Genomic DNA, 144,179 nt, shown 5'->3' on the forward strand with positions numbered 1-144,179 from the left:
TAGGATGCATGAGGGAGCAATAAATATATACCCACCCCCAATGCTTCTACTGCTGTCACAGCCCCAGGTTTACTTAGATGAATCTGCCCAGTAGTATTATGCATTTTTGAAGCTCTGTTGTGACCTGTTTAAGGGCTGATTATCACAAGTCAGAGGTCATTTCACTGGGGTGATGGAGGCTGAAATGACCCCCAGGGTTAGGAATCACCTGTATAGATACTGTGGGCTGAATTTCATAACTTGCCCTGGTTGGTCACATCAGCCTCTATACTAGGGAACTTCATCATACAGAGATCACTTCCCGCTCAGAGCAGCCTAAGGTCAGGGGGCAGAGCTACCACATGTACTGGGCGGGGCTACAAAAGGCCAGGGGTGGAGCTATGAGCACTCCCAAGGGCTGAGGAAGATAGGATGCAGGCTATGCATCTCAGCTAAGTGCGGCTCAGCCGAGCAGTGCCGCACAGAAAGACGTCCTCCTGGCTCCTGCTCAGACTAGTAAGATAATGCAATATATTACTGTGTGTGAGCAGGAGACTGTGCGGGCCGCTCTATGGTGGCTGCCTGATGTTGTCAGTATAACAACAGACAGCTTTCACTGTTCACACATTAGATGTGCGCGACAGGCCAGCCTACAAGGCAAGCAGCCTACCGGGAATCCTCCCGGTGTCCCGGTAGGCCAGTCCAGCCCTGCTTCTAGTGATGGTATGTTAATAATCACCTTGATATTTTTCCATTGACATTATGTAATGTATTGTGAATTTTCTTGATGAACCATACCTCTAAGGTGTCCCCCTGTTTTTCAGCTGCTGCTTTGTTCTATTGTAATCGTTTTTTATATGTATATATTATATTTATACACAGTAGCCCTCATTTACTAAGAGGGGAATGTAGTTTTCTTTGTGGGGTTGGACTGGGAAGCTGCTGTGGCTACTGTGTGGAGAGAATTGATGTGATGTTATGGGGCTACAGTTTGTGTATATATCAGACAAGCTCCTGTACATCCAATGTAAAGACAAGCAGAAATGATCAGCTCATCACTATGGATATTATACAACTAGCTTTTGCCCACGGCTTCGCTCATGTTAAATTTGGGGTAACATAGATCTACTTTTTACAATCCTATAGTAATCCTATAGTAATGATGCCGCTCTGGTTAAAGTCTATGGGCATCCAAACAACCCGAATTCTTTCAACTTTGATTGCCTCGTTTAAAGAGTTAATGCCTTACATCTGCCAGAATGGCGATGTCCGGCATTAGCCATGGGTTCTGGCTGCTGATAGCAGCCAGGACCATGCAGGAATAATGCGAGCTCAGCTCCTGAGCTCGCTTCATAACCCTCCCGTGCGGCAGCAATGGGTATACCCAGCGTTCTGCGGCAAGGGGTTAATTCATACAAACTATGAACCCCCGTTTCACCCCTTCAGGGGTGGAATTTTAGAAAACGTTAAAACACGTGTTTCTTTATTTCCAATTGTTAGCCTAAAAAAAAAAAGAAAGTTTCATGCTTCTAGCTTCAAAAATGATGGACTTCCATGTAAACTTTCAACCCCTTTTTCACCCTCTTAAGGGTTGAATTTAGAAAAATCCTTTCTTATTCCTCGTCTACTTCTTAAAAACAATACCGGTGAAAAAAAATCAGCTTTCTAGGTCCAAGGGTTTAGGCCTGGCATTGAAGAGTCAGGCCTTCTCTTTATATATATATATATAATGAGAAATCAAGTGAAGAAAGCTTGAAGCTTTTCTTTAATTGTCGTCACATCATCAGTACAGGTACAACTTGCAGTGAATCGACATCAGGGCTGAGTGCAGGAGAGAGGGGGGAGAGTGGACGCTGCGGGGAGGTTCCTAGATGACCAGCTAGTTTCGCATCAAATGATGCTTCTTCCGGTCTAGGGATCTGGCAGGTGTAAGATGATCAAATAGGTAGGTCCCGCCGTGGGGCGGGGTGAAGAAACATATATTACAAAAACGGACAGTGTGAATACCACATACACTACATATACCGTTCACCTTAGTAATTATAATTAAACACCTGTTAAAACCAACTAACATGTCAGCTATCGCAGGTAAGGGGATAGATCGCTCCGTTCGTTAAGTCCTATGGCACTTAAAGCATTAAGATAACAGATCCATCTAATCTCTTTCTTTAATAAAATCTGGTCGCGATCTATCCCCTGACCTGCTGCAACTCTTTCGATGCCCGCAAATTTTAAGTGAGACACATCATTATTATGGACATCCTTCATATGGGTTATAAATCTTTGCAAACCCTTTCCTGTTTTCAGGCTATGTAGGTGTTCCTTTATTCTTTTATTCAGGCATCTTTTCGTCTTTCCCACGTAGTACATGCCGCAAGTGCACACGAGTATGTATACTACGTGTGTACTGTGGCATGTAATAAGTTGCTTCACTTGGATGTTTTTCCCTCCTAGTGTGAATTCCGCCTTCTGCAGATTATATTGGCAAACAGTGCAACTCCGGCAGGGGTGATTACTTTTGGGAGCCGCACTGTTTAACCATGTTTCTCTTCGTCTCTCATTGCGGTTTTTTCTTTTATTAATATAGCCTCCAATGGTAGTATTTTTTTTTAAAGTTATAATGGGATTATTTTTTGCCACTGGGGATATGTCAGGATCAGATTTTAAAATGTACCAATGGTTTCTAATCACCCTATTTATGATATTATTGGCTGGAGAATTATGGAAGCAAAACACAAAGCGCTTATCTTTGGGTCTTGAGGAAAATGACTGCTGAATCTTGATTTCTTGGCATGTTTTTTCTTGTACTCTTCTGAAAGCTTGTTCGATCACCTCTACTGGATATTCTCTTGCTATAAGTCGGTTTTTTAGTTCCTCAGCCTGGGTCAGATACAACTCATCCTCCATATTAATCCTCCTCAGGTGGAGGAACTGGCTGTATGGGATGCTATGTTGGACATGTTTAGGATGGGAACTCCTATAGTGGAGGAGGGAATTTTGAGTGATTTTTTTCCTGTATCCTGTTGACTTGATCTCATTATCCTTTATCCATAAGTGTACGTCGAGGAAATCCAACTCCTTTCCCTCAAACTGATGGGTAAAGTACATATTGAGATCATTAGTTGTGTTTAGGTATTGTACGAATTGGGCGAATTGGTCGGCCGATCCGTCCCAGATAACGAAAACGTCATCGTCGTATCGGAGGTACATTTTAATGTGCCTAATGAACGGATTGTTGGAGGAATAAACAAATTTACTCTCCAACATTGCCAAATAAATATTGGCATATGTGCAAGAGACCGGGGTACCCATCGCGGTACCCCGGTCCTGCACATACCAAACCCCTGCATGCTGGAAAGTGTTCTGTTTCAATATTAATTCCAAACCTTCTGCTACAAAAATTTAGAAAATCTATGGACTTATCTGAGCTTTTTAGGAAGGCCCTGAGAGCCCCTATACCCGCATCATGTGGGATGCGGGTATAGAGGCTCTCGACGTCTATCGACGCCAGTTGATAGGTGCTCTCCCAAGGAAAGTCACATATAGCCCCTAGCAACTCATCAGTGTTTTTAAGGAAAGCTGGAATGGAGGGCAGGAGGGGAGATAAGAGCCATTACAAATAGGAAGAAGGGGGTTCGGTCGCAGACCCCATCCCCGAGACAATGGGGGGTCCCAGGGGCTGGGTTCGCGACTTGTGTACCTTGGGAACTATATACCACTTGGAGGCTCGGGTGAGCTGGGGGTGAGCCGGTCAGCTGTTTTTTCACTAATCTTTCCCTCTCTGACATATTTATTAAGAAAAGCCCTAAGCTTTCCCATGACTCTACCTGTGGGATTATCTGCGAGACTAGTATAAACATTAGTGTCTCCTAACTGTCGCTTAACTTCATTGTCATACTGCTCTTTCCCCCAAACCACAATCGAGCCTGCTTTATCGGCTTTCGAGACAACCAGGGCTGGTTGATCTGCAAGCCAATCAAGAGCTTTTTTCTCTTCTTTTGTGAGATTGAATTTTTTTGGGGTGTAGATAAGGGCTTTCATGTCTTTGAGGACCGCACATTGAAACATATCAACTGCTCCTTCCGGGATGGGTTGTGGATTAAAAGATGAGGGGTTCCCTCCCGAAAAATAAACCGGCTTGGCTTCCCACTATCACCTTTAGCTCCGACACCCCATTGTAATTCAGAAAGCATAGCGAGGCAATCCCACTCATGCTGTGTGAATTCAGGTACTGCTGGAAAAAAAAATTATCCAAACAACATGGGATTTCTCCCTCCTTATCAACAGCTGTACGTGTTTTAATATTGGCAAAGTGCTTGTAAATATTGATTTTTCGAAGTGCTTTATAAAGTTCGACCTCAAAATGATGGTAACGAAAGTCCTCAGTCAAACTATATATATATATATATATATATATATATATATAATATATATATATATATATATATATATATATATATATATATATATATATATATTATTATTTTTTCTTTTTTCTTTTAAATAAATAGTCTGGGGTTATAATATCCATACTGGTGAGTGGACAATTTATGCTATTCTTTTACACTGGATGTATGGAGGCTAATGTCTGTTTCATGGGCCCATTTTTGCCCCACCTAGTTTGGAACTTCACCTGAATGTTCTGAAGACCAGACTACAGTGACAGTGACCCAGGAGGGAGATGATGGTGGATCCCATAAGCGTAATATAAACAGAGCGACTTGCATGGTTGTGTTGTGCTCCACTGACCCTGTTGCTAAATAATACTGCACATGAAATGCTTTCTTTCTTTTTATGCAGAATTGCATACTGGGTAAGGGGCTGGTCGGGGGAATACTAATGTGTGCATGGGATGGGCAGTATAAATTTTAAGGGGTACTCCGGTGGAAAACTTTTTTTTTTAAATTAACTGGTACCAGAAAGTTTAACAGATTTGTAAATTACTTCTATTAAAAAATCTTAATCTTTTCAGTACTTTTTAGCAGCTGTTTGCTATAGAGGAAAATCTTTATTTTTTTAATTTATTTTTTGTGTTGTCCACAGTGCTCTTTGCTGATACCTGATGTCCGTATCAGTAACTGTCCAGATCCGGAGAAAATCCCCATAGCAAACCTATGCTGCTCTGGACAGTTCCTGACACAGACAGAGGTGTCAGCAGAGAGCACTGTGGACAACACAAAAAAGAAATTGAAAAAGTAAAGAATTTCCTCTGTAGCATACAGCTGCTAAAAAGTACCAAAAGGATTAAGATTATTTAATTGAAGTAATTTACAAATCTGTTTAACTTTCTGGCACCAGTTCATTTTAAAAATAAGTTTTCCACCCGAGTACACCTTTAAGGTTATGAAATTAATCGCTTACTAAAAAATGGGGGAATGTTGCAAAAATGAGGGGCCACAGATGTCTCAGCAGCAGACTCTGAAGTTATCAGGAGAAGCTGTTCTAAAGGTCTAAGCCAGATAGATGGTGAAGAAAAATAATAGAAAACAACCTTAATGAGAGAAGACAGTTCCTGTCAGTCACTGGATGACACTGTCGCTGTCCATTCTCCTGACATGTCTGTCATACTAAATTATTTTACTGCCAATGAGGTAACAATTCTGGAGTGTCTTAAAGGAGTTATCCAGGAAAAAACTTTTTTATATATATATCAACTGGCTCCAGAAAGTTAAACAGATTTGTAAATTACTTCTATTAAAAAATCTTAATCCTTTCAGTACTTATGAGCTTCTGAAGTTAAGGTTGTTCTTTTCTGTCTAAGTGCTCTCTAATGACACGTGTCTCGGGAACAGCCCAGTTTAGAAGCAAATCTCCATAGCAAAGTTCTTTTCTTTTTTAATTTCTTCTCTGTTTGACAACTCTATCATTTCAGGAACTGTCTAGAGCAGGAGCAAATCCCCTTAGCAATCCTCTACTGCTTTGGACAGTTCCTGACATGGACAGAGGTGTCAGCAGGGAGCACTGTGGTCAGACAGAAAAGAACTTCACGTGGAGCATACAGCAGCTGATAAGTACTGAAAGGATTAAGATTTTTTAATAGAAGTAATTTGCAAATCTGTTTAATTTTCTGGCACCAGTTGATTTAAAAAAAATGTTTTCCACTGGTGTACCCCTTTAAAGAGGAACTTATAAAATGTTACATAAGAAGGAAAATTTAAGGGTTTTCACATTATAAGTTCACTACAATTCAGGTGATTGTTTGAATGAAATTGCTAATACAGTACATGTTATTTTACTGGTGACCATGGTAGAATAATTCAATATTTAAATTTCTAATAATGCATTTTTTTCTAAGCAAAAAAAAAACATTGAAAAGCATATGTCATCTTTAATAATAAAATAGTTTAAATCTTTTTAAACACACTTTTATTTTTTATTTTTCCAGTAAACAGTATAAGGGATGAAGATTGGGACCTAATAGTTGAAAGACAACAACCTCCTCCGTATAATGGTCATCTAAGTGAAGGGTCTTGGTTTATGCTTTATGGATTCATTATTGGTTGCTTTGCTGCACCACTCCTTGCCAGTCTGATATTTCTGGTTATTTTTGTCATCAATTTACTATACAATAGTGACTCTACATTGCATATTAAAATGTAGATGTTTTAATGTCAATTGTTCAATCCAACATATGTGATGTATTCTATACTCAAGATTCCACTCTGACACAACATTTTTTGCTTAATCACATTATTCGTTTGACCACTTTATGTAACACTCCCCTACAAATCCTCTGACAATGATATTAAAATAACTTTAAAGACACATTCATATCCCACCCTTTGTTCATCTCTTCATCTTATGGCGATATGCACATACAGTGGTATCCTTAATACTTAAAGGGGTACTCCACTGCTAGACATCTTATCCCCTATCCAAAGGATAGGGAATAAGATGTCTGATCGTGGGGGTCTCGTTGCTAGGGCCCCCCGCGATCTCATGTAGCATCCGGCATTCTAAACAAATGTTGAGTTCCTGCGGCAGTGGTTGTGATGTTATGACCACGCCCCTCATGGTGTCATGCCACACCCCTCCATTTATGTATATAGGAGGGGGAGTGTTGGCATACATGTCCCCTCCCATAGACATGAATGGATGGGCGTGGCGTCAAGGGGAGGGGGGCGTGGCCTCAACATCACGATCACAGCTGGAGCACCGGAGTACCCCTAAGAAAAGAGAAAAAATATGAAAGGGGGATCTAACTCATTTTAACTCATTTTAACAGGTTAACTTGGAAAGCAGATATTGGAGAAGGTGCTAGTATGGAAAAGGAAGATAAGAGAGAAAGAAGGAAGGAGAAAAAAAGGAGAAGGGGCATGGGAACGGTCTCAGGAGGCTGCGTGCTAGCCAAAACAATCTTGCCATGGGAATCAGGCTAAAGAGGTCAATCCAGTACCTCTAAGAAGTATGGCATACTCTATAAAGTATTTTGGTGGAATTGTCAGGTGGAATTTATCTGGCAAATATTGTAGAGATGGGGTGAGATCCTCTATATCATTTCAGGGAAATTTATCAGTTGGTTTTACCCTATATTTGTTAAATTGGTATTAAAAAGTTGCATATTTTTGCAAAATAGGTGAAAAGTTACGACATTTTGCACAAAAGTCACCAACTTTTTGCCCAAACCCTCCAATTTTTGTGTACTCTTACACCAGCTTAACCACACTTAGAAACTTGTCTACATCCAAGCTACTTTGCTATTTATGAAGGACTACATAAAGTGCTATTTATGCTCATCTATGATAAATTTGGGGAAGTACAATTGATGTACACCCAGGCAAACAGTGGTAATAAGAACTTGACACAGACAATGATAAATTCCCCCCATTGAGTATAGAAATCCTCAATGAAACTGGAGTCTTTTAATTATATTTAGAGGGTACAGTGTGTGGTAGTACTATATTCAGAGGGTAAAAGTGTGATAGCATTATATTCAAAGAGTGCAGTGTGTGGTAGTATTATATTCAAAGGGTACTGTAACGTTACGCTGGCCGTGAGCGCATGGTCCCCTCACCTGCTGTAGCCTTAGTCTGTCACTCACCTGGTGCTTCTCCTGCCTCCGCCTCTGCTTCTCTGCTCCGGCGCGCATGTCCCTGTCCCCTAGAGTGCGCAAGCTTTAAGATTTAAAGGGCCAGTACGCTCATTAGTGTAATCCACCTGTGGCTCATTTATAAATTCCTCCACCCTACTCAGTTTCCTGCCGGATCTTTGTTGCCTTGAACCTGAGAGAAAGCATTCCTGTTATTGCCTTGCCGTGTATCTGATCTCTTGCTTTGTGACTCGACCTTGCTCCTCTGCCGCCTGCCTACTGACCTCCTGCTACGTCTAGACTACGCTACTGTGCTGCCTGCCCTGACCTTCTGCTATCCAGACTACAAGCTGCCTTATCCCCCTGTGCCTTGCATCTCCTCAGCCGCCTGTGTGGTCAAGCCGTGCCAGGGGTAGCGACCTGGGTGTCGCCTGCAGCAGCAAGTCCATCCCGCTTTGCGGCGGGCTCTGGTGAAAACCAGCGGCACCTTAGACTCCACTCCCTGGTTCGATCCGAGTCATATGCCACACAGGTCCAGCGGATCCACATCCACCGGAGTTCCTGTCTTCAGAAACGTGAGTGTTACAGGTTCAGTGTGTCGTAGTACTATATTCAAAGAGTGCAGTGTGTGGTAGTATTATATTTAGAGGGTACGGTGTGTGATAGTATTATATTCAAAGAGTGCAATTTGTGGTAGTATGATAGTCAGAGGGTACAGTGTATGGCAGTATTATATTCAGAGGGTACAGTGTGTGGTAGTAATATATTCGGAGTGCAGTGTGTGGTAGTATTATATTCAGAGGGTACAGTGTATTATATTCAGAGGGTACAGTGTGTTGCAGTATTATATTCAGAGGGTATGTGGTAGCATTATATTCAGAGAGTGCAGTGTGTGGTAGTATTATATTCAGAGGGTACAGTGTATGGCAGTATTATATTCAGAGGGTACAGTGTGTGGTATATTCAAAGAGTGCAGTGTGTGGTAGTATTATATTCAGAGGGTACAGTGCGTGGCAGTATTATATTCAGAGGGTGCAGTGTGTAGCAGTATTATATTCAGAGAGTACAGTGTGTGGCAGTATTATATTCAAAGAGAGAAGTGTGGGATAGTATTCTATTCAGAGGGTACAGTGTGTGGTAGTATTATATTCAGATGGTACAGTGTGTGGCAGTATTATATTCAAATGGTACAGTGTGTGGTAGTGTTATATTTAGAGAGTGCAGTGTGTGGTAGTATTATATTCAGAGGGTGCAGTGTGTGGTAGTATTATATTCAGAGGGTACAGTGTGTGGCAGAATTATATTCAGAGGGTACAGTGTGTGGCAGAATTATATTCAGAGGGTACAGTGTGTGGCAGTATTATATTCAGGGGTACAGTGTCTGGTAGTATTATATTCAGAGGGTACAGTGTGTGGCAGTATTATATTTAAAGAGTGCAGTGTGTAGCAGGGCCATAATGATTATGGTTTTTATATTAACCCCTTAAGGACTGAGCCCTTTTTCGCCTTAAGGACTTAGCCTTTTTTTGCAATTATGCTTTTACTGTTTATTCTGATTCCGAGATTATTTTTTTCATGACATATTCTACTTTATGTTAGTAGTAAATTTCCGTCGATACTTGCATCATTTCTTGGTAAAAAAAGAATTCCCACATTTGATAAAAGATTAGAAAATTTTGAATTTTTTTACTTTGAAATTCTCTGCTTATAAGGAAAATGGACATCCCAAATAGATTATATATTGATTCACATATACAATATGTTTACTTTATCTTGGCATCATAAAGTCGACATTTTTTTCTACATCAGAGGGCTTCAAAGATCAGCAGCAATTTTCCAATTTTTCACAACATTTTCTAAATCTGAATTTTTCAGGGACCAGTTCAGTTTTGAAGTGGATTTGAGGGGGCCTTCATATTAGAAAAACCTCATTAAGGACTCCATTATAAAAACTGCACCCCTCAAAGTATTCAAAATGACATTCAGTAAGTTTTTTAACCCTTTAGGTGTTTCACAGGAATAGCAGCAATGTGAAGGAGAAAATTCAAAATCTTAATTTTTTACACTTGCATGTTCTTGTAGACCCAGTTTTTGAATTTTTACAAGGGGTAAAAGGAGAGAAATTCCCCTAAAATTTGTAACCCAATTTCTCTCGAGTAAGGAAATTCCTCATGTGGATGTTAAGTGCTCTGTGGGTGCACTAGAGGGCTCAGAAAAGGAGAGAAAATTTGATTTTGAAGAGTGAGTTTTTCTAAAAAAAAATTTTGGGTGCATGTCACATTTAGGAAGCCCCTATGGTGCCAGAACAGCAAAAAAAAAACAAAAAAACATGGCATACTATTTTGGAAACTGCACACTTCAAGGAACGTAACAAGGGGTACAGTGAGCCTTAACCTCTTAAGGACGCAGGGCGTATGGATACGCCCTGCATCCCGAGTCCTTAAGGACGCAGGGCGTATCCATACGCTCGTGGGAATTCCGGTCCCCACCGCTAGCCGGTTGGGGACCGGAGCCGGATGCCTGCTGAAATCGTTCAGCAGGCATCCCGGCATATCGCCCAGGGGGGTCATTATGCCCCCCCATGTCGGCGATCGCCGCAGATCGCTGGACAATTCAGTCCAGCGATCTGCGGCGATTCCGGGTCAATCGGGTCTCCAGTGACCCGGTGACCCGGAATCACTGGCTGTTCGGGGCCGTCTCTGACGGCCCCGAACAGCCAGAGCCTGTAGGGGTGAGGTGGCACTGGTGCCACCTCACGATCGCTCTGATTCGTCGGCCGGATTACCGGCCGACCAATCAGGGCGCCTGCTGCGGGCGTCACTCCCGCACCCGCTCCGCCCCTCTTCCGGAGGGCGTGAGCGGGTGCATGAAGACGACCCCGGGTGCTGGGGACCCCGATCCCCGGCGTCCATGTTGGGATCGGGGCCCCAGGAGCGACGGCGGCGGCGAGGGACAGCCTGCGATGGAGCAGCAGCAGGAGGTGAGTTACAGCCTCCTGCTGTTGCTTAGCAACAGCTCCCAGCATGCAAAAAGGGCATGCTGGGAGCTGTAGTTATGCAACAGCAGGAGGCAGACCACCACAACTCCCATCATTCCCTTATGGGCATGCTGGGACTTATGGTTTTGCAACAGCTGGAGGCACATTTTTTCTATGGGAAAGTGTACCTTCAGCTGTTGTATAACTACAACTCCCAGCTTGCACAAACAGCTAAAGTGCATGCTGGGAGTTGTAGTGGTGCATCTGCTGGTTGCATAACTACAACTCCCAGCATGCCCGTTGGCTGTCGGTGACTGCTGAGAGTTGTAGTTTTGCAACAGCTGAAGGCACACTGGTTGTGAAACTTAGAGTTTTTTTTTTACCTAACTCAGTGTTTCACGACCGGTGTGCCTCCAGCTGTTGCAAACTACAACTCCCAGCAGTCACCTTACACCATGCACCGTACATGCTTGGAGTTGTAGTTTTGCAACAGCTGGAGGCACACTGGTTTTGAAACACTGAGTAAGGTCACAAACTCCGTGATACATAACCAGTGTGCCTACAGCTGTTGCAAAACTAAAACTCTCAGCATGTACAGTCTGTTAGCGCATGCTGGGAGTTGTAGTTTTGCAACAGCTGGATGTCCCCCCCCCCCCCCAATGTGAATGTACAGGGTGCACTCACATGGGCGGAGGCTTACAGTAAGTATCGGGCTGCAAGTTTGAGCTGCAGCAAATTTTCTGCAACAGCTCAAACTGCCAGCGAGAAACTACTATGAACCCCCGCCCGTGCGACTGTACCCTAAAAACACTACACTACACTACCACAAAAAATAAAATAAAAAGTAAAAAACACTACATATACACATACCCCTACACAGCCCCCTCCCCTGCCCAATAAAAATGAAAAACGTCTGGTACGCCACGGTTTCCAAAACGGAGCCTCCAGCTGTTGCAAAACAACAACTCCCAGTATTGTCGGACAGCTGTTGACTGTCCAGGCATGCTGGGAGTTTTGCAACAGCTGGAGGCACCCTGTTTGGGAATCACTGGCGTAGAATACCCCTATGTCCACCCCTATGCAATCCCTAATTTAGGCCTCAAATGCGCATGCCGCTCTCACTTTGGAGCCCTGTCGTATTTCAAGGCAACAGTTAAGGGTCACATATGGGGTATCGCCATACTCGGGAGAAATTGGGCTTCAAATTTTGGGGGGTATTTTCTGCTTTTACCCTTTTTAAAAATGTAAAGTTTTTGGGAAAAGAAGCATTTTAGGTAAAAAAATTTTTCTTTTTTTTACATATGCAATAGTCGTGAAATGCCTGTGGGGTATTAAGGTTCACTTAACCCCTTGTTACATTCCCCGAGGGCTCTAGTTTCCAAAATGGTATGCCATGTGGTTTTTTTTTGCGGTCCTGGCACCATAGGGGCTTCCTAAATGCGGCATGCCCCCAGAGCAAAATTTCCTTCAAAAAAGCCAAATGTGACTCCTTCTCTTCTGAGACCTGTAGTGCGCCAGCAGAGCACTTTTCACCCCCATATGGGGTGTTTTCTGAATCGGGAGAAATTGGGCTTCAAATTTTGGGGGGTATTTTCTGCTATTACCCTTTTTAAAAATGTAAAACTTTAGGGAAACCAAGCATTTTAGGTAAAAAACATAATTTTTTTTTTACATATGCAAAAGTCGTGAATCACCTGGGGGGTATTAAGGTTCACATTACCCCTTGTTACGTTCCCCGAGGGGTCTAGTTTCCAAAATGTTATGCCATGTGGGGTTTTTTGCTGTTCTGGCACCATAGGGGCTTCCTAAAGGTGACATGCCCCCCAAAAACCATTTGACGCTCCTTCCCTTCTGAGCCCTCTACTGCGCCCGCCGAACACTTTACATAGACATATGAGGTATGTGCTTACTCGAGAGAAATTGGGTTTCAAATACAAGTAAAAATGTTCTCCTTTTTACCCCTTGCAAAAATTCAAAAATTGGGTCTACAAGAACATGCGAGTGTAAGAAATGAAGATTGTGAATTTTCTCCTTCACTTTGCTGCTATTCCTGTGAAACCCGTAAAGGGTTAAAACGCTTACTGAATGTCATTTTGAATACTTTTGGGGGGGAAGTTTTTATAATGGGGTCATTTATGGGGTATTTCTAATATGAAGACCCTTCAAATCCACTTCAAACCTAAACTGGTCCCTGAAAAAAAAGCGAGTTTCAAAATTTTGTGAAAAATTTAAAAATTGCTGCGGAACTTTGAAGCCCTCTGGTGTCTTCCAAAAGTAAAAACACGTCAATTTTATGATGCAAATATAAAGTAGACATATTGTATATGTGAATTAAAAAAAATTATTTGGAATATCCATTTTCCTTACAAGCAGAGAGCTTCAAAGTTAGAAAAATGCTAAATTTTCAAATTTTTCATCAAATTTGGGGATTTTTCACCAAGAAAGGATGCAAGTTACCAAAAAATTTTACCACTACGTTAAAGTAGAATATGTCACGAAAAAACAATCTCGGAATCAGAATGATAACTAAAAGCATTCCAGAGTTATTAATGTTTAAAGTGACAGTGGTCAGATTTGCAAAAAATGGCCGAGTCCTTAAGGTGAAAAAGGGCTCAGTCCTTAAGGGGTTAACACCCCACAGGTGTTTAACGACTGTTCGTTAAAGTTGGATGTGTAATTGAAAAAAAAAAATTTTTTTCACTAAAATGCTGTTTTCTTCCCTAAATGTTACATTTTTACAAGGGGTAATAAGAGAAAATGCCCCCCCAAATTTGTTACCCCATCTCTTCTGAGAATGGAAATACCCCATGTTAGGACGTTAAGTGCACTGCAGGTGCACTACAATGCTCAGAAGAGAAGGAGTCACATTTGGCTTTTGGAAAGCAAATTTTGCTGAAATGGTTTTTGAAGGGCATGTCACATTTAGGAAGCCCCCATGGTGCAAGAATAGCAAACAAAAAAAACACATGGCATACTATTTTGGAAACTAAACCCCTCAAGGAACGTAACAAGGGGTACAGTGAGCCTTAACACCCCACAGATGTTTGACACTTTTCGTTAAATTTGGATGTGTAAATTTAAAAAAAATGTTCACTAAAATGCAGTTTTCTCCCCAAATTTTACATTTTTACAAGGGGTAATAGGAGAAAATGACCCCCCCCCCCCAACCAAATTGTAACCCCATCTCTTCTGAGTATGAAAATACCCCATGTGTGGACGTCAAGTACACTGCGCGCCAACAACAGTGCTCAGAAGGAGAAGGAGTCACATTTGGCTTTTGGAAAGCAAATTTTGCTGAAATTGGTTTTCGGGGGCATGTTGCATTTAGGAAGCCCCTATGGTGCCAGAAAAGCAAAAAAAAGCCCCACATGGCACACTATTTGGGAAACAACACCCCTCAACAAAAGTAACAAGGGGTACAGTGAGCCTTTACACACCGCAGGTGCTTGACAAATTTCTGGTAAATTTGGACGTGAAAATGAAAAATTCGATTTTTTTCATTAAAATGCTGGTGTTACCCTAAATTTTTCATTTTCACAAGGGGTAATAGGAGAAAATGCCCCCAAAATGTTTAAACCCATTTCTTCTGAGTATGAAAATGCCCCATATGTGGATGTAAAGTGCTCTGCGGATGAACTACAATGCTCAGAAGAGAAGGAGCGCCATTGGGCTTTTGGAGAGAGAATTTGATTGACATGGAAGTCGAGGGCCATATGCGTTTACAAAGCCCCCATGGTGCCAGAACATTGGACCCCCCACATGTGACCCCCATTTTGGAAACTACACCCCTCACAGAATTTACACCCCACTGGCGTTTGACAAATCTTTGGAACAGTGGGCTGTGCAAATGAAAAGTTACATTTTTCATTTTCACGGACCACTGTGCAAAAAATCTGTCAGACACCTGTGGGGTGTGAATGCTCAATGTACCCCTTATTACATTTTGTGAGGGGTGTAGTTTGCAAAATGGAATCACATGTGTGGGGTATCCACTGTTCTGGAAGCATGGGGGCTTTGTAAACACACATGGCCTTCAATTCTAGACACATTCTCTCTCCAAAAGCCCAATGGTGTTCTGAGCATTGTAGTGCACCCGCAGAGCATTTTACATCCACATATGTGGTATTTCCATACTCAGAAGAAATGGAGTTACAAATTAGGGGGGGCTTTTTTCCTATTTCCCTTGTAAAAATTAAAAATTTGGGATAACACCAGCATTTTAGTGAAAAAAATAAAACATTTTCATTTTCACGTCCAATTTTAATGAAAATTCGTCAAACACCTGTGGGGTGTTAAGACTCACTGTGTAGCTGTGTAGGGGAGTGTGTATATGTAGTGTTTTACCCTTTATTTTGTGTAGGTGTAGTGTGGTGTTTTAGGGTACCTTCACTGCGAGTTTCCCGCTGGGAGTTTGAGCTGCAGTGGAAAATTTGCTGCATCTCAAACTTGCAGCAGGAAAATCACTGTAAACCCCGGCCCGTGTGATTGTACCCTGTACATTTACATGGGGGGGGGGGCAAACCTCCAGCTGTTGCAAAACTACAACTCCCAGCATGTCGGGCATTCATCCCACTCCCAGGGTGGGATGAATGCTCGACATCCACAGGTGGGGGTTGTGATTACAGCCCAACACCGTGAAGGATGTTTGGCATTTGCCAGAGAACACCAAGATTGGCAAATTCGCCACTGGCACCCTGTGCTCTTCACAGATGAAAGCAGGTTCACACTGAGCACATGTGACAGATGGGAAAGAGTCTGAAGATGCCGTGGAGAACGTTCTGCTGCCTGCAACATCCTCCAGCATGACCGGTTTGGCGGTGGGTCAATAATGATGTGGGGTGGCATTTCTTTGGAGGACCGCACAGCCCTCCATGTGCTTGCCAGATGTAGCCTGACTGCTATTAAGTACCGAGATGAGATCCTCAGACCCCTTGTGAGACCATATGCTGGCGCGGTTGGCCCTGGGTTCCTCATGTGGCTGGAGTGTGTCAGCAGTTCCTGCAAGAGGAAGGCGTTGATGCTATGGACTGGCCCGCCCGTTTCCCACACCTGAATTCGATTGAGCACATCTGGGACATCATATCTCGCTCCATCCACCAACACTGCAACACAGACTGTCCAGGCTGATCAGACTCATCAGGAGCATGCCCAGGCATTGTAGGGAGGTCATACGGGCACGTGGAGGCCACACACACTACTGAGCCTCATTTTGACTTGTTTTAAGGACATTACATCAAAGTTGAATCAGCCTGTAGTGTGGTTTTCCACTTTGATTTTGAGTGTGACTCCATAGCCAGACCTCCATGGGTTGATAAATTTGATTTCCATTGATAATTGTTGTGTGATTTTGTTGCCAGCACATTCAACTATGTAAAGACAAAAGTATTTCATACGATTCATTCATTCAGATCTAGGATGCGTTATGTTAGGGTTCCCATTATTTTTTTTGAGCAGCATATATTACTATGGCCTCCTCATTCTCATAACTCTCATATACTGCTTCCTATGCCCCCCCCCTTCTCCCATATATTGCTTCCTATGGCCTCCTCACTCTCATATACTGTTTCCTATGCCCCCATATACTGCTATCTGTGGCCTCCTCATTGATATACTGCTCCCTATACTTACCTATATAGCGCTCCCTATGGCCCCTTTTTCTAAGATATACTTCTCCCTATTGGCCCTCATATACACTGGTCTCCTCACCTTTCTTTTACAGCCCCTCCCCATGTTTTCTCTTATTAACTCCTTCTCCTCATCTGTGCAAACTGTTCAGCAAGGACCTGCGATTACATTATCACTCAGACAGTCCTTGCAAATACATAGGGGGAGAGTTATCAAAACATGTCCAGAGGAAAAGTTACTGAGTTGCCCATGGCAACCAATCAGATCGCTTCTTTCATTTTTGAAAAGTCCTCTGAAAAATTAAAGCAGCGATCTGATTGGTTGCTATGGGCAACTCAGCAACTTTTCCTCTGGACACGTTTTGATGAATCTCCCCCAGTGTGTTTGGCCTGTCTCTGGGCTCTGTACCGCTCAAATAGCTATATGATCACTTGCTCAGTACTGCAATCTGCCACAGTTTGCACAACATTGCATTGTTTTTGCCACGATATGGCACAATTTTTTACAGCAAAATGCATTAATGTGCCTGAGGCATTGTAGCGGAAATTGCACAAATTGTGGCAAAATGCATAATGTGATGAGAAGAGGCCCACCCCTGCCATTCTTGTGTGCAGCACAAGTTGCATATGATTATTTTTCATTTTTGAAATGTTGTTTCATGGAATTCAAGTGTTCAGACACATCAGGTTTTCTTTTTTCTTTCTTTCTTTATAGATTTTTTTTTTTTTTACACTGAACAGAACTATTGCATTTTAGATATTCAATACAGATTCTCCACACTGCAGAGCCATGTATACATTGTGTAATGGGAAGAGAAGTATGTTAAAGTCCTGACAATGTGCTCATTCATACTCAATTCATTCTCAATTCATTCATCATTGTGATATAGAGACAATAGCATATTTGGATTTGCAATTACGGCCTGTAGGCAATATAGGAAGACTATCACAACACATTGTTGCATTCTTCAAACTACCATACTAACATATCATCGTGAATCTCCCAGGTGTGACATCATCTGAAGCCCTGCAGGGGAGAACTTCCTCCCTCTATGATGCTTTGATGCTCAGGCAACAGCAAGGTGGGGATTGTAGGGGAGTGATATAGCACAGCTTGGAGAGGGTTGGGGGAATGATAAAGCACAGCATAGTGAGGGTTGGGGGAGTGATAAAGCACAGCATGGTGAGGGTTGGGGGAGTGATAAAGCACAGCATGGTGAGGGTTGGGGAAGGGATAAAGCACAGCATGGTGAGGGTTGGGGGAGTGATAAAGTACAGCATAGTGAGGGTTGGTGGGAGTGATAAAGCACAGTTTGGTGGGAGTTGGGGAAGAAGGCACAGCATGGTGGGGGTTTCGGGGAGGAGTGATAAGGCACAGCATGTGGGGGTTTGGGAGAATGATAAGGCACAGCATGGTGGGAACTGGGGGTTATGAGGCACAGCAGTTTTTTGGGGGTGATGAGGTACAGCAGGGTTGGGGGGTGTTTAGGCACAGCAGGGTTGGGTTTGGGGGTGATGAGACACAGTATGCGAAGGTTGGGGGGTGATGAGGTACAGTATGATGGGGGTTGGGAGTGTTAATGAGGCACAGTATGTGGTGGTTGGGGGGGGTGATGAGGCACAGTTTACAATATATGGGGACACTAGTTTAAAATATATTTATTTATGGGGCACAATTTGTTTTGCATATCAGAGGTATAGTGTAAATTATAAGGACTATCTGTGGTGGTACTTTTTTTTGGCCACAGTATGTTGGGGTATTTTATTTATAGGGCACAATGTGTTGCCCTGTGAGTAACTTATACATTTTTGTCCCATATGTCCATTAGAGATGAAGTGATTTCGTTTAATATATATCTTCATCAGTGTTATATGGCTAAAACAAATATGTAGCAGGGGGTTAGGGTGGTATTGTGGGGGAGGGGGGGTTACACCATTTCCTACCGCACTGGGTGACACCAACCCTAGCAATGCCACTGGTGCCACTGCACACACATCCCTCAGCTTTGTGCACTGAACTCTACAGTCTCTGAGCTCTGCCCAGCAGCTGCAAAAGGGAGCTGAAATATCCAGCACAATATTTAGCACAATATTTTGCACTATGCACTGAAGGAATCATGATTCTACAATCTTTGGCTGTCCATGTGTTTTTTTAACCGCTTGAGGCACCCTGTTAAATCACTCCAGAATAAACACTCCACTCTTAGTAAATCAGGGCCATAGTGTATAGAATATCTTGTGTATTGCGTTATGTTGGCTGTGTGAACAATGATGAAGTAAAATGGGAAGTAAAAATCACGAGGATGTAGCAACATTTTGCCAAATGTCCTTCAGGGGAAACACAACTTCTCTGGGCTATAGTAACTAACAAAGTAGAGAGATGGGGAGGGGTGAGGATGGGGAGACTGGTCAGCCAAAGTGAGAAACAGAGAGACATATTGAATTTTACCTTTGTTCATTATCCATTTGGTTTAAACTATAGAAATTACCTTCTGTATATTTATTAATTGATCAATGCCAGTGCCTGTTATATGGTTTGAAACATAAATGGGGTCATTTACTAATATTCCCCCATTTATCCCTAATATTATATAATGTGTTTTATATATATCTGATATATGTCTGAAAAACTTTGGCACGTGTTTGGAAATGTTTTTAACCTTCCTAATGAAAGTGTAAAATTACAGCCTGAAAATTCACCAAAAATAGGGTGAACAATTTTATAAATCACTTACATAAAAATTTGAAAAACAATAAACACACACAAAAAATTTAATAAAATAAAAGTAACAATGGTCAGAGAAATATACAAACTTCGGTACATGGTTGGCATGTGCTGTTAATAAATATAGTTAACTGCATTTTCACTGACTTTTTCCAGCTAGATTTACATGGAAATCAAACAGTTAATGAGGGCCAAAGAGTTAATAAACACATCATGGGGGAGGGGTGTGTTATTCAAGAATGAGCACATTACCCCAGTATTAGATCATGAGCCAGGGGACGTGTCTCGAAATCGGTGGATCTTATGCTTGGGTCTCCAGGATCATGTTGCACATAATGCCAGTGCCTCACTCGCCACACCCTAGCTACGAACCTTGTCTGTAATAGCATTGCTTCCAGAGGAGGATGGCGCCACAGTCTGGCATCTATTGAATCATGTCACATTTTTGTTCACATTACTATTTGTAACTCAGAGATTGTGCTTAAAGGGGTACTCCAGTGAAAACCCTTTTTCTTTTAAATCATCTGGTGGCAGAAAGTTATCTGTAAATTACTTCTATTAAAATTTTTAATCCTTCCTGTACTTATTAGCTGCTGAATACTACAGAGGAAATTATTTTCTTTTTGGAATGCTCTCTGATGACATCACGAGCACAGTTCTCTCTGCTGGCATTAGAATAATAATAATAACACTTTATTTATTGTTGTCCTTAGTGGGATTTGAACCCAAGTCCCAGCACTGCAAGGCAGCAGTGCTAACCACTGAGCCACCATGCTGCCCTTAGCATACATCTGCTATGCATCTGCTATGCATGGTTGCTAAAATGGACAGAGATGTCAGTAGAGAGCACTGTGCTTGTGATGTCATCAGTGTTCCTAAAAGAAAGGAATTTCCTCTGTAGCATTCAGCAGCTAATAAGTACTGGAAGGATTAAGATTTTTTAATAGAAGTAATATACAAATATGTTTAACTTTCTGCCACCAGTTGATTTAAAAGAAAAAAGGTTTTCACCGGAGTACCCCTTTAAGCATAATACAGTAGTTAGGATGAGCCCTTAGAGTAAATCACATATGAATATTTCTTCTATAATGCTTCATTTAATATATGTAATTTACATTATACACGTTGATTCATTTGCCCATATTCGGACAGCTAAATAAGTCTAATGTCTTCATTGCTTCTAATTTCCCAATACTGTTGACTGTTACTGGAATGTCTCATTCCATTATGGGATTTGTGTGTTGATTAAATAAAGAGCTTCCCCCACAGACAAGGCTATTTGGTTAAGCAATCTGTATGGTAATTATTAAACTAGTGTTCTGGTCTGAAATAAGAGGATGCACCAGTACAACCTGTCACTTCTCTCCTTTATAAAGCAGCCAACCGTTTATACTAAACAATATTGTCAGGCTTCTCAATACTCATCTTCCTGGACAGGTAAGATTTCTATATTTGCTAAACCTTTTTGTTACAATTCTCAGGAAAGGTAACATGTAGCATTTTGGTTAGTATTTGGTTCTTATTTTGGTAAGTATTTTTTATCCAAAATCAAGTGATAGGCCAACACAAAGGAAAACTAACTATAACAATCTGCACCTTTTTTTGTGTTTTGGACCCACTCCTTGAATTGACCCAAAATCCTAACCACACATGAGCCCCAAAATGAGTAACAAATACTGACCAAAATGCTATCTATGAACTCAGTCTTGGGAATATATGTTAAAGCGGTTGTCCACTTCCAAAACATTTTTGTAAAATATATTGCAATTAGAGATGAGTGAACAGAGCCCGACATACCAACTGACACAGTAATACAGGGAAGTGGCAGAAGGTCACTGTCTGAGGTCAGCCCACTGATCATTGCTTTGCACAGCTTGCTTTGTATTGGATAGAGGCTTTCTGGGATCAGTAGTTCATCTGCTCTCTCTCTCTCTCTGCTTTCTCTCCAAGATTGTAGCCGCAATGCAGTGCATAGATTTTATCAGACTCTTAACCCCTTAAGGACCCTTGACATACACGTACGTCATAACACCCTGGTACTTAAGGACCCATGACGTACGCGTACGTCATGGAGAATTCTGTCCCCTGCCGCGCGCCGGGCAAGGATCGGACCGGGATGCTCCTGAAATCATTCAGCAAGCATCCTGTGCAAATGCCCAGGGGGGGTCATCAGACCAGTGACAATATTTCCAAGTATTGTACCATTTTGTACCTGTTAATGTGTCAAGGGGCCTACATACTGTGAAAGTCCAAACAACAGTATTCGCCAGCTGGTGTTTTACAAAAATACAGATCCACTTACCCATCCGGAGGCAGCGGGCGACGGAGATCGGTGGGCGACGATGTCGTGCGGCTGGATCCTACGGAAGCCAGTGAGTTGCCTAGCAACATCTGGAGGGTACAGTTTGAGACCACTATACAGTGGGCTCTAACTTTAGCCCTCCAGATGTTGCAAAACTACAGCTCCCAGCATGCCCGAACAGCTGTTTGGGCATGCTGGAATATGGAGTTTTGCAACAGCTGGAGGGCTACAGTTTGAGACCACTATACAGTGGTCTCTAAACTGTATCCCTCCAGATCTTGCAAAACTACAACTCCTAGTATGCCCAAACAGCTGTTTGCTGTCTGGGCATGCTGGTATATGTAGTTTTGCAACATCTGGAGGGCCACAGTTTGGAGATCACTTTTCAGTGTTCTCTAAAACGGTAGCCCTCCAGATGTTGCAAAACTGCAAATCCCTGCATGCCCAAACCGCTGTCTCAGCATGCTGGGAGTTGTAGTTGCGTACCTCCAGCTGTTGCATAACTACATCTCCCAGCATGCCCTTCGGTGATCAGTACATGCTGGGAGTTGTAGTTTTGCAACAGCTGGAGGCACACTGGTTGGAAAATACTGAGTTAGGTAACAAAACCTAACTGAAGGTTTTCCAACCAGTGTGCCTCCAGATGTTGCAAAAGTACAACTCCCAGCATGCACGGTCTGTCAGTACATGCTGAGAGTTGCAGTTTTGAAACAGCTGGAGGTTTGCCCCCCCATGTGAACGTACAGGGTATATCCACACGGGCAGGTTTACAGTAAGTTTCCTGCTTCAAGTTTGGGCTGCGGCAAACTCACCGTAAAACGCCAGTGCAAATGTACCCGAAAAGCACTACACTACAAGGGTAAAACACTACATATACACCCCCTTACACTGCCCCCCCCCCCCCCCCCCCCCCCCAATAAAAATGAAAAACACATTGTATGGCAGTGTTTCCAAAACGGAGCCTCCAGCTGTTGCAAAACAACAACTCCCAGCATTTCCGGACAGCCACTGACTGTCCAGCCATGCTGGGAATTTAGCAACAGCTGGAGGCACCCTGTTTGGGAATCACTGGCGTAGAATACCCCTATGTCCACCCCTATGCAATCCCAAGGTTAGTCCTCAAATGTGCATGGCGCTCTCTTACTTCGGAGCCCTGTCGTATTTCAAGGAAACAGTTTAGGGCCACATATGGGGTATTTCCGTACTCGGGAGAAATTGCACTGCAAATTTTGGGGGGCTTTTTCTCCTTTTACCCCCTTATGAAAAGGAAAAGTTGGGGGCTACACCAGCTTGTTAGTGTAACAAAATTAAAATGTTTACACTAACATGCTGGTGTTGCCCCATACTTTTTATTTTCACAAGCGTTAAAAGGAAAAAAAAGTTTTCCTGAGTACGCACACCATATGTGGGTGTAAAATGCTCTTCGGGTGCACAACAAGGCTCAGGAGTGAGCGTGCACCATGTACATTTGAGGCCTAAATTGGTGATTTGCACAGGGCTGGCTGAATTACAGCGGTTCTGACATAAACGCAAAAAAGGAAATACCCACATGTGACCCCATTTTGGAAACTACACACCTCACGGAACCTAACAAGGGGTATAGTGAGCCTTAACACCCCACAGGTGTTTGATGAAAATTCTTCAAAGTTGGATGGAAAAATAAAAAAAATAAAAAAATTTCACTAAAATGCCTGTGTTACCCTAAATTTTTCATTTTCACAAGGGAAAATAGGGAAAAAGCTCCCCAAAATTTGTAACCCCATTTCTTCTGAGTAAGAACATACCCCATGTGTGAACTACAATGCTCAGTAGAGAAGGAGCGCCATTGGGCTTTTGAAGAGAAAATTTGTCCGGAATTGAAGGCCACGTGTGTATACAAAGCCCCCATAGTGCCAGAACAATGGACCTCCCCAACATATGACCCCATTTTGGAAACTACACCCCTCACAGAATGTAATAAGGGGTGCAGTGAGCATTTACGCTCCACAGGTCTCTGACAGCTTTTTGGAACAGTGGTCCGTGAAAATGAAAAATGTAATTTACATTTGCACAGCCCACTGTTCCAAAGTTCTGTCAAATGCCAGTGGGGTGTAAATACTCACTGCACCCCTTATTCAATTCTGTGAGGGGTGTAGTTTCCAAAATAGGGTCACATGTGGAGAGGTCCACTGTTCTGGCAGCACGGGGGACATTGTAAACGCACATGGTCCCTGACTTCCATTCCAAACATTTTTTTTCCCCAAAAGCTCAATGGCGCTCCTTCTCTTCTGAGAATTGTAGAACAGCAGAGCACTTGACGTCCACACATGGGGAATTTCCATACTCAGAAGAGATGGGGTTACAAATTTTGACGGGCATTTTGTCCTATTATCCCTTATAAAAATTTTACATTTGAGGGAAAACTAGTATTTGAGTGAAAAAATAAATCATTTACACATCGGACTTTAACGAAAAGTTGTCAAACACCTGTGAGGTGTTAAGGCTCACTGGACCCCTTGTTATGTGCCTTGAGGGGTGTAGTTTCCAAAATAGTATGCCATGTGTTTTTTGAGTGTGACTGTTTGAGGTTGTGGACAGGTGTCTTTTATACTGAGAACAAGTTCAAACAGGTGCCATTAATACAGGTAATGAGTGGAGGACAGAGAAGACTCTTAAAGAAGAAGTTACAGGTCTGTGAGAGTCAGAAATCTTGCTTGTTTGTGGGTGACCAAATACTTATTTTCCACCATAATTTGCAAATAAATTCTTTAAAAATCAGACAATGTGATTTTATGGATTTTTTTTTCTCTCACTATGTCTCTCATAGTTGAGGTATACAGTACCTATGATGAAAATTACAGGCCTCTCTCATCTTTTTAAGTGGGAGAACTTGCATAATTGGTGGCTGACTAAATTAGTTTTTTCTCCACTGTATGATGGGCAAAATGTCTGTCCTAGATGGACTGTTCCATCCTCTCTGTCTTTGTTTGCCCCCTCTAGTGCTAAGCAGAAGGGTACCATTAGCCACAAGGAGGAATGTGTAAGGACAGTCATTAAAGTGTGTTGCAGAAGTGGTGGAGATTGAAACTGTGGCCAAGCATAGCACTAGTGGTAAGGTGTCATGGTGGATATGCTGAAGAGGAGCAATGAGTTCATGATCAGACATCAGAAGTTCATACTGAGAGGAGTGATGGGGACAATAAGGAGGAGTTTGATGATAATGATGTCAGAGATGAAGAGCGGTGCCGAGTTATAACCAGAACATCTGTGAAACTCATCAGAGGTAGGACTGCGGGCACTATAAGCTCAGGAGCAAGTGGCAGAATTGCTGTTGCATCTGCATCAAGGAAAAAAAGCCTTTCAGAGGAGGGGCACAGTCAGGTGGTGGTGGTGGACCTATCTCTTTACAGTATTCTGCCATGTGGACATTCTTTTCCATCTTATCAGATGCAGAAAACCAGGCATTAGGGTCCGAGTTTAGGAATTACGGCTTAATGTAAGCACGTGAAGTGGCATCACAAGACCTGGCTTCAAGTATCACTTGTCCAACACGTCCTGCTGTCCACTGGCTACAACTAGTACTAGTCCACCAACCCTGCTGTCCACTGGCTACTACAGATACCTCCAGTCCACCACCACCTGCTGTCGGCTGGCTACTATATCTACCACCAGTCCACCACTGCCTGCTGTCCGCTGGTTATAATTACCACCAATCCACAGGTCTTGCTCCGGCTACTACCAGCCAGGCCTACACATACACAACCCATGACCCCAAAAGGAATAATTTTTTTATCTTTTTATGCAAAAGCTATGGGACACCAATCCTATTGCCCTACCAAAAAGGAGAATTTTTTTTTTAAAACACTTGGAATAAGATATTGCATCTTCTTTACTTGCCAGCCACAAAACCAGTTGCAACTCCCAAAAAGGGAGAATTCTTTATGACTTTTCCAACTTTTCAATGTTTACAAAAGCTATTTCTTCTTCACTATTTTGAGACACCAATCCTGTTGCAACTCTGCAAACAAAAAGTAATACATATTCAGGGCCTTACTTCAGCGACATTGCAAGTCCTAGCTACAACTACTGACAGTGACAGACGTATTGTGTGCATGAAGAAAAGAGTACTGGATAGCCACACTCTTAGACTCTCTGTATAAATTACCTTTCAAAATAAAAAGCTAAATTAGAATTTTATACAGATTAACTACACAGCCAGCTTATTTTGGGGTCCACTTTATGCTACCTGTTAAGTCAACGCTTGATAATTTTTCATTTCCTCTTCACTATTTTGAGACACACACCAATCCTGTTGCAACCTCCAAAAAGGGATCATTTTTGGAAAGCTTGGAAAAAGCCATCACGTCTTCCAATACCTGCGTGTGCATGTTAACATGGGCAGGCATCTGCCAAAAAAGAAAAAGGTATACTTTATGCAGCATTTTTTTGTGTTGAAAAGAAGCATTCAAAATCTGCTAGTGCAGTGGGTTTTTAAGCAAGTTATCATGGATTACAGCATGTTGCAGATATTAACTGAGCCTTAAATGGGCTAACTTTTTAAATGTTGTCACTGATGGAAATCAAAGACCTTTTGTAATATGGTTGCTTAAAAAAAATGTGAATATTATATAAAGAAAATGGCTCCTGAATTTCCCACCATTAGGGGTCCCCATACCAGCTGGGATACTAACCAGTCCTGGAGCAGCATCAGGCTTGTCCATGAGTCATGGACAAGAGATGACTAATGGACAAGGTTGTATGAGCAGACACACCAATCACCTCCCACCACCACAAGGGAGGGACACACCCCCTTCCCCTGAGAGGATTTCTAATACTGTGAGCTAATTAAAAGAGGGATTTTTATAATAAACATAGGCGAGTAGGCATAAAAATTAGATGTACGTGGTCAGGATTAGGTACTGAGTAACATATTATTTTTTTTTGTAGTCATCAGGATTTCCAGGAATCCCCCTTTGATAAAACCTTCCCATTTAGAAAAAGGAACCGGGGGGGGTTGGGGAACTAGAGAGAAAGACGCTAAGTGCTGGCGCACCCCACCCCCGGTTCCCTTTTCTAAACAGGAATGTTTTCTCAAAGGTAGTATCCTGGAAATCCCAATGATTGCATACTAGTCACAACTCATTTGTGGTGTCTGTGGAGAATATGCTAAGGCTGATCCCTGGGAATCTGCTGACACACTAGAAAAGCTGTGTCGATGCGCTACATGGTGTTGTGCTCATAATACTCTGTCTCTGAGAAGTACTCTGTCTAATGAGAAGCTGTGCTCCCTGATCCTTCATCCTTCTGATGCGATTGGAAGGGGATCCCATCCATCAGGTAGTATACTATGGAGTGGTATTTGACCATAACATTACTCAGCCTTAGGTGCAATGGAGGAGGTTGAGTGACATTTTACTATCACATGCACCTTCATAGGAAGCCATTTTATGGATGGGAGCTCTGTCTGTTCACATAAAAAAACTGGATGAAATGTAGCAATGTTTAATATCTATCCATGTCATGAGCAATTTCTCAATTATGCATTGATTTTTTTTTGATGTAGGACATTTGGTCATTTTTCGATTTTCCAGAACAAAATATACTTCTGATAAATTCCCTTTAAAAATGCACTCATAATACTTGGAGGAACTAGAGAACAGCAACTTATTTATGAAGATTTTCATCCACAACTGTTTGCTTGTCAGATTCATCAATAAGGTACAAACACTATTGATGAATCTGGCACAACTTGCACTGGATTGGCTCACCATTCATGTGGTTAAGAAATGTAATAGAGAATGAGAATAGGCTTGATATAAAAAACACATCTACCTTCCAATGTCTGTCACCAAAACCTATGAGCTTATTGGGCTATAGCCGAAGTAGTGAAATGGGAATCGTACATGAATTTTGCAAAATATGTAAATAGAGAATGTTCTAATTAGAGATGAGCGAATCGAAGCTGACGAACCCGAATTTGTTACAAATTTCGAATATCGCCACATATCTATTGCGTGAAATGCTTCATTAAACTCCATTAACTGCGGTCCAGGCTCCAGGGTATCTAAAATGGCGGATCCACATGTCAGTGCATGAGTCAAGGAATGCTGGAAAGGCAGGAAGGCAAGGCAGGAAGGGAAGTAGGTGGGATGACCTGGAATCACATGCAGGATGCAGCCTATCAGCAGCCAGTCACCCCTGTGATGTCACAGCCCTATATATTCGGCAGCCATTTTGTGGCTCGTCATATCATTCATTACACTGCATAGAGATAGGACTGACATTGCTGTGTGTGTAGTACACCGAAAAGCATCCTAGTCACATCAGCGTTCTGGTGGACAGAGAGCAGTCTTTTTTTCACTGAAAATAATTTTTACTGCAGCCATTAACCTCCCAGTCACTTTCTACAGCAATGTATTACAGAGAGGGGTAGATAGCTGTGTGTTGCCTCATAAATTTCAATAAGCTGCCTCAACTTCATAAACCTTAGCAGAGACTTCATAAACCTTAGCAGAGGAGGCAGGAATAATTTTTCAGTGCAATTCTGTGTCTTTGTTCCACAACAAATCTGTATACTAGTCTGTAGACGTTATAATACCCAGTAGTCCATTTCTAATAGTCTTTAACAGAGTGAAATTTTGTGTTTAGTACACAGCTTTTTTGTGCTGCAGCACTGTTGTGTACTGCTTGTGTTGTGCAAAAATCAGTTTTTTTTAAGCATACTGTACCACAATTTTCTGCCCTCATAAGCGCATGCCACATACGTACATCTAAGTAGTGTACTATTTTGTACCTGTTAATCTGTCAAGGACCTAGATACTGTGAAAGTCCAGGCAAGAGTAATCACTGACTGGTGTTTTACTAAAATACGTTTTTTTAAGCATACTGTACTGCATTTTTCTGCCCTCATAAGTGCATACCACATACGTACATCTAAGTAGTGTACTATTTTGTACCTGTTAATCTGTCAAGGGCCAACATACTGTGAAAGTCCAGGCAAAAGTAATCACCGGCTGGTGTTTTACTAAAATATGTTTTTTTAAGTGTACTGTACCGCATTTTTCTGCCCTCATAAGTGCATAGCACATACGTACATCTAAGTAGTGTACTGTTTTGTAACTGTTAATCTGTCAAGGGCCTAGATACTGTGAAAGTCCAGGCAAGAGTAATCACTGGCTGGTGTTTTACTAAAATACGTTTTTTAAGCGTACTGTACTGCATTTTTCTGCCCTCATAAGTGCATATCACATACGTACATCTAAGTAGTGTACTATTTTGTACCTGTTAATCTGTCAAGGGCCAACATACTGTTAAAGTCCAGGCAAAAATAATCACCAACTGGTGTTTTACAAAAATACGGAGTTTTTACGCATACTACAGCGCATTTTTCTGCCATAATAAGTGCATACCACATACCTATATCTCTAAGAAGTGTACTATTTGTTACCTGCTAATCTGTCTTGGGCCAACATACTGTGAAAGTCCAGGGAAAAGTAATCACCGGCTGGTGTTTACAAAAATACGTATTTTTAAGCATACTGTAGCGCATTTTTCTGCCCTCATAAGTGCATACCACATACCTACATCTCTAAGTAGTGTACTATTTTTTACCTGCTAATCTGTCATCGGCCTACATGCTGTGAACGTCCAGGCAAAAGTAATCACTGGCTGACGTTTTACTAAAATGCGCTTTTTTAAGTGTACTGTACCGCATTTTTCTGCCCTCATAAGTGCATACCTGATACCACATACCTACATCTAATTAGTGTACTATTTTGTACCAGTTAATCGTTCAAGGGCCTACATACTGTGAAAGGACAGCTAATAGTACACACCTGCTGCTGTTCTAGACAATACTGTTTTAAGCGTAGTGAACAGTATTGTACTCCCCTGATATATGCAATAAGTATGTCAGGCAGAGTAGTGCCAGGACGTGCACAGTGGAGTGGCAGAGGCCTAAATTCATCAGGTGCAGGCAGAGGTCGCAGCAGAGTAGGGGCGTGTGGCAGCCGGAGTTGCAGCGAGAGGTCTGAGCTCCCTTTGTCAGCTAGCAGTCCTGTCTCGACCAGCAACCCAGCAGCCGTGATTGATTGATTCACTCGGTCATCCACTTCATCCCAAGTGACATCTGACACCCCCAGTCAACAGTCGGTGGGTTCTTCAGACTCAACCCTCACTTGGCATGGCCCTCATGCTGCTGCTGCCACCTCCAGGCTCTGCCATTGTGCTGCTCTATTGTCTCCTCGTGCTAATGCTACCACTTCCAGGCTCTGTCATTGTGCCGCCATATGGTCTCCTCATGCTGATGCTGCCACCTCCAGGCTCTCTCATTGTGCTGCTCTCTGGTCTCCTCATGCTATTGCTACCTCCTCCACGCTCTTTCATTGTGCCACCATATGGTCTCCTCATGCTGATGCTGCCACCTCCAAGCTCCCTAATTGTGCTGATCTATGGTCTCCTTATGCTGATGCTGCCACCTCCAGGCTCTCTATTTGTGCTGCTCTATGGTCTCCTCATGCTGATGCTACCGCCTCCACGCTCTGTCATTGTGCCACCATATGGTCTCCTCATGCTGATGCTACCACCTCCAGGCACTGTCATTGTGTTGCCATATGGTCTCCTCAAGTTGATGCTGCCACCTCCATGCTCTTTAATTGTGCTGCTCTATGGTCTCTTCATGCTGATGCTGCCACCTCCAGGCTCTCTCATTGTTCTGCCATGGATACTGCAAAACATAATTAAGGTGCTGGTCCCCAGTTTCAGAAATTCCTCTTCATTAGGGTAACTTTTAGGACTCCTGATGCTGCTGCTGCCACCTTCAGGCTGTCTCATTAAGCCACTATATGGTATCCTCATGCTTCAGCCACCTCCAGGCTGTGCCATTCAGCCACTATATGGTCTCCTCATGCTTCAGCCACCTCCAGGCTGTGCCATTCAGACTCTGTGGTCTCCTCATGCTTCAGCCACCTCCAGGCTGTGCCATTTAGCCACTATATGGTCTCCTCATGCTGCCACAAACTCCAGGCTGTGCCATTAAGCAACTATATGGTGTCTTTATGCTGCCACAAACTCCAGGCTGTACCATTCATCCACTATATGGTCTCCTCATGCTTCAGCCAAATCATGGATGTGCTATTCAGACACTTTATGGTCTCCCCATGCTGCAACAAACTCCAGGCAGTCATTCAGCCACTATATGGTCTCCTCATACTGATGCCACCTCCAGGCTGTCTCATTCAGCCACTATATGGTCTCTTCTCATGCTTCAGCCAACTCCAGGCTGTGCCATTGTACTGTCATGTGACATGTGACATCTTGTTAGATTTGGTCCTTTGTTCACACATGCCGGGGCCCGGGACACTAAAACTTGGGAGTTAAAATTTCAATTTAAAAATCTTAAATTTCAATGGTCTCCTCATGCTTCTGCCGACTGCAGACTGTGCCATTCAGACACTATATGGTCTCCTCATGCTTCAGCCAACTCCAGGCTGTGTCATTCAGCCAATATATGGTTTACTGATGCTGCTGGGCATGGGTCTAAACATTTTTTTAGCATCCAGCATCTAGCTAACCTAAACATCTAGCTAACCTAAATCTTCAATTTAAATTTCAAAATTAATCTTTTAATCTTAGGGGTTGTGAATCCCTAGTGTCTACTCATGCTGCTTCAACAACAATAGGTTACGATGGTGTATGGGCAATACTGATATATATATATATATATATATATATATATATTAGCTTTTGCCCGCAGCTTCGCGCTGCTTATATACTGCCAACAGTCGTCATATCCCGTCCTCCTATCCCGTCCTCCCATCTCGACCTCCTATCTCGACCTCCCATCCCGTCCTCCTATCCCGATCTCCTATCCTGACCTCCTATCCTGTCCTCATATCCCATCCTCCTATCTTGACCTCCTATCTTTACCTCCTATCCCAACCTCTCATCCCAACCTCTTATCCCAACCTCCTATCCCAACCTCCTATCCCGTCCTCCTATCCCGTCCTCATATCCTGTCCTCCTATCTCCACCCCCCAACCCGATCTCCTATCCCGACTTCCTATCCCGTCCTCCTATCCCTTCCTCCTATCCCGACCTCCTATCCTGACCTCCTATCCCGTCCTCCTATCCTGTCCTCCTATCTTGATCTCCTATCTCGTCCTCCTATCTCGACCTCCTTTCCCGACAATCCCGTCCTCCTATCTCGACCTCCTATCCCAACCATCCCGTCCTCCTATCTTGACCGCCTATCCCGACCTCCTATCCCGACCTCCTATCCCGTCCTCATATCCCGTCCTCCTATCTCAACCTCCTAACCTGACCTCCTATCTCGACCTCCTATCTCGACCTCCTATCCCGACCTCCTATCCCGACCTCCTATCCCGACCTCCTATCCCGACCTCCTATCCCATCCTCCTATCCCGTCCTCCTATCTCAACCTCCTATCTCGACCTCCTATCCCGACCTCCTATCCCGTCCTCCTATCTCTACCTCCTATCCCAACCTCCTATCCTGTCCTCCTATCTCGACCTCATATCCCATCCTCCTAACTCGACCTCCTATCTTGACCTTCTATACCAACCTCCTATCACGACCTCCGATCCCGATCATCTCGTCCTCCTATCTCAACCTCCTATTTTGACCTGCGATCTCGACCTCCAATCCCGACCTCATTTCTCGACCTCCCATCCCGTCCTCATATCCCGACCTGTAATATGTGTACCAGGTATTGAAATATCTCCAGCCGTACGGAAGTTATGTGGGAACATACATTTCCCACTGATTTGTATGGGACTTTAAACAAAAACCCCGACCCTCACAAATGGGGGTAGTAAAGGGTTAAATTAACTATCCTATATTTTAAGTGGACATATAAGTAACATGTGACCAAGTATTATCGAAATATATCCAGCCATTTGGAAGTTATGCAGTAACATATATTTCCCATAGACTTGTATGGGACTTTAAAAAAAAATAAAAAAATTTCACCCCCTTAAGGGTGGAATTTTGAAAAATCCTTTCTTATTCCTCGTCTACCTCTTAAAAACAACACCTGTGCAAAAATTCAGGTTTCTAGGTCCAAGGGTTTAGGCTGGGCGTTGATGAGTCAGTGAGTCAGGTCTTCTCCTTTTATATATAGGATAAAGCAAGTCCATCACAGGTAAGTGGTGCTATCGTTCACCACCAATGCAAACTGTATTGAACTGACCTGGATAGCATGCGGCGAGCATGTACAACTGCATAAGAAAATTTAGATGAATTACTCACGACCACCATGTTCGGGTCTTCTTGGAACTTTGCTTTTTATTAATGTTATTTATACTAGTATTTATTTATATAATAGTATTATTTATACTAACAACCTGTTAGTTTTTGATATTATGCTGAGAAGCAATCAGATCATTATACAAGATTGTAGATGTGCACCATGTCTGTTTTCTACCCGAATTCACACTGTGTTTTCTATCCCCTCCTTTTTTTTTTGTTTGAACATGTGCTGCACTCTTCCCCACCCACTCAGCCCAACCCTATATAAGTAGTAGTTAGCTACACAAGGGCCATTTCTTTCCTAGCAGCCTCCCAGTCTGACTGGGAGAGCATGGTAAGTGAGCTATTACACCTTGTTCACACTGGTGTGGTGCTGTGCGGCGTCCGTTGCTGCCGTGGCACCGTGTCTGCGGGGAGGTGCGGCCCATAGACTGGTTTGAGTGGCATTGGGGCCTCTTTGCCAGTGGGTTGTTCCCCCCCCCCGTGGGCACTGGTGTCGCGGCGGTGGTGGTCGCCGCCCAGTGCTACGCCATTTTATGCTAGGGACGTTAGGGACCCACTCTAAATAGGTGGCCTTGACGTGGCGAGTGGGCTTGTACTTTTTGATCAAAAATGTATACTAACAACCTGTTAGTTTTTGATATTATGCTGAGAAGCAATCAGATCATTATTCAAGATTGTAGATGTGCACCATGTCTGTTTTCTACCAGAATTCACTTTTTATTAATGAGTTATATTCAGAATCATCACAATTTCTTATGAAGATGCATAGGGGTACGATGGTTTACATCCCAAGTGGGCAAGATGACAAATACCTCAGCTCCAGCCTGCCGCACTACGTTGTGGGGAACACCCCTTAATCATGCGCACAGGTGAGGAGTCTAAACTGGGCTAAATACACTGGTATGTTACAAAAGTTTAACTCTTTCAGCGCTTGTTGCATTTAGATACAACTCTTATATTTGATGGCAGGCATTTTTTTTATTTTTATATATATATATATATATATAACCTCAGTTACTCATAAGAATACCTTATAACTGCACATTTAATTAATTCCTTTCAGTTCGATTGATCCAATATGCCTCACGCCTCAATAGTGCTTTTTTATTTTCTTCTTTATTTGTTCTCCTTTCAACTTCTTCTATTATCTGCCATTAGTGATTAGCGGCATTGCCCATATTCGAATTCACAATATTTTGCGAATATATAGACCAATATTCGTCCTTTATTCGCGAATTTCGCGTATTCGTATTTGCATATGTGAATATTCGCATATTTGTGTATTCGAGGAAGAAAACAGTGTGGGGGTGGGCAACTTTATTATTGGTTGCTAGGGATGTTGTTGATAACCTCTGACAAGTGTATTTGCATCATTCTAATTGGCCCACAAGTGAAAAGAAGGAATATGCAAATATTCACATATGCGAATATCCGCATATACAAAAATTCACATATGCACATATGCAGAAAAAAGCGAATATTCGCAATTTCGAATATATTGCGAATATATTCGCAATATTCACGAATTTGCGATATTCACGATATAAATTGGAAATGCGAATATTCGCGTCCAACACTATCTGCCATCTGAGATCTGTTGTAGTGTGTCCAAATTGTTTAAAGTGTCGTCCTACACTAGTTTCTCCATGTTGTGTTTCTTTCATTCCTTCTTGTTCCAAGTGTGAATACCGTCTTATCAAAGATCTATGTTCACCAATCCTCACTTTGATTTGTCTTGAAGTCTGGCCGACATAGGCTTTGCCGCATGGACATTTTAATAGGTATATCACATTGGAACTTTATTTTAGTACCTTTTGTAGGATGATGATACTATGACATTGGGAACATAATAGACATGGATATGTCCCTTTCTTTTTTGTAGCCAAAAAGTCTTGTTTTTTCATTTTTTTAGGTTTTATATCACTTCTTATAAGCCTATCTCCAATAGTTTTACCCTTTTTAGGGTAAATCTTAATAGATAAATCTTTAAATCATTTTACATACTTTGGATCTCTGGATTGCGATCTGTAGGTTTGTTATATAAAGTTGTAACAATATTGGCTACATTTTTTATGAATTTCTACATCTAAAAAAATGTATAACATCTATACTGTATGTAAGGGTAAATTGGATAGTGTCATGACACTGATTACATTTTTCCACAAATTCTAATAGTGATTTTTCATCATCTACCCAAAGCATGAAGACATCATCCACGTCGTAAAGCCACGTGGACGATGTATTCAGGCTGCATGTACCAAACACATATATTTCTTCATAATTTGCCATAAAGGCATTAGCTAAGCTAGGGGCTACTGACGAGCCCATAGAAACTCCTCCTACTTGGAGAAAAAAAATCATCATTAAATCGAAATTTTTTTTTAGACAGAGCAAGACCAACGGATCCAAAGGACATCAAAGTTACGTTTCCGATTGTCTATACAGGTATTACGTGCCAGTAGTTCTAGACACATTGCATGCCCTCTTTTTGTGGAATGTTAGTATTCAAGCTTTGTACATCTAATGTACAAAGGAACAATACATTATCAAATTTACAACTTTCTAGTTTGTCGAGAAAATCGTTAGTGTCAAGCAAACATCTACTCAAACTAGAAAGTTGTAAATTTGATAATGTATCGTTCCTTTGTGCATTAGATGTACAAAGCTTGTATACTAACATTCCACAAAAAGAGGGCATGCAATGTGTCCAAGAACTACTGGCACGTAATACTCGTATAAACAATCGGAAACTGAACTTTTTCTTACTCTGTCTAAAAATTTTTTTCGATTTAATGGGGATTTTTTTCTCCAAATAGGAGGAGTTTCTATGGGCTCGTCAGTATCCCCTAGCTTAGCTAATGCCCTTATGGCAAATTATGAAGAAATATACGTGTTTGGTACATGCAGCCTGAAGACCTCGTCCACGTGGCTTCGCTACATGGATGATGTCTTCATGCTTTGGGAAGATGATGAAAAATCACTATTAGAATTTGTGGAAAAATTAAATCAGTACCATGACACTATCCAATTTACCCTTACATACAGTGTAGATGTTATACATTTTTTAGATGTAGAAATTCATACAAATGGAGCCAATATTGTTACAACTTTATATAACAAACCTACATATCGAAATAGTATGTTGCACCATACATCATATCATGCACCCACTACTTTCAAAGGGCTCCCTAAAAGTCATTTTATTAGAGCAAGAAGAATATCGAGTAGAAACATTTCTAGAAAAAGGATATTAAAAATAATGAAGTTGAGAAAATAGCAGAGGAAGCTGGAAAAACACCCAGGCAAAAATTTAGACAGAGATCAGAAAAAATAAGTAAAATGAATAGAATAATATACACTGGTAGATTTGATAAACGTTCTAAAATAATACAAAATATAATTTTAAAATATTGGAAAGTATTGAGAGCAGATCCAAAGTATGGAAAATTATTTAAAGATTCTAAGATATGTTTGGCTTTAAAAAGGGTAAAACTATTGGAGATAGGCTTATAAGAAGTGATATAAAACCTAAAAAATGAACATTTTGGCTACAAAAAAGAAAGGGACATATCCATGTCTATTATGTTCCCAATGTCATAGTATCATAAGAAGTGATTGTATACATCATCCTACAAAAGGTACTAAAATAAAAAACTAAAGTTTTTATTCCTGTCTGAGTTCCAATGTGATATACCTATTAAAATGTCCATGTGGCAAAGTCTATGTCGGACAGACTTCAAGACAAATCAAAGTGAGGATTGGTGAACATAAATCTTTGATAAGACGGTATTCACACTTGGAACTAGAGGGAATAAAAGAAACGCAACATGGAGAAACGAGTGTAACACAACACTTTAAATAATTTGGACACACTACAACAGATCTCAGATGGCAGATAATAGAAGAAGTTGAAAGGAGAACAAATAAAGAAGAAAATAAAAAAAAGCATTGTTGAGGCGTGAGGCATATTAGATAACGGAGTTAGGACCGAAAGGAATGAATGAAGTGTGCAGTTATAAGGTATTCTTATGAGTAGCTGAGGTTATATATAAAAAAAAATGCCTGGCATCATATAAGAGTTGTATTTAAATGAAACAAGCGCTGAAAGAGTTAAACTTTTGTAACATACCAGTGTATTTAGCCCAGCTTAGACTCCTCACCTGTGCGCATGATTAAGGGGTGTTCCCCGCAATGTAGTGCTGCAGGCTGGAGCTGAGGCATTTGTCATCTTGCCCACTTGGGATGTAAACCATCGTACCCCTATGCATCTTGATAAGAAATTGTGATGATTCTGAATATAACACATTAATAAAAAGCAAAGTTCCAAGAAGACCCGAACGTGGTGGTCGTGAGTAATTCATCTAAATTTTCTTATGCAGTTGTACATGCTCGCCGCATGCTATCCAGGTCAGTTGAATACACTACTCATGCTGCTGCCAGCTCCATGCTGTGTCATTCAGCAACTATATGGTCTCCTCATGCTGCCAATACCTCCACGCTGTGTCATTCAGCCACTATATGGTCTCCTCATGCTGCCAACACTTTCACGTTGTGTCATTCAGCCACTATATGGTCTCCTCATGCTGCCAACTCCTCCATGCTGTGTCATTCAGCAACTATATGGTCTCCTCATGCTACCAACACCTCCACGCTGTGTCATTCAGCCACTATATGGTCTCCTCATGCTGCCAACTCCTCCATGCTGTGTCATTGAGCCAATATTCAGCCACTATATGGTCTCCTCATGCTGCCAACACCTCCACGCTGTGTCATTCAGCCACTATATGGTCTCCTCATGCTGCCAACACCTCCACTCTGTGTCATTCAGCCACTATATGGTCTCCTCATGCTGCCAACACCTCCACGCTGTGTCATTCAGCCACTATATGGTCTCCTCATGCTGCCAACACCTCCACTCTGTGTCATTCAGCCACTATATGGTCTCCTCATGCTGCCAACACCTCCACGCTGTGTCATTCAGCCACTATATGGTCTCCTCATGCTGCCAACACCTCCACGCTGTGTCATTCAGCCACTATATGGTCTCCTCATGCTGCCAACACCTCCACGCTGTGTCATTCAGCCACTATATGGTCTCCTCATGCTGCCAACACCTCCATGCTGTGTCATTCAGCCACTATATGGTCTCCTCATGCTGCCAACACCTCCACACTGTGTCTTTAAGCCACTATATGGTCTCCTCATGCTGCCAAAACCTCCATGCTGTGTCGTTCAGCCACTATATGGTCTCCTCATGCTGCCAACACCTCCACACTGTGTCATTTAGCCACTACATGGTCTCCTCATTCTGATGCCACCACCAGGCTCTGTCATTGTGCCGCTCTGCGACAGTGATTCTAAAAGTGATGCCTGTAATCTGCATGTCATTCTGAATAACAGTATTATTTCACTACCCCAGCACACTCCATATGCGTGTTAGAACACAGCAAAGTGTTCTTCACCCCTATTGAGGCTCTCTGTAGTCCAGAAATAGCCATTTTTAACCCCTTCATGACCTGGGGTTTTTCCGTTTTTGCACTTTTCCTCCTTACCTTTAAAAAAGCATAACTCTTTCAATTTTGCACCTAAAAATCTATATGATGGCTTATTCTTTGCGCCACCAATTCTACTTTGTAATGACATCAGTCATTTAACCCAAAAATCTATGGCGAAATGGAAAAAAGAATCATTGTACAACAAAATTTAAGAAAAAACTGCATTTTGTAACTTTTGGGGGCTTCCGTTTCTACGCAGTACATTTTTCAGTAAAAATGACACCTTCTCTTTATGTAGGTCCATGCGATTAAAATTAATCCCTACTTATATAGGTTTGATTTTGTCATACTTCTGGAAAAAATCATAACTACATGCAGGAAATTGTCATCTTCTGACCCCTATAACTTTCTTAATTTTCCGCGTACGGGGTGGTATGAGGGCTCATTTTTTGCGCCGTGATGACTTCTTGATCACTTTTTATTCATGTTTTCACAATATAAAAAGTTACCCAAAATACGTTCTTTTGGACTTTGGAATTTTTTGGCGCGTACGCCATTGACTGTGCGGTTTAATTAATTATATATTTTTATAAATCGGACATTTCTGCACGCGGCGATACCACATATGGTTATTTTTATTTACACAGTTTTTTTTATGGGGAAAAAAGGGGTGATTCTTACTTTTATTAGGGAAGGGGCTAAATGATCTTTATTAACCTTATATTATAACCTTAACCCATAGGGGGCTATAACATTGCACACACTGATCTTCTACATTGAGCATAGTTATCCCTTAGGATAACCTTGATCAATGATTCTGCCGCTTGTCTGCTCATGCCTGGATCACTGAGCAGTCATTCGGTGATCTGACACCAGGAGGCAGGTAAGGGGACCCTCCTCGTGTCCTACAGATGTTCGGGATGCCGTGATTTCACCGCGGCAGTCCCGAATAGCCCCCTGAGCTAACTGGCACTTAGTAACTTTCACTTTAGACACGGCGATCAACTTTGGTCAGTGCTGCGCGCTATTAGCCATGGGTCCCGGTCGTTACTAGGTGCCGGGCCCGACCTGCTATGTGCCGTGTCCCCACGTTATAGAATGGGAGCCGACCCATCACTACATGTATGTCAAGAGTCGGGAAGGGGTTAATATAGATTAGCAGAAAATAAATTCGGATCGAACAAAATTTTTTCAAAAAATTCGAATTGGCCAAATCAAATTTTTCTAAAGTTCGCTCATCTCCAGTTCTAATATTCACTTTTAATATTAGCATTTAAAGCTTAAATAAAAAGTGCAAACAGATGCTTACATGTTCAAAAAGAATTCTAATACAAGAAAATGTAAAAATATTTCTTAATTTCTTACAGATTTGGATTGAGTTGCAAAATCAGATTATCATAAATCTGTTATTATGATGGATCATGGGATATCTACTAACTCACTGCTGATGCTGGCTTCAATCTTCCACTTTATTACATCAGCTTACTGTAAGTCTTTAATATTATGTGTACGAATTAATATTTGTACCCACGCCACATATGCACGAGTTCTGTCTTTAGGGGAAAATCTGATCGCTGGACCACACTAGCTTCTTTTCAAAAAGATGTCACATGGGTCACATAAAGCATACTTTTTAAGTTGCACACACTGTGCAGTAGGACTTCACAAACCTAACCAAGCATACATTTGAGTATAACTGAGGTTACGTTTTATCCATAAAAAATATTGTTGTAAAACATCTAGGAGTCATCCAGGACTGTCAGAGAGGTGGAGCCTGGGGTTCGCTATTCTCTGGGCTGGAACAGCTCTATCCACTTATGTCATTCTTATTGATGGTGCATGTGGGGACAACTTCATAGGGCCATTGTGGGCAATCAAGAGGAAAGCTGCGTGAGGAGGTCAGAGAGAGGCATTGTGGCCCCCAGAGCATAGGGGAACGTGGACCCCACCTCTCTGCCTGTCCCGGACAGTTTACAAAAGAATTTATTTTTATGAATATTATGGACCCTAAATTATCAACAAAGGAATGCCTGTATTAAGCTGTTGAAGCCCTACTGCACTGTTGGAGCAGCTTCTCAAGTCTATTTTAGGTGACTAATGCTATTTTTTTTATGAATGAAAATGTGCACATAAAATACAATAGTTTGGCTCCAGAAAGTTAAACAGATTTGTAAAAAAATCTTAATCCTTTCAGTACTTAGAAACTGCTGAAGTTGAGTTGTTCTTTTCTGTCTCTGATGACACCTGTCTCGGGAACTATCCAGAGTAGAAGCAAATCCCCATAGCAAACCTCTCCTACTCTGTGCAGTTCCCGAGACAAGCAGAGATGTCAGCAGAGAGCAGTGTTGCCAGTCAGAAAAAAACAACTCAAATTCAGCAGCTGATAATTATTGTAAGGATTAAGATTTTTTTATAGAAATAATTTACAAATCTGTTTAATTTGCTGGATCCAGTTGAGAGATATATATATATATATGTCACGATGCCGGCTGGCAGGTAGTGGACCCTCTGTGCCAGAGAGGGATTGGCGTGGACCGTGCTAGTGGACCGGTTCTAAGCCACTACTGGTTTTCACCAGAGCCCGCCGCAAAGCGGGATGGTCTTGCTGCGGCGGTAGTGACCAGGTCGTATCCACTAGCAACGGCTCACCTCTCTGGCTGCTGAAGATAGGCGCGGTACAAGGGAGTAGGCAGAAGCAAGGTCGGACGTAGCAGAAGGTCGGGGCAGGCAGCAAGGATCGTAGTCAAGGGCAACGGCAGAAGGTCTGGAAACACTGGCAAGGGACACACAAGGAACGCTTTCACCGGCACTAAGGCAACAAGATCCGGCAAGGGAGTGCAAGGGAAGTGAGGTAATATAGGGAGTGCACAGGTGATAACTCTAATTGGAACCACTGCGCCAATCAGCGGCGCAGTGGCCCTTTAAATCGCAGAGACCCGGCGCGCGCGCGCCCTAGGGAGCGGGGCCGCGCGCGCCGGGACAGAACAGACGGGGAGCGAGTCAGGTAGGAGAGCCGGGGTGCGCATCGCGAGCGGGCGCTACCCGCATCGCGAATCGCATCCCGGCTAGCAGCAGGATCGCAGCGCCCCGGGTCAGAGGACGTGACCGGAGCGCTGCAGCGGAGGAGGTGAAGCGAGCGCTCCGGGGAGGAGCGGGAACCCGGAGCGCTCGGCGTAACAGTACCCCCCCCCTTGGGTCTCCCCCTCTTCTTGGAGCCTGAGAACCTGAGGAGCAGACTTTTGTCAAGGATGTTGTCCTCAGGTTCCCAGGATCTCTCTTCAGGACCACAACCCTCCCAGTCTACTAAAAAAAAATTTTTTCCTCTGACCTTTTTGGCAGCCAAAATCTCCTTGACCGAGAAGACGTCCGAGGAGCCGGAAACAGGAGTGGGAGGAACAGATTTGGGAGAAAAACGGTTGAGGATGAGTGGTTTGAGAAGAGAGACGTGAAAGGCATTAGGGATACGAAGAGAAGGAGGAAGAAGAAGTTTATAAGAGACAGGATTAATTTGACACAGAATTTTGAAAGGACCAAGATAGCGTGGTCCCAACTTGTAGCTAGGGACACGGAAGCGGACATATTTAGCGGAGAGCCATACCTTGTCTCCAGGGGAAAAAACGGGGGAAGCTCTTCTTTTCCTATCCGCGAACCTCTTCATGCGTGAAGAAGCCTGTAAGAGAGAATTTTGGGTCTCTCTCCATATAATGGAAAGGTCACGAGAAATTTCATCCACAGCGGGCAGACCAGAGGGCAAGGGGGTAGGGAGGGGGGGAAGAGGGTGACGGCCGTACACCACGAAAAATGGGGATTTGGAGGAAGATTCAGAGACCCTGAAGTTATACGAGAATTCGGCCCATGGAAGGAGATCTGCCCAGTCATCCTGGCGGGAGGAAACAAAATGTCGCAAATAATCACCCAGGATCTGGTTAATTCTTTCTACTTGTCCATTGGACTGGGGATGATATGCAGAGGAAAAATTTAATTTAATCTTGAGTTGTTTACAGAGAGCTCTCCAGAATTTAGACACGAATTGGACCCCTCTATCCGAGACAATCTGCGTAGGCAACCCGTGAAGACGAAAAATGTGTACAAAAAATTGTTTAGCCAACTGAGGCGCAGAAGGAAGACCAGGAAGAGGAATGAAATGTGCCATTTTGGAGAATCGATCAACGACCACCCAAATAACGGTGTTGCCACGGGAAGGGGGTAAATCGGTAATAAAATCCATACCAATCAGAGACCAAGGCTGTTCGGGGACAGGCAGAGGATGAAGAAAACCAGCGGGCTTCTGGCGAGGAGTCTTATCCCGGGCACAGATAGTGCAGGCTCGCACAAAGTCCCCAACATCCGTCTCCAGAGTCGGCCACCAATAGAAGCGGGAGATGAGTTGCACAGATTTCTTGATGCCCGCATGACCTGCGAGATGGGAGGAGTGACCCCATTTGAGGATTCCGAGGCGTTGGCGTGGAGAAACAAAGGTCTTTCCTGGAGGGGTCTGTCTGATGGAGGCAGGAGAAGTGGAGATCAGGCAGTCAGGTGGAATGATGTGTTGCGGAGGGAGATCAACTTCTGAGGCATCCGAGGAACGAGAGAGAGCATCGGCTCTAATGTTCTTATCGGCAGGACGAAAGTGAATCTCAAAATTAAATCGGGCAAAGAACAGAGACCACCGGGCCTGGCGAGGATTCAGCCGTTGGGCAGACTGGAGGTAGGAGAGGTTCTTGTGGTCGGTGTAGATAATAACAGGAAATCTTGATCCCTCCAGCAGATGCCTCCATTCCTCAAGTGCTAATTTAATGGCTAGAAGCTCTCGATCCCCGATGGAGTAGTTCCTCTCCGCTGGAGAGAAGGTCCTAGAGAAAAAACCACAAGTGACAGCATGCCCGGAAGGATTTTTTTGTAGAAGAACAGCTCCAGCTCCTACTGAGGAGGCATCAACCTCCAATAGGAAGGGTTTGGAAGGGTCAGGTCTGGAGAGCACGGGAGCCGAAGAAAAGGCAGACTTGAGTTGTTTAAAGGAGTCTTCTGCTTGAGGAGGCCAGGACTTGGGATCAGCATTTTTCTTGGTTAAAGCCACGATAGGAGCCACAATGGTAGAAAAATGTGGAATAAATTGCCTGTAATAATTGGCGAACCCCAAAAAGCGTTGGATAGCACGGAGTCCGGAGGGGCGTGGCCAATTTAAGACGGCAGAGAGTTTGTCTGGATCCATCTGTAGTCCCTGGCCAGAGACCAAATATCCTAGAAAAGGAAGAGATTGGCATTCAAACAGACATTTCTCAATTTTGGCATAGAGTTGGTTGTCACGAAGTCTCTGAAGAACCATACGGACATGCCGGCGGTGTTCCTCTAGATTGGCAGAAAAAATTAGGATATCGTCCAGATATACCACAACACAGGAGTATAATAAATCACGAAAAATTTCATTGACAAAGTCTTGGAAGACGGCAGGGGCATTGCACAGTCCAAAGGGCATGACCAGATACTCAAAGTGTCCATCTCTGGTGTTAAATGCCGTTTTCCACTCGTCCCCCTCTCTGATGCGGATGAGGTTATAGGCGCCTCTTAAGTCCAATTTAGTGAAGATGTGGGCACCTTGGAGGCGATCAAAGAGTTCAGAGATGAGGGGTAAGGGGTAGCGGTTCTTAACCGTGATTTTATTAAGACCGCGGTAGTCAATGCAAGGACGTAGGGAGCCATCTTTTTTGGAGACAAAGAAAAATCCGGCTCCGGCAGGAGAGGAGGATTTACGGATAAAGCCCCTTTTTAGATTCTCCTGGACGTATTCGGACATGGCAAGAGTCTCTGGGGCAGAGAGAGGATAAATTCTGCCCCGGGGTGGAGTAGTACCCGGGAGGAGGTCGATAGGGCAATCATAAGGCCTGTGAGGAGGTAGAGTCTCAGCTTGTTTTTTGCAGAAAACATCCGCGAAGTCCATATAGGCCTTAGGGAGACCGGTTACTGGAGGAACCACAGAGTTACGGCAAGGGTTACTGGGAACCGGTTTTAGACAGTTCTTGGAACAAGAGGACCCCCAACTCTTGATCTCCCCAGTGGACCAATCCAGGGTTGGGGAATGAAGTTGAAGCCAGGGAAGTCCAAGGAGAATCTCCGAGGTGCAATTGGGGAGGACCAAAAGTTCAATCCTCTCATGATGAGATCCGATGCTCATAAGAAGGGGCTCCGTGCGGAAACGTATGGTACAGTCCAATCTTTCATTATTTACACAATTGATGTAGAGGGGTCTGGCGAGACTGGTCACTGGGATGTTGAACCTGTTGACGAGAGAGGCCAAAATAAAATTTCCTGCAGAACCAGAGTCCAAGAAGGCCACTGTAGAGAAGGAGAAGGCAGAAGCAGACATCCGCACAGGCACAGTAAGACGTGGAGAAGCAGAGTAGACATCAAGGACTGTCTCACCCTTGTGCGGAGTCAGCGTACGTCTTTCCAGGCGGGGAGGACGGATAGGACAATCCCTCAGGAAGTGTTCGGTACTAGCACAGTACAGGCAGAGGTTCTCCATACGGCGTCGTGTCCTCTCTTGAGGTGTCAGGCGAGACCGGTCGACCTGCATAGCCTCCACGGCGGGAGGCACAGGAACAGATTGCAGGGGACCAGAGGAGAGAGGAGCCGAGGAGACGAAACGCCTCGTGCGAACAGAGTCCATATCTTGGCGGAGTTCCTGACGCCTTTCAGAAAAACGCATGTCAATGCGAGTGGCTAGGTGAATAAGTTCATGTAGATTAGCAGGAATTTCTCGTGCGGCCAGAACATCTTTAATGTTGCTGGATAGGCCTTTTTTGAAGGTCGCGCAGAGGGCCTCATTATTCCAGGACAATTCTGAAGCAAGTGTACGGAATTGTACGGCATACTCGCCAACGGAAGAATTACCCTGGACCAGGTTCAACAGGGCAGTCTCAGCAGAAGAGGCTCGGGCAGGTTCCTCAAAGACACTTCGGATTTCCGAGAAGAAGGAGTGTACAGAGGCAGTGACGGGGTCATTGCGGTCCCAGAGCGGTGTGGCCCATGACAGGGCTTTTCCGGACAGAAGACTGACTACGAAAGCCACCTTAGACCTTTCAGTGGGAAACAGGTCCGACATCATCTCCAGATGCAGGGAACATTGGGAAAGGAAGCCACGGCAAAACTTAGAGTCCCCATCAAACTTATCCGGCAAGGATAAGCGTATCCCAGGAGCGGCCACTCGCTGCGGAGGAGGTGCAGGAGCTGGCGGAGGAGATGACTGCTGAAGCTGTGGTAGCAACTGTTGTAGCAAAACGGTCAGTTGAGACAGCTGTTGGCCTTGTTGCGCAATCTGTTGTGACTGCTGGGCGACCACCGTGGTGAGGTCAGCGACAACTGGCAGAGGAACTTCAGCGGGATCCATGGCCGGATCTACTGTCACGATGCCGGCTGGCAGGTAGTGGACCCTCTGTGCCAGAGAGGGATTGGCGTGGACCGTGCTAGTGGACCGGTTCTAAGCCACTACTGGTTTTCACCAGAGCCCGCCGCAAAGCGGGATGGTCTTGCTGCGGCGGTAGTGACCAGGTCGTATCCACTAGCAACGGCTCACCTCTCTGGCTGCTGAAGATAGGCGCGGTACAAGGGAGTAGGCAGAAGCAAGGTCGGACGTAGCAGAAGGTCGGGGCAGGCAGCAAGGATCGTAGTCAAGGGCAACGGCAGAAGGTCTGGAAACACTGGCAAGGGACACACAAGGAACGCTTTCACTGGCACTAAGGCAACAAGATCCGGCAAGGGAGTGCAAGGGAAGTGAGGTAATATAGGGAGTGCACAGGTGATAACTCTAATTGGAACCACTGCGCCAATCAGCGGCGCAGTGGCCCTTTAAATCGCAGAGACCCGGCGCGCGCGCGCCCTAGGGAGCGGGGCCGCGCGCGCCGGGACAGAACAGACGGGGAGCGAGTCAGGTAGGAGAGCCGGGGTGCGCATCGCGAGCGGGCGCTACCCGCATCGCGAATCGCATCCCGGCTAGCAGCAGGATCGCAGCGCCCCGGGTCAGAGGACGTGACCGGAGCGCTGCAGCGGAGGAGGTGAAGCGAGCGCTCCGGGGAGGAGCGGGAACCCGGAGCGCTCGGCGTAACAATATATATATATATATATATATATATATAAATATATATATATATATATATATATATATAAAGTTTTTTCCTGGAATACCCCTTTAAGCAGTGCCCTAAGCTCCAATTTTTTATTTTATTTACCAGGAGTAAGTCTCAACGAATTAGGTATAAGATTTAGTATAAAATAAACATTTTGGAAATGTTATTTTGGTTTTAAAAACATCATTAAAACTACATTTTGTTAATGCAGCCTTTATCTGAATAATTATATAATTAATCTAGGTGAAGAAGTTGTATAATCTATAAGTGGGTGTAAAATATCAGTATACAGTAAAACATTTGCACCTGTCTTAAAGATCCATGCTTGAAATGACAACTATTGCAGGTGCAATCATCTAATAAACACTAAAACACTTCTGCACAGTATATTTTTCCTTTTTCCCTTTTTATTTAGGTGATTGTGTGTCACCTCCATCAATCTCACATGGATTATTAAAAGAAGAATTTACCAATCAGAAAACATTTCAAACTGGGGATACTGTACAATACAGTTGCCAACCTGGCTTTATGCGCATTCTGGGAACTAAAAACACTGTTACTTGTATGGGCAATTCCAGGTGGACAAGACATGAGAAATTTTGCACAGGTAAACATTAAGAAAAATTAGCTTTGCATCCATGTACTGTTACAAAAGAAAGGAGAGGCGCTCTACCCATATAATAATTCAATTTGCAGGGGTGCTACTCACAGCAAATTGAGGCTATACCATACAAACAAGAAAAGTTTGCTGCATATAGTGCACACCCAAAGCATGTATTAATCATCAATTAAACTTTATTATGGAAACCACATGTAAACAAGGGAAACACATTTAAAAACAATTAAAAGGGCTCAATATAGAGCCTAACGTAACCCCTAGGGGAGGGGCCATGAACCCCCTACCCGAACCCTGCCCTGAATGGGATAAGACTATGTATCTGTTGCTCCACAATCAATAAATTAAACCATATATAATGATATGAATAATCAGATGGAAAAACATGCTATTAAATTATATATATAAATAGTAAATAACCAATAAATAAGCAAACCACAGACGGAGGAGCAATGATGGAAATAGCAGCCGGGCAGGGACAAAGTTGCTCCTCCGTCTGTGGTTTGCTTATTTATTGGTTATTTACTATTTATATATAACATTTAATAGCATGTTTTTCCATCTGATTATTCACATCATTATATATGGTTTAATTTATTGATTGTGGAGTAACAGATACATAGTCTTATCACATTCAGGGCAGGGTTGGGGTAGGGGGTTCATGGCCCCTCCCCTAGTGGTTGCGTTAGGCTCTATATTGAGCCCTATTAATTGTTTTTAATTTCCCTTGTTTACATGTGGTTTCCATAATAAAGTTTAATTGATGATTAATACATGCTTTGGGTGTGCACGATATGCAGCGAACTTTCCATGTACTGTTTAACAAGGATTAGATTGTTTTTATTATACACACTTTTATATGATAATATGTTTTCAGAAACAGATGCTCAACTCTGTAGAGCCCCATAACTACAATAGTAGTCATGACTACACAAGAGGCCATTTTGCTGATTATTGGACCAGTATATGGTTCACAACAATGAAAGCAGATACTACGTGAAAGTGATTTGATTCCAAAAATGATACTCTAAAAATATGCTTGCACTTACAATCCCAATTCCAGATTTCCAGACGACCAAATTTCTTGGCCCACATGACCCACTCAGGAGATGTGAAAGATGAGTGTAATGTGGCAAAATTAAACAGCTAAATGCAAATTTTGTGATTCTAACCTAAATGCAATGGAGAACTCAAATGAAGAATGCAATAGGGGATCCAATGGATGCAGGTGGGGCACACAGGCCACACAACACTTGGCAACACTTAGTAGTTGTAGTCCAAGAGGAAGCAGAGTACTAGTTTTTTTTTTTTCCACATAGGAATGAAAAAAAAAAATATCAAAGAACTTTTAGTTTAAAATATAAGAGAATTTTTATTTACATAGGCATCGGGGATCAGTACAGTCTTCTTAAAACAATGCCCTGGCCAGTGAAGTTTCCCTCTAATGCCATTTTCTATGTTCTCCATCCAATATAGACATATTAAGACAAATTTGTCTGTTTGTATGTGGTATGGTTACAAATAGAGATGAGCATTTACAGTAAATTTGATTCGTCACGAACTTCTCCGCTCAGCAGTTGATGACTTATCCTGCGTAAATTAGTTCAGCTTTCAGGTGTTCCGGTGGGCTGGAAAAGGTGGATACAGTACTAGGAGAGTCTCTCCTAGGAATGTATCCACCTTTTCCAGCCCACCGGAGCACCTGAAAGCTGAACTAATTTACGCAGGATGAGACATCAACTGCCGAGCGGAGAAGTTCGTGACGAATCAAATTTACTGTAAGTTCACTCATCTCTAGTTACAAACTCTGTAGCTAAAGGCTATTCATCTCTTCTGACCTCTGATGTCTCCAATATTCAATTTCAATTTAAATATTAAATCTATTCTCCAAACTCTGTGGATTGACTGGTTTATGGATTAATATTTCTCAACATTGCCCAGGAGATAGCACTGGGGTAATAATATACGAAAACAACCAAACCCACACCTAGAATTACTTCCAGGTGGGGGTACAAAACCCCTTTATAGTGCACCCTCCCTTAAAACTTAACTTTTATTTGATTATATTTTAAAATGTGCATTCTGGTGATAAAAGAAAAACTAGGTTAAAAACCCAACAGCTTAAGCTCACTCTTATTAGTATAAGTGGACTCCCTACTCAATTTTGGAGCCCTGTGCCTGCAGTGCTACAGGGCCACGTGGGTGAGGATGCTGTTGTTATTAAAACTATAATAACCTGCTTCCCCTACATGTTTCGTGACACCAGTCACATCATCAGGGGTGTCTGAGGCATATTTAATAAATGTCCATGGTCTTAGATATCACTATCAGGGCTGTCGTCAGAGGGGTATGAACGGTACCCCAGTAAACCGATAGCAACGGGGCCACCACTATACACTGACTGACTCATTGCCTGCACTCTCTACAGTCAGTCAGTCTAACTGTCATGCTTGGATTGGCAGTCACTCATACCTCCCTGGGGCCAGCTGCTGCTGCCACTTGAAAACAGCAGTGGGTGCCTGAAGGTAGCATAACGAAAGTGCCGTGCACAGGGACATCCGCTGTGCTATCATAAGCACGCCTTGTCACCACCTCAGTAGCATTGCTTGTAGTGGAGCTGCGGTCTGCTGTGGCATGTGGACTGTAGAGTAGGAGAGCGTACCTGTCTGAGAATACCCAGCATGCTGAGGTTACTTTAGTAAAAAAGAAAATATATATGATTAGTGGTCTGAGGGCCGGGGGAAAAGTATATGGAATGGGTGTGACAGGCAGCTGGGGCCTGATGCTTGGGGGCTGAGGCCTAAAACTATATGGGGGCTACTATTAGCAGCAAAGAGGGGCCTATAACAATTTGCAACTTGCCCCCATATACTTTGGGTAGGCCATTTTACTATCAAATATATGGTAAAACCCCCCAAAAAAATTTGTGTGGCAAAATTAAATTAAACATAAAACAAACCACTTTGCAACTTCTAGGGGGCCATTTCTATGTAGTGCACTTTCCAGTAAAAAGGACATGTTATCTAAAGTCTGTAGGTCTATATGATTACAAGGATGCCCAATTTACCCTTACTTTTTGACTTTCTTTGTAGAAAAAAAATTAGGAATGGGTCCTAGGGGTGGGAGTCTATGTCACGATGCCGGCTGGCAGGAGGTGGATCCTCTGTGCCAGAGAGGGATTGGCGTGGACCGTGCTAGTGGACCGGTTCTAAGTTACTACTGGTGTTCACCAGAGCCCGCCGCAAAGCGGGATGGTCTTGCTGTGGCGGTAGTAACCAGGTCTTATCCACTAGCAACGGCTCAACCTCTCTGACTGCTGAAGATAGGCGCGGTACAAGGGAGTAGACAAAAGCAAGGTCGGACGTAGCAGAAGGTCGGGGCAGGCAGCAAGGATCGTAGTCAGGGTCAACAGCAGGAGGTCTGGAACACAGGCTAGGAACACACAAGGGAACGCTTTCACTAGGCACAAGGGCAACAAGATCCGGCGAGGGAGTGCAGGGGAAGTGAGGTATACATAGGGAGTGCACAGGTGAAGACACTAATTGGAACCACTGCGCCAATCAGTGGCGCAGTGGCCCTTTAAATCGCAGAGACCCAGCGCGCGCGCGCCCTAGGGAGCGGGGCAGCGCGCGCCGGGACAGGACCGAGGGAGAGCGAGTCAGGTACGGAAGCCGGGGTGCGCATCGCGAGCGGGCGCCACCCGCATCGCGAATCGCATCCCGGCTGGGGGCGGTATCGCAGCGCACCCGGTCAGTGGATCTGACCGGGGCGCTGCCGTAGCGAGGATGTTGCGAGCGCTCCGGGGAGGAGCGGGGACCCGGAGCGCTCGGCGTAACAGTACCCCCCCCCCCTTGGGTCTCCCCCTCTTCTTAGAGCCTGAGAACCTGAGGACCAGACTTTTATCTAGGATATTGTCCTCAGGTTCCCAGGATCTCTCTTCAGGACCACAGCCCTCCCAGTCCACTAAAAAAAAAGTTTTTCCTCTGACCTTTTTGGAGGCCAGTATCTCCTTTACGGAGAAGATGTCTGAAGAACCGGAGACAGGAGTAGGAGAAATAAGTTTGGGAGAGAAACGGTTGATGATGAGTGGTTTGAGAAGAGAGACATGAAAGGCATTAGGAATACGAAGAGAAGGAGGAAGAAGAAGTTTGTAAGAGACAGGATTAATTTGGCACAAGATTTTGAAAGGACCAAGATAGCGTGGTCCCAATTTGTAGCTGGGAACACGGAAGCGGACATATTTAGCGGAGAGCCATACCTTGTCTCCGGGAGAAAAAATGGGGGGAGCTCTTCTTTTCTTATCAGCAAACTTCTTCATGCGTGATGAAGCCTGTAAGAGAGAATTTTGGGTCTCTTTCCATATGGTGGAAAGATCACGAGTTATTTCATCCACAGCGGGCAAACCAGAGGGCAAGGGAGTAGGGAGGGGGGGGAGAGGGTGACGGCCGTACACCACGAAAAATGGGGATTTGGAAGAAGATTCAGAGACTCTGAAGTTGTACGAGAATTCGGCCCATGGAAGAAGATCTGCCCAGTCATCCTGGCGGGAGGAAACAAAATGCCGTAAATAATCACCCAGGACCTGGTTAATTCTTTCTACTTGCCCATTGGATTGAGGATGATAAGCAGAAGAAAAGTTTAATTTAATCTTGAGTTGTTTACAGAGAGCCCTCCAGAATTTTGACACGAATTGGACGCCTCTATCCGAGACGATCTGCGTGGGCAACCCGTGAAGACGAAAAATGTGTACAAAAAATTGTTTTGCCAACTGAGGCGCTGAAGGAAGACCAGGAAGAGGAATAAAATGTGCCATCTTGGAAAATCGATCAACGACCACCCAAACAACAGTGTTGCCACGGGATGGGGGTAAGTCTGTAATAAAGTCCATACCAATCAGAGACCAAGGCTGTTCGGGGACAGGCAGAGGTTGAAGAAGACCAGCAGGCTTCTGGCGAGGAGTCTTATCCCGGGCACAGACAGTGCAGGCCCGCACAAAATCAACAACATCCGTTTCCAGAGTCGGCCACCAATAGAAACGAGAGATGAGTTGCAAGGATTTCTTGATGCCCGCATGGCCTGCGAGATGGGAGGAGTGACCCCATTTGAGGATTCCGAGGCGTTGGCGTGGAGAGACAAAGGTCTTCCCTGGAGGAGTTTGCCTAATGGAGGCTGGAGAAGTGGAGATCAGGCAGTTAGGAGGAATGATGTGTTGCGGAGAGAGCTCTAATTCCGAGGCATCCGAGGAACGAGAGAGAGCATCGGCCCTAATGTTCTTATCGGCAGGGCGAAAGTGAATTTCAAAATTAAACCGGGCAAAGAACAGAGACCACCTGGCCTGGCGAGGGTTCAGCCGTTGGGCAGACTGGAGATAGGAGAGATTCTTGTGATCGGTGTAAATAATAACTGGAAATTTTGATCCCTCCAGCAGATGCCTCCATTCCTCAAGTGCTAATTTAATGGCCAGTAGCTCTCGATCCCCGATGGAGTAGTTCCTCTCCGCCGGAGAGAAGGTCCTAGAAAAAAACCCACAAGTAACAGCATGCCCAGAAGAATTTTTTTGTAGAAGAACCGCTCCAGCTCCTACTGAGGAGGCATCAACCTCCAATAGGAAGGGTTTAGATGGGTCAGGTCTGGAGAGCACGGGAGCAGAAGAAAAGGCAGACTTGAGCCGTTTAAAGGCGTCTTCCGCTTGAGGAGGCCATGACTTAGGATTGGCATTCTTCTTGCTTAGAGCCACGATACGAGCCACAATGGTGGAAAAATGTGGAATAAATTGTCTGTAATAATCGGCGAACCCCAAAAAACGTTGGATAGCACGGAGTCCGGAGGGGCGTGGCCAATCTAAGATGGCAGAGAGTTTGTCTGGGTCCATTTGTAGTCCCTGGCCAGAGACCAAGTATCCTAGGAAAGGAAGAGATTGACATTCAAACAGACATTTCTCCATTTTGGCATAAAGTTGATTGTCTCGAAGTCTCTGAAGAACCATGCGGACATGCTGGCGGTGTTCTTCTAGGTTGGCGGAAAAAATCAGAATATCGTCCAGATACACAACAACACAGGAATATAAGAGATCACGAAAAATTTCATTAACAAAGTCTTGGAAGACGGCAGGGGCGTTGCACAGGCCAAAGGGCATGACCAGATACTCAAAGTGTCCATCTCTAGTGTTAAATGCCGTTTTCCATTCGTCCCCCTCCCTGATGCGGATGAGATTATAAGCACCTCTTAAGTCCAGTTTGGTAAAGATGTGGGCACCTTGGAGGCGATCAAAGAGTTCAGAGATAAGAGGTAGAGGGTAGCGGTTCTTTACCGTGATTTTATTAAGTCCGCGGTAGTCAATGCAAGGACGTAGGGAGCCATCTTTTTTGGACACAAAGAAAAATCCAGCTCCGGCAGGAGAGGAGGATTTGCGGATAAACCCCTTTTTTAAATTTTCCTGGATGTACTCAGACATAGCAAGAGTCTCTGGGGCGGACAGAGGATAAATTCTGCCCCGGGGTGGAGTAGTGCCCGGGAGGAGGTCAATAGGACAGTCATAAGGCCTGTGAGGAGGTAGAGTCTCAGCTTGTTTCTTGCAAAATACGTCAGCATAGTCCATATAGGCCTTAGGGAGACCGGTTACAGGGGGAACCACAGGGTCACGGCAGGGAGTACTGGGAACCGGTTTAAGGCAGTCCTTGAAACAAGAGGTACCCCAACTCTTGATCTCCCCTGTGGACCAATCCAGGGTTGGGGAATGGCGTTGAAGCCACGGTAGTCCAAGGAGAATTTCGGAAGTGCAATTGGGGAGGACCAAAAACTCAATTTTTTCATGATGAGGTCCGATGCACATTAGGAGAGGCTCCGTGCGGTAACGTATGGTACAATCCAATCTTTCATTGTTAACACAATTGATGTAGAGGGGTCTGGCGAGACTGGTTACCGGGATGTTGAACCTGTTGATGAGAGAGGCCAAAATAAAGTTTCCTGCAGATCCGGAATCCAAGAAGGCCATAGTAGAGAAGGAGAAGGTAGATGCAGATATCCGCACAGGCACAGTAAGACGTGGAGAAGCAGAGTTGACATCAAGGACTGTCTCACCTTTGTGCGGAGTCAGCGTGCGTCTTTCCAGGCGGGGAGGACGGATAGGACAATCCTTCAGGAAGTGTTCGGTACCGGCACAGTACAGGCAGAGATTCTCCATGCGGCGTCGTGTCCTCTCTTGAGGTGTCAGGCGAGACCGGTCAACTTGCATAGCCTCCACGGCGGGAGGCACAGGAACGGATTGCAGAGGACCAGAGGAGAGAGGAGCCGGGGAGAAAAAACGCCTCGTGCGAACAAAGTCCATATCCTGGCGGAGCTCCTGACGCCTTTCGGAAAAACGCATGTCAATGCGAGTGGCAAGATGAATGAGTTCATGTAGATTAGCAGGAATTTCTCGTGCGGCCAGAACATCTTTAATGTTGCTGGATAGGCCTTTTTTAAAGGTCGCGCAGAGGGCCTCATTATTCCAGGATAGTTCAGAAGCAAGAGTACGGAATTGTATGGCGTACTCGCCAACGGAAGAATTACCCTGGACCAGGTTCAGCAGGGCAGTCTCAGCAGAAGAGGCTCGGGCAGGTTCCTCAAAGACACTACGAATTTCCGAGAAGAAGGAGTGTACAGAGGCAGTGACGGGGTCGTTGCGGTCCCAGAGCGGTGTGGCCCATGACAGAGCTTTTCCAGACAGAAGGCTGACTACGAAAGCCACCTTAGACCTTTCAGTAGGAAACTGGTCCGACATCATCTCCAAGTGCAGGGAACATTGTGAAAGAAAGCCACGGCAAAACTTAGAGTCCCCATCAAATTTATCCGGCAAGGATAGTCGTAGGCCTGAAGCGGCCACTCGCTGCGGAGGAGGTGCAGGAGCTGGCGGAGGAGATGATTGCTGAAGCTGTGGTAGTAGCTGCTGTAGCATCACGGTCAGTTGAGACAGCTGGTGGCCTTGTTGCGCTATCTGTTGTGACTGCTGGGCGACCACCGTGGTGAGGTCGGCGACAACTGGCAGAGGTACTTCAGCGGGATCCATGGCCGGATCTACTGTCACGATGCCGGCTGGCAGGAGGTGGATCCTCTGTGCCAGAGAGGGATTGGCGTGGACCGTGCTAGTGGACCGGTTCTAAGTTACTACTGGTGTTCACCAGAGCCCGCCGCAAAGCGGGATGGTCTTGCTGCGGCGGTAGTATCCAGGTCGTATCCACTAGCAACGGCTCAACCTCTCTGACTGCTGAAGATAGGCGCGGTACAAGGGAGTAGACAAAAGCAAGGTCGGACGTAGCAGAAGGTCGGGGCAGGCAGCAAGGATCGTAGTCAGGGGCAACGGCAGGAGGTCTGGAACACAGGCTAGGAACACACAAGGGAACGCTTTCACTAGGCACAAGGGCAACAAGATCCGGCGAGGGAGTGCAGGGGAAGTGAGGTATACATAGGGAGTGCACAGGTGAAGACACTAATTGGAACCACTGCGCCAATCAGTGGCGCAGTGGCCCTTTAAATCGCAGAGACCCGGCGCACGCGCGCCCTAGGGAGCGGGGCCGCGCGCGCCGGGACAGGACCGAGGGAGAGCGAGTCAGGTACGGAAGCCGGGGTGCGCATCGCGAGCGGGCGCCACCCGCATCGCGAATCGCATCCCGGCTGGGGGCGGTATCGCAGCGCACCCGGTCAGTGGATCTGACCGGGGCGCTGCCGTAGCGAGGATGTTGCGAGCGCTCCGGGGAGGAGCGGGGACCCGGAGCGCTCGGCGTAACAGTCTAGAAGTAGGTACTGCCCTAAGGTGGCAGTGTCAGGGCAGGCCAAAGGGGGCCCAGGTATTGAGCTGTGTAAGGGGCGCCAAAATCTCTAATGGCAGCCCTGACCCCTATTTCCAATGACTTAACATGCTAAACAATGTATATCCACAGAGAATCCACAAAATGTGGGGCAAAATATAAATCATGCAATCATTAAACAGATATATTTTATCTTCTAATGGTGTAAGCTTCTGTCACATACAAAGTGCAGGAAATGTTATGATGTTTCATAACATATCAATACTCAGAATATCCCCTTTAACGGGGTAAATACACCACTCAGCCCCCTTAGGTCCACAAGTACTAAAGGTATCTATCTAATTTAGCACAAATACACAACTAGACAAGTAGCTTACCCATATTGCAAGTGTGTCTCCAACAGCCTCGACATATGTTTCGTGTTATTTATCAAGGGGTTTCTATCGTGTAGTGCCTGTATCACATTTTATGGGGCAGAAGTCTTAGAACTTTCATGTATGTGTGCCACCAGATAACAGCTCTACAGCTTAAATTCCGTACTGTGGACTGTGCAGCAAATCCCATTGACAACAATGTCTGTCTGGTCCTAGCCAGGCACCCTCGAAATCGGTGGTAAGAATATTTGACAGCAATCAGATTCTGCTGCACAGGAATTTCCAAGCCTAATTTTCAACCTAGCCTAAAAGTCTCTACTGATGGAACATCCAATAAAAAATCAGTCTCTAATCACTAAAAAGTTGAACAAAGTCCCAAGAAACAAGCAAGAAAATCCCAGTACACCTTTAGACAACCCAAAAATATTGTGTAAAAAAAGGGTTCATCCACACCAATATTAATAAATCTCCCCCAATTATCTAATTTACATAAGTGAATATAAAGTGAAAATGCAAACATAGCATTTTCTAAGTGTCATGTTTTACATACTATAGTATTAAAGACGCAAAACATACAAATAATAAAATAAAAGTATTAATTATAATATAATGTTGTATTTTTTATTTTCTGCTTTCATCTTTTCAGCCCTCCAGTTATATAGTCATGGCCGTAAATGTTGGCACCCCTGAAATTTTTCAAGAAAATGAAGTATTTCTCACAGAAAAGGATTGCAGTAACACATGTTTTGCTATACACATGTTTATTCTCTTTGTGTGTATTGGAGCTAAACCAAAAAAGGGAGGAAAAAAAAAGAAAATTGGACATAATGTCACATCAAACTCCAAAAATGGGCTGGACAAAATTATTGGCACCCTTAAATTAATATTTGGTTGCACACCCTTTGGAAAAAATAACTGAAATCAGTCGCTTCCTATAACCATCAATAAGATTCTTACACCTCTCAGCCGGAATGTTGGACCACTCTTCCTTTGCAAACTGCTCCAGGTCTCTCTTATTGGAAGAGCTCCTTTTCCCAACAGCAATTTTAAGATCTCTCCACAGGTGCTCAATGGGATATACATCTGGACTCATTGCTGGCCACTTCAGAACTCTCCAGCGCTTTGTTGCCATCCACTTCTGGGTGCTTTTTGATGTATATAAGAAAAATGTGTGCAGCTCACAACCAGGTATTCGAGGTTATTGTGGTTAAAGGATTGATCCCCACCAATCCAAATGGGTAAAAACTAAAACAAAGATTAACCACACCTCAAGAATACTACCCTAGGGTACACAGTGAATAATTGTTTGAGACATAAAGTTTTGAAAAAAAGTGCAGATTTTATTAAAACAATAAAAACCAAAATGGTTAAAAATATCAGAGCAATGTCAATGTTATCTTAAACTGTCATTGGGCCCTAATGACAGATTTAGAAAATATGAATATATGTATAGCAACCACCTAATATAGAATAATCTATAGATGTAAAAAAACAAATGCAATTTTTCAACGATATATAATGATCCGGAGTCGACTATTAGTCCGGCACCTATGATGAATAAAAAAGGGCTGATAGTCCGGCACTTGTAATGGAAAAGGCAAAGTCACTTGATGGACTGATGTATAGGTGTATAAAAAGCTGCCCACAGTTGTTAGACAAATGCAAAGTTCAACCTCACCCTGGCTGCTGGTCCCGTACTGCGACGGGCCGATAGATGAAATTCTTGTGTTGGCTGCAGCAATCCCGGCGTGAGAGCCTGGATGGATATGGGCTCCGGCAGGAGACTCTCTCGGGAACGGTCCGTGGTATCGGCAAATACCTGGATGTGTATCGGACCTTCGCTGGAGAGATTGTGGCTGGGTTCTGGTAGTGCAGGCAGCAGGTTGGTAATGCGCTCAGTAGGAGAGGATGTTTGATGAATGCAGCAAGTGGTGCACAAAGTACTGGTCCGGCTTCAGTCTAGGTGGTGCGTGCAAATTGTGCACCCTAAAACGCGTCTAGGCTGATATCTAATCTGAACAGAGCACAATTTGCACGCACCACCTAGACTGAAGCCGGACCAGTACTTTGTGCACCACTTGCTGCATTCATCAAACATCCTCTCCTACTGAGCGCATTACCAACCTGCTGCCTGCACTACCAGAACCCAGCCACGATCTCTCCAGCGAAGGTCCGATACACATCCAGGTATTTGCCGATACCACGGACCGTTCCCGAGAGAGTCTCCTGCCGGAGCCCATATCCATCCAGGCTCTCATGCCAGGATTGCTGCAGCCAACACAAGAATTTCATCTATCGGCCCGTCGCAGTACGGGACCAGCAGCCAGGGTGAGGTTGAACTTTGCATTTGTCTAACAACTGTGGGCAGCTTTTTATACACCTATACATCAGTCCATCAAGTGACTTTGCCTTTTCCATTACAAGTGCCGGACTATCAGCCCTTTTTTATTCATCATAGGTGCCGGACTAATAGTCGACTCCGGATCATTATATATCGTTGAAAAATTGCATTTGTTTTTTTACATCTATAGATTATTCTATATTAGGTGGTTGCTATACATATATTCATATTTTCTAAATCTGTCATTAGGGCCCAATGACAGTTTAAGATAACATTGACATTTCTCTGATATTTTTAACCATTTAGGTTTTTATTGTTTTAATAAAATCTGCACTTTTTTTCAAAACTTTATGTCTCAAATAATTATTCATTGTGTACCCTAGGGTAGTATTCTTGAGGTGTGGTTAATCTTTGTTTTAGCTTTTTGATGTATGTTTGGGGTTATTGTCCTGCTGGAAGACCCAAGATCTCAGACGCAAACCCAGCTTTCTGACACTGGGCTGTACAGTGCGACCCAAAATTGAATGTTAATCCTCAGATTTCATGATGCCTTGCACACATTCAAGGCACCCAGTGCCAGAGGCAGCAAGACAACCCCAAAACATCATTGACCCTCCACCATATTTCACTGTAGGTACTGTGTTCTTTCCTTTGTAGGCCTCAATCCATATTTGGTAAACAGTAGAATGATGTGCTTTACCAAAAAGCTCTATCTTGGTCTCATCTGTCCACAAGATGTTTTCCCAGAATGATTTTGGCAAAATTTAGTCTTGCTTTTTTATGTCTCTTTGTCAGTAGTGGGGTCCTCCTGGATCTCCTGCCATAGCGTTTCATGTCGACGGATAGTTAGTGCTGACACTGATGCTCCCTGAGCCTGCAGGACAGCTTGAATATCTTTGGAACTTGTTTGGGGCTGCTTATCCACCATCCGGACTATTCTGCATCAACACCTTTCATCAATTTTTCTCTTCCGTCCACCCTCAGGGAGATTTGCTACAGCGCGATGGGTTGCAAACTTCTTGATACTGTTGCACACTGTGGACAAAGGCAAATCTAGATCTCTGAAGGTGGACTTGTAACCTTGAGATTGTTAATATTTTTCCACAATTTTGATTCAATTCCTCAGACAGTTATCTTCTTCTTTTTCAGTTGTCCATGCTTAGTGTGGCACACACAGACACACAATGCAAAAATGTAGTGAACTTCTCTCCTTTTTATCTGTTTTCAGGTATGATTTTTATATTGCCCACACCTGTTACTTGCCCCAGGTGAGTTTAAAGGAGCATCAAAGGAGCATCACATGCTTGAAACAATCTTATTTTTCCACAATTTTGAAAGGGTGTCAATATGTTTGTCCAGCCCATCTTTGGAGTTTGGTGTGACATTATTTCCAATTTGCTTTTTTTCCTACCTTTTTTGGTTTATATCCAATACACACAAAGGGAATAAACATGTGAATAACAAACATGTGTTACTGCAATCCTTTTCTGTGAGAAATACTTCATTTCTAGAAAAAAAACATTTACGGCCATGACTATATTTCTGTTGTTCCCACATTGCTTTTCATAGATCCTCCAATGGGTGACATCACACAGCACTCATGAGCTGCATATAGATTACTACAATCATTTAAAATAAAAAATAGCATTAAAAACAATTCAAATGGATGAATATGTATCAGTTACACAAATGCTGTGAAGCATTTATTATGTCCCAATGTGGCCATTGTGCTGAGGGTAACTATCCAACATCTCCTTCTGAGCCCATATACTCTTCATAGTGCCCCCTCTGATGCCACAGTTTAATTTCTCAATGCAGAGACTTAGGGTCACAATCATGTGTGCCATCCTGAAGTGCTGAGGTAGGTTGCCCATATCTTTTTAGCTGTCTGTGTCTCTTGCATGATCAAAGGCTCTGATCCTTAAAGGAGTAATCCAGTGGAAAACACATTTTTTAAAATCAACTGTTACCACAAAGTTAAATAGAATAGCTTTTATTTAAAAATCTTAATCCTTCCAGTACTTATCAGCTGCTGTATGCCCCACATGAAGTTGTATTTCTTTCAGGAGTTCTTTTCAGGCTAACCACATTGCTCTCTGCGGACACCTCTGTCCGTATGAGGAACTGTTCAGAGCAGGAAAGGTTTTCTCCTGCTCTGGACAGTTCCTGACATGGACAGAGGTGTCAACAGAGAACACTGTGGTCAGACTGAAAAGAATTCCAGAAAGAAATACAACTTCCTCTGTAGCATACAGGAGCTGATGAGTACTGGAAGGATAAAGATTTTTAAATAGAAGTATTTTACAAATCTGTTTAACTTTCTGGCACCAGTCAATTAAAAAAAAAAAAGTTTTCCACTGGAGTACCCCTTTAACTCCCTAGATGTTACCCTCCTATGAACAGAGAGGTGTGCACAGCCATTGAGGGTTGCCACTCTCCCGCATTTGCATTGCAAGAAACACACAAATATCTTCTATAAACATTTTGACAGCACATTTGACCTCATGCATATCACATTATATTACTGATACTATATTTATATACTAGCAAAAATACATAATGTTATTTATGGCTTCTTATTTACAGAGAAATCATGTGGAAATCCTGGTGATATAGAAAATGGATATTTTGAGGCATCTAATTTCTTATTCGGTGCTGAGGTAACATACTATTGTAATGAAGGGTAAGTATGGCATACAGATGTGTTATTGGATTTTTTATTTTGGATCAGTAGAAGTGAACATCTTGGAACTCAGGGGTGAAGACCTTTAGAGTTTAGTATGCACTTTACTCTACAAATGAAATCCTCAGTGCTGCTGCCACCATCTTGCTGCAGGTCTGTTGCAGTCACTTAAAGAGTATCTGTCATGTTCATTTAAAAATAAAATAACATTTTTTCATGTTATTCTGTACCTAATTCTGATCATATACATATTTATGCATCCATATTTCTCTCACAAATACCGTATATACTCGAGTATAAGCCTAGTTTTTCAGCACAATTTTTCATGCTGAAAACGCCCCCTCTCGGCTTATACTCGAGTGAACTCTCCGCCTATCAATCCCTTCTCAGTGGTCTTCAACCTGCGGACCTCCAGATGTTGCAAAACTACAACTCCCAGCATGCCCGGACAGCCGTCGGCTGTCCGGGCATACTGGGAGTTGTAGTTCTGAAACATCTGGAGGTCCGCAGGTTGAAGACCACTGCGGCCTTCGTCATTATCCAGACCCCCCCTTTAGTTTTCTACTCACCTCCCCTCGGTGGGAAGGAAGGGTGAGCTGGTCCGGTCCATCTATGCTGCAGGGACCGTCTGGTGGGCAGGGTTAGTCATTCCGGGCTGTCCATTTTCACCGGGAGGCCCTCTTCTCCGCTCCGGGCCGGACTCGGCCTAGTGACGTTGCTTTGAGGACGACGCACAGGGACGTCCGTGCGCAGCAGACGTCCCTGCGCATGAACGTCCCTGTGCGCCGTCGTCAAGGCAACGTCACTAGTCGGGGGCCAGCCCGGAGCGGAGAATAGGGCCTCCCGGTGAAAATGGACAGCCACAGCATTAACGTGCATCAGAAAGCATTGATAATGGGGAACTAGGCACTGTCAGAACAGAAGTGGCAGTTGATGGAATAGGTGAGTATTGTATGGTTCTTTTTCTATTTTAAACTAACCCGGACTCCTAAAGTGGTACTTCTACGAGTAATTTTTTTTATATGAATATGTTCAGGCTGGTGCTAAAAATCCCCAAAAAACCTTACATTCATCTTCCTCGCTCTGCTGCTGCTACAATCAGCCTGAGCAATTATTTAAAAAAGATATTTCATGGAATACCCCTTTTGGGTCTATTCACACGTACAGTATTCTGTGCAGATTTGATGCGCAGGATTTGAAGCTGTGCTAATTCATTTGGTTTACATTGAAATCTGCAGCAGAAAATCCTGCGCATCAAATCTGCACAGAATACTGTACGTGTGAATAGACCATGTGCCTCCAGCTTTTGTCCACCCCCCCCCCCATTACCCCACCCCTGACCTGCTCGCAGCAGCATTCCGCCACTACGAGCACTCACACAGGGGGCCTGCGAGTCGGCGGCTGCTCTGCGATGTCTGAGTGGACTCAGGGGGTGTGGCAGCTTGTAGCGGCGGATTACCACTGTGAGCAGGCCAGGGGCGAGGTTGCGGAACAGGGGTGGTGACAGCTGGTGGCACAAAATGGGTTGGGGTACCGGCAGATCTGCAGCGTAAACTGCGGATCCATCACCTGTGACCCTACCCTGTGAAAGATGTAGAAAAAACATTACTCTTATACTTATACAATGATTATTCTTTAGCTACCTAAGAATAAATCCAATCTGTTTAATTTTAAGATACAGAATGATATCAAGTAGAGTTCACAGATTTTGCCAAGCAGATGGAACATGGAGTAATAGTGTCCCTGAATGTGAAGGTAATTTTACCATATAAAATGTAAAATGAGTTACGGTAACTGAATATTGAACTAATATACAAAATGTATAGAATATACAGACAAGATTATCAATGGTCAACCCAGACTTAATTAAAGCCAGTGGATCTGTCAGGTATATTTTGACTAGTGTCAAGAAGTCCTAATAAATGAGTTTTCAATAAGTTCCTCCAAGCAGAGTGCCACAATTAATTTTTACTATAAGTGATTTGTGGGGGCCCAGCACATCACCTGAAGTTGCTATCCATCAGAGAGTAGTCGGTTGGCTGACATATATATTATTCATAGATAGCAAAGAGAAATAACGTCGGCAACTCACCAGGTCTTCTGGAATTTATTCAGACATACTCACACATTACATTCATGTAACGGGATGGACGGGTTCCAGGGGGGTACGGTAGGCGACAACGGGCCTTGTTTCGCACAAGTGTTGTGCTTCGTCTGGCCTCATGGCCAGAAGAAGCACAACACTTGTGCGAAACATGCCCCGTTGTCGCCTACCATACCCCCCCCCCCCCGGAACCCGTCCATCCCGTTACATGAATGTAATGTGTGAATCATTGCTTGTTTGCTGATGTCAGAGCACCACTGAACTTCACAAATCAGTACTTCATTACACTCCACTGCAATACTAAGGGTGAACAGAAGTAAGCAGTGCCGAATACCTTTGATTTTGACATATATATTAGCTTTGCTGGATGCATAATACGTCTTTCCAGTATTGTATGGTCATGCAAAATATATTTTCTGCCATTTCTGTCTTGCATCACTAGTCTAGAGCATGTGCTGAAGTTGTGCAGAGGGTTAATATTTTTACATTTCATTGTATTTCATGCAATGTATTTCATGTGTTTACAGCTGAACAAGAATTTAGTCACATGCTGACCTATAGCTACAGGAGCCAGTCCCAAGTCCACCCTCTTCTCCTGGGAAAAATATATGGATTTATCCTTGGGCTAGTTAGTTAAGGCCTAGCACATGTCTACCCCTGAGCCTGGCTATTCCTGAGGAAACTAACATTTAGTGGGCCTACTGCTAATGTCAGGCATACCTCCTAGGTATAGGCCACATGTCACTAGTGCTATCTGCAATGAAGTCATTCTTGAACCCTGTTTTAGCCCCGCTGTGATGATAGATTACTTTAAATATTATATCCTTTAAGAAGGAGAGTAGATTTCTTAAAGCAAGGATAGAGCTTAAAGGGGTTATCCAGGAAAAAAACTTTTTTTATATATCAACTGGCTCCAGAAAGTTAAACAGATTTGTAAATTACTTCTATTAAAAAATCGTAATCCTTTCAGTACTTATTAGCTTCTGAAGTTAAGGTTGTTCTTTTCTGTCTAAGTGCTCTCTGATGACACCTGTCTTGGGAAACACCCAGTTTAGAAGCAAATCCCCATAGCAAACCTCTTCTAAACTGGGCGTTTCCCGAGACAGGTGTCTTCGCTAGAACTCTTATTGGCCTCCGATCACACCAGTGTCAGCCTTTCTGCAAAGTGAAAGAGAACTTTCCTAAATACGTTTTTCTGGGTGTCGTGTCACAGATTACCACCAAAAGTGGAAATTGGAGTCCCTATATTGCATTACACCTCAGTTTACCGGCTGTAAAGATCCTCATCCAGTAGTTTCTGTAACTTGGGTTGTGAGCTTAAAGGGGCACTACCACCCTGGACATCTTATCCCCTATCCAAAGAATAGGGGATAAGATGTCTGATCTCGGGGGTCACATCATGGACTTCCGTTCCCATAGTCTCGACTCAGACCCTCCAGCGCTTCCACACAAAAAGCAGGTGGGTGCCACATGCAATACTGTGTCCCCAGCGCCGGACCACCAAGATCAGACATCTTATCCCCTATCCTTTGGATAGGGGATAAGATGTCTAGAGTGGGAGTACCCCTTTATGTAACAGAAAACTTTAACAAGTATCGTCAGAAAGTATAGTTCCACATACAGGTGCTAAACCACCAAAGATTTATTTCTGCAAAGAATCTGCAAAAGTAGTATTATTTAAAGGAACCGTGGCTACATTTTTCCTCTCCTGAATCCTAAGGTTGTACTATTTCAAAGCTGTACTTTTCACGCTACATTTTGTGTTGTACTGGATTGTATTAGGATTTAAAGGGGGACTACAGTGGAAAACATTTTTTTTTTTATCAACTGGTGCCAGAAATTATTTTTATTTAAAAATCTTAATCCCTCCAGGATTTATCAGCTGCCGTATGCTCCACAGGAAGTTCTTTTCATTTTGAATTTCTTTTCTATCTGACCACAGTGCTCTCTGCTGACATCTCTGTCCATGTCAGTTACTGTCCAAAGCAGAATAGGTTTGCTATGGGGATTTGCTTCTGATCTGGACAGTTCCTGACATGGACAGATGTCTCAGCAGAGAGCACTGTGGTCAGACAGAAAAGAAATTAAAAAGAAAAGAACTTCCTCTGGAGCATACGGCAGCTGGTAAGTACTTGAAGAGTTAAGATTTTTCAGTTAAAGTAATGTACAAATCTGTTTAACTTTCTTGCACCGGTTAAAGAAAAATTGTTTTCCACCAGAATACCCCTTTAAGTAATGTTACAAGTTGTTTACAAGAATCGTGGCATTCAGAAGTCTCATTCCTGATGTGTATGTAGGAACATCTTCATTTGGAAAAGGTATATGAGACTCAGAAAGGATATTTGCGGTTAACATACATAACATACAAATAGGGACTACTAACCTTGTCATACTCCTCTCATGGGCATTAGGCTGGAATTCCACTGAGTTTTTTTTTTTTTTTTCAAAAATGCTGTAAAAAACGCCAATTTTCCCGCACGGCGTTTTTACAGTGAAAAAACGCAGTGTCTAGATGTTTGCTGTAAGTCAATAGTAAACTGCAAAATGCCAGATTCACTTTGCGTATTTTAGTTTGGCGTCTTTTAAATCCTTTTGGCGTTTTTCAGCAATTTCGGGCTCAGAGTCTGGATTTTCAAAACTCCTTCAAAGTTCCTTAACTACAAGTACTACTACTCCCAACATGGAGTACACTCTGCTCCATGCTGGGAGCTGTAGTACCTGCATTAATAGACAGATCGCATCATGTGTCAGAAGTTACAGTCGCTGCAATCTGTCCATTAATGCAGGTACTACAGCTCCCAGCATGGAGAAGAGTGTGCTCCATGTTGGGAGTAGTAGTACCTGCAGGTAAGAACAGATCACAGCGGGTGTCACTACTGACACCCACTGTGATCGTCCTGTGTATTGCAGAGATGGAGTGGCTTTCTCCTGCGCTCGCATCTCTGCACTATACTCCAGCCACTCATTCATTCATATTTTCCTCAGAGCTGTGATTGGCTGCAACCATCCGGCCAATCACAGCTCTGGGCGGAAAATATGAATGAGTGATGTTCTATTCACTGGCTGGAGTATAGTGCAGAGGAGCGAGCGCTGTATAGAGCCGCATCTCTGCTATATTATGGACGATCGCATCGGGTGTCAGACTGACACCCGGGGCAATATGTCTATAGTACAGGTACTACTACTCCCATCATGGAACAGTGTGTTCCATGCTGGGAGTAGTAGTACTACATAAAAAATGAGAACAAAAGAGAAAAAAGTTAACCAGCCTAGCGGTATTCCCGAGCGTGACTCAGGGTTAATTTTCGCTGCTAGAAGCGGTAACCCCGAGTCACGCTCGGGGTAGAATTGCAGAGTTGCTGTGCGGGCTGCACAGTATATCGCAAAAGCAGTTGAATCGCAATCTTTGCTTTTTGCGATATAGTGATGCAGCCCCCTGGAAAATATGTGATTATCTGCTCGGGTCGGCTCCCGTGGCAGGGGCCGGCCAGAGCAGGTAAAGACATATACTAAAAGTCAGTGTTTCTCAACCAGGGGGCCTCCAGATGTTGCAAAACTACAACTCTCAGCATGCCTGGACAGCCAAAGGCTGTCCGGGCATGCTGGGAGCAGTAGTTTCACAACAGCTGGAGGCCCCCTGGTAGAAAAACACTGAGCTAAGTGTAAAAGTAAAAATGAAGAAAATAAAAAAAACTTTTGCTCACCTAATCCCGGTCCCTGCAGATGCCGTTCCCCTCCGTGCGTTCTGGTCCCTGCTCTCTTCACTATTCATCTTCCAGGACCTTTCCCTTTTCAGCCAATCACAGGCCGCAGTGGTGTAAAGCCTGTGATTGGCTGAAGGGGAAAGGACTTGTTCTGCAGCAAATACACTAGGTTTTAAATCTGCTCGGCAAACCTAGTGTGTGTTGCTGCAGGACAAGAAAAGGTGACGAGGGGGGGGGGGGGGGGTAATGTGACAGAGGGGGAATGTGACAGAGGGGAGAATGTAACAAGGGGGGGGGTGAGGATGTTACAAGGGGGGGAATGGGACATAGGGGGGAATGTGACATAGGGGGGAATGTGACACAGGGGAGAATGTAATAAGGGGGGGGGATGTGACAAGGGGGGGAATGTGACATGGGGGGAATGTGACAGAGGGGGGAATGTGACAGGGGGGAATGTGACAAGGGGGGGGATGTGACAGGGGGGAGGAATGTGACAAGGGGGGGATGTGACAGGGGGGGAGTGGAATGTAACATGGAGGGGGGAGAATGTAATAAGGGGGGGGAATGTAACAAGGGGGGGAATGTGACAGGGGGGGAATGAATGTGACAGGGGGGGGGGAGAATGTAACAAGGGGGGGAGAATGTGACAGGGGGGATGAATGTGACAGGGGGGGGAATGTGACAAGGAGGGGGAGAATGTGATATGGGGGGGGGGGAATGTGACAAGGGAGGGGGAATGTGACGGGGGGAGATGTGGAATTTCAATGCAAAAAATTGTACCGCTTTTGGTACAAATTTCCAGACAGAATCATACCGCCAGGGAGGTTAAACACACAAACACTTTATAAAAAATTTTTTTTTTATTTTGTTATAAAAAATAAACATTTAGTTAAATACATTTTTACATCCCTACTGCATCCTTTTTATTTTATTTTATGTGTATTCTTTTTCGTACCCAACTATTTTGTAAAAAAAAAAAAAAAGCCAAAGGGGCCAAAAAAGGCAAATTCCACACAAAGGTAAAAACGCAAGAAAAAACTTCGGAAAAAACGCCAAAACGCAGGGAAAAACTGTGGCAGTTTTTCTGCCATTTTTATGCCAAAAAAATTCTCCCAGATAAACTGTAAAAATTGTAATATGCCTGTGTGAAACTGGGCTTTGAGTATGTCCACATGGGATGGAAAAAAAATTTTTATCACAGATTTGCCATGTAGTTAACCCTATGCTTTGTATAAAAAAAGGGAAATCTTTGTGGAATATCTGCACATAACTTTGGATTTCAAATGTGCAACTGTATATCAATTTCTTCATATTTATCTTCAGGGTGTAAACGAGATCTATAAAAATCTCACCCATGTTGCCGGTACTGTATTATGCAAAACTCAATGGAAAGGCAGTATTTCTGCTACGTGTGAATATCACCTGATTGTTATCAACTGTTATGTTACCTAGTCATGACATCAGCCAATAAGCCCTTAGTTCTCCAAATACATAGTTCTTATAGGTTTGGCCTTTCATAATGTGCAGGACATGGACGAGCCTACAGAGGCTATATCACATTTAGGCTATTAATCGTATATATAGTGTGTATATAATGTATTTCTGACTTTTAAATGTTCTCTGTAAGAAAGTGTTAAGATTTAAAGGGAATATTATATTTCATTTTAGTTTCAGAAATTACATTTAGGTATGTAAAAATCAATTTTGCTCTTGTTCTTCTTTATGTTGTAACTCTTTATTTATTTATTTTGTTTAAAAGTTTCTCTAAAAACCATTGTACATATTTAACTCCTTCCTGAACAACAAAAACTTTAGATTTTTCAATAATTTTTTTCCCCCTCACCTTCTAACAATCATAAATTCATAAAATTTTTTATTTTTCAATCAACAGAATCATAAAATTATTTTATGCTGGATAAATCTGTACTGTTTATTGGAATCCTTTATTGTACCATAAAATGTATTGTAAATCCAGAAATAAAGAAAGAAATATGCAATTCCATAATTTAGTCTATGGAGCTGTATGGGGGTTCATTTTTTTGTATGGTGATCTGTACTTTTTTCAGTACCATTTTGGGGTAGATAGGACTTTTTTGATCACTTTTTAATTACGTTTTGTAGAATTCTGAAGTGCAGTTCTAGAAGCTGCTATTTTTTTTTTGCTTACAGCATTTAACATACAAGATCTTTTTTTTAATAGTTTAAACATTTCCTCTGTGGAGATGCCAAATTGGTATTATGTTTTTTGCCATTTAGATTTATTTATTTGAAATTAAAAAGTATATATTTATTCCTCCTAGTAGACTTGTACAGGCAAACATGTGATTGCTTATACAGTATACTGCAATGCTATTGTATTGCAATGTACTGTTTGATTTGCAATCTAATAGTACAGTGTGCCATAGATAAGCTGTTCTAGTAGTTTTGACATGGTATCCACAGGTTTTAGCTGCCATGACAACTGATGGCCACCCCACTTAGCTGCAGATAGTAGGCTCCTATCCTCAGCTCCTGAGCCCACTCCATGTTTTCCCACCTAACCTATGTTGTCCATGATATGTCATAGGTTTCTTTTCAAGTAAGATAAACTACCTTCAGAGTTATTTGTCAGGATTACTCAACTCTTTCCACTGAGAAAAAATGCATGCTGGGTTGAATAGTGTTAATAAAATCTTGATTGAAATAATAAGAAATGTTCTAAACATAATTATGTTTAATAAAAATAATGTATTAATGTTTATGTTATAACTTTTCTCTTTTTAGTTGTGATTTGCCCTTATCCTGATTCAATTCCCAGTGGGACATTTTACCCACAAAAGGATGAATATAATTTCATGGATACTATTAACTATCAATGCAACAGCCCCAAATTTGCCTTATATGGTAAAAACTTTGCCTCCTGCACAGAAAATGGAACATGGAGTTCTAACCCACCAAAGTGCATAGGTAAATATTATAGGCATAATAGCATGTCTAGGCACTTGAGATAATGTTTGGGCCACACTTCCATAGGTGGCAGTGGTGCACGTAGCAAATTAGTCCAGGGTATAAGTAAAGTAGAGCCTGGTACTCACCAAGTATACTTGAAGAAGTAGAAGCATTGTTTAGATCAGAAGGAAAAGAACAGGACGCGTTTCGACATAGGCCTTCCTCTGCTGTCTCTGTGTAAAGTATTCAACAGGACATATACAAAATGAAATGTTGTCAACTAACAAGAAAAAACACAACTCGCTTCTTCAATCTGCTACTAACCAACTGTAGATGCCCCAGAGATCATCCACCAGTTTATCTTGTTTAGCTGCTGTCAGCCATGAGGTGCCATGTATGCATGTGACTGGTGACTGGATGTCACCAATCATTGCCCTCGACAATCATGTGCTGTACCATTCAGTGTTGCCAGTAAGTACAGGATAAAAAAAGAAAAGAGGCAGAGGCGCTCCTTGTGGAGTAAAATCACTTCAATGTGGAGGGAATGGGGGGAGAAATCACCGCTCACCCGACATAGTCGTGTAGCCCATACACAACAATGGAGATCGCGTGGATTGACAATCCGGAATCTGCAGCCTTCCTGATGTGGACAGTAATCGACAGGGCGGGCTTCTGGTTCAGGAATTAATCGGCGCTGATCGGGATAAGGACACCAAACAGGTAGTATACCTTCCAAGAGGGATTTATTGTAGGTAATGCAACGCGTTTCACCATGCATGCGTGGCTTCCTCAGGCATGCAAATCAGCAGTAACAGCTTGGTTTTATACACCGGGATTAACCCTTGCATATCAAAATTAAAATACAAACAAAGACATAAGGATCACTACAATATATACACGTATAAAAGTAACAGAAAGAGTATAAATAAAGATAGACATATCTATACGGTAACAAGGTAAAAAAAAACAATTGTTTATAAAATTGTATGTATGGAATAAAACCGCATATGAATAGAGAGATAAAAAAAAAGGTAATCAGGTTAAAAAGTTGTAAGTACGGAACCTATCTAAAAAGGTAAATAGTATTTTTGAGGTAACTCAGAGTAGTAAATTATTTAACTATATTATTATATTGCCAAATATATTACCATGATGCATATGACATCACATACACCCTAACATCATATCACATTGTTTATTAAAATTAATTATAATTAATATATGTATACAGATCTATATATACCAGTTATCCAACTCGTTACATAATATGCAAGGAATAGGAGAACAGTAGATGTATAGTATCTGGATACAGTTAGTTAACATACATTCTCTATGGTCTCATTGAGACCCCCCGGGACCAAAGTAGCGAGTCTATGTATCCAGTAAGATTCTCTATTAATTAGACGTTGGAAGCGATTCTGAGTATTTTGGGGAATACTTTCAATAATAATCAGTTTGAAACAGTCCATAGAGTTATTATGTACGACCGAGAAATGTCTCGAGACTCCGTGGAGCATAAAACTGAGTAATATTAAAATGGTGCTTGTTTATGCCTGACCACACTGTCTGTGCAGTGCGGCCTACGTACTGTAAATGACAACCGCATGTAATCAAATATATTGCAAAAGGGGATTCGCATGAAACTGTACCCTTAATACGAAAAAAAATTTAAAAAATTTGTATTAAAGGTATAGTTTCATGCGAATCCAATTTTGCAATATATTTGATTACATGCGGTTGTCATTTACAGTACGTAGGCCGCATTGTACAGACAGTGCGGTCACGCATAAACAAGCACCGTTTTAATATTACTCATAGTTTTATGCTCCACGGAGTCTCGAGACATTTCTCGGTTGTACATAATAACTCTATGGACTCTTTCAAACTGATTATTATTGAAAGTATTCCCCAAAATACTCAGAATCGCTTCCAACGTCTAATTAATAGAGAATCTTACTGGATACATAGACTCGCTACTTTGGTCCCGGAGGGTCTCAATGAGACCATAGAGAATGTATGTTAACTAACTGTATCCAGATACTATACATCTACTGTTCTCCTATTCCTTGCATATTATGTAACGAGTTGGATAACTGGTATGTATAGATCTGTATACATATATTAATTATAATTAATTTTAATAAACAATGTGATATGATGTTAGGGTGTATCTGATGTCATATGCATCATGGTAATATATTTGGCAATATAATAATATAGTTAAATAATTTAATACTCTGAGTTACCTAAAAAAAAATACTATTTACCTTTTTAGATAGGTTCCGTACTTACAACTTTTTAACCTGATTACCTTTTTTTATCTCTCTATTCACATTACGCAGTTTTATGTATTCCATACATACAATTTTATAAACAATTGTTTTTTTACCTTGTTACCGTATAGATATGTCTATCTTTATTTATACTCTTTCTGTTACTTTTATACGTGTATCTATTGTAGTGATCCTTATGTCTTTGTTTGTATTTTAATTGTGATATGCAAGGGTTAATCCCGGTGTATAAAACCAAGCTGTTACTGCTGATTTGCATGCCTGAGGAAGCCACGCATGAATGATGAAACGCGTTGCATTACCTACAATAAATCCCTCTTGGAAGGTATACTACCTGTTTGGTGTCCTTCTCCCAATCAGCACCGATTAATTCCTGAACCAGAAGCCCGCCCGCCGATAGTAAGTACAGCATGTCATTGCAGAGCCCACTCATTGCAAAGAATGATCTACAGAGGACTGTAGGTGGACCTGCACTGACTTAATAGGGTATTCATAAGGAAAGTATTTTTTTTAGTTATTTTGTAACATTTGCAGCTTTTTTCAGTAACCTGATAACTCCTTCAATTGTTGTGCTTTTTTGTTTTTAGAGAGTGCAGAATATGTAAACAGTTATAGGCAATGTGATAGCTAGGTATAAAGGAAAGTGGCACGTGAGAAGTAAAAAAAAGTGTCAGTTTTCATTAAAATGTTAGAGTCATTAATATAAACTTTTGACATGTCGTTTAGACATGTTAAAAGTTTAAATCACAGAGGGTCTCAGTCCTGAGACCTGCTGCGATTGTAATAGTCGGCTGATGTGCATAGCAGTGGACTTCATTCCCCAAAGGCCGTCAGATCTGACTACATAAATATACTACATAGACTAATTCAGTAATTCAGTCACATTTGACTGACTGTCGGGGTGTGCAGTGTCCTTGTTGTAAATTTCTATTTAAAGGGAGTCTGTCAGCAGTTTTGAGCCTTTGAAACTGGTGACAACCCTATAGAGATGTAGGGGAGGGGAGCAGAACAGATGTCTTTGTCAGGCACTTTGCATGACCAAAACAATGCTGTTTAATGTCTTGGCTGCAGGGCCGGTTTTAGGCTTAACGTGGCCCTAGGCAAAAATTAAAAATGGGGCCCCAAAAGTCGTAATAGTGCACTAACCAGATTTGCTAATTTTTGGTCACTTCAAATACTATAAAAAATATCTAAAAAGCTATTGAAAAGTTACATCAAAAACAAAAATGGTACCGATAAAAAATACAAATCATAGCGCAAAAAATGACCCTGATACATCCCCATATACAGAAAAATAAAAGAGTTATAGGGATCAGAATAGTACAATTTTATATTATTGTATAGTTCCCCCACATTAGGTTGGCAGTATAGTTCCCCCCACATTAGGTTGTAGTCCCCCCACATTAGGTAGGCAGTATAGTTCCCCCCACATTAGGTTAGCCGTATAGTCCCCCCACATTAGGTTGCCAGTATAGCTTCCCAAGATTAGGTTGGCAGTATAGTTCCCCCCCCACATTAGATAGGCAGTATATTTCCCCCACATTAGGTTGTAGTTCCCCCACATTAGGTAGGCAGTATAGTTCCCCTCACATTAGGTTGGCAGTACAGTCCCTCCACATTAGGTTGGCAGTATAGTTCCCCCCACATTAGGTTGTAGTTCCCCCACATTAGGTAGGCAGTATAGCTTCCCCCACATTAGTTTGGCAGTATAGTTCCCCCCACATTAGGTTGGCAGTATAGTTCCCCCACATTAGGTTGTAGTTCCCCCACATTAGGTAGGCAGTATAGTTCCCCCCACATTAGGTTAGCTGTATAGTCCCCCCACATTAGATAGGCAGTATGTTCCCCCACATTAGGTAGGCAGTATATTTCCCCCACATTAGGTTGTAGTTCCCCCACATTAGGTAGGCAGTATAGTTCCCCCCACATTAGGTTGGCAGTATAGTCCCTCCACATTAGGTTGGCAGTATAGTTCCCCCCACATTAGGTTGTAGTTCCCCCACATTAGGTAGGCAGTATAGCTTCCCCCACATTAGGTTGGCAGTATAGTTCCCCCCACATTAGGTTGGCAGTATAGTTCCCCCACATTAGATTGTAGTTCCCCCACATTAGTTAGGCAGTATAGTTCCCCCCACATTATGTTAGCTCTATAGTCCCCCCACATTAGGTTGCCAGTATAGCTTCCCAAGATTAGGTTGGCAGTATATTTTCTCCACATTAGGTTGGCAGTATAGTTCCCCCCCACATTAGATAGGCAGTATGTTCCCCCACATTAGGTAGGCAGTATATTTCTGGCACATTAGGTTGTAGTTCCCCCACATTAGGTAGGCAGTGTAGTTCCCCCCACATTAGGTTGGCAGTATCGTCCCTCCACATTAGGTTGGCAGTATAGTTCCCCCCACATTAGGTTGTAGTTCCCCCACATTAGGTAGGCAGTATAGCTTCCCCCACATTAGGTTGGCAGTATAGTTCCCCCCACATTAGGTTGGCAGTATAGTTCCCCCACATTAGGTTGGCAGTATAGTTCCCCCATATTAGATTGGCAGTATAGTTCCCCCACATGAGATTGGCAGTATAGTTCCCCCACATTAGGTTGGCAGTATAGTTCCCCCACATTAGGTAGGGAGTTTAGTTCCCCCACATTAGGTTGGCAGTATAGTTCCCCCACATTTGGTTGGCAGTATAATTCCCCCACATTAGGTAGGCAGTATAGTTCCCCCACTTTAGGTTGGCAGTATAGTTCCCCCATATTAGGTTGGCAGTATAGTTCCCCCACATTAGGTTGGCAGTATAGTTCCCCCACATTAGATTGGCAGTATAGTTCCCCCCACATTAGGTTGGCAGTATAGTTCCCCCACATTAGGTAGGGAGTATAGTTCCCCCACATTAGGTTGGCAGTATAGTTCCCCCACATTTGGTTGGCAGTATAATTCCCCCACATTAGGTAGGCAGTATAGTTCCCCCACATTAGGTTGGCAGTATAGTTCCCCCATATTAGGTTGGCAGTATAGTTCCCCCACATTAGGTTGGCAGTATAGTTCCCCCACATTAGATTCGCAGTATAGTTCCCCCCACATTAGGTTGGCAGTATAGTTCCCCCACATTAGGTAGGGAGTATAGTTCCCCCACATTAGGTTGGCAGTATAGTTCCCCCACATTAGGTTGGCAGTATAATTCCCCCACATTAGGTTGGCAGTATAGTTCCCCCTACATTAGGTTGGCAGTATAGTTCCCCCACATTAGGTTTTCAGTATAGTTCCCCCACATTAGGGTTGTCAGTATAGTTCCCTCACATAAGGTTGTCAGTATAGTTCCCCCACATAAGGTTGTCAGTATAGTTCCCCCACATTAGGTGCAGTATAGCTCCCCCACATTAGGGGCAGTATAGTTCCCCAACATTAGGTGCAGTATAGTTCCCCACATTAGATGCAGTATAGTTCCCCACATTGGGTTGGCAGTATAGTTCCTCCACATTAGGTGCAGTATAGCCCCCCCCCACATTAGGTGCAATATAGCTCCCCACATTAGGTGCAGTATAGTTCCCCCACATTAGGTGCAGTATAGCTCCCCAACATTAGGTGCAGGTACAGTTCCCCCACATTAGGTGCCATATAGTTCCCCACAATAGGTGCAATACAGTTCCCCAACATTAGGTGCAGTATAGTTCCCCCACATTAGGTGCAGTATTGTTACCCACATTAGGTGCAGTATAGTTCCCCCACATTAGGTGCCGTATAGTTCCCCACATTAGGTGCAGAACAGTTCCTCCACATTAGGTGCAGTATAGTTCCCCCCACATTAGGTTGGCAGTGTAGTTCCCCCACATTAGGTTGTAGTTCCCCCACATTAGGTAGGCAGTATAGTTCCCCCCACATTAGGTTAGCTGTATAGTCCCCCCACATTTGGTTGCCGGTATAGCTTCCCAAGATTAGGTTGGCAGTATAGTTTCTCCACATTAGGTTGGCAGTATAGTTCCCCCCACATTAGATAGGCAGTATGTTCCCCCACATTAGGTAGGCAGTATATTTCCCCCACATTAGGTTGGCAGTATAGTTCCCCCCACATTAGGTTGGCAGTATAGTTCCCCCACATTAGGTTTTCAGTATAGTTCCCCCACATTAGGTTGTCAGTATAGTTCCCTCACATAAGGTTGTCAGTATAGTTCCCCCACATAAGGTTGTCAGTATAGTTCCCCCACATTAGGTGCAATATAGTTCCCCCTCATTAGGGGCAGTATAGTTTCTCCACATTAGGTGCAGTATAGTTCCCCACATTAGGTGCAGTATAGTTCCCCCTCATTAGGGGCAGTATAGTTTCTCCACATTAGGTGCAGTATAGTTCCCCACATTAAGTGCAGTATAGCTCCCCACATTAGGTGCAGTATAGCTCCCCACATAAGGTTGGCAGTATAGCTCCCCACATTAGGTGCCGTATAGCTCCCCACATTAGGTGCAATATAGCTCCCCACATTAGGTGCAGTATAGTTCCCCACATTAGGTGCAGTATAGCTCCCCCACATTAGGGGCAGTATAGTTCCCCAACATTAGGTGCAGTATAGTTCCCCACATTAGATGCAGTATAGTTCCCCACATTGGGTTGGCAGTATAGTTCCTCCACATTAGGTGCAGTATAGCCCCCCCCCCCCACATTAGGTGCAGTATAGTTCCCCACATTAGGTTGGCAGTTTAGCTCCCCACATTAGGTGCAATATAGCTCCCCACATTAGGTGCAGTATAGTTCCCCCACATTAGGTGCAGTATAGCTCCCCAACATTAGGTGCAGGTACAGTTCCCCCACATTAGGTGCCGTATAGTTCCCCACAATAGGTGCAATACAGTTCCCCAACATTAGGTCCAGTATAGTTCCCCCACATTAGGTGCAGTATAGTTACCCACATTAGGTGCAGTATAGTCCCCCACATTAGGTGCCGTATAGTTCCCCACATTAGGTGCAGTACAGTTCCTCCACATTAGATGCAGTACAGTTCCCCCACATTAGGTGCCGTATAGTTCCCCACATTAGGTGCAGAACAGTTCCTCCACATTAGGTGCAGTATAGTTCCCCCACATTAGGTTGGCAGTATAGTTCCCCCAACATTAGGTTAGCTGTATAGTCCCCCCACATTAGGTTGCCGGTATAGCTTCCCAAGATTAGGTTGGCAGTATAGTTTCTCCACATTAGGTTGGCAGTATAGTTCCCCCCACATTAGATAGGCAGTATGTTCCCCCACATTAGTTAAGCAGTATATTTCCCCCACATTAGGTTGTAGTTCCCCCACATTAGGTAGGCAGTATAGTTCCCCCCACATTAGGTTGGCAGTATAGTTCCCCAATTAACCAAAAGTTCACCGAAGTGATCCACTAATTCCCTATACTTCCCATATATTTTAAAAGGTGTATTCTTTATTAACTCATAACACCAACAGAAAAGGTTAAAAGTTTCAATGTATCTCTCCTCCCATATTTACAGTGCTCATTCTAGTGCCAATCAGCATCACCTATTGTCTGTCTGTGTGTACCTGCAGTGTACACACAGTTAAATGGGGGAGTCTGCACTGTATATTAAGACCAGTCCTATGCCCCCCTTGACATGTTTCGCCGCAGGAAGCGGCTTTGTCAAGAGGTTTTAGGACACAGTGCCTTAAAACCTCTTGACAAAGCCGTGTCCTGCGGCGAAACATGTCGAGGGGGGCATAGGACTGGTTTTAATATACAGTGCAGACTCCCCCATTTAACTGTGTGCACACTGCAGGTACACACAGACAGACAATAGGTGATGCCTGATTGGCACTAGAATGAGCACTGTAAATATGGGAGGAGAGATACACTGAAACTTTTAACCTTTTCTGTTGGTGTTATGAGTTAATAAAGAATACACCTTTTAAAATATATGGGAAGTATAGGGAATTAGTGGATCACTTCGGTGATCTTTTGGTTAATTGGTTAAAAACAACCCTCCATATATTGGTCCGCAATTGGATCATACAGTATAGTTCCCCCACATTAGGGTGGCTGTATAGTCCCTCCACATTAGGTTGGCAGTATAGTTCCCCCCCACATTAGGTTGTAGTTCCCCCACATTAGGTAGGCAGTATAGCTTCTCCACATTAGGTTGTAGTTCCCCCACATTAGGTTTTCAGTATAGTTCCCCCACATTAGATTGCAGTTCCCCCACATTAGGTAGGCAGTATAGTTCCCCCACATTAGGTTGGCAGTATAGTTCCCCCCACATTTGGTTGGCAGTATAGTTCCCCCACATTAGGTTGGCAGTATAGTTCCCCCACATTAGATTGGCAGTATAGTTCCCCCACATTAGGTAGGGAGTATAGTTCCCTCACATTAGGTTGGCAGTATAGTTCCCCCACATTAGGTAGGCAGTATAGTTCCTCCACATTAGGTTGGCAGTATAGTTCCTCCACATTAGGTTGGCAGTATAGTTCCCCCACCTTAGGTTTTCAGTATAGTTCCCCCACATAAGGTTGTCAGTATAGTTACCCCACATAAGGTTGTCAGTATAGTTCCCCCACATTAGGTGCAGTATAGTTCCCCCACATTAGGTGCAGTATAATTTCTCCACATTAGGTGCAGTATAGTTCCCCACATTAGGTGCATTATAGCTCCCCACATTAGGTGCAGTATAGCTCCCCACATAAGGTTGGCAGTATAGCTCCCCACGTTAGGTGCAGTATAGCTCCCCCACATTAGGTGCAGTATAGTTCCCCATTATTAGGTGCAGTATAGTTCCCCACATTAGATGCAGTATAGTTCCCCACATTGGGTTGGCAGTATAGATCCTCCACATTAGGTGCAGTATAGCCCCCCCCCCCCCCCCACATTAGGTGCAGTATAGTTCCCCACATTAGGTAGAGTTTAGCTCCCCACATTAGGTGCAATATAGCTCCCCACATTAGGTGCAGTATAGTTCCCCACATTAGGTAGAGTTTAGCTCCCCACATTAGGTGCAATATAGCTCCCCACATTAGGTGCCGTATAGTTCCCCACAATAGCTGCAGTACAGTTCCCCAACATTAGGTGCAGTATAGTTCCCCCATATTAGGTGCAATATAGTTACCCCACATTAGGTGCCGTATAGTTCCCCACATTAGGTGCAGTACAGTTCCTCCACATAAGGTGCCGTACACTTCCCCCACATTAGGTGCTGTATAGTTCCCCACATTAGGTGCAGAACAGTTCCTCCACATTAGGTGCAGTATAGTTCCCTCACATTAGGTTGGCAGTATAGTTCCCCCATATTAGGTCACCCCTCTCCCCCTGCTTTTTCTATTTTTCATATTTCCTTACCTGGCTGCGCTCAGCAGGCTCAGGTAATGCGGCGGGTCTCAGGTAATGCTGCAGGGAATGATGAGTGACGTCCCTGAGGCTGTGAGAAGGAGCCAGCAGAGGACGTCACTCATCATATTATCCACACAGCCCACAAGACCGGCCGCATTACCTGAGCCTGCCGAGCCCGGCCAGGTAAGGAAATATGAAAAAATAGAAAAAGCAGGAGAAGTGTCCGGGCCTGCCGCTGGTCACTGTTTTAAAGTGGCCGTGGCCGGGCTGCAGTGAGCTGCTGATCCGCTACTGAGCAACCAGCAAGGGGCCCCCTGGGGGTTGGGGGCCCTAGGCAATTGCCTGGTTTGCCCTGCCCTAATGCCGTCCGGCTGCTGTCTTAGGAAGTGTCCAGGAAGTATGCTCATCTTGTTTGGAGCACTGAGCTTCCTAAACACCCTCTTTATGAATGTGAATATCCCTTCCCCTTACCGCCTCCTTTTGGCAAGTACTGCGCATGCACCACAAATTAAGAGAATGAAACACATTATTTATTCTATAAACTAAAGTCTTTGATGTTTCTGTCTGGTTGAAATCCTCACAACTTTAATAATGTCCTTCACTGTATTGTGCAAATTAGATCTGTTTGTGGGAGAAAAAGTCAGACCCAATACTTCTATTTGCTCTATGCCCAGAGCTTTAAACAATTACATGCATTACTTTTTGGCTTGTTGATGTTCTTTGTGTATGACTGCAAGCTCATGCACAGGCACAGCTCATGTTCATAATGGCAATACTGAAAATTTAAAGGGGTACTCCAGCGCTAAGACATCTTATCCCCTATCCAAAGGATAGGGGATAAGATGCCTGATCGTGTGGGTCCCGCTGCTGGGGACCCCAGTGATCTTTCATGCAGCACTCCATTACCATCAGTCTGATGACTGCCGAGTACTGTGACGTCATGGCTCCGCCCCCGCGTGACATGATGCTCCGTCCCCTCAATGCAAACCTATGGGAGGGGGCGTGCATTACCATATAGTTAGGGCCATGAAAGGTAGTTAAAAAAAAGAGCCATTGCCTTGCCTTGGTATTAACTGCCTAATGTGATATGAAATTTGGTAAAAAAAATTAACTATTTGTGATGATGGCCACCGGCTTTCTTTTCTTTGCATAAGGTATTATATTGAAACATCAAGCTCACCATGAAACGCCAAACCCATGTATTTTCTAATAATTAGTATTTTATTTGTTACAGAGGTTGACTGCCCACCCCCTGAAGTCCCCTCTGCAAGAAAAGTGACAGGATTTGTTGGACCATATTCAATAAATTCGCTGGTTAGATTTGAATGTTTAGAAGGCTTTACTATGAACGGCACAAGTGATGTTAAATGCAATATTCACAGTCAGTGGGAGCCCTCATTGCCAACATGTAACAGTAAGTACTGACTTAATACCACCATTCTTAAATTAACCTCTTCCCTGCTCTACACCACGAAGGATATAGGCAATACTTTCATTATGCTAGACCTGGATCCGGTTTAATGTTATGTGCCTGGATGCTTTTTGACCCTGTGTATCAGGCTGCAACATAACTAGTTATTATGGTGCTGCATGTTAATATTTCTTTGATGCGGTTTTGTAATGCCCAGCATAAAGGGAACAGTGCTCCCGTCCCTTACCGCACACATAGTATTTTGGTCAGTATTTTTAGCCAAAACCAGGAATAGGTCCAAAACACATTATATTTTTTCTCTAAGTTCAACTCCTGGTTTTAAAGAGTACCTGTCATTAAACCATATTTTCTAGATTATATTCTAGGATATGGCCACATGCTGTATTATATAGGGTATGGCCACATGCCTGGGAAATGCTGTAGATTTTCTGCAGCGGAAAATCTGCAGAATTTCCTCTGCTGCACATTTTAATGTTGATTTGCTGCAGATTTTTCACTACAGATTTGGGGGATAATATACTAATATTTAAACACAATGAGGGAGATTTATCAAAACCTGTGGAGATAAAAAGGGCCCATAGCAATCAAATCGCTTTTTTTTTTTTTTCACAGGCCTTTTTAAAATTTAAAGAAGCAATCGAATTGGTTGCTAAGGGCAACTGTTTCCTGTTTTCTCTGCATAGGTTTTGATAAATCTCCTCCCAATAAAGTGAATGGCCCTGATTTATCAATCTGTCTGAGACAGAAACTGGAGTGATTTTTCCAAGCAACCAATCACAGCTCATGTTTTTACGATCTTGAAAGCTGAGCCATGATTGGTTGCTTGGGAAAATCACTCCAGTTTCTGTCTCAGACAGATTAATTAGGGATGAGCGATTTGAATCTGACTAAACCAAATTTGTTACGAATTTAAGGAAAAATTAGCTTCGCAACAAATCCTAATATCGCCGCGATCCGATCGTACAAATCGCTCTATTAAACTTAAACTTAAACATTAAAGGGGTACTCCGGTGAAAACCTTTTTTCTTTTAAATCAACTGGTGCCAGAAAGTTAAACAGATTTGTAAATTACTTCTATTAAAAAATCTTAATCCTTCCTGTACTTATTAGCTGCTGAATACTACAGAGGAAATTCTTTTCTTTTTGGAATTCTCTCAGATGACATCACGAGCACAGTGCTCTTTGCTGACGTCATTCTAATAATAATAATAACTCTTTATTTATTGTTGTCCTTTGTGGGATTTGAACCCAAGGCCCCAGCACTGCAAGGCAGCAGTGCTAACAACTGAGCCACTATGCTGCCCTTAGCATACATCTGCTATGCACAGTTGCTAAAATGGACAGAGATGTCAGCAGAGAGCACTGTGCTCGTGATGTCATCAGTGTTCCAAAAAGAAAGGAATTTCCTCTGTAGCATTCAGCAGCTAATAAGTACTGGAAGGATTAAGATTTTTTAATAGAAGTAATTTACAAATATGTTTAACTTTCTGGCTCCAGTTGATTTAAAAGAAAAAAGGTTTTCACCGGAGTACCCCTTTAAACTCCATTTAGTGTGGTCCCAGCTCCAGGGCATCTAAAATTGTGGATCCACATGTGAGGACATGAGGCAAGGAACTCTGGGAAGGCGGGTAGGCGGGATGACACTGAATCACATGCAGCATGCAGCCTATCAGCAGCCAGCCACCCCTGTGATGTCACCGCCCTTTATAATTGGCCGCCATCTTGCAGCCAGTCACTTCAGCGTTTCACTGCAGGGAGAGAGAGAGCATTGTGTGCGTTGCACAGAAAAACTGCTTCACAGCAGCGATTCACCCCAAGCCCAAATCACTGCATAAACGCACTGACAGAGAAGTACACGTTTGGGTGTAATACATAGTGACTTCACTGCTGAAAGTTACACGCTTGTTCTCTGTTAGACTGTACCTGCTTGTCCCTGCACCCGTCCCTGCCAATAAAGAAGCTGTGGATCACAGTGAGTTGCCGTCCGCTTCATTTCTACTGCTTATATACCTCTATGGAATCTTTACTTTTGTCTTTAATCTGTTTTTTGGCTTTTGTTTGTAGGAAACTTCTGTTACATGCCTCATTTAATAAATGGAAAAATCAGTGGAGGGACACCTAAATCTTTCAACAATGAAGAAGGATTTCACATTGAAGATTCTGTTACAATGAGCTGTGACTCATTTTTTGTTTTAAATGGGGAAAGCACCATCACCTGTCAAGAAGATTTAAACTGGAATCCTGAAGTTCCAATTTGTGAGAAGCGTAAGTAATATATGTTCATATAACTAAGTACAGTATGTAATAATGTCAGAAAGATGTTGTACTACAGTTCTTAAAGGGGTTCTCCACCCCTAGACATCTTATCTCCTATCCAAAGGATAAGATGTCTGATCGCGGGTGTCCCACCGCTGGGGCCCCCGGCAATATAGCATGCAGCACCCATCTGTATCTGCTTCCGGCAGCGCTGGAGGTTCTGGCTCCCAACCACGGGAATGGAAGATTGTGATGTCACGACTCTGCCCCTGTCTGGTGTCACGCTCCACCCCCTCAATGCAAGTCTATGGGAGGGGGTGTGACTGCGGACATGCCCCCTCCCATAGGCTTGCATTGAGGGGGCGGAGCGTGACATCACACGGGAGCGGAGCCGTGACGTCACAATGCTTCGGCCCTGTGATCGACAGTAATCAGATCCGGAGCGAACATGCTCCGGGGACTGATTTTAACGGGGTGCGGTGAGCAAGATCACGGGGGTCCCCACTTTGGATAGGGGATAAGATGTCTAAGCGCCGGAGTACCCCTTTAACCCCTTAAGGACTGAGCCCTTTTTCACCTTAAGGAATGAGCCCTTTTTCGCAATTCAGACCACCGTCACTTTAAGCATTAATAACTTTAAAACGCTTTTACTGAATATTCGGATTCTGAGATTGTTTTTTCGTGACATATTCTACTTTATTTTGGTGGTAAATTACTTGCATCCTTTCTTGGTGAAAAATCACAAAATTTCATGAAAATTTTGCATTTTTCTAACTTTGAAGCTCTCTGCTTGTAAGGAAAATGTTGGCATCATAAATTGGACATATTTTTACTTTTTGAAAAAATTAGAGGGCTTCAAAGTAGAGCAACAATTTTCAAAAATGTCATGAAAATTGCTAAATCTGAAGGGACAGATGTTACAGAACTACAACTCCCAGCATGCCTGGATGGTCTAGGCATGCTGAGAGTTGTAGTTTGGCAACATCTGGAGGGCTACCGTTTGGGCACCACTGTAACAGTGGTCACCAAACTCTGACCCTCCAGATGTTGCAAAACTACAACTCCCAGCATGCCCAGAGGTCGCCGGGCCCCACCCCATCTTCTCCCCCCCCCATTCTGCCCGACATCCAGGAGTGGGCAGAACGGGGGGTTTCCATGGCAACCCCCTGTCCTGCGCTGCCATTGGTCAGAACTCAGTTCTGACTAATGGCAGGGGATAGGAGGAGATCGCAGCACTGCGACCTCATTCCTATCCTTTAGGCTGATCGGGGCTGTCACTGACAACTCCGATCATCCCTATTTTCCGGGTGATCGCTTCACCAGAGACCCAATCAGCCCGAAATTGGAGAAAATCGCATGTCTGAATTGACATGCGATTTTCTCCAATCGCCGACATGGGGGGGTCTCAGGACCCCCCTGGGCGATGTGTCGGGGTGCCTGCTTAATGATTTCAGCAGGCATCCCAATCCGGTCCCCAACTGGATAGCGGAAGGGACCGGAAATCCCACAGGCGTATCCATACGCCCTCAGTCCTTAAGGACTTTAAAACGGGGGCGTATGGATACGCTTGCCGTCCTTAACAGGTTAATGTATTTATGTACCCTCTTAACCCCCTTAAGGACTGAGCACATTTTCACCTTAAGGACCAGAGCGTTTTTTTTGCAAATCTGACCTCTGTTACTTTAAGCATTAATAACTCTGGAATGCTTTTACTTTTCATTCCGATTCCGAGATAGTTTTTTCGGGACATATTCTGCATTAACACAGTGGTAAATTTTCGGCGTTACTTGCATCCTTTCTTGGTGAAAAATCCCCAAATTTGATGAAAAATTTGAAAATTTAGCATTTTTCTAACTTTGAAACTCTCTGCTTATAAGGAAATTAGACATACCAAATAAATTATACTATGCTGTAAACCCGCCCGTGTGAATGTACCCTGTACATTCACATGGGAGGGGCGAACCTCCAGCTGTTGCAAAACTACAACCCCCAGCTTGCACTGACAGACCATACATGCAGGGAGTTGTAGTTATGCAACAGCTGGAGGCATATTGGTTGCGAAACACAGAGTTTGTTACTTATCTCAGTGTTTCGCAACCAGTGTGCCTCTAGCTGTTGCAAAACTAGAACTCCCAGCATGTAAAGTCTCTCAGTGCATGCTGGGAGTTGTATTTTTGCAACAGCTGGGGGCACACTGGTAGCGAAAGACTGAGATAGGATACAAACTCTGTTTCACAACCAATGTGTCTCCAGCTGTTGCAAAACTGCAACAATCAGCATGCATTGAGAGTCGAAGGGAATGCTGAGAGTATTATTTTTTCAACAGCTGGAGGCACATTGCTACAACTCCCAGCATGCCCTTTGATAGTCTGTGCATGTTGGGAGTTGTAGTTAACTGCACTAAAGAAAGTGATGGGCACCTCTGAAATAATGAACGTGGGTGCAAAGAGGTTGCAGAGACATAACACAATTGAAAAAAGAAGAAAAAGACTGGCAACCACAAAAGATGCACACCACCATATGTACAGATAAATATAAATATTACTTTATTAGAAAAACCACAAAGGGAGAGGCCATCTTAAAAACACTTAAAAACACACAAATAAATGTACAGAGAGAAGGGATGTAACCCTACCTCAACCACCTAACCGACGCTAAATAGCATATCGGTGGAAAACTGTCCACAAAATCAATGCAAATTAACCCTACCAAGTCCACAAAAAATAAATACAGCAATATGCATAGCAAATAGATATAATATAAGCAATGCCCTCACACAGAAAGATACCCAGAATGTGACAAAGAGGAAGTGTATGTATATATAGTATATAAATAATAATCCTAGACAATAATTAATACAGTGCCACTATATACTTAACAACATAACACCAGAGTGCTGAAGGCACCAAAAAATATGTGTAAATGACAAACCTATACTACTAACCAAAGAAGAAATGTGTAGTATTAAATAAAGAAAATAACTGAGGAAATATATACTCAAAGACTTGGACCCATAGAAAAAATATATAAGGGTGCACAGACATAGGACAGTTTCCACCGCGAGATAGGGGGACAGCTTGCTTCACGTGTTCCTCCACCCACTACGGTGGCTTCCTCAGGAGTCAATAGAAAAAATGTGCCTCCAGCTGTTGCATAACTACAACCCCCAGCATGCACAGACTACAAAAGGGCATGCTGGGAGTTGTAGTTGGAACTCCAGCTGTTGCAAAACTACAACTCCCAGCATGCCCTTTGGCTTTGCAAGCTGAGAGTTGTTGCTAAGCAACAGCAGGAGGTGAACATGCCTTACCTTCTGCTGTATCCTGCCGCTGGGACTGACGCTGCTGCCACAGATGCTGCTGCTCCAGTCGCCACCACCGCACCAGAGGGGACCCCTGCTGGACCAGGGAGAGGTAAGAGACCCCCACTGGCCCCGATCGCCCCCATGATCGCCGCCCCAATCACCACTCAGTCATTTCGACCGATCAAACACGTGATCGTGAGGCGGCACCCGTGCCACCTCACTCCTGCTGGGTAAGGGTGAATGGGGCTGTCTCGGACAGCTCCATTCACCCTTTTTTTCCGGGTCACCAGAGACCCGATTGACCCCGAATTGCCGCAAATTGCCGGTCTGAATTGACTGGCAATTTGCAGCGTTCGCCGACATAGGGGGGTGTCAGAACCCCCCCAGGGGTTTGCACGGGGTGCCTGCAGTCACCCTGGTCTGTTCCCCGCCCGGCGCACGACGGGGACCGAAATTCCCATGGGCGTACAGGTACGCCCTTGGTCCTTAATTACCAGGGAGCAAAGGCGTACCTGTATGCCCTTGGTCCTTAAGGGGTTAAACAACCAACTGTAATTTTCCCCTCTTCCTATTAAATGGCATCCATAGTTGCTGCAAAATGCACATATTGCTCACAATGAATATAATCATTTAGCATTAGACAATTAACATTATGGTTTAAAAAATACAAATTAACAAAAAATAACGCACCTAGAAGATGTTGGAATCAAACTAAATTAGGTTTCTCATTGACTATACTACTGCAAACAAAGTCAACAATGGTTGGCTGTCAATGGCAAGACACATGATAGGCGTTATGATACCAAATTTACTTCTGCTAATCCACCTAGAAATTGTCCAGGTAGAGACTGGAGTGTGTAACGAAGGTGGTACCTGTTTCAAAATGGTGGACAAGGAAACTGTGGGACCCGCTTGTTGACTGATCATACGATCCTCTTTGCCATTGTGCTGTCTGGGACATCCGGAACCTATAAACTGTATGTGCGTATTGTCACTTATCCTTTGCTCCCAACAACTACTACCTAACAGCTTTGTCTGAATATCCTAGATTAGAGATGAGCAAATTTCGCCGAATTTTCGGATAAAATTTGGTTCCATACAAATTTATTCACGGCGAATCGCTATTAAAAACTTCTATTTCCGGGCTACAGAGAGCCCCAATAAGGATGTAAAACACATTGCCTTGTTGTAACACGCATAGAGTGTGTGCTGTGTTAATGAAATACTGTTATTCAGTATTTCAGTATGACATGCAAATTACAGGCATCGCTATTAGAATCAATGCCGCACAGCGGCACAATGACAGAGCCTGGTACTTGGAATGAGCAAACTTGAAATCCTTTTTTGAGGACCCATTGGAGGGCAAGTCTGATGCCAGCAGCTGCGGTAATTACAGCTCCAATTGTGTACATGCTATAAGTTGCTGCAGTGAAAAAGCTTGTGCTTGTATCTTAAAATCAAGCTGGCGGTCTGCCGTGAGGCCAGCTACTGCCTGTCCCAGCCCCTGCCTCTCAGCGCACCCCCATGCTCATGACTGAGTGTCCACTTGAAAAGGGAGGAACAGCAGCAATAGCAACTGGGACATGAGCACATTCAGCTTCTGTGCCGTTGGATGAGTGGGCACATATTGCTATAAGTTGCTGCAGTGAAAAAGCTTGTACTTGTATCTTAAAATTGAGCTGCGTAGCCAACTACCCCCTGTCCCAGCCCCTGCCTCTCAGTGACCCCCTCCCCCCCCCCCCATGCTCATGACTGAGTGTCCCGGGTGCCCGAAGCGTTTACTTTGAAAAAATCCTGTCAAAGTACAAGATCAATATAACAAGGAGATCACATGGCGGCACAATGAGCCTAGAGGCAGCAGCATGACGAGACCATAGGGCGGCACTATGATAGAGCCTGAATGTGGCAGCAGTATGGAGAGACAATATAGCGGCACAATGACAGTCTGGAGGTGGTAGCAGGCTATGTAGGCCACAGAGCGGCATAATATTAGAGTAGTGTGACAGTTTGTACTCCCTCTCACTGGTGCAGGCCTGACCCGGGAGGGCTACTGGGTAGATCCTGCCAGTATCAAATGCTTGTCGAAAATATCAAGCCATGCACGTGTAAGTAAACACGGCTGGTGCTGCGAAACTGCGTATGAAACTTTGTTTAATTTAACTAATTATGGTTTAATTTTCTCGCTCCAACCTGTTTCTTTGGATTCTTTTGGTAATTCCAGAGATAACATATGAGGACTAGCGATGATCGTATTCTATGAAAAATTCGATTTGTCCGATTAGCAGAATTTTCAGAACATTTTTTGTTCAAAACGAATTTATTTGGGTCGAATAGCCATAAAAAACTGACATGAGCCAGTGGAGACCAAATGGCTGCACAGCCTGGAGGTGGCAGAAGCTGTGGTAATTCCAGCTCCAATTGTGTATAATTACTACTACAATATCAAGATGTGTAATGGATACTGCACAAAAAAGCCGGAGACTCAAATCTTGATGGACTTGAGTGACTTTATTCGCTCCCCAAAGTGCAGCGTTTCAGCAACAAACTGCCTTTTTCAAGCATACAACTACTACTAAAAGATCAAATGGTGGCACAATGACAGAGCCTAGAGGTGGCAGCAGCAGTCACATTAATTCCAGCTCCAATAGTGTATTTACCACTACCAATAAAAACAAACCCCAGGGGGTAACAGGGTAATGGCTTAATAATAACAGCAACTTTAGTGGAAACACCCAAAGGGGTACCCTAAACTTGACCCCCCCCCCCAAAAAAAAAAAAACAATTATTAAAATATAACTTATCTATTTGCTTCTAAAATGGGTAACTAATATAGTGATAAGTAAGATCACTTGGCGGCACAATGACTATGAGCCTAGAGGTGGCAGCAGCCTGACGAGACCATTGGGTCCCTCAATTGAAAAGATGAAAGATATTTTTTTAAATATAAAATGAAGATTTTAAATAGATGATGAACATACAACTTTTAATTTAATGTGCCAGCAGCATGAGGAGACGACATGGCGGCAGAATGACACAGCCTGGAGGTGGTGGCAGCATAAGGAGACCATATAGTGGCTGAATGACACAACCTGAAGGTGGTGACAGCATGAGGAGAACATATAGTGGCTGAATGACACAGCCTGGAGCTGGCGGAAGCATGAAAAGACCATATAGTGGCTGAATGACACAGCCTGGAAGTGGTGGCAGCATTAGGAGACCATATAGTGGCTGAATGACAAAGCCTGGAGGTGGCGGAAGCATGAGGAGACCATATAGTGGCTGAATGACACAGCCTTGAAGTGGTGGCAGCATTAGGAGACCATATAGTGGCTGAATGACAAAGCCTGGAGGTGGCGGAAGCATGAGGAGACCATATAGTGACTGAATGACACAGCCTGGAGGTGGCGTAAGCATGATGAGACCATATAGTGGCTGAATGACACAGCATTGAGGTGGGGGCAGCATGAGGAGACCACATAGTGGCTGAATGACATAGCCTGGAGGTGGCAACAGCATGAGGAGACCATACGGTGGCAGAATGACACAGCCTGGGGGTGGCATCAGCATGAGTAGAACATATGGTGGCAGAATGACACAGCCTGGGGGTGGCATCAGCATGAGTAGAACATATGGTGGCAGAATGACACAGCCTGGAGGTGGTGGCAGCAAGATAAGAACATATGGTGGCAGAATGACACAGCCTGGAGGTGGCAGCAGCAAGAGGAGAACATATGGTGGAAGAATGACACAGCCTGGAGGTGGCATCAGCATGAGGAGAACATATGGTGGCAGAATGACACAGCCTGGAGGTGGTGACAGCACGAGGAGACCGTATAGTGGCAGAATGACACAGCCTGGAGGTGGCATCAGCATGGGGAGAACATGTAGTGGCAAAATGATACAGCCTGGAGATGGCATCAGCATGAGGAGAGCATATGGTGGCAGAATGACACAGCCTGGAGGTGGCGGCAGCATGAGGAGACCATATAGTGGCAGAATGACACAGCCTGGAGGTGGCATCAGCAGCATCAGGAGTCCTGAAAGTGACCCGATGACAGTGGTTTGGGTAGCAAAACTAGTACCCGGTGTCAAAAGTGGGTGAAAGAAGAAGCACTTGGCATCAGGCGGGTGGCAGGATCAGAATAGTAGCTGAGGCAGGTAGGCAGAAGAAAACTGTTTCTTTTGTCAAAGTGTTGGTGTGCACAAGTTAGTATTGAGTAAGTATCACGGGCAACCTGCAACCCTCTTCTTCTGATGATGATGATGATGAAGCCCATTCTGCACCCGGCTCCCAAGAGAGATCAGCTTCATCATCATCGAGTTGTGTCTGCACATCACTGATGTCCTCCTCAGGTCCCTCAACAGTGTCTGCTTCAGTAGCCTGAATGCTCACAACACCACCTCCCACACCCCTCTCCTCATCACTATTTGCCCACCTAGCGGAGGAAAGGTGGATGTCTCCTCCAATTCTTTGCTGGGCAGTAGCTGCTGGCTGTCTTCTAGTAGATCGTCCTCACTAAATAGTGGAGCTGAACCCACAGCATACAATACTTCTGTAGGGGAGGGAACAGCATAGGACAGAGGCAATTGGAGGGCAGGGACTGCTTCCGGGCCATGCCAACTGAGGATTGTGTCTCAGGAACCCACCGACTGTTGACTGAGGGTGTCAGATGTCACTTGGGATGAAGTGGATGACTGAGTTAACTAATCAATGACGGCAGATGGGTTGCTGGTCGAGACACGACTGCTAGCTGATACTGGGAGCTCAGGCCTCTCGCTGTGACTACTGATGCTACGCGCCCCTAGTCTGTGTCCTCTATGCATGTCCTGGCACTTCTCTGCCTGAATTACTTATACACCAGCTGAGTGTGTATATGTTACACTTATGAGAGGAGGACAATACGCCCCACTAGGCTTACAACTGTATTAGGCTACAAAAACAAGTGTGAAGCTTAGGCTGGCCTTTCACAGTAACTAGCCAAAATTAGTTTAACAGGAAAAAAAAATCGTACACCACATAGGTGTATGTACAGTTTACACTTATGAGAGGAGTACAATACACTCCACTACGCTTAATTGTATTAGGCTACAAAAACAAGTGTGTAACTTTGGCTGGACTTTCACAGTAACTGGCACAAATTAGTTTAAATGGAAAAAAAATTGTACACCACGTAGGTGTACGTACAGTTTACACTTATGAGAGGAGGACAATACACTTCACTACGCAACCTGTATTAGGCACTAAAAGCAGATGACTATGGCTTTTAGTGCTCACCCTAACTGGCCCCTGTTAGCTTTAGAGTCGTAGTACACCCCAGTGTAGCAGTATAGAGTCGCTGTGTAGTACAGCCCAGTGCAGTATTATTAGACACTAAAAGCAGGTGACTATGGCTTTTAGTGCTCACCCTAACTGGCCCCTATTAGCTTTAGAGTTGCTATACACCCCCAGTGCAGCAGTACAGAGTCACCGTGTAGTACACCCAAATATGTTTTCTCTCAGGCTGCATGTGATTCAGGGTGATCTAGTCTACCTGCCTTCCCAGAGTTCCTTGCTCCATGCCCTCACACATGGAATCACCATTTTAGATGCCCTGGAGCCTGGACCGCACTACATGGGGTTTAATGAAGCGATTAGTTTTAACGATTCACAACGATATTCAAATTTGTTACGAATCAAAATGTACAGGAAATTCGTAACAAATTCGGATTGGTCAGATTCGATTTGCTCATCTCTAGCCTAGATGGTGGGCAATACATAAAAATGACATTCCTGCTTCTCAAAGTCTGACAACTCTCCAAAATGTCTTTCAGTGTTTTGTAGAGCAGTCCAAGATCTTCACCAAAAGGTACACTAACCAAAAGTAGCTTCAGAGCGTCTTTTTTTATTTAAATTTTTTATAGGGAACCCGGGAAAACACTTTTATGCCTCATTGTGGCAAGATCTAGTGTCTGATCAGACAACAAATGTAGATTTTTTTTTTTATATTTTTCTTTAAAAAATGTGTCCAGTGAAAATTTCGCAAACATCACAAAAATCAACAGAAAGTAAAGGTAGGGGGGTTGTGGTTTGGAGGTTGAGGAGTTAGAGTTCAGATGGACAATACAGCTGCGTAGGCAGAGGGACTTCCGAAGGTATAAGAGGCAAGATGTCCAGCCTCCAATACCGCTGTCACTTGAGATCCCAGTGGGAGAAAGAAAAACACTTATGCATTATAAACATCCTACAGTTATATATAACACACAAGCTGAAACGGGGTCAACAGGGGCAAACTAGGATGAGGAAACCAGGGAAGGTAAAGGTAAGGGAGGAGGGAGTTTTGGAAACCTGGAGCAATAAGAACCTAAGTTTAAACTATGGTGACATGAGATTAGTGCTGTCAATCAGAACATGGGGGATTTCCACCACCTATGCTTTGTTCTAAATACCATGTAGTGACTCCAAAACATCTCTTCAGTGTTTGTCTGATGTGTGTAGGGAATAGAGGTAGAAATCTATTCCAAGTGAGGAAGAATCGTTTAAACCACTGCAATGAGAAGGATCTTGTTCTGACTTCTAACTTTGGTTGAAGCATCATGTATCAGCTGTTTACGATGCCCGGGCCTATCAGCAGGCTTTGACATAGAGCCACTTACATCTGGTCTCAGGGTCCACGCCCTTTACAGATACACATAAATTTCAAGTCAGTTTGTATTTAAAGTTGCTTTTGTTCAGTTCTTCTGCACTAGCTCTTCTATACTCCCTTACTTGTTTAATCCTGTATATTCTGTACTCTGCTTTTGACATCACTATTCTCTGCTTATTGATTTGGTACATTTGCCTCTATCTTGGTTTGGACCTGGCTTGTTTTACTCTCTGTTGGTGTGTCTATCCTCTGTTGGTGTGTCTGTCTATTTTTTCTTGCACTTTGCCTGTTAACTCTTTGTGCCCTGATCTGCTTACCTGACACGTATACTCTTTTGTTTATAGTTTTTGGACCTTGTTACATCCCTTACTGAGAACAGTGACCACCATCCAGTTGATGATCCCTAGTTTAGAGTGGATACTTAATTAGGCAGATAAAGTGTCTGTGGGTGAGCTCAGGGCTGCACTTATCCCTTCCCGCTTATCCCGGAGCAATAAAGACTCTATCCAGTCAATACAGAAAAGAAATATAGGTTTCTCAGGAAGAACAAGGATAGAGGGAGGGTAAACCAGATATCCAGCAATGGAGCATGGACTTTTTCATAACTGCGAATATATAAAACACAAGTTGATTCTCATAGACTAATCTTACCAGGAATGAACCTGAGAGAATGCCAAACACACACCAATGAGGGGTAAGAGGGCAAGTAAGACAGAGATGGGAGCGTATATACCCCTGATCCTGTTCCGGAAGGCTTTAATAGAAGGGAAAGAACAAAAGCAGTGCAGGAGGTCAGTGTGAGGGGCTTCACATTTTGGGCATGTGTGATCTGTGGTGTTGCCAATGAGGCAACCTCTGCGGGAGGAAATATATGCCCTAAGTGTGATTTTATAAGCTATCTCTCAATAAAACACAAATGAGGCTTCAGAATAAAATGTCTGAAATCTTTAGGACTAAGGATCAGTGGTAGGGATTATCAAATATATATATCTGTTTGGGAAACATGACTAGCTTTAAAAGATTGGCCCTACCCATGAAGGAAAGGGAACAATGTTTTCAAAATAGGAGTTGGAAGTTACAGTACTTCAGGAAGTGCGCTACATTATGCTGGTATGATTGTGAGGGCCGAAGGAGTATATGTCAGACAGTACAATATCTAGACTTGTGTGAGGGTTAGAGATAAATGGTAGCATGTAATCCGCAAATGCAGATAGTTTAAAGGAGTAACCTACTCCAGAATATTCCCACTCTGTTGTGCCCTGGCTGAAAAAATAATTGAAAACAAACTTTCACTCACCTTCCTGCGTTCCCCCGGAGCGCTGCTACAGCTGATCAGTCCTCTGGTCTGGTCTTCATCTTTCTTCCTGTACATGGATCGTCACATGTTGCTCATCCTATCACCAGCTGCAGTGATGTCCCACCTCGGACGGTGATGGGCTGAGCGCTGTGTGATGATCCGTGCATAGGAAGAAGGATGAAGACTGTAGCGGAGGAGCGATCAGCTGTAGGGGCACTATGGGGGAATGCAGTAAGGTGAGTAAAAGTTTGTTTTATTTTTCAGCCTGGGCACAAAGGAGTGAGAATAGTCTGCAGCAGACAACTCCTTTAAGGCTGGAAATATCAATATCAATTTCTTATCATCGGGTTTAGAAAAAGATTAAAAAGTAGGGGCAACAATGAGCAGCTCTGCCTTGTCCCTCTATGTATGGTGATAGGGCAGGTGTTATTCCCATAAATGGTCAACAGTTACATAGTTACATAGTTAGTATGGTTGAAAAAAGACATACGTCCATCAAGTCCAACCAGGGATTTGAAGTGAAGGGTGTAAGGGGATAAGGGGAAGGGATGTAGTTTTATAATTCTGCATAAGCATTAATGTTATTTTGTTCCAGGAATGTATCTAACCCTGTTTTAAAGCTGTTAATTGTTCCTGCTGTGACCAGTTCCTGAGGTAGACCGTTCCATAAATTCACAGTCCTCACGGTAAAGAAGGCGTGTCGCCCCTTTAGACTAAACCTTTTCTTCTCCAGACGGAGGGAGTGCCCCCTCGTCCTTTGGGGGGGTTTAACCTGGAACAGTTTTTCTCCATATTTTTTGTATGGGCCATTTATATACTTATATACGTTTATCATATCCCCCCTTAAACGTCTGTTCTCAAGACTAAACAATTGTAACTCCTTTAAACGCTCCTCATAGCTAAGATGTTCCATGCCCCATATTAGTTTAGTCGCGCGTCTCTGCACCCTTTCCAACTCCGCAGTGTCCCTTTTATGAACAGACGACCAAAACTGAACAGCATATTCTAGGTGAGGCCGTACCAATGCTTTATAAAGGGGGAGTATTATGTCCCTGTCCCTCGAGTCCATGCCTCTTTTTATACATGACAATATCCTGCCGGCTTTGGAAGCAGCAGCCTGACATTGCATGCTATTCTGTAGTCTGTGATCTACAAGTACACCCAGATCCTTCTCTACCAGTGACTCTGCCAGTTTAATCCCCCCTAAGATATACGATGCATGCATGTTCTTAGTACCCAGATGCATAACTTTACATTTATCCACATTGAACCTCATTTGCCAAGTGGATGCCCAGACACTTAGTGGTTTAGAGTTTAGAGTTTACAGGAAAGGAACCTGTCTCCCAAACCCTGACTATGCAACATAGTATTCAGAAAAGGGCATGAAACTGAGTCAAACACCTTTTCAGCATCTAAACCTAATAATAACATAGTCTGGGATCCCATGGACCAGAGCCTAGACTTTCAAATGCCTCAGGAAGAAATCCTATGTTTAAGAAATTTAGTTGTAAGAAGATGATTATAGGGCCTAGCATTAGTTGTTGCCTGTCCTCCAAGATTATTACTATTATTTTATATTCCTGATACAGTAAGGAGAGGGTGGTAGGTGGTGATAAGGGTGGGGTCTTTTTTGAGTTTATGGACAATAACAGTCCTGGAGCCAAAGAAGTCTTATGGGAAAGCCCCCCCTAGTTATTGTAGGAACAGCTTCAGGGAGTAACATTTTAAAACATTCCACAGGTAGTCCGTTGGGGCCAGGAGTTTTATTGGTAGTGGTCCTGACTTCAATCTCTGTTATCTCTTGATCCAAAAGATCCCGGTCTGCTGCATGCAGTTTAGGTAGAGTCCAATTAGAAAGGAAAGACCACATGGCTGTGCCTCCCAATCTCAACAGGTGTAAAAAGATCTGAGTATGGTGGTGTTTAACAATGAGGATGTCACATGTGGTTTGTTGTTATTTATGGATATTTGCAAGCAATGGGCCTATTTTATTATCCCATCAGAAATACTGACACTTTGCTTAGTCTGTCCCTTTAGGTAGTATCAAGAAGTGTTTTAGCATTCAAATAAGCAGTCTTAAAAACCTTGCTCCTATGGGTCTATGGGTCTGTAGAAGGTCAGCGTTAAGCTCATCAAGCTGCTTTGTAAATTTCTTCTTTCTATGAATTAGGTAGGAGATAATATAGCCCCGCATCATCCTCTTCAAGGTGGCCCAAAATAAGGCTTGATCATCCATATGTGCCAGATTATCATGAAATGAGACCAGTGGTTGATTAAAAACAGTTTGAAGTCCTCAGAAGCTACGAAGTGGGAGGGGAAACCTCCAGTTACGACTTTTGGGTTGTAAGTCACCTAAGGAGAGGTGGTCAGAGGTGAACATGGGTAATATAGTGGAAGAGGCTGCAGACGGGAACAAGGCTAAGGAGATGAGAAAGTTATCGTTCCCAGAGTGGGTGCTGCCAGCATGAGAGTAATATGTATAGTCCCTTTGGGTAGGGTGAAAAAGAGGCTTTGGTCACAGAAGAGAGGTGAGAACAGCAGTGGTGAAGTGCAGGGCATCTGTGGAACGCATACCTCCCAACCTTTGCTGATAGCAGAGGGACAAGCCACGCCCCCAACCACACTCATGGCCATACCCCAACCACGCTCTCAGTCACACCCTAACTACACCCTCAGTCACACCATAAACACACCCTCAGTCACGCCCTAACCACGCCTGCACCTGCAGAATGGGAATACCTCTTAACAGCAATAATGTCATTCTGTCACCTAAGTTTAGTGACAACAACCCCCATCATTACACTACAGACCATATAAGTGATTACATACAGTTATATCAGATTATCAGATGACTGACAACAACCCCCATCATTATACTACAGACCATATGTGATTGTTAAGGTTGGCTTTAAAATGTGAGTGATTGCCGCTGTATACTGCTGAGTGTCGACACAAGAAACACCAGACAAAATATTGGTATATATCTCCTTCTCAGCATACTGGCTCAGGAGCTGTCCCAAGGAGTCCTGTTTATTATACAGAAGTACATTTGTTTTTACAGTTGACAAAAAGGGGAGGTTAGTTATCATGTCAAAATCATCATATATTTTGATTGGTTATTTGAGTACTGCATCGGTATATATTAGCATTTTAAGCATTCATTTGTTTCTTAACCATAGGTCACTTATGTTGCCATCTCCCTATTCTACCAGAAAATTCCAGATGTATCTGTCCTTCTACACAGTCTATCTTTCTTCAGATGTTTTGTCTCTAACTTCGCGCTTCTTTTGGCCTTGTCACAAGGTCTTCATCTTAGTTACAAGCAAATAGCAAGCTGATATATAGGTTAAGGGTAACAAATATCTTTCTGCAACATTAGCAATGGCATATAAGTATTAATAGATTGATCAACAATCAGAATCATTATAATCAATCGCAACATGATTACATACAGTTATACCAGGTGACAGACAACCCCCATCATTACCACCACTGACCATATAAGGGATTACATACAGTTATATCAGGTGACTATCATCCCCATCATTACCACTACAGACCATATAACAGATTACATAGAATTATATCAGGTGACTGACAACAACCCCCATCGTTACCACTACAGACTATATAAGAGATTACATACAGTTATATCTGGTGATGTCTTCTCTGATTAGAGTCGGTCACCTTCCTTTTTCTTCTCCAGCTCAGACCGCAATGATGATTTCTTCTGGCTACGACTCATCTCTGGAGAACATGGCGGGAAAAACATTTTAGGCTCCGCACTTTTCCAATGATTATAATTTCTCAAACTGTAATAATGCCACCGCCCCGCCCCCCCCCCCCCTTAGTAGATTGGGTAGCAGCAGATGTCCCCCACATTAGGTTGGCAGCAGATTCCCCCCCAATATTAAGCGGCAGATTCTTCCCATAGTAGGCAGCAGTTCCCCCCTGTAGGAGGCAGCAGTTTCCCCCATAGTAGGTAGCCGTACCCCCATAGTAGGCAATGGCAGTTCCACCATATTTGGCAGCATTACCCCAATATCAGGCAGCAATACCCCTATAGTAGGCAACAGCGTCCCCCATAGTAGGCCCCCTTCCCCCATATTAGGCAGCAGTGTCCCCCAGATTAGGCAGCAGCATCCCCCATAGTAGGTCCCCTTTCCCAAATTAAGCAGTAGTGTCTCCCATAGTAGGCCCCCTTTCCCCAGATTAGGCAGCAGTGTCCTCCATAGTAGGCCCCTTCTCCCAGATTAGGCAGCAGTGTCCCCCATAGAAGGCCTATAGATGCTATAATCACTGCCATTGGTGCCTCAACTAAGTACGGAGTAAAGGGTCTGAATACTTATACTGTGCAATATTTTATTTTTTCCTTTTCAATAAATTAGCAAAGATTTCTAACATTCTGTTTCCACTTTGTCATTATAAGGTATGGAGTAAAGAATGAAGAGGTAAATGAAGTTAGTTTTAGAAAGTCTCCAACAAAAGAAAGAAATACACTGGGCACTCATGATTAGACGCTTGCGTGGGTTTATTGTTCAGAACGGTACATCAGTGCGGCAGACGCGCATGCAGGGATGTTTCACAGGCTACGGCCCATTTCTCGTGATACTTCGCTCTTCAACAAGCCTGTAGAAGTGCGAAGTATCGCGAGAAACGGACCGTAGCCTGTGAAACATCCCTGCATGAACATCTGCCTCACTGATGTCCCATTCTGAACAATAAACCCACGCATGCATCTAATCGTGAGTGCCCAGTGTATTTCTTTCTTTTGTTGGAGACTTTGTTTGCAATGGACTGCGTCTATATTGCACTGTGAGCACCACTGAATTGTTGTGTGAATGAAATTGCTACTAGGGGGAGCGGCGAGGATCCATAAGGAGTGCTTGAGACGGGCAGTGCCGGGTAGCTGTGTGTGAAGTTAGTTTTAGATTTTCATGATTCCACACTATTTAATTTAGAACGCACAGGTCGGAAAAGTTCTGACCAGCACCACCCCTGTTTGGCATGCTGTATTGGAAAAACTTCTGTAACTTTCTTAAAACTTTGCATTGTCATCTTCTGTTATACCTCTTGGACACATTTTAATAAACTGACAACTGTATGCCCTACCTTTTTTAACGGGTAAGTCAATGGACTTACAGTATCCTAGAGAATTAAAAGAGTAACAACAAATTGCATAGTGCTATAAACAGATGCTCCAGCATTATTTCAAGGGATTTGATACAAGAGCCAAAGGAATACCAATACAGTCTTGCAATTGCAATACAGAAGGCCATGGAAAGGAGAAAGCCTCTTTGGAAAATGTGGGGGGATATTGCTTTTATAATGTAAGCACAACAATAATAGAGAGTTTTTTTTGGCAGATTGTTTCAATTTGCTGATAATGTTGTGGACTTCTTTTATCTTGTAGTTACTTTATGGTGAATGTAAGCGTTTTCTAAAATGTGGTATACAGGTTGGAAGTGCAGACGGGTCTTCTTTTACTGATACCATTTCTGTATTGTTGTTTGCTACCTTTTGTATAACCAAGATAGGCCGATCAAGTATAACATTTAATGTTAGGCAGTAAGTAAACAGGAACTCGGCATCTCCAAAACAGCAAGTATTTTGTGGGTGGTTCCCATTATGCAGTGGGTGATACTTACCAAAAAACTGTTCCAATCAGCAGAACACAACTGTGGCCAGAGAGTGGCTCAGTGGCAATGTCTCGTGCAGACCCCAGCACCCTGAAGTCGAGCACATTGGAGGCCGATTGGGAGGGAGGGAAATAAGCACAGTTTTTCTTATTTTAGTAGGCAGCATGGCCATTTTGATTTAGCCTTTAAAAACTGATGGTCTCAAGATCTCTGTACTATTAGTAGTGGCAGTGCAAGGCATGCAGCATTGACCTATTCAAGTGAACAAAAATATTTTTGTTCAAAATTTTGATCAGTCAAGGTCTGGGTGTTGTGATCCCCACCAATTGCTAGGACGAACAGGGAAAGCTCTCCCTGCTGTCTTCTCACTGCAGGAGACTTTATAGAAAGTCTATTAAAGGGGTATTCCAGGAAAAACTTTTTTTTTTTTTTTTTGGCTCCAGAAAGTTAAACAGGTTTGTAAATTACTTCTATTAAAAAATCTTAATCCTTTCAATAATTATCAGCTGCTGAAGTTGAGTTGTTGTTTTCTGTCTGGCAACAGTGCTCTTTGCTGACATCTCTGCTTGTCTCAGGAACTGCACAGAGTAGAAGAGGTTTGCTATGGGGATTTGCTTCTAAACTGGGCGGCTCCCGAGACACGTGTCATCAGAGAGTACTTAGACAGAAAAGAACAACTCAACTTCAGCAGCTCATACATACTGAATGGATTAAGATTTTTTAATAGAAGTAATTTACAAATCTGTTTAACTTTCTGGAGCCAGTTGATATATATAAAAAAGTATTTTTCCTGGATAACCCCTTTTAAGCCTGTCTCCTGAAGCAAGAAGACAGATTGGGAATTTAGAACTTAGTGGAGCACCTACCAGCACACAAATGCTGACTGATCAAAACATTTGATCTGTCTCTATGATATCATTTTTTAATTACATAAAACGTTAAAGGATCTGCTGCTAAAATATCGGTGCTAAGCCACCATCAGATCCTGGAGTCAATGCCTCAACAGCTCAGAGCTGTTATGGCAGCACAGAGAAGACCTTCACATCTCTGTGCTGCCTAGACCTACCTGGTGGTTTTAATGTTACTATTATAACAGTTAAAATATCGATAAGTTGTAATATAGACAATTTTAACATATATATATTTTGTATGTTGTTCTCAAGGCTTTGGTTGCAGTTCTCCAAAAATTTTAAATGGACGTGCTGTACTTAAGAATGGAGAATATTACTTTCCGGAAAAAGATGGACATGCTTTCTCTAAATCAGACACGATACATGTTCAGTGTAATGAAGGCTTTACAATTACTGAAAGCAGTGTCAGTAAGTGCGAGCTTACCTGGTCTGGTTTTAAGTGGTTACCTTCTCTTCCAAAATGTACAAGGTAAGCTTTTTCTGTTGATTTGAATTCATACATTATGTAGTAAATAAGGTTCTGGCCCTGAATCTCCTTGCAGCAAAAAGTGCAGGGGTAGACATACGCTCCATGCAGTCTCTGTGGGAGCACTGGAGATACACTCATGTATTGCCAATGCTCCTATAGAAAATGTATGGAGCAGGTGCCGTCCCCCTGTGCTACATGCAGTAGAAAGATTCAAGGCCCTGTTCTGAGGGTCGTGGTTATAGGGGATAGGGAATAAGATGTCTGATCGCGGGGTTCCCGAGTCCTGTCAAGTGTTAAGAAATTGTCCAAAAAAACGTTATTAACTTAATCACTACATATAAAATAGCTTTTTACAAAAACTGATTATTTTCTTTCTACAGGTACAAAAATGGACAACCCCCCCTCCCCCTCAAAAAAACAGTGTGCCTTTTGGTCTTAAAGGAGGGGTACTTCGCCCCTAGATATCTTATCCTCTATCCAAAGGATAGGGGATAAGATGTCTGATTGCAGGGGTCCAGCCCCCTGCTATCTCCGTGCAGCACCTGGCATACTAAACATTAGCTCGGAAAGCTTGGTGTGGGCGGCTGTGGTCGTGACATCGCACCACGCCTGCTCCATTCACATCTGTGGAAGGGGGCATGATGGAGAAATTTTTTCACACCTAAAAGAGTTTCTCCCTTTTTGCACTTTCGTTTTTTCCTCCTCACCTTTTAACGCTTTCAGTTGTTTTATGTGCTACCAATTTTACTTTGTAATGACATCAGTCATTTTACCAAAAAATCTACAGTGAAACAAAAAAAAATTATTTGTGCGACAAAATTGAAAAAAAAGCTTTTGGGGGCTTTCGTTTCGGTAAAAATAACACATTATATTTATTTGGTAGGTCCATATGATTAAAATGATACCCAACTTATATAGGTTTAATTTTGTTTTACTACTGTAACAATTATAACTTTTTGCACAAAAATTTGTACGTTTAAAAATGTCCTCTTCTGACCCATATAACTTTAAAATTTTTCCACATATGGGGTGGATCTGATGTTTTTATCGTTACCATTTTTGTTTTGATGGGACTTTTTGATCTCTTTTTATAATTTTTTTTAAAGGTAAACAAAGTGACCAAAAATACAGTTTTGGACTTTTTGGATTTTTTTTTTACATGTACCCCATTAACCGTGCGGTTTAATTAACCTTATATTTTTATAGTTTTTAATGGGAAAAGGGGGTGATTCAAACTTTTATTAGGGAAAGGGTTAAATCACATTTATTAACTTTTTTTTTTTACTTTACACATTTATAGCCCCCATAGGGGACTATAACATGCAATCTTCTGATTGCATACCCTGTTCAATGCTATGCCAAAGCAGAGCATTGATCAGAGTTATCGGCGCTCTGCTGCTCCAGCCTGAATCTTAGGAATGGAGCAATAAAGCAACGTTCGTACGCCGAGAAGGAAGGTAGGGACCCTCCTCATATCCTCTCAGCTGATAGGGACAAGGCGGTGTTACCGCGGTGGTCCCAAACAGCTCCGCTGAGCTGCCGGGAAGCATTTTTTTCATTTATGGGTTAATACCAGACATCATCGTGATCGGTTATGTCCGGCATTAGCTAGGGTCCTGTGTTGATAGCTGCCGGGACCGACCCCCTATGACGTGGGGTCAGCTCGTGACCCTGCATCATAGCAGGGAAACAGGGCGTACAGATATGCCCTACATCCTGGAGAGGTTAAAGAGAGTTAAAAACGTCTTCTTGTCATCACAAGCATGATTTTAATGAAAAGTGATACCTGGATACAAATAAGATGGGATCTGACCATTCTCAACAAAGCTTACCCACCCCCTAAACAATGACGTCTGCACAAGTCACAGAGCAGGTCTAGAAAACTCTCCTATAGAAATTAATAGAAACCCCTTCAGACAATACATTCACTTTAATGTCTATCATTTTATTTTAGATGGTAAATATCACGAAGACTTGTGATAACAATGTGAAATCAAACTGCAAGATACAGAAAGAAAAACTGACGGCTGCTTTTTAATTAACCCTATCACAATTTAGCCAGTTTTGTACTTATGTAGGCTTGTTTTTTTTTTTGTTTTTGTTTTTTTTTGTAGAATGAGCAATACCAATTATGTTTACTTTTTTATACTTTCAATTTTTTGACATAATAAAGCATTTTTAATTGGGAGAAATATTTGTTTTATATCATATTTTAACACAATTTGTTTTATTTATTTAAAATTTTTCAGCCCTACTGGGAAACTTAAACAAGTGATCTGATGATTGTTCATGTTACACTCAAATACTTTGGCATGGCAGTGTATTATTTCTCAATGTGGACATTCAGTGTGCATCAGGTGTCGCCAATATTCAGCAGATCTAGGAGCACCGCCTGGTTATGTGCCACCCCTATTGACGGCAATGCAGTCTGGGAGAAATTCCAATGAAAGAATTAACGTGTTCAAAATCTAGACTGTCCATGGACAATAGGAGTCTGCTGCAAGTGGAATAAATCTTGGAGAGAAACAGAAACCTATTTGGAGAGGAACAGATTTTGAAAAGATGTAGGGGTGGAGGTAAATGAGCGATGACCCCACAACAACTAATGAAGGACTTGAGCTAAGTGCAGTGGTAGAAAGCCACCAAAGATTAGATCCAGCACAGGCACTAGTTCGCTAATGAGGATCCAGGACACTTGTCCCGGATCCCCAGGCAGCCAAGCTTTGCTTTCAGCTGTATGCATGGCTCACACGCATACAGCTGAGAGCCTCCTCAGTGAGAGGTGCATATGCGGCCTAAACGGAGAGGAGACATGACCTCCGCCCCCCATCTAGTACTTGCACCGATAACGTCCCTTATTGGCACCTATACTCTAGAGGCAGGAAGAAGCGGACAGCCTGTGGAGGAGAATACGTTTTTTTCCTCTTTATACTGCAATCGTAGGGGAGAGGATGTGGAGGGGAGTGCGGTACGGCTGGCTACCTAACCAACAATACTACCTTTCTGGCTACCTATACCTCACCAATAATTCTACCTAATTGGCTACCTATACCTAACCAACACTGATGTGGGGCATACCTACATGCCTACTAGAGATGGGGAGGGCACTGGGAAAAAGGTGGATTCTAAGTTGTTTGTCCTACAGATGCTGAAGAGATGAGTTTTGGCTGGAAGAAGTCATCATGGCGGTCTGAGCCGGATGGAGAAGAAAAGGAAAAAGGACGAGGCCGAACAGAAAAGATGTTAATTGTGAGTTTCTTATTTTAACTGAATAGTAAAGGATGCAGGGGGTATGGCAACAATGCAAATATGCCAGGGGAAGCGCTAATACAGCAGATTGCCAGGGACACAAGGGGCACAAGGTACTTCTCTGGCTGAGAGTACTTCAACCAAGACAAGGAGTTGTACACCTGTAACATCTCTAAGGCAAGGAGGTGCTGCCCTCTAGTTTTGTGTGAAACCAAGGATCATCTCTAAAGCACTATAGGGGGGAAAAAAAATCACTGTGACAACCAAAGGGAATATTGTGTTGAAGAATAGTGGGGTAAATGGAATCCAGTGTCTAGAAAGGATTTTTATTAAAGAGCAGTCCATATCATAACTGCAAGGAGGATTTCAGAAAGAGTCAGAAGGGATATTTAATAGTACCTGTGTGCTGAGCATATGGATAGTGTTCTTACAAGAGGATGGGGTTGCACTACCCTTAGCAAACACAATGCTTTCTAGCAGAGTGGAAATGAGGAGGCATAATATAAGAGAGGCCTGATGGTATAATTTGGTGTCTGGCAGCCCTGTATCTCGATCTTATTTAAGATGTGTGTGACCGACTCTTTCTCTGTAATACTGATTAGACGGCACAGGGTGGCCTTATTATCTTTATCTGGAAATAATGGTGTTTGGATGTAGGGAGGGCTATCTAAACTGGAACTCTGGATTTTGTCTGTTTGTTTGTCTGTCTCGTCTGTTTGTTTGTTTGTACCCCGTTTGTTGGTGAAGTCATAATGTTGTGGTCTTCCAGGTTTGACCCTCACTAGAGATGAGCGAATCGAAGTTGACAAACCCGAATTCGTTACGATTTTTTAAATTTGATTTGTAACGAATACGAATATCACCGTGATTCTATCGCACGAATCGCTTCATCAAACTCCATTTTACAGCGTTCCAGGCTATTGGAGACCTAAGATGGCGGATCCACATGTGAGTACATGGGGCAGGGGATTATGGGAGGGCGGGAAACAGCGGCGGGAATGAAGGTAGGTGGGCTGACCCTGAATTACATGTGAGATGCAGCCTATCAGTGTTCACTGACCCTTGTGATGTAACAGCCCTATATAATCGGCGGCCATCTTGCCTCTCCAATTCTCCTATGCACGAGATAGGGAAAGGAAGTGACTGCACGTCTGTGTGCTGATCGCATACAACGGCGCTATACAGCATATATGCAGCGGTAACATCAGCATTAGGGAAAGACACGGGGCACAGTGTTGCTGCAGTTCTGACTGAGAACGTTTCTAGCAAAACCTCGTATTCTCCTTGCTCCATATAGCAGGTATAGAGGTGCTGCATAGCAGTCACCTGCGTCATAGATCTCACAGCTGTTTTACCTGAATGGAGCATCTAATCTCCTCTTTTTTCAGCCCAATTGAATTTTTTCTGTTGCTCCACAAATCTGATTCTCACAATTGTGTGACAGAGTGCAATTTAGGGTTTAATCCCTGTAAAAAAAAAAAAATTCTGTGGTGCTACCCAGTTGGATCCTGATGCTGTTCAGAAATAAGTCATTTTAGTGTGGACTTTAGTGCCTTTTTACCATTTTTCACCTGTTACACCTAATTCAGTGTTCAGTGTATGAAAAAAAAAAAAAATAGTTTTTCCTGCGTACAAATACGCTTAACAGTGTCCTTATCATTGCAAAGGGCATACATACAAGTAAATAGCGTACGATATACTACCTTTTTTTCTTTCTCTGTGCTAAATTCAGTGTTATACCACACGTTATACACCTGCCGGTGTATGAAAGAAAAAAAAGTTTTTCCTGCGTACAAATATGCTTAACAGTGGCCTTATCATTGCAAAGGGCATACATACAACCAAGTAGTGTACTATTTAGTACCTGTATTTCTGTCTCTTTGCTAAATTCAGTGCTATTCCACACATTAGTATACACCGGCTGGTGTATACAGCAAAAAAAAGTTTTTTTTCTGCGTATAAATACTCTTAACAGTGCGCTCATCATTGCAAAGGGCATACATAGAACCAAGTAGTGTACTATTTACTACCTGTTATTCTGTCTCTGTGCTAAATTCAGTGCTATTCCACACATTAGTATACACCTGCTGGTGTATTTAAAAAAAAAAAAAGTGTTTTTTCTGCGTAGAAATACGCATACCAGTGCGCTCATCATTGCAAAGGGCATACATACAACAAAGGAGTGTACTATTTAGTAACTGTTATTCTGTCTAGGGCCTATATACTTTGAAAGGACAGCCATAAGTAATCACCTGCTGCTGTTCTATACCCTCATAAACGCACTAAGTATGTCAGGCAGGGAAGTGCCAGGATGTGCACAGAGAAGGGGTAGAGGCCTACATACGTCAGGCAGAGTTGGCAGCAGACTTGGGGCGAGTGGCAGCAGGAGTCGCAGCAATAGGCCTGAGCTCCCGTTAACACCCAGCGGTCGTGTCATCGACCCATCTCTCCTCGTCAATTGGTTTGCACACTCATCCCCATCATCACAAGCGACATCTGACAAGCCCAGTCAAGAGTCGGTGGGTTCCTCAGGCATAATCCTCAGTTGGCATGGCCCGGGAGCAGTCTCCGTAATCCCATTGCCTTTGTCCTATGCTGTTTCCTCTCCCAAAGAAGTATCTCATGCTTTGGGTTCAGCTCCACTATTTAGTGAGGACGATGTAATAGAGGACAGACAGCAGCTAATGGGCAGCCAAGAATGTGAGGAGACATGCGTCGCTTGCTTCGCAAGGCGGGCAAGTAGTGATGCGGAGAGTGACGTGGGAGGCGGTGTTTCAATTGCTCAGGGTCCTGAGGCAGACACTGTTGTGGAACACGATAATGATGAAGCCAATCGCAATTGGGAGCCGAGTGCAGAAGCCGGGGCTTCATCATCATCAGGAGAAGAGATTTGCTCTTTGTCTATGTGGCAGCAAGGCGGTAGCACAGTTGGCAATCAGCGTGGTGGTGGCAGTAGTGGAAATTCAGGAGCCAAACGTGCCAGGGGGAGACCACCTGCTTCGCGGCAAGCTACCATTCAGGGAGGTAGTGGAATAGGGGTTCCTGGAGACGGCGCCAATAGCAGTGAAATAGTGCAGACTGCGGGTGGGAAAATCAGCTACTCTGCGGTGTGGTTGTTCTTCATAAAGAATCCGGAGGACCTTAACGTTAATGGGGTATTGTCCACCCTATTCCATCTGCAATGGAATCAGACATTGGGGCCTCTATGTTCTGGTGATTAAGCACTAAACAGTTGCAGTCTGTGTCTCAGGGAAACTTGTTATGAAGTATGCAACTGACCTTTTTAATATGTTTCTCAACCACGCTTCTCCTTTCCATTGATTAAACAAGAATTTAAGTCATATGGCTATCTTTGCAATTTACAAAAACCCAATTTCTGCTAAATTGGTCCCTCTAGTCACTCACAAATCTTCCCTTTCAAGTAACCAGCTGGCTAGATCAAATACTTGGGATTGAATATTCCTTCAGACCTCCAAGACCTGCATTCTCTTAACTACCAGGTACTTTGTAAGATCTCATGCTCTATGAAAAATCTCTCCTGGCTTGAGACAATTAATGCCATTAAGAAGATGGACAGGTTTCTATCTTCCAAACCGCTCCAATAACACCATCTGCTACCTTCTTTTGTAGTCTTAGGTGGGCCTACATATAATTTATTTAGGATTGTTCTAAACCAAGACTAAGTATCCATGGTCACACACGTTTTTAATTTTTTTGACAATTTTTCTTTATTAAGAAAACAAAATCATGTAACAGTAATTCCAGTTATGCAAAGCATATACAAGGTAGCACGGATGTATAAGAAAGGCGAGAAACAGGCTCGCTTATAGCACCTCTATAAATGGATGGTATGAAGTACAGAGTCGCATTGCAACATGACGGTAACAACCTCAGACAGCTTGACAATACTCACCAGGGTATCGACACATTAGAGAGTATTCATAGAGATGTTCAATCAGGGCGGATGCAGTCAGTAGAGAAACAAAACTCCCCCACCCACCATGCATAAACCTGGATTATAATGCAACTTAGAAGAGTCGCAATATCTTTAATATCTATCGTGAGGGTTAGAGATGAGCGAACTTTTCAAAAATTCGATTCGCAGCGAATCGATATTAAAAAAGGCTATTTCTAGCCTACATACAGCCTCTATAGAGGTATAGAACACTTTGCGGTGTCCTAAAATGCATATGGAGTGTGCTGGGGTAGTGAAATAATACTGTTATTCAGAATAGCATGCAGATTACCGGCATCGCTCTTAGAATCACTGCCGCACAGCAGTACAATGACAGAGCCTGGTGGTGGCATCAGTGTCAGGAGACCACATAGTCTCATTTGTGACGTTGCCACACATTGGAATTCCACCCTCCATATGTTGACTATACGAACAAAGAAAAGCCATCACGGATTTTTTGATGATACAAGCAGATAGGAGTACTCCCCTGTGTAACTTCAATGTGAACGAGTGGCAGCTCGTACGTGACACCTGCCGCAGGTTTGCTGAGGCCCTTTGAGGAAGCCACATTTTTTGTTAGTCGCTCGAATTACGCCATGAACGACGTAATTCCACTCCTACATTTACTCCAAAAAATGATTGAAAACATAGCTGGTCACAGCAATGGAGACGTTGCACCTACATCAGAAGGCTAAATGAGTCCTGTGGGGGAGGAACTGGAGGAGGATGATGAGGGGCAGAGCGGAGCACAGTTTATGGTGGATGAGATGGCCGGTGTTTCTGGTCGTTGGACAGGAGAGGAGGAGCAGGAGCAGCCAGAGGAGCTGGAGGGTTCTTACGAGGGAGGTGAGACAGAGGACCCAGACACACCATGGCAGTATGCAGTGAAGATGGAGGCAGGTAGTCCCAGCGAGTCACTGTCACAAATGGCACGATGCATGCTGAGTTGCTTGCGTAGTGACCCCCGAATTGTCAAAATTCGTCAGCGTGATGACTTCTGGATCTCCACCTTATTAGACCCTCACTACCGGCCCAGAATGGGGGCCTTTTTTACACCCGCTGAGAGGGAGGACAAACTGACCTACTTCAAGGAGCTTCTACGTAGTTGGTTGGCTGATGCCTATCGGCCACATGGTCCATCCACTCGCAGGTCTGACTCGGGGGGCCCTCTTAGCTCACCTTCCACTGCCACGCTGCTGGGGAGGGGTGGCAGGAGCAGTACTGGCTCAATCAGCAGCAGCCTGAGTCTACAGTCACTGATGAGTAGCTTCCTTCAGCCGCATAGTGAAGCTACTCATCAGCAGCAGGTGGACATGGAGCAGGACCTGAACCAGCAGGTGGTGGCTTACCTCGACATGACCATGAAACCCTCTGGGGCAGACCTGGGCATTGTACGGCCCACTTGCCACATACGGCCCTTTGATTGGCTCTGACTGGCCCGCGCTGATTGGGGGACAACTATGCTGCCTAATCTGGGGGACAACTATGCTCCTAATCTGGGTGACATCTATGCTGCCTAATCTGGGGGACAACTATGCTCCTTATCTGGGGGACAACTATGCTCCTAATCTGGGGGACAACTATGCTCCTAATCTGGGGGACAACTAAGCTCCTAATCTGGTGGACATCTATGCTGCCTAATCTGGGGGACAAGTATGCTCCTAATGTGGGGGACATCTATGCAGCCTAATCTGGGTGACATATATGCTGCCTAATCTGAGGGACATCTATGCTGCCTAATCTGGGGGACAAGTATGCTCCGAATCTGGGGGACATCTATGCTGCCTACTCTGGGGGACAAGTATGCTCCTAATGGGGAGGGACATCTATGCAGCCTATTCTGGGGGACAAGAATGCTCCTAATCTGGGGGACATCTATGCTGCCTACTCTGTGGGACACGTATGCTCCTAATGTGGGGGACATCTATGCTGCCTAATCTGGGGGACAAGTATGCTCCTAATGTTGGGGACATCTATGCTGCCTAATCTGGGGGACAACTATGCTCCTTATCTGGGGGACAACTATGCTCCTAATCTGGGGACAATTAGGCTCCTAATCTGGTGGACATCTATGCTGCCTAATCTGGGGGACAAGTATGCTCCTAATCTGGGGGACATCTATGCTGCCTACTCTGGGGGACAAGTATGCTCCTAATATGGGGGACATCTATGCTGCCTAATCTGGGTGACATCTATGCTGCCTAATCTGGGGGACAACTATGCTCCTAAAGGGGGAAAACTGATGCTTCTGGCCTTGGGCCTATCATTTTTTGAAGTTTAGCAGTAGCTAAATACATGCTTAATGCAAATGTAAACATTGATCTTTAAATGTAAGGGGTTATGAAAACCTCTTGGGTACTGCAAATGCATGATCCAGACTCATTCTGTGTCTTTCAGGAACTACTTGCCTCCCTGGTGCCTCTGGCCTTGGGCCTTAAATTTTTGAATGTTTAGCAGTAGCTAAATACATGCTTAATGAAAATTTCAACACTGATCGTTAAATTCTCGGCGCTCTGCCAGGGCCTTCTACTACCCCGCCTGGGCCGATCCGAGGACCTCACTAACCAACTCACTAACTAATCCAATCGCTTATAGTGACGGGCGGTGTGTACAAAGGGCAGGGACTTAATCACTGCCAGCTTATGACCCTCACTTACTGGTAATTCCTCGTTTTAAGGTTAAAGAATTGCAATCCCAGATCCCTATCAAGAACTGGTTTCAGCATGCAACACGCACCTGTCCTTGAAAGATAGAGACACGCTAATCCGATCAGTGGAGCGCTAGTGCGGCCCAGGACATCTGAGGCCATAACACACCTGTTATTGCTCGATCTCGCAATTGATCGGGCAAGGTAAGGGGTTATTAAAGCCTCTTGTGTACTGCTGAGGCCTTCTCCTGACTGCTCCTGGTGCAATGTATGGGGTAATTAAACACTCTTGGGTAGTGTTATTGTTAAATTTACTGATAATTTTATCAGTAATAAAATTGAATTTTGCAGAATGCTAACCGTTACACAACGGAACGCTTGTTGCGTGTGATTTTCTAATGAAAAAAAAAATATATATATATATATGGAGAGGGATTAACTCTGCTTAATAATTTTTGGCGATTAGAATCCTTTTGTGATCTGATCTTTTGGAGACAGATGCGCCTACACACATGTAGTAATTTTTTTTAACCAAATTTCAAACATTGTGTGGTTTATTATTTTTGAGAAGAATGTCTTTTGGTGGTCCACCATCCTGCATTATAGAGTCTTCTGAACTGCTGTATATGCGCTTGTTTTTAAAAAACAGGTAATTTGTGAGACAATTTCAATAAAATTTTGCGTTTTTTTGGGGTGGATTGTGAAGCCCGGGTGTGTACTGGTGCATCAGCCAACTCCAGGCTGTGTCCTTCAGGCAATATTTGGGTTCCTGATGCCGCAGAGGTGGGGCCTGGGTCTGGAAATTTCTAATTTTTGGATAGCGGGTGCTACCTATGAGAAATCTTTGTCAAAAATGTCATATATTGTGTTGATTTTTTGGGGGGGGATTGTGAAGCCCTGGTGTGTAGTTTACTAGTGCATCAGCCAACTCCACGCTGTGCCATTCAGCCACCAAATGGTCTCCTCTTGCTGCCAACATGTCCACGCTGTGTCATTCAGCCACTAAATGGTCTCCTCTTGCTGCCAACACCTCCACGCTGTGCCATTCAGCCACTATATGGTGTTCTCATGCTGCCAACACCTCCACGCTGTGCCATTCAGCCACTATATGGTGTCCTCATGCTGCCAACACCTCCACGCTGTGCCATTCAGCCACTATATGGTGTCCTCATGCTGCCAACACCTCCACGCTATGTCCTTCAGTCACTATATGGTCTCCTGACACTGTCATTGTGCTGCTGTGCGGCAGTGATTCTAAGAGCGATGCCGGTAATCTGCATGCTTTTCTGAATAACAGTAATATTTCACTACCCCAGCACACTCAACACAGCAAAGTGTTCTATACCCCTATAGAGGCTGTATATAGGCTAGAAATAGCCTTTTTTAATATTGATTCGCCGCGAACAAATTTGGATCGAAACTAACTTTTCGGGAAAATTCGGCAAATCGGCTGAATCTAATTTTTGAAAAGTTCGCTCATCTCTAACCCTCACGATAGATATTAAAGATATTGTGACTCTTCTAAATTGCATTATAATCCAGGTTTACGCATGGTGGGTGGGGGAGTTTTGTTTCTCTACTGACTGCATCCGCCCTGATTGAACATCTCCATGAAGACTCTCTAATGTGTCGATACCCTGGTGAGTATTGTCAAGCTGTCTGAGGTTGTTACCGTCATGTTGCAATGCGACTCTGTACTTCATACCATCCATTTATAGATGTGCTATAAGCGAGCCTGTTTCTCGCCTTTCTTATACATCCTTGCTACCTTGTATATGCTTTGCATAACTGGAATTACTGTTACTTGATTTTGTTTTCTTAATAAAGAAAAATTGTCAAAAAAATAAAAAATGTGTGTGACCATGGATACTTAGTCTTGGTTTAGAACAATCCTAAATAAATTATATGTAGGCCCACCTAAGACTACAAAAGAAGGTAGCAGATGGTGTTATTGGAGCGGTTTGGAAGATAGAAACCTGTCCATCTTCTTAATGGCATTAATTGTCTCAAGCCAGGAGAGATTTTTCATAGAGCATGAGATCTTACAAAGTACCTGGTAGTTAAGAGAATGCAGGTCTTGGAGGTCTGAAGGAATATTCAATCCCAAGTATTTGATCTAGCCAGCTGGTTACTTGAAAGGGAAGATTTGTGAGTTACTAGAGGGACCAATTTAGCAGAAATTGGGTTTTTGTAAATTGCAAAGATAGCCATATGACTTAAATTCTTGTATAATCGATGGAAAGGAGAAGTGTGGTTGAGAAACATATTAAAAAGGTCAGTTGCGGGGGGCGTGGCCTGGCGGTTGAGATGAGCGGTCGCACACTGTAGGTGCTCCCGCTTAGAGCCTGCATTTTACCTATCCTGTACTGAATCCTGGAGCCTCTGACTCCGCTGACCCGACTCAGGACCAGAACGATGGCACCTAAACTGGATCCTACGAAACAGAAGGATAGATCTGCGGTGGAGAAGCTGCGAGACTATGCCCGCGCGGTGAAACAAGATGGCGCTGGGCGGGCTGGGCCGCAAGGTCGAGCAGAGGAAGCGGAGGAGCGAGAGGCCTTGTTACCCGATGACGACTCTGCCGGCCCTGAGCTGACCCTTCGGGAGGTGAGCGACACCCTCTTGATGGCTATTCAGACATGCCGGACCTCCCTTACGGGCAAGATGGAGGAGGTCAGAGTGGATGTTGGCCTTCTCCGGCAAGATCTGCAGAGTCTCCGGGAACGGGTGGGGGAGACGGAGACTCGCATTTCCACTCTAGAGGACACGGTACAGCCCTTACCTTCCTCCTTACGAGCGGTGCAGGAGCAGCTGGAGTCGGCCCGCCAGAAGAATGACGACCTCGAGAACCGGCTGCGCCGGAACAACATACGGGTGATTGGTCCCCCGGAACGCGCAGAGGGCCAGAATCCCGGGGCCTTTGTGGAATCATGGATTCGGGAGCTCATGCCAGATGCTCCCTTCTCTGCTGCTTATGCTGTAGAGAGGGCGCACCGAGTGCCGGCGAAACCACCTGTATCGGGGGCCCCTCCTCGCCCGCTGCTAGCAAGATTCCTCAATTGCAATGACCGGGACCTGATACTCCGTTCTGCCCGACGGCTGCCGGAGATCACGGTCCAGAATGCCAAGGTGTCCATATTCCCGGACTTCTCCTCCGATCTCCAGCGCAAGAGGGCCTCCTTCACTTCTGTTAAGGCGCGGTTGCGTGAACAGGGGGTGCCGTACTCCATGGCCTACCCTGCCCGACTCCGGGTGGTGGATGGAGACCGGGCGATTTTCTTTGCCACCCCGCTGGACGCAGATGAATGGCTGAGTAGGCGGAGATGAACCTGCTTCCCCTGGCGGGACCTAGCTGCCTGACCGGACTGATGTGGGTGACTGCCGTGGAGTCCCGGCCTGTGTCCCTTTCCTACATCTCCTGTCTACCCTGGTTTCCTGCAGTGTTTGAGGTACTGTGTATTCCCCTGCCGTCCCACCTATTTGGCACCTTTTTTCCACCCTCTCCCCCCCAGTCCAGACTGCCCTGTGTTTTTCCCCCCACCGATCACTGTTACCCCTGGGACGTTTTAAGTTTGCCCACGTGGGACTGGGCCGAACTTCTGTGGGGTGCGGACCCCCGGACCTGGACTGCTCTCCCCATTGTTTTTGTGTTTTTTTTTCTTTTTCTCTCACCCACATTGGCAGCCGTCCCCGTCCCCCCCCCCCCCCCCCCGCACTTTCAGTGTTTGTTCTCCTGGGACTGCAGTTGGACTCTCACATGGACATTGTATGGCCCTGATGGAACTGTCAAGACTTTCTTCCAGTTCCCCCCACAAATTGGATCCCCCTGCCTGGACATTCCAAATGCTGAATTCCCCCCCCCTCCCTATGTTCCTACTTGACCTCTGAAGCGAGGTCACTTCCATGTGCCCTTTATGGGTTGAATAGGGCGTGGGTTATGATGTCTACTCTCCTGCTGGGTGGGTGGCGGGAGACTAGTGTCAATGGTGGTCACTTTGCACTGTTTATTATGCTTTCTACACCTCCAATTCTCGCTCTGTCTCCTGATGTATCCTCGTCTGTTCCCTCTTTTCTGCCTTGGTCTCTTCCCCCTCCTGAGTATCACACCTTAAGCCTCCTCCTTTTTTTCCCTTTGCCTCTTTGTTTCATTGGTGGTTATTTTCTTCCCCCCCCCCCCCCCCCTTTATTTGTTTTCCTGTTTTTCCCTCCTATTTCTATCTGGTCCTCCGGTGTCGCCTCCTTCTCCTGTGTACTGCTGTCCTCCTTGACCCCTTCTGCAGTTTATATAATCCAGAGGCTCTCATCTATCCCATGTTTGAGCAGGCTCTCCCCACTAGATGGAGCTGTTGCTCTCTCACTGCTTTTCCTGCAGTGGTTTTGTTTGCTTTTCTTGTTTTCTTCTATGTTTGTTCCCCATGTTTAGGGGAGCTTTCTCTTCTCAGAATGTGCATTCTCAATGGAGCTTATCTTGTACCACTTCTACCTCTCACCACCTTGGTGCCCTTTCTATTTTCATGGACCCGTGTGTGTTTGTATCAATCTGTTGGTGTGGATGGCTGATGTTTGTGTTGTCTTTATGTGTCTCTTGCTGTGTTCTCTGTGTACACTCTCTTTTACCATGGCGGACCTTAGAGTAATGTCGTGGAATATACGGGGGGCCCGGGCCCCTCGTAAACTTACAATGGTCTTTGCACATATTAGGAAGTTCCGCCCTCATGTGATAGCATTACAAGAGACACATCTCACCCCAGACAGGGCCCACCAGTTTACCAAACCTTGGGTACAATGGTCTCACCACTCCTTCCATACATCTTTTTCTAGGGACGTTTCACTTTTGATTGCTAGGTCAGTGAGATGGGATCCTGTAGCTGTGCGTAGAGACTCACAAGGTCGTTATATTTTTGTCTATGCCTACATTAACAACGTGCCTTATGTGCTGCTATTTATTTATAATCCTCCGCCGGCCTCCATGGAGGTATTGCATAGTGCTGTCACTTTTGCTGCTTGCTAACCTTCCGCGCGTGTGCTGTGTATGGGAGATTTTAATATGGTGCCTGACTTGGTCATGGATCGCCACAGTACCAGAGGGGTTCCTTTGGGAACTGGGACCACTCCTCTCTCTTTGTTGGTAGATGAAATTGGCTGGGTGGACATCTTTCGGGATCGCCATCCTCATACTAGACAATTCTCCTGCCACACTCTGGGTCGCAATGCGTTGTCCAGAATCAACCTTGCTTATGGTAATCCGCTTCTCATGTCTCAGGTCTCGGCGGTTTTGTATGAACCGCGTGCTGTATCTGACCATTCTCCATTATTGCTGGACATTCACGTGGACGATTCTGGTACACCGCATAGATGGAGAATACACCCTTTCTGGCTGGATCAGATTGGCCCCAATGACCGTATCCCGGACCAGCTTCAGGTGTTCCTTCAAGCCAATGTTCCTGGAGGTTCTCCTGTGCTGGTGTGGGAGACTCTAAAGGCATACCTGCGGGGCTGCCTGCGATCTACGATCTCTTTTATTAAGAAATCTGCATCTCGGCGGGAGGAGCAACTGGCCAGTTCCTGCACAGCTCTGGAGGCCAGATATGTGGCGGACCCTTCAGAGTCTAATAAGGTGGCTTGGCTGCGGGAGGGCAGACAATATATGCTACATCTTCACGAAAAGGCCAATAGGAAATTATTTTTCACCAAGCAATTCTATTTCGAACATGGTAATCAATCCAGTAAACTGTTAGCTCACATAGTACGGCAATCTACTTTAGCTGCTCAGGTTCTTAAAATTAAAGCCCCAGATGGGTCTATGCTGCTGGGGGTGGAGGAGATGGCACAAAGTTTTTCTGCTTTTTATACTAACCTCTATTCTTCGCAGGTTCAATATGATGATGCGGAGCTGGCTTCTTACCTGGACGGCATAGATTTCCCTGTTTTATCTGACAGTGATAGAGACATGTTGGATGCCCCTCTCACGCTCTTGGAAGTGCAGTAAGCAGTAGCTGATATGACTAGGAGTAAGTCTCCGGGCCCGGATGGCCTCCCCTTGGAGGTTTATCTTCGGTACTCGGAGATTCTCCTTCCTCCCCTGTTGGCCATGTTTGAAAAGGCATTTATAGACCTTATCCTACCTGACTCTATGTACGAGGCGACCATAGTTGTCCTCTTGAAACCTGACAAAGATCCCTTAGAATGTGGCTCCTATCGGCCGATTTCTTTATTAAATCTGGATTATAAAATTCTCACAAAAGTTTTAGCTAAGCGGTTGAATCAGGTAGTACTGTCCATTATACACTCAGATCAGACCGGATTCATGCCGGGCCAGTCCATATCGGACAATATCCGTAGGGTTCAAACTGCCGTCCAGGTGGGAGGGGCTCTGGGTGGTGATTGGGCCTTGGCGTCCTTAGATGCTGCCAAGGCTTTTGACTCTGTGGAGTGGGGGTACCTGCAGGCAGTGCTCTCTAGGTTCGGTTTTGGTCCTGCTTTCCGGAAGTGGGTCTCACTCCTCTACCGGTGTCCGCGGGCCCAGGTCCTGGTTAATGGTACTTGCTCACGCCCGTTTCCCTTGGGCAGGGGTACGCGTCAGGGGTGCCCTCTGTCCCCGCTTCTGTTTGCGGTGGCGGTGGAGCCCCTTGCACTGCGTATCCGCCAGGACTCTGGTTTCCGTGGTATGCCGGTGGGAGATAGGGAAGAAAGCATTGGTCTGTACGCGGATGATACAGTGCTCTTTCTCTCAGACCCGTTGACGACACTGCCATATGCTATGGCCTTGCTGGATAGGTTCGGATTCTATTCTGGGCTGTTTATTAACTGGTCCCCCATTATGTGTGGCCTTCCAGTGGTCACGGAGTTTAAGTACCTGGGGATCTTTATCCATAGGGACCCAGCTGGTGACCTATCGTCTAACATCCTCTCACTGATCCCATATGTCAAATCCAAATTTAGAGTTTGGGCTACGCTACCGCTATCTGTTACTGGGCGTGTTAATCTTATTAAACTCATTATCCTTCCTAAATGCCTATATATGTTGGAACACGCTTCTGGGCCTGTCCCTAAATATTTCTTTGACTCCCTTCACTCTCTTCTGTCCCCATTTATTTGGGGCCCGAATAGACGCAAAATTCGACTTTCTACTTTGCAACGCCCTAAATTAGCGGCAGGTATGTCATTACCCGACTTCTACCTCTACTATTTGGTGGGCCAGCTACGATATCTCAGGCAATGGGTGGGAGAGGATGTTGGAACGGGTCCGGAGCGATCCTTAACTAGCTTTGTCCCGGTCTTGACCCCGAGACTTCTACTGGAGAGTCCCACCCTTGGCGGGCGGGCTTACCTACCCCTTCATAAACTGGCGATCAAGGTGTGGCGTGCTGCTAAGGTGCTTTATGGTTATACTGGTGTGCCATTGGATCTCCCGATGTGGGACAACCCCTTCCTCCCACACATTACTGTCTCTCTGGACCCACCCTTTTGGAGGCGTCTCGGGATTCTTACTTTAGACCATGAGTACCGTGACAATGTACTGTGTTCCTTTGATCAGTTACAATCCACCTATGCTTTGCCCAGGCACTGTTTTTTTAGGTATTTACAGTTGCGCCATGCGCTTAATGCTCAGTTCCCTGTAGGTAGCGCCCCTATCTCAGCTTTCCCTCTAATAGGTGTGCTGCGATCTCAGGGTCCTAGGGGGCTGGTGTCCATCCTGCATACACACCTCATTCAGGCCAAGGCTTCCGATTCCCAGCTGCCGGCGGTCCGGCATTGGGAGTCTCACATCCCCAATTTGTCTACAGAGATCTGGGAGGAAATATTTTCTTCGCATATGCTGGTGTCCCCAGCAGCTAATAATAAATTGATTCAATTGAATATCATTCATTACAGCTATGTTACCCCTCTCACACTGTTTAGAATGGGTCGTTCCGACTCTGATGCCTGTCATCGCTGTGGTGATGCCGGAGCGGACTTTTGGCATCTTATTTGGGCTTGCCCCAATATTGAGGCATTTTGGGGGGAGGTTATTCGATTCCTCAACACGCTTGCCCAGCCTCCCTTATCTGCTGACCCCTTTATCTGTATTTTTGGTGTTTTAGATTAGGAGGTGTGGACTCATCATGTCCGCGTCTTCTTGAGGGAAACATTATTCATGGCCAGGAAGGCTATTGCACTTAAGTGGATGGACCCCAGCCCTCCTACTTTATCTCAATGGAGGGCTTTGGTGAATGCAGTGATACCCTTCTCCCATTTGGTATATAAGCATAGGAAATGTCCCGGTAAATTTCTTTCAGTGTGGGGTGAGTGGTGCTCCTCTCCGTCCACACAATGCTCGTACTCTATGTCTCCTCGTGGGCCTCCATCTCTGGTTCCTGGAGGCCGTGTGTGATTGCATGGTGCGCTTGTCGTCTTCTCTCTTTTATGTGACATGTTAGCTGGTCCTCTCTGTTCTCCTTTCTTGCACGGGTCTGCTTTTTTTCATTTCTCTTCCTTCCCACCTTCCCCCTTCTCTCTCTCCATTTCTTACCTTTTCTCTTAACTATGATGGTACACAACTTTACCCAGGGTATGCTCCGTGGGGGTGCTCCAATTACTAGTTTCTAGAGTATCCCGGGTTCTCCCGGTTTGTGGTTGCCTGTTTAGTGTTCTTTATTTTGCATTCTAAGATAAGTAACCCTGTCGTTTACATTCTGTCAGACTGTACTTTGCTCAGGCGCCCTTGAATCAATGTAACATGTATTACCATGTTGTCACTTTATTGGGCCTGCGAGCCGATTGTTCCTTACTTTTCAATAAAACGTGTTTAAAAAAAAAAAGGTCAGTTGCATACTTCATAACAAGTTTCCCTGAGACACAGACTGCAACTGTTTAGTGCTTAATCACCAGAACATAGAGGCCCCAATGTCTGATTCCATTGCAGATGGAATTGGGTGGACAATACCCCATTAACGTGTGCAGTGGGATAAGAGTATATGGATTTTCCTAAAGGAAGTTCAGCTGGAATAAAATTCCAATACATGCGATAAGAAGATTCTCCATCCTATAGCTTCCTCCCATGTAAAAATCCAACCTTGTCAATATGGACCACCACTCGAAGAAGGGGCAATAATCTATGGCAAAAGTCATGGAGAGTATAGACAAAATGACCCTTGATATTGTTAAATTGAGATTAGTATGTCCTAAATAACTCAAAGTATGTCAGCTGGATTAGGTGTGTCTGTACCATCTGCACGTCTGATGCAGGGCGTAAATGTTTGAGCAGATTGCAGGTGTAACAACTGGGACAGAGGTTTGACACGTGTTAACCATAATGGTACCTTTTGTATTGATTATAGGAAGTGTCAGCAGATTAGAATATTCGACAGACTAGATAGACCAAATGGTTCTTAACATACTATGACTAGCCCCTGTCCCTATCTAATCTAAAGGATAGCCTTATGCCTATCCCAGATATGCTTAAACTCCTTAACCACTTATGCAGGAAGGCTATTCCATGTATCCTCTACTCTCCCAGTAAAAAAAAACCTTTGCCCCTTCAATTTAACTATGTCCTCTTGTGGTAATTTTTCTTTTAAATATACTCTTTCTTTACCATGTTGATTCCCTTTCTGTATTTAAAAGTTTTTGTCATATCCCCTCTGTCTCAGCTCTCTTCCACAATATATATGCTAAGGTCCTTTAGTCTTACCTGGTAAGTTTTATCCTGCAATCCATGTACTAGTTTAGTGGCTCTTTTCTGCACTCTCTCCAAAGTATCTATATCCTTTTGGAGATACGGCCTCCAGTACTGCCCACAGTTGGGACTGTATCACATATTCTATACTCTTCCCTAGGGTTTTTATGCCCAAGGTTCATTATCCAAATTAAATGTCAGTTCCCAGAGTTCTGAACATTTTAATAGTTTACCTAAATCATTTGAAATTTGGCATCTCTTTCCAGGAGCATCAACCCTGTTACAAATCAAAAAAGGCATACCTTACCATCAAGACCTTCCGCAATATCACTTGTAAAGATATTAAACACAATGGGTCCCAATACAGATCTGAGGTCCCCACTGGTAACAAGACCTTTGTCTGAATATTCTTCATTAACTGCAACCCTCTGTTGTCTGTCCCTCAGCCACTATCTAATCCATTCAACAATAAGGCAGTCCAAGCTAAATGACTGTTTATTGATAAGTCTTCTATGCGGGAAAGTGTCAAAAGCCCTACTAAAATCTAGATAATATTTTCTTCTCACCTTCTAATAGCCATAATGCACTTGATTTTTCACCTACAAAACCATATGAGGGCTTGTTTATTGCAGCACCAATTGTCCTTTGTAAGGGGGGGAGGGGTTAATCCAGAGATTTCTTCTCTACACCATTATAAGTTACAACAGATGGATGGCAGTAAGGAGAGGCAATGAAATTATATTAATGATGATATGGATTCTAGTAAATACCTGACCCCCATCCTAATTCGTTATCAGAATGTATACACCAAAGTAAATCAAACGGAATCATGTCAGTTTCATGGGACGCACACCGGAGGCCTGAAGCAGCGAGGACCCGACCCCGGCAACAGGTAATTATGCAACCGGGGATGGGGGAGGCAACGGGGCAGCGGCGCCGACAATGGGTGCTGCTGCCCCTTCTCTCCCCCTGGCTATCGGCGCCGCTGCCCCATTGCCCCGGCACCGATAGTCAGGGGGAGAGAACGGGAAGCGGCGGCGATAGCCAGTGGGAGAGAAGCGGCGGCAGCAGGGCTCTAGACCCCAGGAAAGGCAGGGGGAGAGAAGCGGGCAGCGACGGCCTCCCTCCCCCTCCCTTTCCTGGGGATGTATCGGGGTATATGCATGCACACACACGCACCCTCATTTTACAAAGGATAATTGTGTAAAAAACTTTTTTACCCAAATATCCTTGGTAAAATGAGGGTGCGTGTTATAGGCCGATGCGTGGTATACCCCGATAAATACAGGACTTCATACTTCTAACCTTTATTGGTATTCAACCAGCTTATATAACCATTGCAATTAACATAAATTCCCGCCCTCACTAAGGAGTTGTTTTAAAGGGGTACTCCGCCCCTGGCATCTTATCCAAAGGATAGGGGATAAGATGTTAGATGGCCGCAGTCCCGCTGCTGGGGACCCCGGGGATCGCCACAGCGGCACCCCACCATCATTACTGCACAGAGCGAGTTCGCTCTGTGCGTAATGATGGGCGATACAGGGGCCGGAGCAGCGTGACGTCATGGCTCTGCCTCATGACATCACGGCTCATCCCCTTAATGAAAGTCTATGGCAGAGGGTGTGACGACCGCCACGCCCCCTCCCATAGACTTGTATTGACGGGGGCGGGCCGTGACGTCACGAGGGGCGAGCCGTGATGTAACGATGCTCCGGCCCCTGTATTGCCGGTCATTACGTGCAGAGCGATCTCGCTCTGCGCAGTAATGATAGCGGGCTGCTGCAGCAGCGATCCCCGGGGTCCCCAGCAGCGGGACCCCGGCGATCTGACATCTAATCCCCTATCCTTTGGACAGGGGATAAGATGTCTAGGGGCGGAGTACCCCTTTAAGCCTTGGCATACCATAAAGGTATGGTACTTCTGTTAGATTTTTTTTAGAAGGCTTTTGAGGCGTTGGCCAGGACAGGAAATTCCTTACTGGTGGGAGAGCAAGGAGCACAGTAGCATGGGGAATGAGGCTCTGTCAAATAGTCTTTTTATAATGAATACACACACGTATCTATACATATGCAGTCATGGACGTAAATGTTGGCACCCCTGAAATTTTTCAAGAAGATTAAGTATTTCTCACAGAAAAGGATTGTAGTAACATGTTTTGCTATACACATGTTTATTCCCTTTGTGTATTGGAACAAAACCAAAAAAGCTTTATAGACAACAGCTTTATTTTATGTCATACCAAACTCCAAAAATGGTCTGGACAAAATTATTGGCACCCTTAACTTAATATTTGGTTGCACACTAAGCTTCTTACACCTCTCAGCTGGAATGTTGGACCACTCTTCCTTTGCAAACTTCTCCAGGTCTCTCTTATTGGAAGGGCGCCTTTTCCCAGCAGCAATTTTAAGATCTCTCCACAGGTGTCCAATGAGATTTAGATCTGGACTCATTGCTGGCCACTTCAGAACTCTCCAGCACTTTGTTGTTATCCACTACTGGGTGCTTTTTGACGTATGTTTGGGATCAGTGTCCTACTGGAAGACCCAAGATCTCGGACGCACACCCAGCTTTCTGACACTGGGCTGTACAGTGCAATCCAAAATCCATTGGTAATCCTCAGATTTCATGAGGCCTTGCACACATTCAAGGCACCCAGTGCCAGAGACAGCAAAACAACCCCAAAACATCATTGAACCTCCACCATATTTCACTGTAGGTACTGTGTTCTTCTTTGTAGGCCTCATTCCGTTTTCGGTAAACAGTAGAATGATGTGCTTTACCAAAAAGCTCTATCTTGGTCTCATCTGTCCACAAGATGTTTTCCCAGAAGGATTTTGGCTTACTCAAGTTTATTTTGGCAAAATGTAGTCTTGCTTTTTTTATATCTGTGTCAACAGTGGGGTCTGCCTCTGTCTCCTGCCATAGCTTTCATTTCATTTAAATGTCGACGGATGGCTCGCGCTGACACTGATGCTCCCTGCAGGACAGCTTGAATATCTTTGGAACTTGTTTGGGGCTGCTTTTCCACCATCGGGACTATCCTGTGTTGACACCTTTCATCAATTTTTCTCTTCTGTCCATGCCCAGGGAGATTAGCTACAGTGCCATGAGTTGCAAACATCTTAATTATGTTGCGCACTGTGGACAAAGGCAAATCTAGATCTCTGGAGATGGACTTGTTACCTTGAGATATTTTTTCACAATTTTGTCTCTCAAATTCTCAGACAGTTCTCTTCTCCTCTTTATGTTGTCCATGCTTAGTGTGGCACACACAGACACACAATGCAAAGACTAAGTGAACTTCTCTCCTTTTTATCTGCTTTCAGGTGTGTTTATTTTGCCCAAACCTGTTACTTGCCCCAGGTGAGTTTAAAGGAGCATCACATGCTTAAAAAAATCTTATTTTTCCCCAATTTTGAAAGGGTGCCAATAATTTTGTCCAGACCATTTTTGGAGTGACAATATGTCCAATTTGCTTTTTTCCCTCCCTTTTTTGGTTTAGTTCCAATACACACAAAGGGAATAAACGTGTCTAGCAAAACATGTGTTACTGCAATCCTTTTCTGTGAGAAATACTTAATTTTCTTGAAAAATTTCAGGGTTGCCAACATTTGCGGCCATGACTGTACTTACATATACATCCACTACAATCCCCCCTTTAAATGACTATTTTACCTTTCCCTCATTTCCGTCATCCTAACTCATCTGCCCCAATGTGTTTTCTTTACTGTACTTTAGACGACCCATGGCTTGTCCATGTGCCCCCTTAGCCTCAGACTTTACACATATGGAGTCAGATGCTGTCCCTATGGTTCACTAGTGATCTAGATGGCATTGAAGCACTGTAATGGGGTATAGGTTTCATCAGTAGTCTTGAAGTCCACATTCGGCATCACTGGCGTGGCATTCTTGACGGCCATCTCACACATCTTCTTTAGACAAGGCAAAACACAAAACAGAACAAAAGCAAGATTATCAGGATTATAAGTATGGTTATTCCTATTTGGGCCAAAGTCTTTTTCCACCCTCCCATCCAATCAAAGTTTTGATCCCAAGGGTCTGAGATTCCAGAATTCTTTTTAAGTTTTTCTAGTTTCTTTATGGCTATGGTTATTTTACCAGTGGGTCCTATGTTGGCTGAGATATATGGGCAACAGGTCTCCCTAAACATGTTACATACCCCCCTTTTTCCGCTAACACCATATCTAATGCCATACCATCTAATACCATACGATTTTGGAATGTCCTAGTGGATGTGGCCTGAACTTCCACTGAGAAATGTATGAATCTCTGCTGATTATAATAGATATTATTAATCCAGTCTACATTATTGTTTATGGAAATATGGGGTATGTTAGACTCAAATCCGGCTTTTATACTTGATCTATAGCTTTAAATTCATCTGGGACCCCCTTCGGACTCCTATAGCATCAATATACACATGGGGAGTCAAGGCTCCCAGCAAGAGCTGCATGTTTACTTCTAGAGTGTGGTTTGCGTTCCTTTGTAGGTTCGAAAGTGAAAATGTGTATGGGCAGAAGAGTCTTGGCTAATGTGCATTCTGCAGTCCAATTCCCTTCTAATATGGTTCTAAGCTTCATATCCCCAAGTATCCCATACCTTACGGTAGTTAACATTTACTCATCCCACTAGCTAGGCCTATCATTTCTATATTTTTACACCAGGTTTTCCTTTTCTTTATAATATTATCACCCACTAAGATGCTTATTTCACCCTGCTATTTGTACAGGACACCAATGCTCACCTACTGATTCTGCTAATACAATGTCACATCCTAACAATCCTTTGTGATTATCTTTTCCTCTGGAACAACCATGGTTATGTACAGACAAAGATTTAACAGTTATCAGAGAATATATCTTAGATACATCTATACGGAATCATCATATGTAAGCGTCTCTTTCCTCACTTATTTCCTGACACACACTCCTAGGTTTAAGGAACTGGGTAACAATTACAGAATCTGAACTAGGCACAACTTTACAAAAGGTTCTTAGTTAGTTGTATTCTGTATTCTGACAGGGCCTTCCCAGAGAGGAGACTGACCACGAAAGCCACCTTCGACCGTTCTGTAGGAAATTGGTCCGACAACATCTCCAAATGTAGGGAACATTGTGACAGGAAACCTCGGCAAAGTCTAGAGTCCCCATCAAATTTGTCCGGCAGGGACAAGCGGAGGCCAGGAGCGGGCACTCGCTGCGGAGGAGATGCAGGAGCTGGTGGAGGAGATGGTTGCTGCTGTAGCTGTGGCAGAAGTTGCTGTAGCATGGCGGTCAACTGCGACAGCTGCTGTCCTTGTTGGGCGAACTGTTGTCCAAGTTGCTCAATCAGTTGGGACTGCTGGGCGACCACCGTGGTAAGGTCAGCGACAACTGGCAGTGGGACCTCAGCGGGATCCATGGCCGGATCTACTGTTATGATTCGGCTAGCTGGATGTGGATCCTCTGTGTCAGCCAGGGATTGGCATGGACCGTGTCGGTGGACCGGTTCTAGAGTTGCTACTGGTATTCACCAGAGCCCGCCGCAAAGCGGGATGGTCTTGCTGCGGCGGTAGCAACCAGGTCATATCCACCGGCAATGGCTCAACCTCGCTGACTGCTGAGAAGGCGTGGGACAGAAGGACTAGGCAGAGGTAAGGTCAGACGTAGCAGAAGGTCGGGGCAGGCGGCAAGGTACGTAGTCAATAGCAACAGCAAGAGGTCAGGTACACTGGTAAGGCAAACACTGAAATGCTTTCTCTGGCACAAAGGCAACAAGATCCAGCAAGGAAGTGAAGGGGAAGTGAGGTAATATACACAGGGAGCAGGTGGAAGCTAATTAGACTGATTGGGCCAGGCACCAACCATTGGTGCACTGGCCCTTTAAATCTTAGAGAGCTGGTGTGCGCGCACCCTAAGGAGCGGAGCCGCGCGCGCCAGGACGTGACAGTCGGGGACCGGGACAGGTGAGTGACTTGGGATGCGATTCGCGAGCGGGCGCGTCCCGCTATGCGAATCGCATCCCCGCCGGCAGAGTCAGTGCAGCGCTCCCGGTCAGCGGGTCTGACCGGAGCGCTGCAGAGAGAGGAACGCCGCGAGCGCTCCAGGGAGGAGCAGGGACCCGGAGCGCTCGGCGTAACAATACACATGTAACAAAACCGACATGTACAAATACTCAACAAACACACAGGGCCCAACACACATTCTCACCCAAAAAATTTAAAAATAATAAAAAATATACAGAGCTATTTCAAAAATTGGGAAAAATTTTTATTTCTTGGCCAAACTTCTCTTGTAACTCCTATAATATAATCAGACATTTAATCGCATTTCCTCATACACTTCATTTTTGGCATCCATCCTAAACAAATGTGAAAGCAAAACTTATTAGAAAATTAATGAAGTATCATCAAATAGGTTTAATTAATACCATGTGGATTTTCTTTTGTGCTTTACCAATCTAAAAAGGATCGATTACAACACAAACAGCTTCACAAAGAAAACATTCACTGGTCATATTCCATGTATTCCTGATTCATTAATACACATCACACACACATATACAACATACCTTATATCATAAGAACCATCCTATGAACGTCATCATATAACTACATAAACAAAATCAAAAGTAACAATCACTTTTACCCCCACCATTGAAAACAATTATCTCCATTCATACATCTGGAAGTTATCATCTCAACCCCGAAACAAAGGCTCTCTTTATTCAATAAATGATATATCTCTTATTCAACATCCGATCAACAGGCTACCAAAATGTATGTCTGCAGATCAGTGTTAATTTCATTATCTAATTATTTTCATTATACTTTTAGCCAACAACATCATAATTACTCTCAAGAATCACACTGCTGTATATGAATACTTTTGTCCATCAACCATCAGTATATTCCAAACTTTCAACTGCCTTGATATCCATAGTCCATTCTTCGCTCACCACATGTTTTCCCATCAAAACCTTTAGTCTCCATTTTCTTTTGTCTGGTTTTTCAACCAAACCTCCTTCTTTTCAATCCGCTAACAAAATCTGTTTCTCTTCTACTTGTCTTATCACTTGTATACATCATTAACTTTTGTACTAACTTATCAGCTTACACAATACATACAAAATCACTAAGTAGGAGTCATTAGGACAATTGGGCATCATACTCCGCAACTTCGGTTATAATTCAGACATAGCTTTTGAGGGTACTACAACTCCCATCATACCTTCTATTCATCCTTTTACACTTCATCCCACTCAGGTCTGGTGGCCCCCTTCCTCTTTCCTTTCAACAACTCTACCAGTGAGGCCATTCTAAACCCAAGCTCTGTGACCTTTGCTTCTCACTGTCTTACATCTGGCCCACAGGCCCCCCCTTGTTCCATTCAAGGTGATACCTATTTGTGGGACCTCCAGCTGCTGCCAAACTGCCCTGTTATCTACAAACCCCTCTCAATCCCTTCTTTTCTTAGGAGATAGCTCTGAAACATTAAGGATCAATTAACAGACACCTTTAAATGCTGTTCTGTCTTTTTAACTAGGTCTAGTACTAGAAATGAAAGATCTACTCCCTCTCTTCTAAATTAGCTAGCTAGCATTAATCAATGAACACATCAAGACATGACATGACACATACCACATATATAATCACAAACTACATAAATATGACCACAAATACAGGCAATATATTATCTTCCAAAATAGGGGGCACAAAAACAGAAATGCACAAAACCTACAACACTAAAGAATCCCCTTCTGTGTATCAGTATATGATAAATAATATACACAAAGGTATGAAAAAAAGTACAAATGTCATTGTTTATTTAATTGCACAGAACAGCCCATAAGTTCCCAACCCATAAAAAACACATATAACACAAGACAGGTTAAAAAATAGACGGTGGGGGAACACCAATAGATCACAATGTAGATGAATACAGCAGCATATATGTGAGACATGAGTAACAAGAAATGTATATCTACATTCATATGGTATATATATATATATATATATATATATACACATCCTCTCCACTGTGGGTATCCCTGTATGGTTGTGCACAAGTATATAGACTCTATAGGCACAGTATATTGAGGCCTAATGGCTGTTCGTTACTCTAGATGTAATACCATATAGTATGAGCCTCAATCTGATATAGCTGCCACAGTTCACATATACAGAATAACCAAAATATAGGTTTACAAGGATAATACAAACCTACAAGGCCGCAGACGTATGCTCCGGTGTTCCCCCACCTCACACTCCAACTCCGCTTCGTCCAGGAGTGAAACGCGTTGGAGTGTGAGGTGGGGGAACCTGTTTTTTAACCTGTCTTGTGTTATGTGTTTTTTATGGGTTGGGAACTTATGGGCTGTTCTGTGCAATTAAATAACAAAATTTGTACTTTTTTTCATACCTTTGTGTATATTCTTTAGTGTTGTAGGTTTTGCACATATATGATCAGTTGCAATGGGACAGGTCCCGGGAATATGTTCTTGTTGGAGAGTCCCGTATCATACCCTCTGTCCTAGACACGCCTTCCTGCAGTGTCCACTTATGACAGTATCTTTTGACATCCTCCCTCACAGACAGACTTTAGGAGCAATTATAAGTTTACTCCAAAATTCAATCCCCCAAGAGACAGTCAGTCCCAGTTAATCGGCGTCCTGTGCCAAACTCCACCGATATCCGTTCTATGGATCATCAGCTTACTCCGCAACTCAATCCTCCAAGAGACAGTCAGTCCCAGTTCCTCAAGATCCTGCTTATTCACTCACTCACACTTCAAAACACACTTGGGTAGCAGATAGTTTCTTTATGACCGGTTTAGGTAAATGGCTCTGGGCAAAGTTACCTGCCTTTTGTTGGTGGCGACCCAGTCAACTAAGGCACACAGATAAACCAAAGAGTGAGACAGTGGCACTTTGGCTAGGTACAAGAAGGTGTCCTACCGTACTTTCAGAGATGATCAGTTTCCGTCTGCGTCCTGCCTTTTTGGTCCAATCTGTGTGCACTGTGTAGAGACTGGCTCATGGTTCCATAACCCAGAGTCCCTGTTCGGGCGCCAAAACTGATATGTATTTTTTCAGTGACCTAGTAAATATCTGACCCTGTCCTAATTCGTTATCAGAATGTATACACCAAAGTAAATCAAACAGAGCCATGTCAGTTTCAAATACTTTATACTTCTAACCTTTATTGACATTCATCCAGCTTATATAACCATTGCAATTAACAGAAGTTCCCACCCTCACTAGGGAGGTGTTTTTAGCCTTGGCATACCATAAAAGGTATGGTCCTTCTGTTAGATTTTTTAGAAGGCTTTTCAGGCGTTGGCCAGGACAGGAAATTCCTTACTTGGTGAGAGGGGGGAGAGCAAGGAGCAGAGTAGCGTGGGGGATGGGGCTCTGTCAAATAGTCTTTTTTATAATGAATACACACAAGGATATATATATATATATATATATATATATATATACACACACACACATACACACACATATACTTATAAATGTTCAGGTATTGGACTTTATATAATGGATTTGCATAGATATGTGATTGTAAAATGCATGAACATGTAGCATCTGTCTTGTGTATATAGTGCATAGGCTTTGTTTATGTTTTTAAGGTTGTTTTTTTCCCATGACAACAAACTTGGGCTGGAGCTACAGTAGTCCAATTAAATTCTGGGAGGAATCCAGTGGCAACCTGTGAAGCCGTGGTAAACTCCATGTCCACGAGGCTTAAAGGTGTAGTCCGGTCTAGGAAAATCTATTCCCTATCCAAAGGATAGGAGATAAGTGTTTAAGGGATAAGACTGCTGTGCCCCTCTGCAATCTTCTATATAGCACCCTAGCTTTCTATGGGAGTGCTGGAAATAAACAAGTGCATCGGCTCTAAAACACACTGTAAAGCTGACAGGATACCTTAATACACTGCTCAAAAAAATAATTGGAACACTAAGATAACACATCCTAGGTCTGAATGAATGAACTAATCGTATGAAATACTTTCGTCTTTACAAAGTTGAATGTGCTGACAACAAAATCACACAAAAATTATCAATGGGAATCAAATCAACCAACCCACGGAGGTCAGGATATGGAGTCACACTCAAAAGCAAAGTGGAAAACCACACTACAGGCTGATCCAACTTTGATGTAATGTCCTTAAAACAAGTCAAAATTAGGCATTGGTGGATGGAGCAAGACATGATGTCCCAGATGTGCTCAATCGGATTTGTCTTCCTCTTGCAGGAACTGCTGACACACTCCAGCCACATGAGGTCTAGCATTGTCTTGCACTAGGAGCCAAACGCACCAGCATATGTTCTGCCATTAGGTACAGAGATGAGATCCTCAGACCCCTTGTGAGTCAGGCTACATGGGGCATGCACATGGAGGGCTGTGCGACCAAAGAAATGCCACCCCACACCATTACTGACCCACCGCCAAACCAGTCATGCTGGAGGATGTTGCAGGCAGCAGAATATTCTCCACGGGGTCTCCAGACCCTGTAATATCTGTCACATGTGCTCAGTGTGAACCTGCTTTTATCTGTGAAGAGCACAGGGCGCCAGTGGTGAATTTGCCAATCTTTGTGTTCTCTGGCAAATGCCAAACTTCCTGCACGGTGTTGGGCTGTAAGCACAACCCCCACCTGTGGATGTCAGGCCCTCATACCACCTCTTGAGTGGACACATGCACATTTGTGGCCTGCTGGAGGTCATTTTGCAGGGCTCTGGCAGTGCTCCTCCTTGCACAAAAGGTGGAGGTAGCGGTTCTGCTGCTGGGTTTTTGCCCTCCTACAGCCTCCCTCCTACGTCTCGTGATGTACTAGCCTGTCTCTTGGTAGCGCCTCCATGCTCTGGCCACTACGCTGACAGACACAGCAAACTTTCTTGCCACAGCGCGCACTGATGTGCCATCCTGGATGAGCTGCACTACCTGAGCCACTTGTATGGGTTGTAGACTGTCTCATGCTACCACTAGAGTGAAAGCACCGCCAGCATTCAAAAGTGACCAAAACTTCAGCCAGGAAGCATAGGAACCCAGAAGTGCCTGTGGTCACCCCCTGCCAAACAATGTGTCATGCTCATTGCCTATAATTTTCACCTGTTGCCTGTTCCATTTGCACAAGAGCATGTGAAATTGATTGCCAATCAGTGTTGCTTCCTGAGTGGACAGTGTGATTTCACAGGAGTGTGATTGACTTGGAGTTACATTGTGTTTAAGTGTTCCCTTTATTTAGCAGTGTATTAGAAGTCAGCACGATTACAAAGATACCACATTTGTATGCTTTTTGTTCAGTGTCAAATCTTGCATCATGTTCTGACCTCCATAACCTTTTTTTTTGCCCATGGAGTCATTTTTATTCCATGATTTGTAGCATGTAGAGGTGATATGACCAAAAATCTGCAATTGTGCCATTTGTTATTTCTTTCCCTTCATGCTGTTCACTGTGTTGGATTTTCCAACATTTTCTCATTAACAATTCTAAAAAAAATATGGCATGTAAATAGAAGTCATTACTATTACTGCATGGATAATGAGAATAAGTAAATTTAAATAAGGAAGAAAAGGAAAAAAAATTATAAAATCAAAATATATTAATCTACTATATAACTTCAAAAGGAAAACTGTCAGCCTGTTCACCACACTAACCCAATACACTGGAGTATCATGTGGCTGACACTTACTTAAATTGGTCCAGTAGGTCCTGAGATCTTTGCTTGTGAAGTTCCATTGCTCAATCCAGGGAACTGCCCACTGGAGGCGGGGCCACACCGTCTGGCTGCCTCTACTATTTGAATATTACATTTTCTTCAACTCCATGTCCTAGTGATGTGGAGTCACTGGTCACATGAACACAGCGCTCTGTCGGCAGAGCGCATGCTCCGGAAGATTTCACCCAGTTCTAACATCCTAATGACAAGAGCTCTGCATAATATGAGCACTCTGCGCAGGGTCACTGTACATGCACTGATCCCTAGCTACACCCGGAAGTCAGGAGTAGTGAGACTTCAGTGAAAGGTGAAGCGCTCACATTACGGAGAGCTCTCACGTCATCAGGACATGAGAGCTGGTTGAAATTTTTCAGCGCATGCACTCTCGTGACTTGTGACTCCATGTCACTAGGACGTGGAGTTTTTTTATTTTTTGTTTTTTTTAAAGTTTTTATTCAATTTGTAAAACAAAAGTATATAATGCAATAACAGTGGACATTAAATAAAGGGAAACTCGGGTTTTACGGGGTTACCAAAGTCAAGATAAAGTACAATGTCCAGATTACAAATTGAAACTATGGGAATAGAAGTATTGGTAAATAAAAGTTAACAAACAAAAATAATATTAACAATAACATAGGACACTCCGTGCAATTCGATCGGTTTTTGACAGCACATGAGGAGTATACAGAAGTAGATGAGATCAGAGAGACTATCTATGCAGATATGTGAAATATAAGTAAGGGGTATTACAAATGAACCATATTATGAGCACTAAATAAGCATACGTCCCATCAGGAGATAAAGTCATATTCCTTATCCTTAGCAGAAGCTATTTTATATTAATGCCAGCAGTTAAAATTTGCTCCTTGTATTATTTCTTTGATAGTCGGAGTCAGGTTGGAGCACAATATCTGGCTACAATTAAAACATGTGCAATTATGGTTTTATGAAAATAAGAGAATTCAGTCAGATTAATGTTAAGAAGAGCTAAAGTAGCATCCAATATGACTGGAAAGCTGCATAAATGGGAGAAAAACTTACCAACTCGTCTCCAGAAGAGAAGAAGTTTTGGGCAATCCCACCAAATATGGATAAAAGGTACCTGTATTTGAACATCACCAACAATTCCCTGAGGTAGAGGGAAAATTGGGTCAAACATTGTGACGTGAGATACCATCTGCACAGTATTTTAAGTTTCAACATGGTTCGTATATTTAGAGAATATAGCTAAATTTGAGGGAGCTGTTTTGGTGGTCTGAAATAGAGGTACCAATATCTAATTCCAACCTAAATTTTATTAGATCAGAAATTGAGGTTTGGATTTAATAAGGAAAGAGTAACACCAGGAGACACTCTTCCATGATGTAGAGGTTTGGGACAACCAAGACAAATTCAGAATCAGAATGAGTTAAAGGTGGATGTAAAAAACTTGAAGGCTTGACGAACCTGGAGGTATTTGTAAAAATCCTGGTTGCCGATAGAGAACTTGTTATGTTAAGTCTCGAAAAGCATGCAGAATTTTCAATCCCAAATATCTGAGAATGCAGAGATTCCATTGATAACCCATTGAGAGATTAGGAATGTGCACATCTAAAACTTCAATAGGAGACTGGAGAGTTTTTATTCGAAAAAGTTTAGTGCGTTGTATAAAGCACGACCATACATAATAAATCGCTTGTATAGTGGGATGGGGAGAGGACAAAGGAGTTTTGAATAGGTATGCCGCAATTAAAATATTTTTGATGTAAAGCTCATTTAGCAATGATTTTTCTATGGTTACCCATAATTTAGAGGAGTCATTATTCCAGAGGACTTTGAGTTGGTCCAAAATAGCAGTTCTATAATATTGCAAAATAGAAGGGCAGCTGACACCTTCTTTAAAAGGGGGATAGAGGAAGGTAGATTTAATTCTTGACTTCTTTTTGTTCCAAATAAAGTACAGAATGGCAGATTGTAATCTCTGGATATATGAGCAAGGTAAAGTATATAGAGATGTTCCTAAAGAAGTACACAATTGTTGTAGAATCAGCATTCTAATAGCTGCTTTTTTTCCCAACCATGAGATGCCTATGTGAGGGAGATTGGAAATTGTGTGTTTTATAGCTTTTAAAAGACTGTCATAGTTAGCAGAAAAAAGTTTAGATGTGGGGTAGGTAAGAGTTATTATACCTAGATAGGAAATACAATCTGTAGCGCATGGGAAGGGGAACCGTGATTTAAGTATTTTTACTATTTTAGGAGAAAAACCCAAATTGGAGTATTTGAGATTTTGTGGGATTTATTTTATAATAAGAGATGTCTCCGAAAGCTTCTAAATCTTTAATTATGTTGGACAGGGATATTAATGGATCTTTACAAATTATTAAAACATCATCAGCAAACTGACTTATGTGATGATTAAATTTGAAATCAAAAGGATTCGACCTGATTCTTTCAGCCAGAGGCTCCATGAAAAGGGCGAACATTAGGGGCGATTGCGAACACCGTTGACGGGTGCAGTTAAGGACGTTAAATTTATGGGACAAGAAACCAGAGGTAAAGACCACAGGCGAGGGTTGGGCATACAGAGCTAAAATAGCAGATTTAATAGAGTTAGAGAAGCCAAACTTAGCTAAAACTGAGTTGAGATATCCCCAGTGGACTCGGTCAAAGGCCTTCTTTGCATTGAGAAATCAACTGCAGAGAAGGCACTTGTGTGGTTTCAACGTGACGGATCAGATTAATGAAACGTCTTCTTCAATCTGTGGTTTGGCGGTGTTGAATAAAGCCTACTTGGTTATTTTTAATAAGGGAGGGAAGAATTTCCTTTATACGGTTGGCCTAAAATGTTTCTGTCTTGGTAGGGGGCTTACCAGGTTTAGGTAATGTGACTATGATAGCTTGAAGCATTTTGGGGGGTACACTACCTTTAGTAAGTATTTCATTGAGAGTAAAAAGAAGGTGGGGGAGAGAATAGTTTGGAATTTTTTATAATATTCGCTAGTGAATCCATCGGGTCCTGGGGATTTATTTGGTTTAAGGGAGTTTATTACTGATAAGAATTCCATCTTTGTTAGAAGTTCATTTAAGGATTCTAATGTGGTGGGGTCAATGGGAGGAAGATTTAAACCGTTCAAAAAGGATTTGATGGAAGGTGATTGGGGTTGAGGAGTAGAGGAGTAATTTTTCAGGTTATATAATCCCTTATAATAGCCTGCAAGAACGTTGGCTATTGATTGTGGATTTATAACCTTATTTTCATTACTATCATATATAAAGGGGATTTTTGTTTTCGCAGCTTTTGACTTAAAACGGTTAGCCAATAGTTAGCCAGTTTTGTTTCCTTTTTTTAGGAAAAAAATCTAATTTATAATGGAGAAGTTGATAGTGTCGAAATCGGAGGGATTTAAGTTCCTTATTCAAATTAGGGTCTATAGTCGTTGTGTTAATCTTCTAGGTCTTTTATTTTGCTAGTTAATTCTACTGTTTTAGCTAGTCCCACTTTCTTCTGGTAGAAAGCTAGTTTAATACAAATGCCCCTCAGAACCGCTTTATGAGTGCACCACTTCATGAACGTGTTCGTGTCCAAGGGATTGTTAAAAGAATAAAAATCTGTTAAATTCCTACTCTAAAGTGATGTGTCTAGAAAGATCAGATAGTAGAGCATTATTATGCCTCCACAAGGATGTGGGAGATTTATTAAAATCTTCTGTAAAAGGAAGTTGTCACTGGAGCGTGGTCTGACCAGCTAATAATTTCAATTGATGAAGACATAGATTTCTGGAGAAGCCATGTATCCACAAGTATCATATCAATGTGAGAATATGTTTGGTGAGATTGAGAAAAATAAGTATAATCTCTTTCGGAAGCATTAAGTGTTCTCCAGGAATCATGTATTTCCTCCTTAACCCCTTAAGGACCAATACAAATAAACCTGTACGCCCCTGAAAGACCAGGCCTGTTTTTTCAAATCGGGGATGTCTGTCTTTATTAGAGAATAACTCTGGTAACGTTTTGCCAATCACGATAATTCTGACATTGTTTTTTTGTCACAAGTTGTCCTTCATGTACATAGTAAAAGTAAGCCGATATCATTTGTAGTTTTTTTTTACAATGCAAAAAATCATGAAATTTTTAACAAAAAAATTATGATTTTTTGCTATTTTAACACTAATAGGTTGCATATATTTATACTTACTGACCAAATAGTTTATGAAACTTATACTTTCAGATGTCTACTTTATTTTGACGTCATTTTTTGTTTTTAATTAACATTTTAAATTAGTTAGAAGCCTAACAATTTAACTTGAAATTTAGAAAATTTGAAAAGTACATCTTTTTTTTGTGTGTATGCAAGGTTTGCAGACATTAAAAGGTAGTAGAACATAGAAACCCCCCCCCCCCAAATGACCCCGTTTTAAAAACTAGACCCCTCAAGGTATTCGCTAGGGGGTACAGTGAGCATTTTAACACCATAGTTTTTTGGCAGGAATTATTACAAAGTCAGTGTTAAAAATTCGAAATTTGCAATTTTTCACAAATGCATTCTTTGGGGGGCATATTTTTTGTACATCACTTCTGATATTGAAAGAAATGCACCCTATATTTTATTTAGCTGCTTGTCCCATGTTCGGAAATACCCCCGCTTAGGCCATATATGGTTCCTTGGCCGCGTGGTAGGACTCAGAAGGAGAGGAGCGCCATTTGGCTTTCAGGGCAGAACAGTGCCCCCACCCCCACAAGTGACCCCATTTATATACCGCACCCCTACAAGTTATTGGCTGGACCAGGGACCTCTCTGATTGGTCCTTGCTCGGCTGGCAGTATAACGCGTCTGTCTGTGACAGTTAAGGCTCCTGATGGATATATCCGCCATGTTGTGGGAATAAGCACCCGCTCATGGCAAATATATCCATCACTGTTGCGGCTCGGTAGCTCAGTGTGTTCGCTCATGACTGCTGGCGGGAAATCCGCTGCTATGAGTGGACACACAAAGCTACCCAGCCATAGCAGGGAGCTCATTACCGTGACTGCTGCATAATGTGTAGGATCACATGGTGGACATCCGCAGCATATTAAATGCTGCGGATGTCCGCCAATGCGATCCTACACATTATGCTTTTTTATTTTCTATTAGATTCATTTAATAAATGTATTTTTAATATATATATATATATATATATATATATATATATATATATATATATATATTTTTTTTTTTACACTTTTATTTATTTTTACTCTTTTTAATGCTTTGGAATACTTAGTATTCCAAAGCATTGCAGTTATATGCTGCCTGCCAGTTTTCACTAGCAGGCAGCATATTAGAGGCACGTCCTTTCAGGCAATACCCAGGGCAGACCTGGGGGTCTTTGTAAGACCCCCGGCTGCCCAGGTATGCAGCAGCACCCCGCGATGCTCCGGGGTGCTGCAGGAGAGACAGAGGGAGCCCCCTCCCTCTGTCAGAACTCCTTACAGCGCGCGGTCACTTCTGATCGTGGCTGTAAGGGTTAAACTGTCGGGAGTGAAGTGAACCGCGGCCAGCCGCGGCCACACACAGCACTCCGCGATCGCGATGCGGGGTGCTGCAGAGGAGACAGAGGGAGTTTACAGCATGCGGTCACTTCCGACCGCGGCTGTAAGGGTTAAAACTGCCGGGACCGAAGTTTACTTCGGTCCTGGCAGTGCAGCAGGGTCCCGGCTGTGTGATACAGCCGAGTCCCTGCCGCGATCTCGTGGGTGCACTGGGCAACAGAATAATGGACGAGTATAGACGTCCAGGTGCCGGAACGCCCGCCAACCTGGATGGTTATACTCGTCCGTGGTCGTTATCGGGTTAAATAGTAAATTGTATGTGTCAAGAGTTTTTTCCAGAACTTTTAAGTGGATTTTTATCAAATTGGGGGGACAAGACTTTATTAAAGTCACCAGCTATAATCAAGGCGCCACACCTATTATTGGCAACCACCTTCAGGATGTGCGATAAAAATTTACCTTGTTTTTTGTTGGGGGCATATAGGGAGACAATAGTATATTAGTATTGATATTGCAGTTCAATAGGACGTATATACATTGGGAATCATAAATTACATTTACTAGTTGGAAGGCGATGGAATCTTTAACTGCAATGAGAACCCCTTTTTCTTGTTTACATTGGGAGTGAAAAAAATGAAGAGGAATTTTTTTATTCTTGACCCTTTGTGTGTCTGAATCAAACAGGTTAGTTTCCTGCACACATGTTGGGCTTCATTTACTAAGCTGAAACCGATCAGTTTTTGTCGGGTTATTTTGGCGCAGAGTATCTGCGATATGTCTGCGCCAGGAAAATCTGACAAACCCGACAATGCATTGTGAAAAGCCAAAAAAGGGGTAGGGTCTGTCACCAAGGGGGTGTGTCCGGTCCAAAAAGGGGCCTGGTTTCACAACCAGACCCATTTACTATTGAGTTCACAGAAAATCCTGTGGATAAACGGCTGGAAATTTCCACCTAGGAAAAAACTGGTCAGAAAATTTTCCCGACTTGTAAATCTGTGATCCCCATAGTAAATAAGTTGGAATCCTGCAAATTTGAAATAACTTTTCCCACTAGTAAAAACCCGACACTTCGTAAACGAGGCCCATTATGTCACAATTTAGTCTACGACACTCTCTCCAGAAAAGGTTTCTTTTGAAAGGGCTATTCAGGCCCCTCAAAAACACAAATGAAAGCACAGCAAATGGGGATTGCGTTTTTCCAATCTCTTTATCCACAATTCTTCAGCTGTTATACAAACAGATATGTATGGACAAAATAAAGGATAATCACCCAGTGACAAAGTAGCAGTAGTTCATCGATCAGGCACTCTTTGAATTCAACTGCCTCCACCGAGATCTCCTTTTCCTGGCCATGATCTGTAGAATCTCCAGCGGGCTGGAAGTCGGGCTGCTTAATGCATCAGAGTGCCGACCATAAGGCTGGCGATGTTTCTCAAGCCTATCATGTGAACACCCACCACCATGTTTAAATATAAAGCACTTCTCATGATAACATTAGTTCTATAACAAAGTGGAAAAATACATAAAAATATCAGTGAATGCAATACACAAAAACAATACTTTACTCTGAAGGATTATTACAAAAATACAGTAAACAAGCAATTTTCATTGATCCCACTTAGGGCTAGTTACTGCTCCTAGCCTCTGAATCCAATATACAGTCAGGTCCATAAATATTGGGACAGCGACACAATTCTAAAATTTTTGGCTCTATACACCACCACAATGGATTTGAAATGAAACAAACAAGATGTACTTTAACTGCAGATTTTCAGCTTTAACTTAAGGGTATTTACATCCAAATCAGGTGAACGCTGTAGGAATTACAACAGTTTGCATATGTGCATCCCACTTGTTAAGGGACCAAAAGTAAATGGGACAGAATAATAATTATAAATTTTTAATACTTGGTTGCAAATCCTTTGCAGTCAATTACAGCCTGAAGTCTGGAACGCATAGACATCACCAGACACTGTGTTTCATACCTGGTGATGCTCTGCAACTGTCCAGTTCCTGGTGGTTCTTGGGGCATTTTCCCTTCAATTTTGTCGTCAGAAAATTAAATGCATGCTCAAGATCGGATTCAGGTCAGGTGATTGACTTGGCCATTGCATAACATTCCACTTAATTTCCCTTAAAAAAAAACCCTTTGGTTGCTTTTGCAGTATGCTTTGGGTCATTGTCCATCTGCACTGTGAAGTGCAGTCCAATGAGTTCTGAAGCATTTTGCTGAATATGAGTAGATAATATTGCCCGAAACACTTCAGAATTCATCCTGCTGCTTTTGTCAGCAGTCACATCATCAATAAATACAAGAGAAGCAGTTCCATTGGCAGCCATACATGCCAACGCCATGACACTACCACCACCATGCTTCACTGATGAGGTGTATGCTTAGGATCATGAGCAGTTCCTTTCCTTCTCCATACTCTTCTCTTCCCATCACTCTGGTACAAGTTGATCTTGGTCTCCTCTGTCCATAGGATGTTATTCCAGAACTGTGAAGGCTTTTATAGATGTCATTTGGCAAACTCTAATCTGGCCTTCCTGTTTTTGAGGCTCACCAATGGTTTCCATCTTGTGGTGAACCCTCTGTATTCACTCTGGTGAAGTCTTCTTTTGATTGTTGACTGACACACATACGCCTACCTCCTGGAGAGTGTTCTTGATCTGGCTAACTGTTGTGAAGGGGGTTTTCTTCACCAGGGAAAGAATTTTTCGATCATCCTCCACAGTTGTTTTCCTTGGTCTTCCGGATCTTTTGGTGTTGCTGAGCTCACCGGTGCGTTCCTTCTTTTTAAAGAATGTTCCAAACAGTTGTGGTGGTGTATAGAGCCATAAATGTTAGAATTGTGTTGATGCCCCAATATTTATGGACCTGACTGCACCTCACGTCTCAGTTAATTATTTTTTAACTCTTCTTGTCCTGAGCTCTCTACTTCTTCAAGCACCATCCACCTTAAGTAGAATACCTGATGGCCATATTCAAAAAAAATGTCTCGCCAGGCTAGTCTCACCAAATATATTTTTCTTTTCTTGTAATTTCTAATAGAACTTTTGTGTTCATTTATCCTAATTTTAACTGTCCTGGATGTTTGACCTACGTAAGACATTCCACATGGGCATTTAATTAAATATATAACCCCTTTGGTTTCGCATGTAAAGCAACCTTTAACCACAATACCTGTGCCTTTTGTGGAATGCGTCACCTTTCATGATTCCATTACAATTCTGACATGCTCTACAGGAGAATGTTCCCCTATTTTTGCCTTCAAGAACATCTGTTTGGATTTTCTCTTCTGTTGTAAAATCAGATTTTACCAAGTGATTATCTATTGACTTCCCTTTTTTTTTATATAACTGTTTATATAAGTTTTGTTGTGACTTCCCTTTTTATATATAAACCTCGGGCATTTCTTGAACAACACTTCATATTTTTCATCAACCTTTAGTGGCTCCTATGTTACTATGTAACTATGTAACTAGGTCGATAGATTTATGTTCCCATCTCCTTTTTATCCTTACATCTTAGCTGTTCCCTTGGTATTTTCTCCACCTACTGTGCGACCTCTTCCAATTCAGACCTCTCATATCCCTTCTGTATAAATTTTTCAATCATGTTTTTATTCTTCTGATATTCCTCCTCAGAGCTACAGATCCTCTTAGCCCTGACCATTTGTCCTTTCGGTATCCCTTTGAATACCTGTGGGGCATGTGCGCTCTCCTTGTGTAATAAATTATTTCTATCACTCTCTTTCACAGAGTGTTGTCTCTAATTTGTTATTAACATTTTTCACCCCACATCAAGGTAATGGATGTGGGTCGCACTTGCCTCACAAGTAAATTCAATAAGAGGATGACAGTGATTTAAATACTCTACATATTCAGACAACTCCTGACGTGTGCCCGTCCATAGGACTAACAAGTCGTCCACATATCTTAACCATTTCCTCACCTTACCTCCCAATGGATGTGCTGGAACGTACCTCTTCTTGAATTTAGCCTTGAAAATGTTAGCCAGACTGGAGACCCATTGAAGCTCCTTGTCTCTGTAAAAAGAATTCATCACCAAACATCAAATAATTTTTGGTAAGTATAAGTTCCAGCAAACCCATAAGGAAACCTATTTTCACATTAGTGTATTTGTTGTCTAAACAATTGCTCCCTGATAGCTACCATACCTTCATCAACGGGATATTAGTATACAAACTTTTGATGTCCAATGTGCAAAGTAGGTATGTTTCGTCTGTATTCATTTCTGTCACATGATCCAAAAAATCATTAGTATCAGATAAGCAATTTGGAAGTTTTTTTTTTTACTACGTTTTGTAGGAATCCGTCCACATACACAGCAAGGGGGTGTAGGACTGTTGACCCCCGAGAATATAGGGCATTCTGGGGGGCAACTCAGGTAATTATGTACCTTGGGAAATAAATACAGAACAGGAACACAAGGTGTTTCATTAAACAATGCATTCTTTAGTTCATGGGTTATAATTTCATCGCTAGCAGCATCTTCTAACATCAATCTTATCTTCATTTCAATTTCCTCTGTAGGATCTTTATTTAATCTCAAATACACCTCCTGTAACTGTTTAGCAGCCTCCGCCACATATAGAGAATGATCAAGTACAACTGTCCATTTTTTTAACTATAAACAAGGATGAGATGACCATAAAATCAGGAATTTTGTCTGGCGCAGAAAGGAACCATCAGGATGCAGGATAAATTTAATAAATCCCTTGATTTTATCCTGCATCCTGACGGTTCCTTTCTGCGCCGGTCAAAAATCCTGATTTTATGGTCATCTCATCCTTGTTTCTACTCTACTAAGGAGGGCTGCAGTGGACCGATTTATACACTTCACACTAGACCTTGTTGTGTGTGGGCGCACAACCAACTTTGGTAAGCGGCCTGGGATTACCTCCCTTCCCCCCACTCACAAGATCTGCTGATCCCGCACATGAGACGCCTTCTTCCCTCTCTCTAGATTTTTTTTAATATGACCATCATGTATGCAACTTAAGGTGGATGGTGCTTGAAGAAGTAGAGAGCTCAGGACAAGAAGAGTTAAAAAGAATTTACTGAGACGCGAGGTGTATTGGATTAAGAGGCTAGGAACACTAGCCACAAGTGGGATCAATGAAAATTGCTCATTTACTGTATTTTTGTAATAGTACTTTACTTTGAAGGATTGTTTTTATTGTGTATTGCATTCACTGATGTTTTTATGTATTTTTCTACTTTGTTATAGAACTAAATGTTCTCGTGAGAAGTGCTTTATATTTAAACATGGTGGTGGGTGTTCACGTGATAGGCTTGAGAAAGGGAGATCAATCTCCTGAAACGTCGCCAGCCTGATGGTCAGCGCTCAGATGCACTGAGCAGCCGGATTTCCATTCCGCAGGAGATGCTACAGATCACGGCCAGGAACAGGAGACCTCTGTAGAGGCAGATTAATTCTTAGAGTGCCTGATCGACCAACTACTGCTACTTTGTCACTGGGTGATTATCCTTTATTTTTTCCATAGATATCTGTTTGTATAACAGCTGAAGAATTGTGGATAAAGAGATTGAATAAATGCAATCCCCGTTTGCTGTGCTTTCATTTATTTGTGTATTTGTTGGACTTTGGCTGAGGAATATGGAGCCCTTGATTGAATGCACGGGAGACACCCAGGTAAGAGTCAGTGATCAGCTGTGCTACAACCTGGTATACTATTCAGGCCCCTTACATTTAGTGTAGATAACTTAAAAACCATGGTGGTTGAAACAAAGGGTCACAATGAAAAGTTCGTCCTACTGATAACCAGAAAAAGAACTGCATGCACATAATGAGTCTCTTTAGGAAAACAAATAGTGTCCTATAG

The 144,179-nt window shown here is 43.4% G+C and overlaps 2 protein-coding genes across 6 annotated transcripts in view; both read left to right on the forward strand.

The window, feature by feature from the left end:
• The window catches only part of LOC130356430 (uncharacterized), a 628,644-nt gene extending 620,104 nt beyond the window's left edge, over positions 1-8,540 (forward strand). For 4 of the 5 annotated variants that reach the window (XM_056557979.1, XM_056557977.1, XM_056557978.1 and 1 more), the window contains one exon: positions 6,365-6,762. In XM_056557979.1, the coding sequence (XP_056413954.1) occupies positions 6,365-6,579 (215 nt within the window). In that variant the 3' untranslated portion in view covers positions 6,580-6,762. Of the gene's footprint in view, positions 1-6,364; positions 6,763-7,204 lie in introns of those variants that run through there. The other variant, XM_056557980.1, reaches the window with a different exon arrangement.
• Positions 8,541-20,731: 12,191 nt separating this feature from the next.
• Positions 20,732-103,669, forward strand: LOC130356427 (complement receptor type 1-like). Its single transcript, XM_056557962.1, has 10 exons — positions 20,732-20,771; positions 39,749-39,868; positions 46,920-47,111; positions 61,208-61,304; positions 62,980-63,059; positions 69,876-70,058; positions 80,858-81,037; positions 83,120-83,320; positions 101,338-101,554; positions 103,509-103,669. The coding sequence occupies exons 2-10, from the start codon at positions 39,793-39,795 to the stop codon at positions 103,513-103,515; spliced, it is 1,233 nt and encodes a 410-aa protein (XP_056413937.1). The 5' UTR covers positions 20,732-20,771; positions 39,749-39,792; the 3' UTR covers positions 103,516-103,669.
• Positions 103,670-144,179: the final 40,510 nt, after the last annotated feature.

This window comes from Hyla sarda, chromosome 2 (genome assembly GCF_029499605.1).
Source record: "Hyla sarda isolate aHylSar1 chromosome 2, aHylSar1.hap1, whole genome shotgun sequence".
NCBI lineage: Eukaryota > Metazoa > Chordata > Amphibia > Anura > Hylidae > Hyla > Hyla sarda.

Excerpts from the sequence above, each read along its gene's own strand:
- LOC130356427 (XM_056557962.1), top strand. The coding sequence starts at position 39,793 with ATGATGGATCATGGGATATCTACTAACTCACTGCTGATGCTGGCTTCA. Across the intron at positions 63,060-69,875 it reads TAGTGTCCCTGAATGTGAAG|TTGTGATTTGCCCTTATCCT; the intron begins GTAATTTTACCA and ends TTCTCTTTTTAG. Across the intron at positions 70,059-80,857 it reads TAACCCACCAAAGTGCATAG|AGGTTGACTGCCCACCCCCT; the intron begins GTAAATATTATA and ends TATTTGTTACAG.